Consider the following 144,179-nt stretch of genomic DNA (forward strand, 5'->3'; position numbering starts at 1 on the left):
AAAATGTATTTCTATGCAAAAAAAAAAAAAAAAAAAAAATGCAATTAAAAATAAGCTATCTCAAAAGCTAATAGAGGAGATTATTTCATTACACAAGAAAGGTCATGGCTAGAAGTACATTTCCAAGGCACTTCAATTTCCAATAGACAAAGTTGGCAGCACCATTCATACATTTCTTAAAAATGGTACAACAGCAACCTTCTTGGGGTGGAAGAAAGCAAAACTTCACCAAGGGAAATGTTGACTTGAATATTCAAGAAGTAATTATGAAAGACCTGTGGAGTCCTGGAAGAAGGTTTTATAGACATATGATACTAAACTGAAAATGAGTTTTATACCCATGGGTCAGCAGTACGTCTGGAGTAAGATGACAAGGTGATGACAAGAATGACACCATCCTCACAGTCAAGCATGGAGGTGGATCAGTCCTGTTATGGGGGTGTTTTGCGGCTGCAGGAAACGGTTCTCCTGACTATTTGACTGACACCATGGATTCTTTCAGGTATTAGGCCATTTTGGCATGAAAAATGTGATGCCTTCAGTGTGTAAATTGAAGCTCGGTGATCACTGGATTTTCCAGCAAGACAATAACACCAAGGATACATCCAAGTTGTCCAAAATCTGGTTCAGGGATAGGTTGTGGAATGTCCTTAAATAGCCCTTTCAGTCCGTCATTAAAATCCCATTGCAAACCTTTGTTGGGATTTCAAGGAAGCAGTGGCAGCACAGAAACCAAAGAATGTCAATGAGCTGGAAGCCTTTGCTCATGAGAAATGTGTAAAAATTCTAATAGAGAGGTGTCCGAAGCCTGAGAACACTTACCTGAAACATTTATTTGGATAATTAAGGATAAAGGATGCTCCACATATGATTGACTTTGGGGGTTGAATATGTTTGACATGACATTTGTGGAGAGAATTAGTCATTTTTTATTTTAAAATGTGTTCTCAGAATTACTCAAATGTGTATTAAAAATTACTTTTACTGTTTACTGAGGTTTTAGTTGATGTGTTTTAATTCACATCACCAGAATGTATTGCTGGTAAGGGGGGATGAATAATTTTGATTGCAACTGTATATATAGGGTTACTTTTGAAATGTATTCCACTACAGATTACAGAATACATGCTGTAAAATGTAATTTGTAATGTATTCTGTTAGATTACTCAAGGTCAGTAACGTATTCTAAATACTTTGGATTACTTCTTCAGCACGGTAGATTTTTTCACTTGTTCACTATAAAAACAGTAAGACAAAATACACGTTAAAAATACATTCTCTGAAAAACCTAAATATCTTATGCAGTGTTGTTTCTAAAACAAGATCAATTTAATTGATCTTGTTTTAAGGATTTTTTTTATATTTTTACAGGAAAACAAAAAACAAATTATTATTAATAAAAAAAAAAGAAATTATTATCCTACGTGAATTGTCTTGAAAAAAAATATGATCGTGCCTGGTAACGTGCATGTAAAATGGCTAGAAAGAGCATTTTAGCTTAGCATAAAGCTGACAATTTACATAAGGTTTATTTCTATTTCTTCTGCTTCAAACTTACTTCAAATATACTTCTCTGTCTGCTCGTATGAATGTAGAACATCATAAGAAAGTGTTTCACCGTTGTTCAAATGCACTTTGGATCGCATCATTTATATGTATAAATGTTTTCCATCTGAAAGGACTAAATATTAAATGAAACAAATGACAATAAAATGCAAAGTAATCTCTTCAGTAATCAAAATACTTTTTGAATGTAACTGTATTCTAATTACCAATGATTTAAATTGTAACTTTAGTGGAATACAGTTACGTATATTTTGTATTTTAAATACGTAATCCCATTACATGTATTCCGTTACTCCCCAACACTGTATATATATATATATATATATATATATATATATATATATATATATACACAGTGTTGGGGAGTATGGGGTATATATATATATATATATATATATATATATATATATATATTCCCTAGCACATATTTTCCTATGCATATAAATTAATTAACCTAAAATCTTGATGTTGTATAAAAAGTTAATGTTCATGTTTAAAATTAATTACAGAGGGGTACTTAAATATATTTCTATTGTTTATTGATACATAAATGAACTGTTTTTCAGCATTTTTAGAATAATTATTACAACAGAATGGCAAAAGCATTCACTGGAAAGGACCCTTTCTAAATTAAGGGCTTTTTTCGTATCTTTCCACAAGGGGTCACTATAGTAACAATAATTGGGCTGTGTATATGACTAGACACATTGGACTTGTAGAAGTGCCATAGCACAACAGAAAATCTTTTCTATTTATGTTTATATTTTGTCTGCAATATTAAGCTGATATATTAAATCCCCCCCCCCCCCAATAAATATGTAACCAAATAATAACATACAAAATCATGTCAAAAACAAAACAAGATCTATAGAAATATTATATAAAATCTGATCTGTGTAAATATAACAATATGCAAACAAATATGGGTGCTATGTACACAGACTGATGAATGTGCTTACTGGGTGTCTGTTCTGGTTTTTGTGTTGCTGCTTCACAATATTGTGGTCATCATGCAGTGTGCAGGCTCCTGGCAGTGTACATACTAGATATGGGTGGCCTGGGGAAAGCAGCTCCAGCTTAAGATTTATGGATAAGCCAAAGTCTATGGTAGCATGGCCATGGCTGTTGTTTGGGTGGATAGGTTTTTCAATGATATTCCTGGCCTTTTTGGCCAATAGCTGTCCTGCAGACTGTACCCCCAGTCATACACTCAGCTGACTGTCTGCATGATTTTGCCTCCTGAGTGGTGCTGCTTCTATACCAGGCAGTAATTCTACCTGACAAGTTGCTTTAAATAGTGCCTGTGCAGAATGTTCACAGTGGCTGGGGGTCACCCTAAACTTCCTCTGGCTTCTGAAGGGATCTGTTCCACAATTATCGAGCTGTTGTGGGTATGTTTGATCATTATCCATTTGCTCTGTTATTGCAGGTGTGTGAAATTGTTCACTCTCTCCACTAATTATAAGGCAGCTGTTGTTCTTCAATTTTCCCACTGGAAATCCACTATCAGATTCTTGATAGTCTTGCTGATGTTTAGAGAGAGGGCTGGCCTGCCAGGTTCAATCCCTAGGTTGGAGTAGGTCTTCTAATCAATGTCTGTGATCAAGCCCACACCATTTATTTCATCAACAAACTTTACAATGGTACTAGAGACATTAAAGGCCACATTCATACAGTATGTGTACGGAGAGCACAGTTGTGGCAAATATTTGTTTTATTTTTTATGATTAGACTCAATAAGTATTCAAGTTTAAAGACAGATACTCTGATTTTAGAAAAAAATACTAGATTGTCACTCACTCTGGTTTATGATTAAAAAAACATTAATCTCTGTGCTGTCTGACAAAAAACAGGAAAAATAACATTCTGAAGTTGTTTGTTTTTTATTATTTAATATATTATATGCTATATATGTATTTCAACTGGAAAAAAAAATCACAGAAAATAGAATGTTGCACCTATGTTCACACAAAATATTAATGGGTGGTGACAGATGTCAAGCTGTCAATCTAACCTGTCTGGTGAATAAAAAATGTCTTCACAGTAAAAAGGTCATGTCATATCAAAATATGCAGTTTGTTGATTATTCATTCAAGTTATTAGATATATAGTATTAATCTAACATCACTTAATTTGTGTTTTTTTATCTGATATCATTTGTTTTCGGTTGCCTATTAACATAAGAATAGATGTCAGAAATAAAACAAAAACTATTAGTAAACTATTAATGGTGAATAGAAATCAAATATTTCTTGTAAGCATACTAAAAGAGTAGTCATCTCAAATTGTCTTTACAAAGCCACCTCTTACCCACTTGGAGCCCATTGCAAATACCATGGTTATTATTTCTATACTGTAAGTACTGTATGACCTCATAAAATGCCAGGTGCACAATCAGATTATTGTGTACGCACTTACATCAAACTAATTCTAAGTCACTCTCTGAATGGCAAAATAAAAAATTTAAACACTGTAAAGGTTGAACAGCAGAAAAAGGCTCTCCTGAACAGTGGGATGTTGCAGTCAATAAATTCAATTGTATTAGTGTGAATTGTTTACAAATGACCAATATATTGCTCACTCTCACCTGAATTGTTGAATGTTTCCATTTTTAGCCATCTATAAAATAAGAGAATCTGGAGAAGTCAAAGCCACAGAAATTACAAGAAATGGGCTGAATACATTGTACAGTGAGACGTAGCTCATTACATGCTTGACAGATAGTAAAATGTAGTATTCTTGCTGCAGGGTTAGAAGTGCACCAAATGTGAGGTCATTACGATTCTCTTAGGAAAACTTTTTAATGCCCTGCAAAATGTGTATATATATATATATATATATATATATATATATATATATATATATATATATTCCAGGGTTGAGCCTGGCCAGTACCTGGATGGGAGACCTCCTGGGGAAAAACTAAGGTTGCTGCTGGAAGTGGTATTAGGGAGGCCAGCAGGGGGTGCTCACCCTACGGTCTGTGTGGGTCCTAATGCCCCAGTGTAGTGATGGGGACACTGAACTGTAAAAAAGCACCGTCTTTCAGATGAGACTTTAAACCGAGGTCCTGACTCTCTGTGGTCATTAAAAATCCCAAGCACTTCTCGTAAAGAGTAGGGGTATAACCTGGTGTCCGGGCCAAATTCCCCCCATTGGCCTTTATCTATCATGGCCTCCTAATAATCTCCATCCCTGAATTGGCTACATCACTCTAATAGCTAGTGTGTGATGGGCATTCTGGCGCACTATGACTGCCATTGCATCATCCAGATGGATGCTGCACACTGGTGGTGGTTGAGGAGATTCCCTCTATCCTATGTAAAGTGCTTTGAGTGCCTAGAAAAGCACTATATAAATGCAAGGAATTTATATATATATATATATATATACTGTATATTGTATGCTGGTGATACCAGAGGGAATGTAGATAATATTATATGCACCCTGAGGCAAGCTTCTCCATTTCTGAGCTGTCAGAGATTATATTTGTTCTAATTACCTCACATATGTGTGAAATACTGCATGAGTGCCTCATATCCTGCAGGTTCACTCATGTCATATTCAATTGTAGACTGAGCTTAGCATGATTAGCATATTTCATGATGAACTTTATTTGGTGAAGGCTAATTAATTTATTCTTAATGAGGCATTTAGTTGTGATTCATATTTAACTATAAATTTTATTAAGAAACTAATGTATCTATTTATCTATATATTTGTATATACCGTGTATATTTGTATATACAGTGTATATATCCATTATTTTATTTTTGTTCTGCTATTTTTTCTGTAATTTTTATTTCTAAATGTTTATTTTTTTTACATTTCCTAAAGCAACCACGTTTAGTTTTTCTCCATTGCCCTGCAATGTATTAAAAATGATCAAATAAACCCGACGTTGACTTTGGAAATAAGTAGGCTACTGAATTTGCTCATGTTTTTGTCTAAATTGTCTAAATTCCTCTTAAATAATCTTATCATGTTTGAGGTTTAACTGTTTTTAGCTCAGAATATTGGACTGCTGTGGTTTATTTTATCTTCCATATAATTTCTTTGGTGGCATTTGAGGGCATAGTATGAAATAAAATGTTAACTGAAAACAAGTGTGCATTTGAATATTGGGCCCTTAAATTATGATAGACACCATAATTATGGATTTTGCATGAACTTTGATATCTACAGTAGTTACAATACTTCTAAACCTCCACTTATTGCAAAGCCAGTCCACATAAAGCAGAGTCCTTGCATGTGCTTATGCAAATTAATCTCCTTATAGACTAAGCTAAACCCCCTTCCATGTTTGATAATTCCACACATGGGTGTGTTATTGGGCGAGTAAAGGCATAGGATTAGACAGTTCTTATAAAAAACCTGCCTAAAATTTGCACTGGATTAGCAATTCCTCATACAGATGAACCTCTATTTTCTGTCTGAAATAGAGAGTGACTTTGATGTCTTACAACGTCTTGCATACTGTACATTAAACATTGTTACATTCATTTTATTTAAATTCACACCACTGAGAAATGCTTACACTATCTGGCGAAATACACCTATGAATGGTTTACTTGTACTGCAGTTCAGTCATGACAACTCTCTGAATGTTTTAGCATTTTAATATGTGTATGACATATTGACGGGACTTGATCTTGGTGGAAAAGATCTGCTACGCTACCGCTGCTGCAGAGCAAGTACGAAGACTTATTAATGCTAGAACATACACAGACATACTGTATTAGCATGTGGACATGCTGCTGCACAATTAGTCAAACACAAGTCTTGCTGCATGGAGCATGTAGGACATGCTGCTTCTTCACAATTAGACATACGATCCTATGTAGCAGATCTAGACTCTTGGAGCTGGAGAGGTGGAGGGTTTAAGAGAAAAAAACTCTCGCAGCACACTGCAGTAAAACAGGATTATCTGCAAAACTGAGCAATTTAAAGCTGAAGTATGTAACTTTTTCAGTGTTAAAATACTTTCTCCTATCCCAGAATAATATGCAGAGACAACTATAAGTAAGCCATTCATAGATTCATTATCTCGATAACTGAAAACCCTGTGTCTCTGTGGCACTATAAAAATTCCTGTGTTTGATTTGAGAGACCCGCTTAGACCCGCCCCAACAATGTTACTCAACCAGTGGAGTGAGTTGGGGCGGGACTATCTGATTGATTGAAGAACAGAAGAACAGAAGATGAGGTGAAAGCTGTTTTGAAAACATATATTATTTTTGCAATTACATTCGGCAGCACTAGTGGTGCAGAAACTGCATACTTCAGCTTTAAATATTAGACAATGAGAGAGAACTCAAGTTGATTGGCAAACAGATTACAAGTCTAACGCCGGGTTCACACACCCTCCGTGAGAAGGGTATGAGCAGCGCGTTTTCATTCGGCGCCCATATTAACAGATTACTCCATTCCCACTGCAAGCATGAGTCACGAGGTGATGCGTCCCAGACGCGGCAGTGAGTGGATAGTTTCAGCATTGAGCCTATTTTTGCCATGTGGCTCACGCTAAGCTCAGCGGCTCTGGGTGCAGTACAACACTAATATAATCAGAAGATTATAAAAAAGACACAAAAGCAAATCAAATTATTAAAACCGAACTTATAGTACACTACAATTTATATGTCTGCATGCAAGTAAACTCAATAAAATAACTTAAAATAAAGGAAAGAATTAATAAACTGCCAGACCTTTTGCCATTCTGTGTATATAGGTGTACAGTGTAGACACAACATTAACCAATCACAACTAAGTGTGCTGATAAAGATGAATTGCACGTGATTGCCTGTTGTTGTCCTTGAAGCAGCAATAACCTCAGCTTATTATGACGTTATTAAAGAAAAAATTTGGCATATGACCCCATAGATAACTTTCTTTTCTGCGCAGAGGCGCTGCTGTTCTCGGAAGAGCCTCGGCCAATGTGAACGTACAACACGACTGCCTCACTCACGCCCTTCTCACGGAGGATGTGTGAACCCAGTGTAAGGACCTATCAGTTTACACCATGCGAGCTGATTGGCTTAACAAATCACATGTAAGCGAGCCGATTGGCTAACAGATAACAAGTTCAAAGAACCTATCAGCTTGTGTCATGTAGAGTTCCATGCCTGAACTTAGTCATTTGTTTCTGCATATTAAAGGTGCACTCAGTAACTTTTGCCTTTGTGTCATCTTGGACTTACACTGACACCGGGTGTCTTGGATGCAGCATCGTTTAAAATCAATACTTTTCCTTTTCAGATGCCATTGTAGAAATGTAGTTTTCACAGTCAGCCATGATTACTTTAATCAGTGAGTGAAAGTGTCAAATAACAGGACGGTTACTAAGCGAGTAGGATTCGGCTGGTCATGTGATTCTAACATGGCAGCCCCCATGAGTGGACCCTCCATGTAGAATAAAATAGCTTTTATAAGGTAACTGATATGACTTGAGTCTTCATTTTAATGTAAGTGAGTGGTCATGATTTCCTACATATACTGCAAAGTGACAATTCATGTCTTAAGGAGTTAAACTTTTTTTAATGAGGAAAAAATTACTGAGAGCACCTTTAAACTAAGACACAAGAAAGTATTTTAACATAGAAAACATTACGCACTTCAGTTTAATTCTCGTCAAAGTATCAACTCTTTCAGGGCTAGACTGGACTGGGAAAATCGGCCCTGTAAACATTTCAAGTTCTACAAATGGTTGCACCAGCACCTGATCTGGAAGGGTTTTTAAAAAAAATAAAGGACAGAGGCCAATAATAATAATGATATTATTACTGAATCGCAGATGCAGTTAACAATATTAATATTGCATTTTTTGAGATTTTGAGTTGGGCAGCAGATGTGAATTTACTTATATTAACAGCAGAAAAATCTGTAAAAAGTTTATTAACACATAATTTATGTAGGGCTATGTTCAAACATTCTAGCAGTAGGACTCCATAACTGATATTGTTTTCATTTTATTAGGCTCTTAATTATTGAATTAACTTTTCCCTTCAATTAAAGTTAATTAGATCTGAACATATTTACAGGGGAGAAAAAGTAATAGCTCCGTCTTTAATTAATGGGGTCCAGGTTTAAAGCTCTTTTATTAAATTCTCCTTTGTAGTTGCCCTTATGAAAATTTGCCATAGTTCTTGCATAGTATCCAGAGTTTAACTGTGGTATTACTAGTAAGATCATGGTAATCACATGTAAAACCATGCTCCTCAATACCATAGTTTCTAGAGTTAGTGTTCCTACAGTAACTGCAAGGTAAATTTCTATAAGGGTGTCTGGATTAAAAAGAGTGCAAATTACCGTTCTGCATGGCAAGATATTTTCCTGTTTACCTCGTCACTGCTGTTTAGAACACCAGGGCTATTTAATATGGTTTAAACTAGCTTTACCAAAGAGCCTTTAAGATTCCTGGCATTGCTCCAAAATGGGGCGTGAGTCAAACCGCCAAACCCTTTCTCTAACCAGAACCGTGAGTGGAAGTAATGCCCCCTTTTGGATTTGGCGCAACCCCCTTTTGGAGTAACCACGACCCATTCTGGAGGAACCCGCCCTCTTTTGGAGATTCTGCACCTATTTAGAGGTCTCCAGCCTGCTGCTATACCTAACTGTATCATCCTGGTGTAACAGATAATTCTGTTGAATTCAAATGGGTCGCATGACCGTGCTTTGTTTACATCTAGACAGAGTGGCGCGAGCGCAGAGCAGGTTCGTAGGTGCTGCTCAGGTAAGACCGATCCCGTTCTGCTCTCACACTGCGGCCGGCGGGGTGGTCGTCCTACTACTCGACCGACCATCCCACTACCCAACCTATTGAAGTATTAACATCACTGGCACATGCAGTCAAGTACTGATATCTGCCCATTACCACATTCAGTTTCATTTTGTTTCATTTAATGTTATGGAAGTAATTACCCTCATGCTGAGGCAGAAGTCTTTGCTGCAGTGTGATCAGTGCATCCTCCTCTTCAGCCCAGATGTGCTGTTGACTCCCAGAGGAGGCAGATGGAAGAGAGAGGCTTAGATACTTTGACTTTGCATAATCATCGAGGTTTTTCATGCACTTCAATTATTCAGTTGGATGCATTTTCGAAAGGAGCTGTCAAATTAACTGTTATCTCTAACTGTGAGCGATGGAATTTAATGCTATAGGATACAACATACTACATCAGTCCTTTGTATCCCTTTCAGCACACAGGCCATTGAATCCCATCTGTCTCATTTTTTTCCTGTCCCAGTCTGCCATTTTATATGGAAGTACACTACCGGTGAAAAGTTTTGAAACACTTACTCATTCTTTATTATAATTTATTTTCACATTTTAGAATAATAGTAAAGTCATTAAAACTATGGAATAACATAAATGGAACTATGTGAATTATGTTGTGACTAAACAAAATCCAAAATAAATCAAAACTGTGTTATATTTTAGCATCTTCAAAGTAGTCACCCTTTGCATAGAATTTTCAGAAATGTACTCTTGACATTTTCTCAACCAACTTCTTGAGGTATCACCCTGGGATGCTTTTTAAACAATATTGAAGGAGTTCCCATCTATGTTTGGCACTTATTGGCTGCTTTTCTTTATTATTTGGTCCAAGTCATCAATTTAAAAACTTTTTTTTTTTAAATTAAATGTTAGTTTTATATTGAAATAAATTAATATGGTGGCACAATTATATTTTTGTCTACAAAACTAATTTCAAATATTTAAGCATATGCCTTCAGATCAAAAGATTTTTAAGATCATTAGAAACATTTCAGTCAAGTGTTTCAAAACTTTTGACCGGTAGTGTATATTCCGGACTATTTTCAAAACAAATTGCAAATTGTATTTGCAATTGTGTTTTCTATTTGTGGATGCCTAAATTGTGACATAATCCAAACACAATTGCAAATCCCATATTACCGATTGCACTTTCATTTACACAAACGTTCATTGTATGCCATATTTCAAATGGAAAAGCAAAGTCCAATTGCAATTGCATTTCCCATGTCTGAAATAGCAAAAGTAATTACCTCGTTTGCTATTTCACTTCCTCGGCATCCCGTATGGAGCCTGCCAAAATTCAAATGGAATCGCAATTCCCTTTGCACTTGCATTTCCAATGCCTTACAGCAGTGGTTCTCAAAGTGTAGGGGGGGAGATATATTGCAAGGGGGGTGCGGAATACTGACCCATCCTCAAATCTCGTTCACTTTCACACATTCAACAAAAATAGTGAAAATACACATAATAATCGATGTGCACAAATTTTTTTCCTCTGCCTTTTCTCTTACCTTGTTTAAACTTTTGCCTGGCACCACAGGCTCATGTAAACAAGGTCATTCTTGCTTGCGCGCCAGATTCAAATGAGTGACAAGGTGAATTAACACTTACATTTTGGTCTGTTCCTCACACAGTGCTATCATATGGCTTCAGAAGAACTGAAATCTAAGCACAAGTGTTATGGATGACTTTAATGGCACTTTTATGTGTGCTTTTGGAGCTTGGACAGCCACAAACACGATCCTCTCTTCCCTCAATCTTGTTTTTCACAGAAAAAAGTCATACTGATTTTGAACGACGAGGGTGAGTAAATGATAGCGGAATGTCCGTTTTTATTTAAGTTTATCAGTATCATTAATCAGGTGCAAATTATTGTCCAGAGGTCCTGACCCCTACTGAAACAGCTTGAAGACAGCGCTGTCATGTGATACTTGTTACTTTTTTCAGCGCTGGCTAGGATGCGACAATCACAGTCATTTATTATTACCGGATGAGGACTGCTGAAGTTTATTTCCATTCATAGGTATGCATTCTTGCAATTATCAGTTTTTATTAAAAAAATAACTATTCTAGATTAAAATTGTCTCCAATGAGATATAAAACTTTCTTGTAGTTAAATGCGGATGAATGGAGGATTTGGTTTTCTGAGCGGCCAAGCACCCTCTGGAGTGAAGTGTAACTTTTCATTCAGCTTTCATTGTATTTTTAAATAAAACCTTTATTTTGTCACATGAAGATGTAGTTTAACCTTTTTAAAGCGTTCTTGTTTCAAAGGGGGACGTGACCCGAAAAAATGGAGAACCACTGCCTTATACAGACACCTGTCAATGAGTGTTGTTTCAAATGGGAACACGCCCCACAGTATAAACTCCCACGCCCAACACTGATTGACAGGTGTCTGTGTAAGGCATTGGAAATGCAAGTGCAAAGGGAATTGCGATTCCATTTTAATTTTAGCAGGCTCCATACGGGATGCTGAGGAAATGAAATAGCAAATGGGGTAATTGCTTTTGCTTTTTTGATATGACAGGGTCATAAATCGTAAGACATGGGAAATGCGATTGCAAATGGACTTTGCTTTTCCATTTGAAATTTGGCAGACATTGTACATTTGTGTAAATGGAAATGCCAATGGTAATATGCGATTTGCAATTGCATTTGGATTATGTCACAATTTATACATGCACAAACAGAAAATGCAATTGCAAATACAATTTGCAATTTGTTTTGAAAATAGTCTGGAATATACTTCCATACTTTCAGGTCTTCTACTATCATCTGTTGTGCTTTTTTACCGGTGCTTCATGGTCTTCATCTATTACCTTAATAGCCTACCTGACAAGTCAAGCTTATTGCTATTCTCTAGCCTTGAAAATGGATTATGACTGTTTAAGATTAAATGCAGTTACATTTTCATGCAGCTTGATTTGCTATTGAAAAACATGAACATTCTGTCATTATTGACAGATTTTTAGCAATTTTATGTACGTCATTTATTATGTGTAATATACACTCACTGAGCACTTTATTAGGAACACCTTAACACGTACTTATTCATGCAATTACCTAATCAGCTAATCATGTGGCAGCAGTGCAATGCATAAAATCATGCAGATACAGGGTTAGGAGCTTCAGTTAATGTTCATATCAACCATCAGAATGGGGAAGAAATGTGATCTTAGGGATTTCGACCGAGGCATGATTGTTGGTGCCAGACAGGCTGGTTTGAGTATTTCTGTAACTGCTGATCTCCTGGGATTTTCACGCACAACAGTCATAGAGTTTACTTAAATTGGTGCCAAAAAAACCAAAACAATCAGTGAGCGGCAGTTCTGCGGTCTGAAACGTCTTGTTAAAGAGGTCAATGGAGAATGGCCAGACTGGTTTAAGCTGACAGAAAGGCTACGATAACTCAGATAACCACTCTGTACAATTGTAGTGAGCAGCTACACATCGAACCTTGAGGTGGATGGGCTACAACAACAGAAGACCACATCAGGCACTTTAGTAGGACCATATTCCTAATAAAGTGCTCAGCGAGTGTTTATATCTGCATTATATCGGCCTATCGGCCATCCTACTCTCTATAAATCCATATCCGTCAATCACAACTAAGAAGATTTTCTGCCACATTGAGGAATACATGAAGCAGTCAGTGAGCAAGCTAGCTTCCACCCCCTTCCCACCAAAATACATCTAGTGCCACTACAAGCAGCTGTTTGTGAATAGCTGGGGTGGTGTGATTTTGCCTCCTTGCTGCACAGCTTGTGGCTTTACAGCAAAGTAGCTCAAGCATTTCCTTCCTGAGGGGGATATGAAAAAGCAATGGTCTTATCTTTCCCTTTTGTATTGGTTCCTCCACAGATGTCTAATGAGCCAATATGCACATCAGCTGCACTTAACAATGAACAGTGGTTATCAATATCTCCAGGCATCATATAAGACAGGCTCATGCATTTTAGCCCCAAGCAAAAATAGATTATTGACTAGGTCTATTCAAAAGTCATATGTTATGTGGTCAAAACTATGTTTCAATGGAAATATTTTACAAATAGAAAAACTTCAGTGGGCAAAAGCAATTATCAGTGTTAATTATATCTATGACAGTAGTTTGCAACAAGAGCAAAGTCCAGAAACAACAGGATTTTTCATTTAATTAAATCCCAAATTGTGGTTGAATACTCGCAATTTAATAGATATATTGCGGTTTCGATTTTATTTTTGTACATTTTGTAAGGTTTTCAATTAAATATTTGTAAAGATATCAAATCTGCATATTTGTGGACTGTATATGATATAAGTTTTACTGTAGTACTATCTGCCTTTTTGTCCAAAAAAGGACAAATCGGGGTTCATGGTTTGACTGGTCATCTTCAGCAGTTAACCCCTGCTAGTAGATGCTGCAACTACACCATTATGAATGTGGATATTCAAAAGTAGATTTGTATTCTAAAATAAGAAGTTTTGCAAGGCAACAAATAAATCACAAAAATGTTATTATATCATAATAGTTTCACTGTTTTTGGAGGGGTTTTTAAAGTGGGATATTTATTCCATCAGAAAAATATTTTCCACTGTATGGAGTTCTAAAATACTGTACAGTAAACAGTCACATGGTATTTATGGCTCAAAATAAATGTTTATGGAATTGACCCACACTTTGAAAAGTGGTAAACTGCAGTTGTTTCAGTACCTTAAGGAGCTACATCTACCTGATCTAATCCTTAAAATTAGTTTTGTTGGTGTAACCTAATGTATTCAGGACAGGTTGGTTTAGTGATCAAAGTGGACAAATCAAGTGGACAAATCAATCTGAAAAACAATTACAATTACTTTATTCATTTAATAAAATGCTGTATATTTCTCCAGTCTTGGTGATTCAGTTCTTATAGAACTGTTTTTCCTCTTTGTGAGAGCACACTGCACCAACGCATACAAGGGCATAAATGTGGCTTAAACATTGGGGGGATGGGAATTGCACGTGAATCATTTACCCATGTTTCCATGGGTAAATTGGGGGGGATATTGTAATTGATTGTTTTGATTACTGGGGGGTGACCTAGAGACTATGGGGAAAAAATAATATACAGTATCATCTTGTAATGACAAGTAAGTCTGTTGAGAATATCAGCAAGGATTTTTATAGGGGTTTAGTTATTACTTTTGGTGTTAAATGCTTCTGATTTTACAAGATCTGTCTACTCCTATAGTTTATATCAGTTCCTCTATTCACAGAATTGTTCAGCTCATTGTGGGAGAAGTCTCTAATAAAATATCCACATGATGTGGTGGACTGGTGTGGGCTCACAGGTTGCTTTTCATATGCATTTGACTCATTTGAAAATGTGCATGCTTGAGGGAAAAGCAAAAAATTAATAATTCATCACATAAATATGGTAAGCGCTTTCAAATGGTCCCTAAACAGTCACCAAAACTACTATAATAGTCCCCTCCCCTGTATTTTATGCTCACTTGCATATAATGTTCATGCATGACTGACTCATTACAACACTGGCATTTACTTCGTTATTAAACAATGTAAAATGGATAGCGTAGACCCCATTTATGATCAGAACATCTAGCTGAGGAAAGCTTTGAGACCTCACAAGCTTTGAAGAAAATTCTTGTTCAGCTTGTTGGAACAGCAAGCTCTTGGCACACTTAGTCATCTGTGGTAATCTTTGTTTAGTGGGGAGGAGTGAGGACTTTTGTGTCTAAAAATGTGAGATGGGACTTCATATTGAACCTTGAGCATAGTTTGAGTGTCTTAATACTTTTACCTTTATAGTCAGGATGAAATCAGATTTGACCCTGTTTATTTAATGTGTGTTGCTAGCCTTGTTTTACACAGTTCATTTGTGCACATTTTTCCAAAGAAAATAAATGTTTGTGTAATCTTATATCAAAATGTAATACATATTAAGAAAGAAAGAAATTAAAAAATTGGCTTTTCGGCATCACAAATCCTTTTTTTTTTTTTAACCCCTACCCTTCCATTCTGATAATACCCACTTTTAATGATCCAGCAAATTCCTGATGGATAAAATTCTGTCCTACATTTTTTCTCGTTCTCACTGCTTTCTCTGCTCAGATGAATGCACTAATACATATACAAGTTTCATTCACTATCTTGTAAAAAGGAAAGGCTTTATGCCTTTGTATTTTCAATATTCCTCTCCAAAGACACATTTACCCTATTTGAATTTTATAGTCCCTGACTGGATCCACAGAGAGAACAGTTTAACATTTATAAATATCTCTAAAATGTCACCCGTTAAATGAGAGCAGAGGCGGTTGCCACGACAAAAGGGCGAGTACATGACTGGTTTGTATTGTTTTAAAAGACAAATGAAATCAAGGAGCCTTTTCCTCCTTTAAAGCTGCACAGGATGTGAGCAGACTAGGTGTGAGCAGTTTAGGTATGTGAAATGCCAAAATACAACCTTCTAGATATTTAAAGGGGTCTTGACATGACGTTTTTATTATTTTAATATGTTTAGGTTTACTTATAATATTAGTAGCGTTTGCACACACACACACACACACACAAAAGAGTAATATATTTGTAAAACATGATAATTTTCTACTCTCATTCTGACCCTCAGTCAGAAACGCTCGGTTTTGGTGCTGCTTCTGCTTTAAGACTTGACAGTAAACAGCCACTGTTATGATTGGCTCTCTGCTCTTGACTGACCTGCTCTCCCTACTTTCCATCTCACTTAAGATAAAAGCACTGATTAAATACGTAAAAAGTGTAGGGCTGTAAACTGTAAACCAAAACTATATTACTACAATCTACGGCTCCTATTTTACCAATAGCAGTTGAGGCATTTCATTTATTTATTAATGTAACTAAATCAACCTGGTTTCAAAGAATCATGTTACTATAACTAGGCTAAATTAACCCTCCTATTGTGTTCGGGTCATTTTTAACCCTGAGAGGTATATAATAATCTTTAAATAACACTTAGTTTTTATTATGAAACCAAACTTTCTGACTTTGTCAAGACTATCAAAATACACATACTAAAAAAAAATATTTAATTAAAAAATGTAACTGAAATAACCATTTAAAAAAGTCAATTCGGGTCAAAGTCGGGTCAATTTTTTTGTATATCTATGAATTAGATTTTTTTTCTTATAACACCACTTACATTTAGCCTCTTTCCCATACTCTCTCACACACTTTTTTTGTCTCTCACTGGGACTGCATCTTGTTTACAAACATGCACACACAAATTCCTGTACAAAACAGACATGAGAGATGTAACAAACATAACAAATAAACTAAATCAAAGGTACTACGGCCTAAAGGGAGTGTGGCGAGAGAAAAAGTTCATGCACGCATTAGTCTAAATAGGGCTTGAAAGAGGAAATTGTCCACATTTTACTCTGCAGCCATCTGATGCCGAACCAGATTGCAGCATACTCACACATCAACATTCAGCAGTTTATGCAAGTAAATAGAATAGATTTTTCTTAAAAACATAGTAAAGAAGTATTAATGTTGTATACTAGATTTGTACAGTTTTTTTTGATGGTGTTTATTTGAAAAAGTTTAAGTTGATTTCATAACTTTTGACCACCAATTTTATTGAGCTGTTATGAGTAATAGGAAATGCATTCAAATAACATCTAGGTTACTGTCATAAGCCCCATTCCCTGATGGAGGGAACGAGATGTTGTGTCGATGTAGTGACACTAGGGGTCACTCTTGGGAGCCCCAAACACCTCTGATGTTTTAAGAAAAGGCCAATGAAAATTGCCGAGTATAATTTGCATGCCACTCCCCCGGACATATGGGTATAAAAGGAGCTGGTGTGCAACCACTCATTCAGGTTTGTGCTAAGGAGCCGAGTCAGAGTCTCGTCCATTACAGCGGGTAGTTCAGTGTTGTGGCAGGAGGGACACAATGTTTCGTTCCCTCCATCAAGGAATGGGGTTACGACAGTAACCTAGACGTTCCCTATCTGTCACTCACTCGACGTAGTGTCGATGTAGTGACACTAGGGGTCCCTATACAAAACACCACAACCAGCTGAGCTGTTACATGGATCAGCGGTGCAGGTGAAGGCAGGCCACTGCATGCCAAGTAACAAGTGCACCGGCCCCATCGTAACCTTCACAATGCCCCATGCACATGCAGTATGGCATAAAGGGGGGGTCAGACGTGCCCACAATGGGAACAGTCCACACCAGCTGGTTCAGCCTTTTCTCTTCTTTCTTCTCCTGGAGAAAGAACTTGCTTGATTCCAGCTGGGGCCAAACATATTCGTGTTGGAGTAGGTGTCCTTGGAAAAAGACACCGTGGAGACCACACCCTGAAATACGTCACATGGGCTTACCGATTCTTTATCGGCAGTATCGCATGTGGAGGAAGTCCCGTAGTAGGTCCTACCCAGAGGGGACAGAGCTCTACAAACATGGCGACTGGTGGCAGAGGGGACTCTGCCCAAGGGGAGACACGGGTCTACTGGCAGGGAGACCGTACCAAGGAAGATTACATCATATGGAGTTACCGACAGGGAACCAACGCATATGGAGCACCTATCCCAGAACAGGGGCTGACCTGAATAGGGCATACTGACACAAATACTGGGCCTGGCGTTGAATTCCTCCGCTGAATTTGCTTGCCGCAGGTGCTGGGGGAGGAATCCAGGGTTCACCGATCCGGGAACTCACGTGGATGAAAGAGCGCACGTCTTCCCCTCGGAAGGAGAAAGGCGCTTGTGTGCCAGCGGTACACCTGGCCAGCTGCCCGCATCCTTACCTGTTTGTACCTACCAACACATGGGACGAAACTGGCTCAACCCGGAGATGATAAAATCTCGCGAAGGTATTGGGTGTTGCCCAGCCCGCTGCTCTACAGATGTCTGTTAGAGAGGCGCCATTGGCCAAGGCCCAGCAGGAGGCTACACTCCTGGTAGAGTGCGCTCGTAGTCCCAAAGGGGACGGCGCACCCTGGGCCTGGTATGCCAATGCGATGGCATCCACAATCCAGTGGGCGTTCCCCTTCTGCTGTCCTCCGAAACAGACAAAGAGCTGCTCGGAGCGTCTAAAGCTCTCCATGCAGTCCAAATAGATACACAAAGTGCATACCAGACACAGCAATGACAAAGCTGGGGCTGCCTCCTCCCGGGGCAGCACTTGCAGGTTCCCCACCTGATCTTTAAAGGGGGTAGTGGGAACCTTGGGCACATAGGGCCGGGGTCTCTGGATAACATGAAAGTATGCCAGACTAAACTCTAGGCATGTATCGCTGAGAGAATGCTTGCAGGTCCCCAACCCTCTTGATGAAGGTGAGCGCAGTAAGGAGGGCCGTCTTCAAGGAGAGGGCTTTCAGCTCAACTGACTCTAAGGGCTCACAGAGAGGTCCCTCTAAGGAACCTGATGATCAGGTCATGCTTCCCCAAATACTTACCGTCCACTGCATCATGGTGTGCCGCTATAGCGGCTACATATGCCTTCAAGGTGGAGGGGGACAGCCACCCTCCAACCTCTCCTGCAGGAAGGAAAGCATCGACCCGACTGCACAACTCTGTGGGTCTTCACCTCTGGAAGAACACCAATTTGCGAATTGGTGCCAATTCAAGGTGTACAGTCACCTGGTAGAAGGGGCCCTGGCCTGAGTGATAGTGTCTACCACTGTGGGTGTGGATGCCCACTTCCCTTAGCGGGGCAAGGGCTGCCTCTGCGACCTTCGTGAAGACACGAGGCGACAGGGACAGACCAAAGGAATGAGGCAGGATCGAGACATGAAAGTACGCATCTTTCAGGTCTACCGCCGTGAACCAATCTCGGTGCCGGACACACGATAGAATGTGCTTCTGCATGAGCATCCTGAATGGAAGCCTGTACAGGGCCCGATTCAGTGCCCGCAGGTCCAAGATCGGTTGCAACCCACCGCCTTTCTTGGGCACGATGAAGTAAGGGCTGTAGAAGCCGCTCTTCATCTTGGCTGGAGGGACAGGCTCTATTGCACCCTTCTGCAGAAGGACTGCGTATTCCACACCTCGCCACCTATCAAGGTGAAATAGACGCCACTGAACCTGGGCGGGCGCCTGGTGAACTGAATCACGTAGCCAAGTCGGATCATCCTGGCCAGCCATCGCAACAGGTTGGAGAGCATTAACCATGCCTCCAAAAACTGGGTGAGGGGCACCAAGGGGATGACCGCTGCTGACTACCCACGGAACGGGTCTTGCAGCTGAGCGGGGCGGAAAATGCTATGTCGGGGGCCTCGTGTCCCGATCTTGCTGTATAGGGAGAGACGTTAAAGCACTTACCTCACTCCACATACCCCACGTAGGACTGGTCAGCGACAGGGAGGAGGCTGAGCATCTTTGTAGCCTGCCACAACCGCCTGTGCGTGGGTGTGTGTGTGTCGCGGCCGGGTGCATGGAGGCAGGAAACTCAAACCTGTAACACCCTGGCCATGAATGTCGAAGGCAACAATGACCACCGAAGGCATTGAGTTGAACTCAACAAAAAAGGAAACCAAGGATTCTCCCTCCAGCCCTCTACCGTGGGATGGAGTGGTCTGTCTACCACCTCCAAATGTGGTTCGAGTCTCCTCACCTCCAGGTCGCCTGTCTCAGGGGTGCTTAGAAGCCTTCCTAGGGTTCTTGGTCGTGGACCATGAGACGGGGGCATCAACTTGAGCCATTGTTGCGGTGGAGCCGATGTTGCCACTGCAGGAAGGTCGCCGCGGTGACGGGCAGACAGGGTACGCAATCTTGAACCATGCAAGATGTGCTGAATGGCCTTGGTCTGCTGCTTTACGTCGAAAACTGCTGTGCGAAGTCTTCGACGGTGTCACCGAAAAGGCCAGCCTGGGAAATGGGGGCATCAAGGAAGTGAACCTTGTCGGCATCCCTCATTTCAACCAGGTTGAGCCAAAGGTGGCACTCCTGGACCTCCAACATGGACATAAACCGCTAAATAAGCTCTTTCAATGCCTTGGCCTGGTGGACCTGCAGGAGGGCCATGGCATGCAGAGTGGAGACAACGTAGTCTTACAGGCCTTGGATGGGAGCCTAGGACGGTTCCGCCAGGTGGCGGTGCTCTAAGGGCACAAGTGCACCGCAATCCCGGCCCGGGCAAGCATGGCCGTCAGCTCAGCGTCAGCCACAGAATGGGTGGCCACATCCGAAGGTGGAAGCCCAGCCGAGTCCTCCGCATCGGACTGAAGCAGTCTGCTCTCCGACGCTGCTATCGAGATCTCATCATCCTCCTGAGTGCCAAATGAGAGGTCGAACCCGCTCTGAGACAGGCCACCTGACTCATCCCAGAACTCAACCAAGGCGCACGAGTGTGATGGGGAATGGGAGGTCCGTGGGGATTCACCCGGTGGAGTTACTTCCATTGAAGTCCCCAAATCGCCCCCAGCGCTAACTGTCGCGGTCTTGTGCCCACGGGCAGAAGAACCGAGGCGGGGAGTGGTTGGAGTGGCTTTCCCTCTGAGGAAGGAAAGCCGCGATCGCAATGTGGCCACGGACATGTTCTCGCAGTGCAGACATGAACCATCCACGAACGCTGTCTCAGCGTGTCTGGAGCCCAGACAGGTAAGGCAGTGATCATGACCATCAGAAGCGGAGAGATAACGACCGCAACCAGGAACTGCACATAACCAGAAAGGCATCTTTAAAAAAATACTTTCCGTCAGTGCCCACTCCTTTAGGGAATATACACTCTTTTAAGGAGAAATATACTCTTTTAGCGCTCAACACGCGCTGCCGAAGCACCCAGGGGCATTCTCCGCACTTATCTGTGCGAGAGGGGGAGAAACCGTTGTGATGCGCCGTAAAATCCAGCAGCCGCGGAGATCGCTCTTTGCTTTCTCTTGCAGAGGTGAATGGATTGGCAGTGGAATACATCAACACCGCTCGGCTCTGAAGTAAAAATCTGAATGAGTGGTTGCACACCAGCTCCTTTTATACCCATATGTCCGGGGGAGTGGCATGCAAATTCCACTCGGCAATTTTCATTGGCCTTTTCTTAAAACATAAGAGGTGTTTGGGGCTCCCAAGAGTGACCCCTAGTGTCACTACATCGACACAACTTTGAGTGAGTGACAGATAGGGAACTTGTAATTCAGATAACAGAAATGTTGATAAAAAAGATGTCTTCACATATATCACAATGGTTTTGCCATTCTAAAACAAAATGGCATATTAATTAATAACTTTTATATTTGTCAGTTAATGCCAAAAGTATCAATCTTTTTACATGTATGAACAGTTAAGAATGTATTAATAACTTACAATATAGTTTTTGATGAAAACCATTGGTTTATGAATGATTTATTATCTTGAATTCCACCGGGTCAAATTTGACCCACGAATGCAAAAGGTGTACACAGATTCTGAACATAATAGGAGGATTAAATACAATAAAATTAACCTGACTGCATTACTTTGTTGTTAATATAAAACATGTTTGTTTCAGGCAATACGTTTTAGGTAAAATGTAGCATTTTAGCCTAAATGTGTGGATATGGCTTTGCTAGTCAGGCCATGAGTCTCACAGACCAAATAATGAACGTGTAAGAGAGTTGACTTAAATACATAAAACTGAATAAGAAATGTGGAAGGTAAGACATAGCTCCTGTCATAACATTAATAAAAGCAGACCTTTATGTTGGCACTCCAAAACATTCTCTTTTATCCACATACTTCCAAATAGGTTTGGAATGAATTGAGAGGTGGCATGGCACTGTCTCCAAACTGCAGTCACAGCCAAGCCTGTGCAAGCATAGTCAGCAGCTTTGAACTGCAAAACATGTCGCTTTTTTCCTCCAACATCGGCTATCCAATTGTAAATTCTTGCTTCTATGCCAGCAGAGAGAACAGCATTCCTTTAGTGCCATTTATCCGCTATAAAAGGGAGATAATGGTGATATGTCCCTCTCTTGCTGTAAATTCCATCTCACCTGTAAAGAGGACAGAGCAAGTAGTATTAAACTCACTTAGTTAATTTTAGATACAATATTACCCAAGGACAGGTTATAGTCCAAGGCACTAGCCACATTAGAGGTCCCCTCTTGTTTCAACTGCAATTTGTAATGTCTAAATAGCCAGAAAGTATTTTACAAATATGATAAAGACACAATTTTGAGATGTAAGGTCACAAATACGTAAAAAAAAAGCTTAACAAAAGAGACAACAATGTACCATGATTTTAAAAGGTATGTTCTGTTATTTTATGCAGTTTTAAACTGTACCATGTCTAATTTCAGCAATAAAGCTTTCAGTAATTTGGATCTACTGTATATCCCCTTATGAATTGCTAAGCAACCTATTGCTCGCACTGTTGTACTTTTCCACTATGAACTCTTAATTACAGTTTGAAATAAATGGAGGCAGGATTGCTATCACTCCCATTGGCAAAATAATTCCATGCTTAAAGATTTCCAGACTTCTGCGTTTAGAACCTTGTTAGGAGATATTTGATTAGAAGTCTGTTTCTCTGTAGTTGCCAGCTCTCAAAAAGCCTGGGTGGGAAGGTTTAATTAAAGGGATTATTTACCCACTGAAATTTAAAACTCGGGGTTGATCCAAGACTTACAGTATGGCAATGCTATTAGACTGCAGAAGCGCCATCAGTAACAGCTCAAGTCTTTTTTTTTTTTTTTTACCAGCTTTTTATCTAACTGAAGTTTCATTACCGAAACCTTTTAATCATCAAATGCAAAATGATAAAAGACGAAAGGGTTTGCTGTCAGTGCTCAAAAATCAAATCATATTTTTGAGAAAGTGCCCAGCTAATGATTGCTAATCCTGTGGCACTTCTGTGGTCATTATAGAGGCTTGTCACATAAATATCTGGACTAGAAAAATCTGTTTGAACTGGAAGGGAGAGGGCATAAGAAAAATTTTACAAAGTTTAAAAGTGTTTACTACAGTACTTAAGTGTCCAAATACTTGTTTTGAGTGCCACTGTATGTGAATTTGTAATAAACTACATGGGCTTTGTGGTAAGTGTCAGCAAAGAGAGAGGTCAAACATCCTGAGAAATTTAGAAAGATGTGTTTCGTTAGTTTTATTGCGACTATTGCTGGTAATTTGTTGTGTTTTGCCAGAAATAATGTTCCTTTTTCTTGACCATGGCAGCAGCTTATAGAATTAATGACTGGAACAGACGAATGTCATTCAGATTTGAAATCACAAAGACTAGCACCACATGTCCAGTAACTTCAGTTGTAGATTTTGCAGAAATGGGAGATTTGGGGGATTATGGGAATATGTGGCAGTATAACATGTCTCTCTGTGGACCTCAGCTTTTATTGTATGTCAGCTTGAGTTCGTAATGTTTGTACTATTTGTGTTGCTACTGCTTTTTCCTTGACTCACTTGCGGATGGCGAGTTCACATGGGTGTCTGGCTAAACAGTTTTGTTAATACTTACACAATGGTTAAACTTGTCCAGCCCGTCTTGTGGCATAGAACTGCACCTGTAGAAGATTGCTTGTCACTTCTGCATAACTTTGCTCTTTTGTTTTGTTAGCCTTTGCTGCCTGACTGAGGAAGTCAGAAGGCGGAGGCTTTCCCATCGCAATTAAAGGAATAGTTCACCCAAAAATGAAAACTGTCACAACATTTACTCACTCTTTCTTTCTTCTGCAGAACACAAACTAAACAAGAAAGATTTTTGGAAGAATATCTCAGCTCTGTTGGTCCTTTCAATGCAAGTGAAAGGTGGCCAGAACTTTGAAGGTCCAAAAAGCAAATAAAGGCAGCATAAAAGTAACCTATAAGACTCCAGCAGTTAAATCCATTTCTTGAGAAGCAATATGATAGGTGCGGGCAGGGGTGCTGTAATGGGGGAGAGATTAGGATGACTCTAAAGTCCCTGGTCACCAGTGGTCAAACAGGGGGCCCAGCAGAACCCCATACCTTCCTGTATGATTTTGGTATTTAAATGGCCTCTTTGCACAATAATCTTTTAAGAAGCATGCTATAATGAATGCCCTCAGACTGTGCTAAGTGCATGCGTGTGTCTCCTTAAGACATTAACAGATTATTCAGAAACGTGGCACTTCACAGTTGTGAGTTGGTACACGCAACGTAGATGGCAAGAGATGGCGCAGACAAAATCGGGATACCAAAAGAAGAAAGAAAAACATGAAAATGATGAGAGAACAAGACGGGGAAGTCAGCTAGTCACCCAGTTAAAGTGATGATTTATGTTCCCTGTTTTGTGCTATGATTCTGAAGCTAGCCCGTATGAAGCTGTTATAATTAACATAAAATATTATGTATATAAAATTCTATCAGTTACTCACCCCAATGTTTATCCTTGTAAGTTGGAACACAATATTTCCAAAAATGTATGTTTTTCCATGCAATCGAGCAATAGTAATGGAGCATGGAGCTTCAAAATAGATGGAAAAGCACCAAGCGACAATAAAACTAGTACAGTGTTGTATATATTCAAGCTTTCCGAAGCCTCGCAACAGCTTTCTGTGAGGAATCAATGGAAATTTACACTATAATCATATAAATCTGCTTTAACTGTCCCGGGTGAGTTTATGAGAGAAGTGTTGTAATGATGTCCGATTCGTGAGTGAATCGTTTGTTTGAGTCGGTTCATTTCAATGAATTGGAGAATCCCATTGATAAAACCAGTCTGAATTATTCATTCACGAATAGAACTGATTTGATTCTCGAGTTCATGATGTGAGACAGGGGGAGGAGGAGGTGACTGAGTTTTTTGAGGCAGAAGGTGAGTTTTAGAAAACATGCTTTGTTGTTGTTGTTTAAATTTATTGAATTTTAATGTAATAATTTAAATGGTGTCCATGTGTAACAGCTCATGTGATATGTGTGCAGAAAGGATTTGTAAGTTGCTAATGTAATGAATATGGGGTAGTTATTTTAATTTACAGACTTATTTTATTAGTATATTGAAATGTATTGCCTTGTCCAGACCCAGGGCCTTCTCATGGTTTCACATTGGAGAAAAGTGCTGGGCAGGAAGATCAGGTCAAGGACAGAAGCAGTGACAGTGATGATGGAAGTAGGCAGTACAGTCAAGACAACAAAAGTCCAGCTGGAGAGGCAGAGTAAAGAGTTTGGTGATGAGGGAGATGAGAACACAGATTACCTAACCGATGACCCAGGTCTGTGGCCAGACAAATTAACGGACATTGAAAGGGAGATGATTGTCAGAAAGTTAGCAACAAAGGTTGTAGACATGTTGAAGGAGATGCCAGTAGATTCACAAGGGAAACAATTTCCAGAATATTTGCAATTCACAAAGGCCGCCAATGGAAGGGAAAAGCTCAGAAGGGATTGGCTTGCTTACAGCAAAAGCACAAATGCTTTATACTGTATTCCATGCTTGCTTTTCTCATATGAACTGAAAAGAGGTTCCCAGAGTGCACTAAGCAAAAGAGATGGATACAAGATGTATGAAGTATCATGGTGCAAGATGTATGACAAGCTTCCAAATCATGAAAGCAACAAAGTCCACAGAAGTTGCTATTTTAAATGGAAAAACCTACAGCACTCAGTGATGACAGCAAGTGGTATCAATAAGCAGATGGACGAACAATTACAAACAGAAATTGAAAAAAACAGAGCTCTTCTAGAATTAATTCTAGATGTGGCGCTACATTTAGCATCTCGAAACCTGCCTTTTCGTGGTAAAACTAAAAGCCTTGATGATGTGCATAATGGTAATTTCCTTTGCACAGTTGAACTTTTGTCACATTATGATCCACTCCTTAAAGATCACTTGGATAAACATACAGTAAGTAGACAGGAACAAGGCTGACACATTATCTGAGTTCTGATATTCAAAATGAATTCACTGATGTGTTTGGGAAGACAGTTTTAAAGACAATCCTGAAGGAAAGGGAAGACGCAATATATTTCTCAGTTCTCTGTTATGCAACTCCAGACATTTCCCACACAGAGCAGAGGTACGTCAAGCATGATGCAGTAAACAATGACTGGGAAATAACCGAACAGTTTATTCAATTCAAGGACTTCTGCAGAAAGACAGGGAAAGAAATTGCAGATATGATTGAGAGTGTACTGCAAGATCATAGCATAGATATAGCGGACTGCAGGGGCCAGGGTTATGACAACGGTGCAAATATGTCAGGCAGAATCAAAGGAGTACAGTCTCACACAATGAAAAAAACAAACACTGGCCACATACTCGCCTTGTGCAGCCCACACACTAAACCTTGTAAGTGTGCATGCAGCAGAATCCAGTCCAGAGGTAGCCACATTTTTTTAAAACATAAACTGCCTTTACTGCCTTTTCAGCACTAGCCCTGAGAATTGGGCCATTTTGAAAGAGAAGACAGGTTGCTCCTTAAATAGACTGTCAGATACCCATTGGAGTGCACAGATAGATGCCATCAGACCAATTGCAGAACATCTGCCATCTGTTATAGAGGCCCTTGAGAGCATACTTTTAAGTTGCAGTCTCACCAGTGAGGCTAAATCACAAGCCACTGGTCTTAAAAAGTACTTTATGTCTTTTGAAGCCATTGTACTTCTTACAGTTTGGTGCAAAGTGCTCCAACACATTGAAGACCGTAATTTAATCCTTCAATCTGGAAAGATTTCACTGTATGTACAGGCAAAAACATTGAGGCCCTAAAGGAAAAGATGCTGGCTATTAGAGAGAAATGGGACATCCTGCTTTCTGACGCTTCACTGGTGGCAAATCAGATGGAGATTGAACCTAAATTCTCCAAAGAACATGGACGCCACCATAAAAGGAAGAGATTCCATGATGAAGTTGATGAAGCAGAAGTAGCTCAGGAGAGTGCTAATGTAGTATTCAGAAATTCAGGTTTTTATACTGCCATGGACAGCCTGATCAGTGATATGAATGCACGATTCCTTACTACAGCAGCTATAGTCGAGGACTTTGCAAGTGTCCTGCAAATAGTGTAAAATGAGTGAGGATACGTCCCAGTTGTGTGCCATCCACTAATACAAAAATACCACAGTGATCTTACACCTGAGTTGGTTAATGAGATGAGACATCTCAATGATGTATATGCAGCTACTTTCCCTTCAGAGTTGTCTCCACTTGAGCTTTTGAATCAAATCAACAGGATGCAGCTCCAGAGTATTTTCAGTGAAGTGTGCATTGCCTTGTGCATATTGTGCACTTTGTCTGTGACCGTTGCAAGTGGAGAGAGAGCCTTCAGTAAGCTTAATCTAGTAAAGAACTACCTTGGATCAACAGTGTCTCAGGAAAGACTAAATGGACTGGCCATTCTGTCTATTGAACACTATATAGCAAGACAGCTTGATTTCCAAGATCTGATCAAAGATTTTGCTGTCAGAAAAACAAGGCACTTGGGGAATAAGAAATTATAAGTTGACAGCTTATAAAGACATCCAGACAGAGTTTCTATAGTGTCTGTGTATGAGAGAGAGAGTACAATTGTGTTAATTACTTGTACTGAATATATAGTTATTTGTATATAGTTATAAATACATAATTTCAATTAATTTAATAAACTGTTCACGTTTAGTACTTTATTGTCTTTTATTGAATATGCAGTAATTGTTATGCTTATTGATAATGATTGTTTTTACAAGTGGCAATAAAATAAGATAATTGGGGGTGGAGGCTTGGGGCCCAGAGTACAAATTAGCCAGGGGGCCCAGAAACCCTAGCGGCTGGGTGTGGGTGAGAAACAGATCAATATTTAAGTAATTATTTTACTTTAAATCTTCAATTTCACTTTCACATCTGAAAGTGAAAGTGAAAATTTATAGTAAAAAAGGACTTACCCACAGCAATTATATCACTTTTGAAGATATTTTTTTAAACACTGGAGTCATATGGATTACTTTTATGCTGCTTTTATCTGCTTTTTGGACCCTCAGATTTCTGTCCACCTTTCACCTGCATTGAAAGGACCAACAGAGCTGATATATTATTCTAAAAAATTGTTGTTGTTTTTTTGTTTGTTTGTGTTCTGCAGAAGAAAGAAAGTCATACATCTGGGATGGCATTAGGGTGAGTAAATGATGAGAGAATTTTCATTTTTGGGTGAACTATCCCTTTAATCATTTTTTGCTTGCTTACACCAGTGTGTGTGGCTTTGAAACTATCTAAACCTTTAGTTCTGGGAAAAACAGAGTCAACAATATGGTATGCATAGTAGGCCATTCTAGGAAAGCAGTTAGAGAGCAGTTTGTTCCAGTTTATTGAACTCCTGAATACTTAATAACACCTAGACCTACACACACTCTGATTGAGTACTGCGTTATGGCAGTAGTTCTCAATCCTGGACCTTGAGTACCACAGCAATGCTTAATTTGGATGTCCCCATATTTAACACACCAGATTGAACTCATCAGCTCATTAGTCATTAGTAGAGGTTCCAAGACCTGAACTGGGTGTGGCGGATAAGGAAGATGTCCAAAATGTGGACCGGGACTGAGAACCAAAGCATTAATGAGGAATGTGAATGGTTAAAATGTTAGTTCAGCCACAAATGAAAATTCTGTCATCTTTTACTCACCCTCATGTCATTCCGCACATATATGTTTTCTTTCTTCCAAGGAACACAAAAGGAATGCATTTTTTTTTTTTTTTAGAAATTTTGATAGATTTGTGTGAAAAATAGACCAAAATGTAAGTAATTATTTTGTACATTTTGGTCTGTTACTCACACAAACACTATTGTATGGCTTCAGGAGACTATGTTTCCACTAATTGTATGGGCCACTTTTATAATATTATTATGGTTTTGCATCCATTTAGAAGCTTGAAAGTTCCAGTCTGCATTCGTGGAAAACAGCAGCCTGTACATTCTTCATAATTCCTCCTTTTGTGTTCCATAGAAGAAAGAAAGCCATACATGTTTGGAACAACATGAGGGTGAGTAAAAAATATCAGATTTTTCATGTTTAGGTGAACTATTCTTCCCTTTATAAGAGGCATAGAGCATGAGACAGCATAACCCATGTCTTTTTTTACCCATCACTCTGAGTGTGCTCTATATTTGAAACAATCTTTGATAGAAGTTTAAAAGCACATGCTGGCCTCTCTACTGATACTGGTGAAAAACAGATGGCACAGAGGTCTTAGTATGTGATGGTTTAAACACAGAACAGATACTGATGCTCTATTAATAGCGAGGGCAAAACTAAAAAAGATTTTCTAGCTAAGCTTTCAAATGGCAGTGTGGTATCTTTATACTCAGTATGTTTCCCAAGGGGGCTGTTGCGTTTTTTTAGAAGTATTAACACCCCTGTTTGAGAGCACGTTGGCCCCTAAGGTTATTAGACATATCTGTTCTTCTTGCCTCTTTCCTTTGTACATTATGTTTGAAACTGTGCTGTCCTGAAGAAACTGAAATGCAGTGTTTGTCTATGTATGTCCTCCTTTAAACCTGGCAGAAACATTCCCTTCCGACACTTGACACCTGAAGAGATTAATAAATGGTGTTGAGTGGCATGAATATTGAGGAGTGAGAAGCAGAAGCTGAACAGCGTGATATGCTGATTTTGTGGCTTCCATCCATGGTAATAAGGGATGTTAAATGTGCATTGGTGTCAGTGCGGTAGAGACACTGTGAGGAAGTATGGCAGAATCTGTGGGGAACCTGCTGCATAGTAAATGCTGGCATTTGGAAAGATCACACACATGCTGTCTCCAGGTAAAACTCCAGCCCGCTGGTGTGAGTAATTATGTTGTGCCTGAGGCCAAACTTCCTCCGCACCTGACTGATGGTTTCAAGCACAAGGCAAGACTGCCTGTAGCAATGCAATGTGACAAAATCTAGGCCAGTTCTTCTCAAAAGGCTTTCTCTCTGTCTTCTCTTGTTCTTTCATGGTCTAAATATACATATATGGACACATAAGACTTAATATTTTACATAAATATTACAGGTCAGTATCTTTGGACAATTTTTATAAAAATCCATGAAGATTTTGATAGTTATTGTGAATATTGTAGAGTTAAGTCAGGTCACATTTATGTATATGGCACATTAAAAAGCGACAAATGTTGACCAAAGTACTGTTCAATAAAATATGGCGGCCCATAGGACAGGGCAGGATTTTTTTCTGAAATAGTTTTGCGTGCCCTCACAATACATTTTGCGTTCCCTCACAATAGTTTACATGCCCTATTTTACTACAGTAACCATATAATAACCATGATATTTGAAGTGAAACCATAGTGATAATACAGGAAAACAAAAACTATGGTAAGAAAAATCATAATTTTGTGGTTATTATAGTTTTACTATATAAATACCATAGTTTAACTATGGTTTTACTATAGTAATATTGTAGACTGTAGTAACATTGTTTTTGGCGGAAATATTTTTTTAATAGTAATATTGTAGTAACAATGACTTTTGTAGGCGAACCATGTTTTGTTTTTGTTTTCTGGCAGAAACCATGGTTTTATTATAGTAATACTGTACTAACTAGTTAAGTAACAATGTTTTGTTTTTTTGGCAGAAACCATGGTTTTAATATTGTATACTGTATCAATACAGTAACCATTTTACTATAGATTAACCATGGTAATTCTTGTGGTTACTATGATTTTACTACAAAAACCATGGTATTTTTAGTAAAACCATAATAACCACAAAATTGTTATTTTTATTACCATAGTTTTCATTTTCCTGTATTATTGCTATGGTTTTACTATGAATATCATGGTTAAAATATGGTTACTATAGTAAAACTATGGTAGATTTATTGTGAGAAAACATAAAACTATTGCGAAGGCACAAAACTTATTGCGAGGGAAAGCAAACTATTACGAGGACATGCAAAACTCAGTGTTTCAAGTAATTACATTACTGCTTACTTTACATACTAAAACACTTGTCACAAAAAAGTTTTTGTTTTTCTGCTCAACAAATTCAAAATAATGTCAAGTCATTTTTATTTGTATAGCGCCTTTCACAACACACATCGTTTCAAAGCAGCTTTACAGAAGATCATGCATTAACAGAAAATGAAACTGTAATATTTAGAATGTCTTAGTCATCATTGTGTAGTTTGATAAAATACGATTGTGAATTATGTTTAAAAATAAGTACACAAATAAGCAAAAAGATGTACATATGAACATATGAATTCACATTTTAACTGTTTTACACATACATATTTTTAGAACTACTTGTAACCCAAGTAATGTCTTAAAAGTAAATATTTGGATTGAAAGTCAGTAACTGTAATCTGATTACAAGAATTTAAAAAGAAATATGTTACACTACTTTTTGTGCCTAAAAGTAATTCGATTACAGTAACTAATTACTTTATAATACGATTACACCCAACACTGTTGCAAAGGCACAAAAGTTATTGCGAGGGTACGCACAACTTGTTGCGAGGGAACAAAAACTATTGCAAAGTAGTTTTGGGTAAGTTCCTTTTAAAAGTAATCCACTACAAATTACTAACTACTTCTCTAAAATTAATCAGATTACTTTACTGATTACTTCATTAAAAAGATAATCACATTAATTTTATTTTACTTTTTAAAACACTTGTCACACTTGTTTTTCTGCCCAACACATTCAAAATAATGTCTATTTTCTCCTTGTTCATTGTCGCACACACTTCAGCTGTCACAGAAATGCAAACAGACGTACATATGAACATATGAATTCACATTTTAACTGTATTACACATATATAATATTTTTTTAGAACTACTTGTAACCCAAGTAATTTACTTAAAAGTAATTACTTTCATTGAAAGTCAGTAACTGTAATCAGATTATAAGAATTTAAAATGTAAAAAAATTCCTGCTCTGTCCTCTAAGGGGCTCTGTAATAAAAATAAAATAATTAATTAAAAGTTTTAACATAGCATGCAAAGGACAACATTGTATTCATGCAAAAACATGAAAAATAAGGATGGCATTGCTGCACATATATGGTTTCATAGGCTAGAGAAAAAAGCAATATAATATCTTAGTATGTAAACATACTGTAGTATGTCATGTACCAGAACAGTGTTATTGCACTGCATCTATTCAGAAAATAGGGCTACTGTTCAATATGAGGCAAAATACTCTATTTAATTAAATGTAAATTGATTTTAGCTATGGGAGCCTGTGTTTCATTTGTGCTTACTACTATAGCATAGGGCCACTGGTGTTGTCATAATATCATGTTGTTTGTGCACCATAAAGCACATTAGTGTAATGAGCAAGCTTTCATTGCACATGGAGAAGTCATTAGAGTTGATAGACCCTGCTGACTGCCTTCCACATAATGTGTGCTGTCACTAGAGTGCCTAGATATACTGTATACTAATGCATCTGGAGAACTTTAGATACAGTCGTTGTGCTCCATAATTTTATCACTAATATAGTTGTGTAGAATATAACAATAAACATCACTTTATTCAAGAAATGAACAATACATTTATTTCCCTTTGTATAGCAGGAAATATTGCATTAATAAATGATGCAAAAGGTGGCAATTCAAATGTGAAATGGCATTAAACGGAATAAAAACAGTTACAATTATCGACATAGACGTGTTGCATGAAGATTGAGGGGCTCGCATGGCATGTGCTAGCACGAGGTCCACCTCAAATTCGTCCTGCTCGACCTTTCGGCCCCGCCGTGCCTCCTCGTGTGATCCCTCGAGTGTCAAAGAAGAGGTGGGTGGGAAGGTGCGTGAGGCTGAATCATCCCTCAGAATGAGAACGATTCGCGAGCGAAGTGTTTTGAGACTCATGCCCTCGAAGTGAGGGAAATCTGTCTCTACGAGAGCTGTCTCTGCGTGGGTGCGGCCCAGACAGAGAATGCAGCTATCATGCTGATCTGACGGCAGAATGTGCATCTCACACAAGGAACACTTACGGAATGACATCTTTAAAAAGACGTGAGCACGTAAGTGACTCATTTATATATATATATATATATATATATATATATATATATATATATATATATATATATATATATATATATATATATACACATATATATGCACACAATATACAATATACAATTGCTTTATAAGGATACACAACACCTGCCAAAGTGCTGCAGGGAATCAGGCCCATTCCACAGCGAAGCGTCAAGGCAGAGTAATGTTCGCCGGAACACTGCAGGGGAGCGGAGAGTCTTCTCGTTGCCATGAAGATTCTGCCCGCTGACTCATGTAGTCGACGGCAAAGCAGTAGAGGGCTTCTAGATGAGAGATGAATTGCTGAAAGAGGAATTGCTTGAAGGAAGAAAATTCTGAGGAATGGTGTTTGTGCACCTGCTTTTATAGCGGACAGCTTCACGCCTAAAAGGGCGGGTTCAAACACCACAGCCAATATTAGAATATTGGCGTTATTGTAGAGCGGTTTCAACTAGGACGTGTGGAAGGACACTCCCCATATGCGTTAGCACGCAATGTCAAGTGTACTGAGTCGTAAGGGAACAGCCCAAACTTCCTTTACTAATTCGGTTATTGTAGTAGAAAAAATGCGTGTTTGTGACAGTGGGCGAGCAATCTAGAAAAAAACCTTTTTCATGATAATAACATGGATTCTTTTCACAAGATTCATCATAAAATACAATAACAGAGGGTAACAGGTTCATATTATGTCCATGTGTCCTAAGGGTCAATGAAGTGATGCTATTTTTTTGTCCAGATCTATTAAATAAAAAATAAATAAATAATATATATATATATATATATATATATATATATATATATATATATATATATATATATATATATATATAAATGAAATTCACAGAAACCATTTACCTGAATATACCTCTACTATGATGAGCATATTTTCAAGTCATACTGATATTTTTTCTGGAGTTTAAAGAAAAAATGTCACGTGTCCAGAGACAGTAAAAATAGTCAAAGTCTCATTAAAAGCTGAAATTCCTGAAAAAATAAATGTTGGCATGACTGATGCAGAATAATCTTTTATTGTTATTTCTTAAAAAAATTAAACAATGAAACAATTGGGTTTTAAAATATGATTCATATATAAAAATGCTTTTGTCCACCAAATCAAAGTCACTGGGTGAATCCAACATGAATTAGGTAGCCATTTTGTTGTTTATGTTGACCATAAAAACCATAAAACAGAGTGGACACCTTTAGACACTCAAGACTGAGCGTGAAGTTTTAAAAAACATCTGTTCCCTATCTGTCACTCACTCGACGTTGTGTCGATGTAGTGACACTAGGGGTCACTCTTCGGCGCCCGAGACACCTCTGGTCTTTGATAAAAGGCCAATGAAAATTGGCGAGTGGTATTTGCATGCCACTCCCCCGGACATACGGGTATAAAAGGAGCTGGTATGCAACCACTCATTCAGATTTTCTCTTCGGAGCCAAACGGTCATGCTCATTGAGCTGAATACTACTGTTCATTCACCTCTGCTGGATCTGACGGTGCATTTCAGCGGCTTCTCCCTCCTCTGCACTGGTGCACTGCAGAGAACGCCCCTGGGCACTTCGGCAGAAAAACAAGAGAGTATATTTTCTGAAAGAGCTTTTCCTCCTCCAAAAGACTATATATTTCTCTACAAGAGCGGCACACACTGAACGTCCCTTTTAAAGACGTGTCTTTTTAAAGATGTCTTTCCGATTGTGTGTTATTCCTGGTTGCGGTCGTTATCTCTCAACTTCGGATGGTCATGATCGCTGTCTTTCGTGTCTGGGCGCGACCCACACGGAGGCAGCGTTTGTGGATGATTCATGTTCTCACTGTGAGAACATGACCATGGCAACGTAAGAAAGCAAGCCACCCCAGCGGCTCCCCGCCTCGGTCCTTCCACCTACGGGTATGAGGCCAGCGCGGCTAGCACTGGGGGCGATTTGGGGACCCCAATGGGATCGGCTGACGCTAAGAACCCACGGAGGTCCACAAAGCGCCCCTGAGATGGGCGAATCAGGGATGAAGGAACCCACTCACTTGGAGCTGGTAAAAAGACCACTCCATCCCCGGTGGACGGCTGGGCGGAAAATCTTTTGTTGCCTTTTTTTTTTTATTTTGCCGCATGCCCAAGTTGCCCTGCCAGTACGTCCGACGATGTTGTCCCCTTGGTCCCCCTTGCGTGGAACTTGGATGCGTGGCTCGCTCTTTCCAATCCATCGCGATGGCTGATCCGGACCGTCCGACTCGGCTACGCGATTCAGTTCGCCAGGCGCCCACCCAGGTTCAGTGTTATTCACTTCACTTTGGTCAAGAGCGAAAACGCTGCCACCTTGCACGCGGAGATCGCTACCCTCCTACGGAAGGGCGCGATAGAGCCTGTCCCTCCAGCCGAGATGAAGAAAGGGTTTTACAGCCCCTACTTCATCGTACCGAAAAAAGGCGGTGGGTTGCGGCCAATCTTGGACCTGCGAGTACTGAACCGGGCTTTACACAGACTCCCGTTCAAGATGCTGATGCAAAAACGCACTCTGGCGAGCGTCCGGCATCAAGATTGGTTTGCGGCGGTAGACCTGAAGGATGCGTACTTTCACGTCTCGATCCTTCCTTGACACAGACCCTTCCTGCGGTTTGCATTCGAGGGTCAGGCGTATCAGTACAAAGTCCTCCCTTTCAGCACGTCCCTGTCTCCTCGCGTCTTTAGGAAGGTCGCAGAGGCTGCCCTTGCCCCGTTAAGGGAGGTGGGCATTCGCATTCTCAACTATCTCGACGACTGGCTAATCCTAGCTCACTCTCAAGACATGTTGTGCGCACACAGGGACCTGGTGCTCTCACACCTCAGCCGACTAGGGCTTCAGGTCAACTGGGAAAAGAGCAAGCTCCTCCCGGTTCAGAGCATCTCTTTTCTTGGTTTGGAGTTGGACTCAGTATCCTTGACGGCACGCCTTACAAACGAGCACGCCCAGTCGGTGCTGGCCTGTTTGAAGGCATTCAAATGGAAAACAGCGGTTCCACTGAAACTTTTTCAGAGGCTCCTGGGGCATATGGCATCCTCGGTGGTGGCCACCCTGCTCGGGTTGATGCATATGAGGCTGTTCAGCACTGGCTCCAGACTTGAGTCCTGAGATGGGCATGGCGCCACGGGACACATCGCTTGGTCATCACGCTGGTCTGTCACCATCTTTTCAGCCCTTGGACTGACCTCTCGTTTCTACGGGCAGGTGTTCCTCTAGAACTGGTCTCCAGGCGCGTCGTGGTCACAACAGACGCCTCCAAAACAGGCTGGGGCGCTGTTTGCAATGGGCACGCAGCCACCGGCCTCTGGATGGGTCCGCGACTGCATTGGCACATCAACTGCCTTGAGTTGTTGGCAATTCTGCTCGCCCTGCGGAGGTTCCGGCCATTGATCCAGGGCAAGAATGTGTTAGTTCGGACAGACAACACAGCAATGGTAGCATATGTCAACCGCCAAGGCAGTCTGCACTCTCGTTGTATGTCACAACTAACCCGCCGTCTCCTCCTCTGGAGTCAGCAGCACTTCAAGTCGCTGCGAGCCACTCACATCCCGAACACTACAGTGGACGCGCTGTCACAGCAGGTTACCCTCAGGGGAGAGTGGAGACTCCACCCCCAGGTGGTCCAGCTGATTTGGAGTCGATTCGGACTGGCACAGGTGGACCTGTTCGCCTCCCAAGAATCCTCCCACTGCCCGCTCTGCTACGCCCTCACCGAGGCTCCCCTCGGCATAGACGCACTGGCACACAGCTGGCCCCCTGGCCTACACAAATATGCGTTTCCCCCAGTGTGCAAGGTCAGGGAGAACGAGGAGCAGGTCGTCCTAGTAGCACCCTACTGGCCCACCCAGATGTGGTTCTTGGACCTCACGCTCCTCGAGACAGCTCCCCCCTGGCGAATTCCTGAGGAAGGACCTTCTTTCTCAGGGACGGGGCACCCTCTGGCACCCATGACCATACCTCTGGAATCTCCATTTGTGGCCCCTGGATGGGACACAGAAGACCTGCGGTGGCAGACATGATCACTCAGGCTAGGGCCCCCTCTACGAGGTGCCTGTATGCCTTTAAGTGGCGTCTGTTCGCTAAGTCTTGTTCTTCTCGGCGCGAAGACCCCCAGACATGCACAGTCAGATCAGTGCTTTCCTTCCTGCAGGAGAGGTTGGAAGGGAGGCTGTCCCCTTCCACCTTGAAGGTGTACATTGCCACCATAGCAGCACACCACGACGCAGTCGACGGTAAGTTCTTAGGGAAGCACGACCTGATCATCAGGTTCCTAAGAGACGCCAGGAGGTTGAATCCCTCTAGACCACACCTCGTTCCCTCATGGGACCTCTCTGTAATTCTTCATGGTCTACAAAGAGCCCCCTTTGAGCCTTTGCAGTCAGCCGAGCTTAAGGCACTCTCCTTGAAGACTGCCCTCCTGACTGCGCTCACTTCCATCAAGAGGGTAGGTGACCTGCAAGCGTTCTCTGTCAGCGAAACGTGCCTGGAGTTCGGTCCGGGTTACTCTCACGTGATCCTGAGACCCCGACCGGGCTATGTGCCCAAGGTTCCCACGACCCCCTTTAGGGACCAGGTGGTGAACCTGCAAGCACTGCCCCAGGAGGAGGCAGACCCAGCCCTGTCGTTGCTGTGTCCAGTGCGCGCTTTACACATCTATTTGGATCGCACGCAGAGCTTTGGAATCTCTGAGCAGCTCTTTGTCTGCTTTGGTGCACAGCGGAAAGGAAGCGCTGTCTCCAAGCAAAGGATCGCCCACTGGCTCATTGATGCCATAACTATGGCATATCATGCCCAGGATGTGCCGCCCCCGGTAGGGCTATGAGCCCATTCTACCAGGGGTGTAGCGGCTTCCTGGGCCCTGGCCAGGGGTGCCTCTCTAACAGACATTTGCAGAGCAGTGGGCTGGGCAACACCCAACACCTTTGCAAGGTTCTACAACGTCTGGGTGTAACCGGTTTCGTCCCAGGTAGTGGCACGCCACACAAGCGGATAAGCCCGGGATAGCTTGCACATAGCGCCTTCCACCTCCTTTTGAGCTGAAGACGTGCGCCATTAATTCCCAGTAGTGTTCACAAGTTTGTTCCCTGGTTGACTTCCTCCGAGCCCTGTGGCAGTCGAGTTTTCAGAAAGATTCGCTGCCGGCCCAGTATACGTGCTAACTAAGAGTCCTGTTCTGGGGTAGGTGCTCCGCATGTGGCGGTTCCCTGTAAGGCTAACCCCATGCGATGTATATCTTCCGCTAATTCGTTTCCCTGTCGGCAAACTGCGTCTTCCTTGGGCAGATGCCCAGTCTCCATGTCTGTAGTAACTCCTCCCCCATTGGGCAGGATCTACCTTGAAGACTCTCCACATGGTTGGAAAGACCATGTGACCTATCCTTCCACTTAAATATCCTCCCTTCTCTTTGGGCGAGGTGTGGTCTCCGCTGTGTCTTCCCCTTGGGAGAGACACCCCCCGACTAGACCTGGTGGCCCAGTCGGATAATCCCCCTTCTTTTTTAGGGAGTGGAAAAAAGAGAAGGGGAAAGGAGGCCACGACTGAGTTAAGCCTGTCTCTATCTCGTGGGTAGTCGACTTGTCCCCAAAAAGGGCCATTCGACACTCATAACTATGTTGGGGGAGGTTACGTGTCGACCTGATGTGCTGGCTATGAGGCACACAGTTGTCTGCCCACCACACACCGCCAGTTCACGTAACACAGTTCAGCCAATTGTGGCGTTTCGTATAGGGACCCCTAGAGTCACTACATCGACACAACGTTGAGTGAGTGACAGATAGGGAACGTCATGGTTACTTGTGTAACCTCCGTTCCCTGATGGTGGGAATGAGACATTGTGTCCCTCCTGCCACAATGCTGAACTACCCACTGAAATGCCCGGACCTTATATCGGCTCCTCAGCATATAACCTGAATATGTGGTTGCATACCAGCATCTTTTATACCCGTATGTCCGGGGGAGTGGCATGCAAATACCACTCGCCAATTTTCATTGGCCTTTTATCAAAGACCAGAGGTGTCTCGGGCTCCCAAGAGTGACCCCTAATCAGGGAACGGAGGTTACACAAGTAACCATGACAATATTTATTATGACATTTTTTATGAAAAGGCACAATTTGTTCAAGACATGTGGTGTAACGCTGAGAAAATGGGGGCAGTGGTGACTCAGTGGTTAAGGCTCTGGGTTACTGATCAGAAGGTCAGGGGTTCAAGCCCCAGCACTGCCAAAATGCCACTGTTGGGCCCTTGAGCAAGGCCTTTGACCCTATCTGCTCCAGGGGTGCTGTATCATGTCTGACCCCAACTTAGCTGGGATATGTGAAAAAAAAGAACTTCACTGTATATGTATAACATGTGATAAATAAATATAATTACAATTAATTATTATTATTATTAAATGTGATATTTTTGACTCAAAAATTCATAATATTTATATATAGAACAAAATGACCTTGAATGGAAATTAATCATTAAGTTGTTTATAAAAGTATTACTTTTTAATTGGTGGTTACACCACACGACAATTTTTTGAAAGTTTTAAATATTTTTGTAGAAAATGCTATAAAGTTTACATTTCTGAGAACTTGACACAAGTGTTTTAAACTAGATTTTTAAAAGATTTCTAATTTTAACACACTGGACAACCTTATTTGTACTTATGTAATCCAAAAGTATTACCTCAAGTATTATTGCATCCATAGATGAATTACAGACCGGGCCAATGGGTCCAGTGCCCATTGTTTGAAAAGTTTAAAATAGTTTCAAATGCTTGAAGTTAGAAATTTTTTACAGGCTTAACAGTAAGAAAGTAAGAAGGAAAGAAAGAAGAGAGCATCTTAAAACACCAACAATCATGCTATTCTCCAAATCACTGAGATCACATTTTTCCCCATTCTGATGGTAGATGTGAACATTAACTTAACCTCCTGACCCGTATCTGCATGATTTTATGCACTGCTGCTACACGATTGGCTGATTAGATAATCGCATGGATGATTGTTGGTGCCAGACAGACTGGTTTGAGTATTTCTGTAACTGCTGATCTCCTGGGATTTTCACGCACAACAGTCTTTTGAATTTACTCAGAATGGTGCCAAAAACAAAAAACATCCAGTGAGCGGCAGTTCTGTGGACGGAAATGCCTTGTTGATGAGAGAGGTCAGCAGAGAATGGCTAGACTGGTTCGAACTGACAAAGTCTATTGTAACTCAGATAACCGCTCTGCACAATTGTGGTGAGAAGAATAGCATCTCAGAATGCTATTATGAAATGCAGGTTGGCGCTGTTTTGGCGGCACGAGGGGGACTTTCACAATATTAGGCAAGTGGTTTTAATGTTGTGGCTGATCGGTGTATCTCAGGACACTTATTTCATTAATATCTTTCAGGGAGTAGTACATTTTTTGCAAGCCTTTCCATGAAAATAATCACTTACAGCACCTTTAACTAGTATTCACTGTAATAATATGAATATTCTACTAGTATTATTAAAACGTACACACACAAAAATATTGACATTATCCGTTACCTCAACAACACACCCCTGCATTTTAAACAATAGAAAACTTAACAGCTGCTGTAAACTTTTTGCCATGGTAACCAAACCAGACATGTTGCAGTGTGCAGCAGCAGCAGTGTGTGTGTGTGGCTAGCTTCAGCCTCTTCTCTGGCAAGAGGAAGACCTCTCACAGCACTTAGCATGAGTCAGACCACAATTTCACACTCTTGTTCCTCAAAACTATATACTGAGAGTGCAGCTGCCATTCTGCTGTTCGAAAACTGTCGTGAGTCATGGAACCAGTAATCACCAGATGGAGCTCAAAGAGACAAATAAGCTTCCAGTATATTAAAAAATATATCCATTTGTAAGGAAAACAAAACCCTGCTGCAGTAATATGTACCATATTATATGCACAAACCTTTTTTTAAATGATGACACTTGCCAATTATTCATTCGAACCAAAGAGCATGTTCCGCAAAACATCAGCTGTTAAGTAATTAGAGAAGCTGTTAAACTCGTTATGTCAACCTGGAATGCAATAAGTAAAGGAAAACACAAGTCAGCTCATTTGTTTCATTTTAACCATCTTTAAATCATGTCTGATAATAATTAAGACTTTGGTTTTAAAGTGTCATGAAACCCCCCTAGTTCAGCACCAATCGTTCACACCTCAAACTGAAGAAAAAAAAAAGGCTCATGAAATGGGAGTGAAAAGATGTAAAAAGTGGGAGTGTAAAGGGGTGGGAAGGGGTGGACGGGAGGCGGTCAAGAGCTACAACTCCAAAACGCACTCACAACAGAGATGGCTGAATATCACATTATGAGTCGAGATGAAAACACATTTTTTGGGGCACTTTGCTGTATATCAATCATTGGACAAAAGTGAAATGAAGAAAAAGACAATACAGCAGTTTGCAAATCTGTAAAAATGATTTGGATGTTTTGTTCAAACTTTTGAGAATGAATTATGAACAGCTCTCATAGCAGACATTACCATCAAAACCAGAACTGCTTTGAAACTTTACATTAATTCATAGATATTTATTCTTACAAGGAGTGTTTCGGGTTTAATGAGCATCAAACTCTATTGACAGAATTTGTGGCATAATGTTGATTACCAAAGAAAATACTTTTGAATCATCCCTCTTTTTCGAAAGAAAACAATTTACTGCAGTAAGGCACATACATTTAAATTAAACAGGTCCAATACACAAAACTTTAAATACACATTGTTTTTCAAAAGTATAGCCACAATACTTAAGCCTATTACTTGTTAACATGAATGATAAAATCACTAACTAACCCGTTTGTGTAAAGTTATCCAGCATTTAAACTCCATTGTCATGACGATGTACCGTAGGTAAACCATTTAGGCCTAAATCCCAGAAACTTTCAGTGTAAAGGATACAAAAAAGAGAGCTTTGACTGAGTTTTCAATTTCCTCATTGGGCATTTTCCAAAAGGCATTTTTGCACCCTTGAAGTGCACTTCGGGAAGGGGATGCCACTCGAAGAGTCACTCCAAACAAAAGTAAGAACGTTTATTTTTTCACAAAGTGACCTGTCACAATAATTTAGTGAAGGGTACATTCAAACTGTAATGCCATGCTCTCTTTAGAGAGCCCACATCAAGAGCTTTGTCCTTTGTAGTGAGTAGGGCACAGGGATGATCACTTTCGATTGTTATTTGCCCACTGTCTTCTGTTTTGAATAAGCTGTCGCGTTATCCTGTCCATGATTAGATGCACAGAGAAGACTAGATGGATATACACGCCATCTATGCAAAACAGCCTCCCCTCATAAACAGCTGCTTTACGCTTGGAACTGCGCCCGGCCAAATATGCTCGCTTCCGTGCTGTTATGGACTGTGGTCCATTCTGACAAGTGATTTCAATCTCATCATGGTGTTTCGTATAAAAGCCCCTCTCATTTCTGTTCCGCGAGTGCTGTTGAAGTCTTGGTAATGTCTGCTATGAGAGTCTAACATTTATATTTCCTATTGACACACTAAAGCTGAAGATATAAATAACCATCTTAAGACAAATGCTTTTGTGACACATATTATGTGCCTAAGACTTTTGCACAGTACTGTACATTGATGCAGCATTTTGTGTGTTCACAAAATGCAGAGATTTTTGTGTTTGCTTGTTTAGCATCCCATTCAGCACACAACTGAATAAAACAGGCTGCATGATACTGATAAATGATTACTGCCAGATTAACATTTGCATACAGGTGTGAGGGACTTCAGAATTTCACAAAGAACACAAAGAACAAACATATTCCTCTCTCACTTGGTTTTGCTCGTGTGTCCCCTCGGTGTGCAAAAGATGCTAAGATCTATTGGGATTTTACTAAAGTTCATCACTAAAAAGGTTTGCTCGCAGACTTCGCACTAAACAGCACACACAGCCTCACGAAAGGACACGGAGTGGCTTTTTTTTTTCAAAGAGGAGAAAGCGCGCGCACTCGCATGCATGGTTGCCAGATTGCATAAATTAAGTGTGACATAAGGCGAAATATTTCCTATTTGTGCATTTATAAATCTATGCTTGGGGTGTTGCATCTATTATCTGGCAACCCTGAGCATATTACAAGCTTGTGGATGCGCGATAGGTCCCAAAGCCAGATAAATGAAAGATCTGATAAAAAACGTTCATGATAAATCGACGCGGGGAGTAGTTTACAATTGAGGGTGCTCTAAGGTTTGTTTGAGGGTGCTTAGCACCTTCAAGCAACCCCGTAGAACCGGGTCTGGTGGACGGAAGGCCAAAATGTGTTTTAAAAATTAAAACGTATTAGTGTGGAAGTTGGCCATGGCCTAATGCTAATGAACTGCACTTAATTGATGGGGCTGCTTGTTCACATTGTTTTTGTTTTTATAATAGTAATAAATTACAGAAACATGTAGTATATGTAACATGGACTCTGAAATGTAAAGTAAACCTTACGGCTTTTGTACATAAGCGGAGTTTAGAGGATATTGAATTGTAGCGTGGCATCCAGTGCCCAGGGGCCCTTGACTACCAGGGGCCCGGGGGGAACCTGGGCTGCAAGGTCTCACGGCCCATCAACTTTGAAAACAAATGTTTGTATATGCTTAAATATGTGGGCCCCACAGTTTATGAGGGCCCCCAGTCCTCTTATAGGACCCTTTTGCCTTCCTGTTTCTAATTACATAAAAGACATCTGGCCCCAGGACCCTTGCTAGTCATAATAAGCCCCTGACTGTAGACCTTGCTAAAATTTTCTCGGCGTGACATTCGATGAAAATGGCAAAACTGCATTCAGATTCTATTTATTTGTCATTCTGCCTGCTTTTTAAATGTGGAAGTCTTGTACTAAGTATTCAACGTGTGGTGCCTGCAGCGCCTCTACCGAGGCATGTGTCGTTTGACGTACAAGGAAACTGGTAGAAACGCTCTCACACACAAGTCATAATGACCGAGGCGGGGGATCAAGCCTGCGGACTCGAGAGATGGTGACGCTACGGCAGAGGTGAAGAAATACGATCAAACACTAACGCGACGGGTACTCGGACAGACTCCGAGTGAATAAAAGATGTTGTTTGGGATAAAAACCGGCGATATAGAACCTCTGTTTCCGCAACAGAAAGCACTGGAAGAGAGTTTAGTCGGTCCTCATTCATCGGCAGAGTTTCAACGAAAAGTGTGCAACCTGTCACACGGCTGAGTCAAAGAGTCTCACTGTAAACAATAGCAGTCATAGTTTTACAGACACTGAGGCGGGGGTTCATGTGAACATACCGCGGCTGCATTTATTCTCCGTTTATCATAGTATAGTTGATCGCTGCATTTCTAGGCTGTCGAAAGCGCACCAACTTGCTCAGGATGATGCAGGTGAAAAAACACAGGAGCTCCGAGGACTCTCAACGGGATGACATGAAGAAAAAGACTTCATGTTTTTCGAATATTAAGATATTTTTAGTGGCGGAATGTGCTCTGATGTTAGCACAGGGCACAGTGGGGGCATACTTGGTAAGTAAAGCGTTGTTATTCCTTTTAGTTTGGGTTCGTTTTGCACTTTTACAGGCTCTCGAAATAATGGCTGTTTGTTCTTGGATACCCTTGGTATAACAGGAGAAACTTTTTGGCTTTTAAGGTAGCCTATATATATCCTTTGGCATAAGGTAGCCTAATCCTTTCTTTGCCTGTAACCTTCCTGTGCAGTGCAACTTAGTGCATGCCATGAAACGTGACACTTATGGGAGATAATCATATAATGATCTTGATAACACTTTACAATAAGGTATTTGTTATCATTACTAAATGCATTAGGTATCATGAACTAACAATGAAAATATACATTTTTGTTCATGTTAGTTCATAATACATATACTACTTTTAATGTTAAAATCTAGCATATGTTGAAATTAGAATGAAATAGGTCAGTAAGTGTTGTAAATGTATTGCTCATTGTTAATTCATGCTACCTAATGTAGTTAATGTTAATGAATACAACCTTATTGTATAGTGTTACCATAATCCTGTTACCATCCTGCAAAGCTTTACCGCTGTGTAAATGTATCCTATCAAGCATGTCTTACCCTAAAATAAATAAATAAATAAATCATGGCACATAGCAGAGTGTTAATGTAGCTGCCTCAGCAGACATAAACAGAGATCATAACTCTTAGACTTTGGCGCTGAGAAATAAGTTGCTTGGCAAGGAGTGGGGCCAGTGTATTTATATCTAAATCCTCATAAATATAAACTTCAATTGATGTTATATTTTATTTTAGAGAGATATATTAGAGTTATAAGATTTCATGGCTCTTGTCAATAACAGATCTGTACAGGTAGAAGAATGCGATAAAGTCTTTATCTTGTCCTTTCTGTTTGGCAAATATACAAGTTAAAGCTTACAAATGGTAAGCACAAATGTCTACTGTTTTGTCATATCAGATAACAAAAAGAAAATTCTCACATTGCTTGCTGTAAATTAGTTAGGTACCACTCTATACAGCATCTATGTTAAAGAAGAGATTTGTCCAGCCATGTCCTCCATACCCATGGGATGACTCTGTCTGAAGTCAGTGAGAGCTCGGACCATATTTGGTAAGGAAACAATCATTCGGTTGGTGCCAGAAAGCCACAATACATCATGGGAAGAGTCTCAAAGGGGTACACTTGTTGTGGACTGGAATCGGTCCCAGCTTATGGAAATTCTGATGTTTGGGAACTAAAGCAACACAACTTCACTGTACATAAGTTCCAAAACTTTGTGGGCATGGGAGACGTGGAGATTGCCCAGATTTATTTTGACAGATTTATAGGCGTTGAGCTAAACTTATCTTCCTTGAGAATTTACACAGTAGTCAATTTTCCCTAGGAAAAAAAAAAAAAAAAAACAGCTATCAAAGTGCCTAGAAATATTTCCCAAAAAATTCTTATTGAAACACACATTTTTGCAAAACGGTAGAAGTTTGTTTACTTTTACTCTAGAGTGCTTGTTTAGCCTCTAGGTCACTGGGTTATTTTTACATGAAAATGAAGAACAATACTGCAGCTTGAGAGAGGTTTTTTAAATCCACCTATAGCTGTGTAAGGTTAAAAAATATAATTTATGAGCTGATCAGTTAGTAGCATTTCAAATATTCCATGTAATATCATGTGTTCATATTATCTCAGAAATGACTATACTTCCTGTCCATTTTGAGATGCTGCCTCCACCCTCTTCATTTACTGACTCAGTGGCTTTTTTGAGGCGTTATTCTCACTCCTGGGTATTGTGTCAGTTTACTAATTTTAGCCCCAGCACTGAGCTTGACTTTGGGCAGTCTGGACATCTCCCATGTGCTTAGAGACCTAATGTCTTTTTACATTTCCTGTAAACACTCTCACAAGTATGCACGTCTTACAGGTTTCAGTATAAATATATATAAAACTAGTGTTTAGCACAGTACCGCTGCTAGAAACAGGGCTAAATTGACTTGGAAGATGATCAAAAATACTGAACGAGCCAGCATTTTACTCCGTTTACTGCACCTCGCTTTACATGATGCAAATGTCCCATGGCAGAGGTGCCACGTGACATCCCCAAACAAATATATGTGATTACTCTAACCTCAACTCTTAAGCCTCCAATCTCTTATTCAGCATGTACTTTGTGCCTGCTCAGCTTGCTTGTACTTGATTCTAGACATAAACATTTGGATGGCTGTGACATGTATGACCACCACATTTGCACCTTTAAGAGGTGCTAATGTGTTGCTATAGGATAAAAACAAATAAGTAATGTTAGGCAGAGTTTAAATGCAGCACTCTGTTTAATAGTGTTGTTAAACAAAATGATGCATTGTAAATCATATGTAGTGTTTCCATATTATTTACATGGTGCAAATTAGAGGTTGTCTACGGGGGACTAAATGAAACAGGAGACGCCCTGGAAAGCTCATTTGTGCATTCTTGGGGGGTGGGGGGGTGGTCTCATTTAAAACCATGCCATTAATTAAATACAACATTTAACTCAGTTATTTTTTAATGCTGTAGTAATGCATATATTCAGTTTGACATCAAGATGCGTCATTCTGTTCTGTGTGATTTTCTAAAACCTGATCAGAATCGGACCCTCTCTCACTCGCAGTACTGATTTGATGATGATCATGCTGTCATGCATGGGGATTATAGGGCAAGGGGTGTAAGTCAGGATGGAGTCAGTGGAGATTTGCCATCGGTGGACACTGTTGCCATTCTGAATGTGTCTTGGCATTAAGCTGGCAATCTCTAGTCTGTGCTCTTTTGCTGTGGCAGTCCTTGAGCAGGCACTGATGTATGCAGAGAGGCCCAGCTATTCAATCAACAGGTTTCAGCAGCTTGGCACAGACTTTGAGGCAGAAAGTGGAGGCAGATGGGGGATGTGGCCTGTCTTGTCCTGCCCTTTCGTCATGCTTCCAGAACTAGTAGGCTGGCACATATCTTTGGGCCTGGCAGCTGAGCAGAACCAGTGCTAACACATGCATATGCATACGCACACACACATACGCACATTCATTCAGGAGGAGCAACTTGCTTGACCAGAATTTGAAACTACTTGATTTTCCTTTTCAGTAATAATTTGTTACCTGTCTGTCATTTTATGGTTAAATAGTTGAGGCACTTGAATAGTTTCATTTAAGCAGTAAATTTAGGGCAACATAAATGTGTCTGTTAGGCATCAAAGTATGATTTGTCTGGTTGCTGTGAAATAGGTTTCCTGAACTCAGGTATGCATCAGCATTCACTTGAAATGGGGACCTGGGTGCAGTTCATGTGCAGTTCAATTAATAGTAAAGCTTTAATATTTATCCATCTATTTATATGCCATTTTATAGGGCATTTAGGCTAAATCTGTCCAATGGCACATTGGAAAAGCTGTTGGTAGGTTATGGTCTCATAGCATTTCTTAGATGTAAGTTTTCATATTTTATTAATGCACTTGATTATTAGCACAGACCATGCAGAGCAACACCTCCTTTAATCTTTTTGATAGAAAGACATTCAATATGTAAAGCATGATTAAGAAAATTAACTGAACAACTTTGATATGCAAATCATGCCATCAGTATGTGCACACACCCTCTGTTCTTTGCAATTTATCTAAGTGGTATACCAGTCATATAAGAGGGAGTTAGACGTGTTTTGCATGTTTTACATTACTAACTGGAACACAAGGCATCTTCAAGTCAGGTTTCATGTGGACTGCAAACAGCCATCCATTCTGCAAAAAACAGACTCACTTTTATTATGTACAAAATGGCACAAAGTTACACTTGTGGTGTTCCTGGTCAAAAATGCTTATAATGCCTATACAAATAGCTTTGAAATCTCTCATTATGCTATATTGTCACCAAATATTGGATTGAATCTTTTTGCCAACTTGTTTCTTTCAGTTAGCACAGGTTTTGTATTTCTTTTTGGAACTTATTGATCGTAGGCCTCATTGACCTGAGCTTATGCACCTCTGTTTTTGAGTGAAAAAAGCATTATTTGTGGGCAATTTTGAAAATATATTTTTTTTCATCCCCTTTTCTCCCAATTTGGAATGCCCAATTCCCACTACTTATTAGGTCCTCGTTACTCACCTCAATCCGGGTGGCGGAGGACAGGTTTCAGTTGCCTCCGCATCTGAGACAGTCAATCTGTGCATCTTATCACGTGGCTCAATGTGCATGACACCGCGGAGACTCTGCATGTGGAGGCTCATGCTACTCTCCGCGATCCACACACAACTTAACACATGCCCCATTGAGAGCGAGAACCACTAATCGCGACCACGAGGAGGTTACCCCATGTGACCCTCCCTAGCAACCGGGCCAATTTGGTTGCTTAGGAGGCCTGGCTGGAGTCACTCAGCACGCCCTGGATTCGAACTCGCGACTCCAGGGCTGGTAGTCAGCGCCAATACTCACTGAACAACCCAGGCCCCCTAATTTTGGCAATATTATATAAAATATGAAAACATTCTGTACTATTTATCACACTACAGTGCTTTACTGTTTAACCAGGAAGTTTTGTTTTTAAATGCTTTTATTTTGTACAAAAAGTCACACTTGACATCAAGAATGACCGGCCACTGAAAATTAATGGGGGAGATCAAAAATAAGAGAAAAATTGAGTGTTCATGAGCATGTTCATCATGTTCATGTTCACATATGTGCATGTGTGCTTGCAAACATAAAGGCCTTGGACCTGTTCACACGCACATACACACACACATGCACACTAACACACACACACACACACATGCGCACGCACACACATGCTCACATACATGCACAAATTCTTTTGAGTATTAAATGCTTTCTTTTTTACAGAGATGAAATTTATCCTACCCTGAACTGCATCCAACATCCATTCATCCATCCAACATTACCACACACACACACACACACACACACACACACACACACAAACACACAAACGCACACACACCAGAACTGTCTTTGCCCCACAGTGACCCCTCTCCAATAGAATCTTCCTTTGATAATCTTTCTTTCATCAAGCATTGTGTGTTTCAAATGCAGAGCACACATTTGCAAATCACATGCAAAAAGCTATTGTCAGGCATGTGCTGATGGACATAAAACCACCAGGTGTTCGTTGATTTGGTTTGTTGTTGATTAGAAAATATAACAGAAATATGAACAGTGTTGGTATTTTTGTTCCATGAAATGTTCTTTATATGACAGTGTTAATATGTAAATAGGCTTAGGCCAGTTTTCTTTGTCATAATGACCAGATTTGACAGGGAACACCACAAGTGTTACTTTGTGCCCCTTTTCAGAAAATAAAAACATTTCAAAATAAAAGTCCTGTTTTTTGTTATCTTCCCCATTCATTTTCAATGGCCAGTCATCTTTGACCGGGAACACCACAAATCTATTGATTCTATTGGAGAGGGGTCACTGTGAGGCAAATTTCTCTTATTTTTGATCTCCCCCATTCATTTTCACACCACAAATGTGACTTTGTGCCATTTTGTACAAAATACAAATTGATTGATTACAGCAGCGGCCAATTGCATGCTTGGCAATCGCAGTCCTACCGAGGCAGATCACTTTATTGGGTTTGGAAGCGGCACTCGTGAATCTTCTCATTTTAAAAACAAACTGAAGGGGCATGTTGTTTGTTCACTTCGGCATTGGCATGTGTGTCTACCTTGTTCATCAAGGAGAAAAAGCGGTGGAAAAGCTATTAATGTGTAGAAGTGACTGATGTTTATACACATTAAGGGGCATTCACATGACTCGCGTTAGCACTGCCGAACACACTGAAGTCGATGGAGTGACGTGTCAGCGCAACCCCGCCTCCAACTTTACACCAAATAATTTTTCACACAGGTTTTTGCCTTACAAATGATGTCTGTGAGAGTTCAAAGCAACAAGAAATATTTAAAAGCTGTCAAAATTTATGAAGATATTGAATGTGTCATAATTTAATATTACCTTATCGATTCCAAGTATCTAGAGATCCCAGTTATTGAACTACAGTAATAACATTCACCAAAAAAAAAAAAAGCACAAAAAAAAACAAAAAAAAAAAAAAACACTAAGACCTTAACGTAAACAAGGCCTCTTATTATGTTCTGTAATTAAAGCAATTGCCATTTTTTTTTCTCTTCTATTTTTTTTTTCCGATGTTTATTGTGTGCATCTCCTGCTTTGTTGCATGGCAAAAAATGAAAGGCACTTTACAATGTCAAAAGGACATTATTGAAATTCATAATAATTATTATTAGGCTATCATTATTGATAAAAGTCATGCTCAGCAGTTAAAATACTGTTGGAAAATGATAGATTTGCTTTGTTCTTATAATGCACATGAACATTCTACTGAAGTCAAACATGCAAATTTTAATTAAGGCGAAGGGTAAGGATGTTATTTAAACTCATTATTATTATTAGACTATTATTGTTGTCCGTGGATAAAAAGTCATGCTCAGCAGTTCACAAACTGAAGGAAAATTAAAGATCTGCTTTGTTCTCATAATGCTTAAACTCTATTAAGTTTCTTGGTAGATTTCTGTCATGAATGACTCATAATGATTCAATGACTCACTCATGGCATGCAGGATGCTCATTTGTCGTCATTTAGTGGCATCTCTAGAAGTGGTAACTGAACTAATCAGTAAATGAAACTGAACAAATTTATGATACAGAAGCAAGCCACACTTAAATAATTGTGTAATAGCTGGAATTGGTGCTTTTAGATTACTCTTTAAAAAATATACCCAGAAAACCTGTTTGTGGACCAGTGATTGTCTCACCTTTTTTGCCCCTCATGAGTTTGCATCCCTGAAATGATCCTGCCTGTTACATGTTTTAAATTTTTTGTAAGTTGTTAGGTTTAAGGGTGGTTTGGGAAGAGGATATGAAATATCGATATGATAGTACAATATAATGTAATTAAATTAAACTATTTATAATTATAATTGAACATATTGTGGTTAAGCACACAATAATCCGAAGACTGACAAGCTAATGATGGAATCCTCCAAACTGAGGTAAGAATGGAATGACAAGACCTTTTTCACGATGCAGGCAAAAAGCCGCTACGGTAATATCTTCTTCATGAGACTGCCCTGCACTTATGTGTAGTTCAGTTAGGATAACTCTTGGAGATAGATTAAAGATTGATTTTTTTTTATTTGATTTGATTGATTATTATGACAGTGAATTAAGTTTAGTCTTGGTGGACTAGATCTGCTTTACGCATGCTGCTGCTGCTGCTTGACCTGAGTCAGTATGCTGCTGCTGTTGGCACGAAAACATGATGTTGCTGAGACAGAAGAGACATGCTTCTGCTGCTACTGTACCAACATCAAGATAAGCCCCCCATAAAGCAGATCTAGTCAGGTGGTGCTGGGGAGGTGGAGGGATAACGCTACACATACTGCAGTGTAGGGATGTAACGGTATGACATTTTCACGGTATGATAACCATCACAAAAATTACCACAGTATTACGGTTTCACAGTATTTAGATGCATTGATAATATTAAAAGCAGTTCAATATTTGGTTATGAAATAGGCTATTTCTGATAAACATACAGATATATATTTTAGTTATAACCAATTCTTGAACTTTATTTTGGATTTATTCAACTTTAATCCTTTAACTTTTGATCTTGAACATCAGGACACTCCCTTAATTCAACAAGGTAAAAAATAAATAAAATAAAAATCACAAACAGGTAAACATTAATAAAAAAAATGTGGGCAACATGATTATAGTAGTCAGATGATTATAACTAAAAATATTTTGTTATTGTTATTTTATGATTTATGAAATTGCATTGTAATCATTTGTAATGATTATTGCCCAGGTTAACACTTAAAATATGCATTTGCATGCATTCAGTAATTTGTTGCATTTGTGATTTAGTTCAATTCTACAATACCTACTGAAAATATATTATTCATGTGCAGTTTATTTATTGGCATTTTGTCCAATACTGACAATTTCTGCCACAGTTTCACTGTCAATTTCTTGCATGCATGTTGTCAATGTCAATTTCCTGAACACCAAAAGCCATGCATTTTGTAAACACTATTTAGTACTATGTTTTACAAATAAAACATATTATTAGTATTATCAAACACATTGGCCTACTGTTGTGCTGCACTTAGGCAAAAGAACAAACAGTTGGCACATCTTAAAGTTGAACGAGGTCTTAAATCCATTTACTGCATTTGTGAATGTGACAGAAAGCATAAACATAACTTTAGCCTAACTAGTCATTACAAATCATGTAAAACTGCATTGAATCTGGTGTTTTTATGAAACGGGCTATAATTTATTATCTGTATTTCCACTTACATTCATCTCCGCAAATTCCGTGGGATGGTGCTCACGGAGATGGTGCTTAAGGTTTGAAGTGTTTCACGCCTGAGCCGATACCTTTTTGCGGCAAACTTTACAGACTGGGTAACCATCTACATTGATGGTGCCTCGTGGGTCTTTTACATAGCCAAGTAATCCCAGACAGCAGACTTCAACTTCTGTGACGGCGGAAATAAAGGTTCAGGATCGGACGTGTCTGTGTGATGCGCTCGTGCTGCACTCATGCTGTGCTCTGCTCGTGCTGGACTTCTGATGTGCTTGTGATGCGCAGCGCTCGTGACACCTGTGTGTCACCTTTAAAATTGAGTGACAGTCAAATGCAACATGAGGAAGGTGCAATTTAAAGATTTATTTTATCTAGCCAAGTTTATATGATGCTGTGTAAATGTCACAGATTCCGTCTTAATTAAACTGATTTGGATTTTAGAGAAGTTTTGAAAAAATATGTCTCTTCATGCAGTACCGTCAATGAGAAGATTTCAACGGTATGATAACCGTACATTTTAAAACCGAGGTATATTGTGAAACCTTGAAACCGTTTCATTCCATACTGCGCTGCTGTAGCCGTTTCCCAGTGTATTGCGTGAGGCGAATAGCAGCTTTATACATTTTGACACAAGGGAAAAGCTTCTGATTGGGTGTGTAGGACGAGGTGCACCTGTTCAACCTATCAGCCACACCATGTAGAGTTTCCTAACTGAACTTACTTGTCATTTGTTCCGGTCTTTACAGTAAAAAAAAAAAACAGAGCTCCTACAGTCATGGAAAATCTTGAAATATCAGGAAACCTTAAAATTGTGATTTCCAGCCCTGGAAAAAGTTATAGAAATTAATAAAATTGAAAAAGAAAGTTGTTGAAATGTCATGGAAATTCATTGATCAGAAGGCACCTCTGCTCTGATTTTGTCTGATTTTGCATTACATTTTTTGATTCCATTCATTCTTGTCCTTCATTTATTTCTTAGGTGAGTGTGCTGACCACGTTAGAGCGGCGCTTCAATCTTCAGAGTGCTGATGTGGGTGTAATTGCCAGCAGCTTTGAGATCGGCAACCTGGCCCTTATTCTGTTCGTTAGTTATTTTGGTGCCAAAGCCCATCGTCCACGATTAATTGGCTGCGGAGGCATTGTCATGGCTCTGGGAGCCCTGCTCTCTGCATTACCTGAATTCCTCGCCAGTCAATACAAGATCACAGACTCCTGGAGCAAGGATCAGGGCCGGGATGTGTGCTCGAACACCTCAAAAGTTGATGAACTGTGTGGGAATAGAGCCAATACCAACATGATGTACCTGCTTCTTATTGGAGCACAGGTTCTACTGGGTATAGGGGCCACGCCCGTGCAGCCCCTGGGTGTGTCCTACATAGATGATCATGTACGGAAGAAAGACTCCTCTCTGTATATAGGTAAGTGTAATTTATGTCCTGGGGTGGTTTACCTACACGCACTGTTTTTTTTGTGGTTTTTTTTATGCTTTTCAGTTTACATACCCAAGGTCATCGATTGCGCCGCAAGAATGAATTGGCATAGATTTTTAAAAAAAGCATGTATCTCTATTCTTGCTCCTTTAGGGCCTAGTAAGTTTAAAGTCAATTATTATCAGGGTGATTTATTTTGTTTTCAGGCCTTCCAATTGTAAGCTAAAAAGTGGAACAGCAAATAAGAAAAGGCTGGACTGAAAAGCAGCATTTGTACAAAACCATTGGGTCAATAAGAAAAAAAGTGTGTGTGCATGTGTATGTGTATTGTATTTTAATTGTCTGTGAACGCAGCCTGCAAACCTCAAATGAAATTAGCAGGTGAGCAATGCTGGGAGGATTTTAAACATAATCACTTTCATTTTGAATGTGTGGGGAAGAAGGGCATGGAGAAAGAGCTTTGAAACACAATGGAAGGTCTGCGGGAAAAGTAGATGGTTTTCTTTGGGGTTGGATGTTTTGACAGGTCAGCAGGTGTTTAAAATGCATTTTATGGAATAAACATAAAAATAGCTGATGACTGTTCATGGATGTGCTTTTATTCTCTGTTCTTAAAGCTTCACAGGCTATTATAAAGGTGCTTGCTCATTTATTTGAAGGCCTTTGTGTAAATATTTAAGGACATGGAGTTGCCGTTTGCTTCTTACAATGGTAGTATTGTGTTATTAGTGGTTTGAATACCTTTTAAAGCAATTAACTGTTAATGTCAGTAATAACATGAAGCCAGCCAATCCTAAAGCGACACCTTGACAAATGCTTTGAACCTGAGTAATGCATGTTTCAGTCTGTGAATTTCTAGGTTTATTCTCAGGTAATCTACATAACCAGACTGATCACACTCAATTCGGCGACACTACGTCAAAGGTTCTGCTGCTGAAATCAATCTATGCTTAACAAAATGTTTAACCACTGCCCTCAGTGGCCGAAGCTGGAAGTATTGCGTGTTGAAATGTCCACAGAGTGATGCAAAAAGTGAGTTGTATTTTTAGTTGTAAATTATGTTAAACAGTAGACTTGTCATGATATCATAATTTTCACACCGGTGCGGTGTTAATGTTCAAACCAACTAACACCAGTATTACCGCTGGATGGACGCTAACTGATACTATGGGGTAATTTTCGTTAAGCAATAGCTTACACAATGTCAAGGCAGCTTGATTTCAAACTTTTAACTTTATTTTTTATTTATTTTAACAAAAAATTCAAGTGAAACAAAAAAAAAAAAAAAAATGAAGTGCAGTTAAAATGTGTGTTGTTCAACTTTTTGAAAGTTGGCTTTTCAACAGTTGTGAAGGGCAGCATCTCTTTGGGAACATACCTACTTCATCCATGCATTCTCTCCATCATGGGCTACCGGTCGGGTATTTAGTTGTCCGGGCATATACATCACTTATTGTGGGTTGTTGCGGGTTTAATGTTGGTGTTTTATTACCTTTCATCCCAGGACCCAGTTTAGCTGTTTCGGAAGGGTAATGACTTTGAATGTGTTTGAATACATTCGTTTTATTCCCTCCTTGGCCTGGGTGATATGCAAGAAATATGTTTTCGATGTTTTTATTCAAAAAAACAAAATTACAATATCCAATTACATCGTCAACCCCCTCCAGCTGAGGGATCGGTGAATATTCTTGTTTAGTTATTTTGCATTGAAAATGAAATTCATTTCTTTAAAAAACGAAAAACTGAAACCAGAACATTTCTAAATTCAAATTGCACTTCAAACAAAACGAAAAAGCAATTAAAATAATGAAGTGGTCCAAAAAAATACATAATCTGATATAACCACCTTTCTATTTACCGTCACGCAAATATGTTTTTGACAACAGGTGGAAAATTACTAATACAAATTAAGATCTAAAAACAATTCTAAATGTTAAAGTAATAATTATAATGATGATAGTAATCACTGAAATATAAATCATGGTTCGAGGTGAACGTGTTTTTGTATTATTTTATGATTTAATCACAGAGGTTTAGGCGATATATAAAGTGACCCTGCAGAATTGCACTCACAACGAACTGCTCTGTGGAAATAAAGCGAACTGAACTCAAAGCACCTCCTGAGCTGAGATGTCTGAGGTCATTTGCAGCATTCTTATAGACGATACTATTCTTGCAAAAGATTTTCAGAAGACTGAAACAAAGAATTGAGAACCCTTTACATACGTGCGTTCCACGAGACTGCACGCCTCAGCAAAAACAGCACGTCAGACATGCGCATAAATGATTTTTCTGTCATCTGGTCTTAAAATATAATAAAGTGTGTTTCTTCAAGCTCGTGTTTGTGTGTCTAACAGCATTTCTTGTGTTGTTCCGAATCCGAGACGTCTTACAGTTACCCACCATGCACATTATATTCGCTACCTGCAATTAAACGTTTTCTATCAGTGCGTGTACTTTGCTGCCTGTGTAATTTGACACGTTGGTAAAGAACATCTGGCTTTCAATGCGTTATTTAGGTTCATTTATCATGGGTCGCAAACAACTCATTTGGCAATTATTCTTTATTTAAGGCTATTTTATTCATTAGACTATTGTATTGATATTGGAAGTTCCATTCATAATATTTTCCCCTTTTACCTGTTATAAAATTTAACACCGGTGTTGTCCCTTGTACCGAGTAAAACCGGTAACACCATACACCATGGCAACCCTATTATACAGTCAACACGAATGCATATTTTATTACCCCCAAACCCAAACCCCAACCCTAAACCTAACCATCAGTTTTAGTTTTTAGTTTTAATTTTGCTTGAAGCTTGCTGGACTTGCGTTGACGGTGTTTGTATAATTTTATAGGCCTATATGGCAGCTAATGTTTAAAATATTAAAAATTTCAGCTCACTGTTTGAGAACTTGGTAGGGGTCTTTCACATGCAGGAATGCATTGTTGTGCTAAAATTAGATGCAGCGCCACAAATTATTATTATTTTTTTTTTAACAGTTTAGGTTCCTTTTAACTTTACATGCTGTTTGTTTGTTTACTCCTGGCTGATGGCGTATGCCAGGGTGTCACACATCCTTTAGATCACAAGCTTTTTAGCTTGTTTAAGGTTTACACACTTAGGTAGTGTCAAGACTTTGGACTGGTAGTGAAGGCTGTATTTATTTTATATATATGTTTTTTCTATTCATTTTATTTACAAAATATTACTATTTATTAATTACATTTTTACTGTATCTTGCTATTGCCATAGATAAATCTAGAATAACTATATTGTCTCCACAAGAGATAAGGTCTCCAAAACCATAAGACACTATTGTTGAAGCAGCAAAACATCCCTTTTGCTTGTTATTAAAATATTTGTTGACTATGTTTCTGGTCAGACAGAGCTTTGCCTAAGATGAAACTAATTCAGTAAACTATGCTCATTTTTTTTTATCTCTCCATTTGTCTCCTGTTGTTCTTCCCCTGCATCTGCCTCTTAGTTGATAGTCAAGTTTATGTATCAGACCAAATCTGATATTTCCTGACAGATAGAGAGAGAGAGAAAGAGAGAGAGAGAGAGATCTAATAATAACATATGGAGGATCAAACACAGATGAAGAATGAATAGCAATAAATGTATATATGTGCCTCTTTCAAAGAAAAAGGCCAACAATAAAGGCCCACTGTTCAAACAACAATTTCAAATGAAATTGATATTTTCAGCAGTTCATACTCCAAGTTGGATTGTCTTTGGAAATTAGTGCTATGAGTGAATATACAAAATGCAGGACTGAAACAATGTAAGGTAATTACATATATTGTATGTTGATTTTTTTATTGTTTTTAAAAAAAAATTTTGTTTTACAGTTAAGTAATGCCAAATACTAATAAAATGTTAATGTCTATGCTAACCATTTCTTTAATATTTAAATTAAAATGCTATAGGAGTTTAACCCCTAACCCCACATTTTTAAGTACCTTTTCTGTGAACTCAAGCACAGTTTAACACTCCTTTTAACACAGACAGGCGGTCCTCTTTCCACAACACAGTGCTGAAGGTAAACACTGCAGATTTCAGTTTTAATGGGGTGACGATGCTAAAAACACACATCAATGGTTGAAAATAGACAACACAACATGAGATTGTTTACATTATTGTATTCATTCATGCTGGGGGGGGGAAATGAAGTGTCAGACTCAGATGCCCCACATGGCACTTGGGCTTATTCTACACCAGTGGTTCCCAACCCTGTTCCTGGAGGCCCCCCAACACTGCACATTTTGGATATCTCCCTAATCAAACACACCTGATTAAACTCATCAGCTCATTAGTGGAGACTCCAAGACCTGAATTGGGTGTGTCAGAAAAGGGAGATATACAAAATGTGCAGTGTTGGGGGGCCTCCAGGAACAGGGTTGGGAACCACTGTTCTACACTATAGCCAATTATATAGTACACAACCAAGAACAGTTGCAGTGCCACATTGTAAGTCAATGAGGAAATCTCAGTTCATATATTGTCTGTTATTTGAACCCATCCATCAACAAAAGGCAAAAGGCAAAAAAAAAAAAAAAAAAATATATATATATATATATATATATATATATATATATATATATATATATATATTCATTGTTGCATTTGGAGGTTGATGGGGTAAAAGATTAAGTCTTTGCCAATAATAAATGAGGTAGGCTTACCTTGATTCGGCGATGTACAATAACACAACAAACAAACGGCATGTTCACACACTGTTCTAGTCTTACACTGAGGGGCCATTCACATTAAATGCATATTTTGTGTCCATCTGCGCTGTTTTATAATTGTTTTTTAATGAAAACGTGCGCTAGACGGACGTCTTTGAAGACTTGTTCACGTTTTTAGATGCCATGTCAAGTTAAAAGGAACCTAAACTGTTAAAAGTTTTGCTCTTTTCATGGCGCTGCATCTAATTTTAGCGCAACAACGCATTCCTGCATGTGAACGGCCCCTAACAAGTTCTCAAACATTGCGCTGAAATGTCAAATATTTTGAACATTTGCTACCGTATAGGCCTATAAAATTATACAAACATCATCAATGCAAGTCGTGCAAGCTTCTAGCAAAAGTAAAATGAACAAAAGCAAATTCAGAGCTGAATACTGTGTCTGTTTACTTTTGAAAAAAACTTCTGAATAATTAGTCTATATAAACATGATGTACTTTGTTCAGCAATGTCACATATAGCATATTAACAAACCATAATTTTCAGTACAAACACAGACAATTTTCGTTGTTACATTTGGAGTTTGATGGGGTCTTTGCCAATAATAAATGCTTTAACAATACCAAACATGGCACAAACTAACAATAAATGAGCACAAACGATGGAGTGATTGACATGGGGTGTAGCCTGCGCAACTTCACGGCTCCCAAAAGCTATCTTGTTAAATATAAAGAAAGGAAAACGTTATGATGTTTCTTTCAATGGCACAAACAAAAGACACTGGTTTGGAGCTATTTGGACAATATGGGGTGGTGAGTGACCTCACCGCTCCCAAATACAAGCTGTTATTTCTAATGAGGGGAGATAGATACAGTGTTTATTTTAATGGCATAAACCGGCACAAATTGAGCACAAAGGAAAGACAACAGTTCGGAGCGATTTGGACAACATGGGGTGGAGAGTCATGTCTCTGCTCCCAAAAAGTTTTCCTGTTATATCTAAGAATGGGAAATAGTTACAGTGCTTCTTTTTATGACACATATCGAGCACAAACGAACAGCATGGGTTTGGAGTTATTTGAACCACATGGGGTGGAAAGTGACATCACACAGCCAAAAGAATTATGTCTAATATCTAAAATACCAAACCAGCACAAACATATATTTTTTTGCAGCACATATCAGCACAAACGCAGCACAAACGAATGGGATAGTTATAATGGAGGTAATGATTTATTGAGGTGCCAACTTCTCGGAGGTCAGAAACCTCTGGTAGCTCTGTGATTGGCCAAAACGGTCAGTTCAACTTTTCTGAAACTCTTTACTTTCCCCTGTGGAACCGGAAGCTTGACCTTTGGCCTACTTTCTGTAAGATCTGAATTTCTGTGTTTTGAATGTTAGAATATTGAATTACTTCTTCAGCTATAATTTTATAATCTGAATATTTACAGCTAACTTCACCTTTAAAAAAAATTCAAAATCTGCTGTTTAAAAATACAAAACTATAAAATATGTCACAAAAACAATTCAATTTTGTTAAATGCCACATCTAGAATTCAAATGTACGAAATTCAAATTCAAAACTATTTTTTTCATTAATTTAGCTCTATAGTAACTCCTTTTTACAAAAGCTAACATCACAAGATGCTCTTTGGAACATTCTCAAATCATGCCAGGATAACATAGATCATCATCAGGTTTTGCACAAACTTGTGATTTCATGCATGCCAGCTTGAGAGCATGCTGTCATTAAAGCAAAAGGGAGACATGCAAATTACTATGAAATCCTGAAATTCATGTTAATTTAAATTTTCAATCAAATAGTTTTGGTGACAGTATAATTTATGATGATAAAAAATTTTATTCAATTAGAAAATGCAAAGTAGAAGCATTTCTACTAGTAGACTCTAGTGGACTGGACTTTTGAACCTCACTGTACATACAGTTGAGAACAAAGAGAACAGATTGAATTCATTTTCATACCTTTTACCATTTCCAGTAATGCTCTGCAATTAAATTGTTCCATTGTTTTGATCCATTTAGAGAATGGATTGTATTTTTCGAGACTGTGCCAGATCCTCTCCCTTTTCCTGCTCTGCCCTGTTTCTTAATTCAGCTTCTGTTCAAAGTTCTTTGTGTAGTTGCAGCAGTTACAAACCAGCATCTCTAAAGGCTTTTGAGTCAGCGCATGATTGTTGACAGTGTGCAATAGGAAATGGACACACACTTATTTCAGTTTGCAAGCTCAGAGGGTGATTTGGAGCTGTGCTCCTCTGATAAGATGCATGGCAGAGTTTGAGGGCAAACAAGCAGTGTTTCGTTTGAGAACAATGTTGTATTGAGTGGAGGCTGCGCTCAGCTGATTGACTAAATCCTGGTGCTACAGGGGTGGCATGTGTTTGCAGCTGCATGAATGGGACAGATTGTTCAAACATCGCTAAAATTTCTTTTCACACACTGGTAATACATTCTCAGTTTGCTCATAATATCACAATAACATTGCTTGTGTAATTGTTTTTTCCTCTTGTAGAAAATGTTTGATGACACTTGTAATGCACAAACACAACCTGACTAAATGTGTGCTTCAATAATACAATATAAGCTAGTGCATTTCCAGATTCTTAAAACGTACACAGAACAAAAATAAGAAAGGACATTGAAGCAGTCAGGGTTCCCACAGTTGTGGGAAAACTGGAAATATTCAGGAAGTCATGGAAATTAATACAGTTCCCTAGGTCATGGGAATTTCTATAGTTAAAATATATTTTTTTTCTATAGTTATGCTTGACTCTAAAATATTTAATCTGATTGAAATTGCTCTTTGTGTGTGCAGTCTCTATAACATAAAAATAAAACCTTATCCATTGGTATAACTGCTGTAATGGCACTATGTTTCTAGTCATATGTGGATAGAATAATAGCCTCTGTTACTTCTTACCTTTAATGACTGGAACAGACCACATCTTTGTGCCTGTTTATGCCCGTCAGCATCACTGAATATGGCTTCCAGGTCCGCCTGAACCCACGGGGCTGTTCTTGTCTGCGACCTGGATGTCACATTGCACTCATGTGTTTCTGTACGCCCATGCACTCTCCAGAGTGAAAAGCCTTCATTAGTGGAGAAGCAGTTGGATCTTTTTTTTTATTCTTTTTTTTTTTTATAACTGTTCATCATTTAATTCAATGTTTTAAAGTAAGATGCTCTCAAAGAAAGCAGGGAAGAAAAGAACCTTCATGCATGATAAGTTACACTCTTTGATTCATAGCAATTCAGTTTGCTGCATATCTGTTATCACCCATTGAGTGCTTTGTCAAATAAGTGTTAGCCTACATATTTTTCTACTGAAATCTGAAAAGAACTCTAAATGGAGCTTTTATCCACTAAAAAGCTTTTAGAGATATATGTAAATGTTGAATGAGGTAATTGGCACCTGTTGGCCATAGCAACAGATGAGACTTACTAAATTGAGATGCAAATTGCTTTGATGAAAAAAAAAAAAATGTCTAAATATCATTGCATTATATAACAAATCAAAGCAAGTGGCATTTACTGTAAAGAAAGGCAGCACAAGCACACTTTTCGAGCAAAATATTCCAGAACAAAATATTTGCCTGGTTTTAAATTATGAAACTATTGTATTAAATAACAAATATCAAAGCACACTTTTCAAGCAAAATTTTTCACAATAAGTCTGCTATTGACACCCCTCCATATCCACTAAAAATGACCTTGACACCAGTTAATTAAAAGTCATTGCAAAAAATGAATCATAACAGAAATGAGTACTAGCATCATTTGTTTGCATATGGCACTTGCTTTGAATTGTGTTATGCATTTATTTTCATACATTTTAAAGTGAATTTAAACCTGAATAACCAACATGCAATGCACAAGAACAGTGCTTAACATGAGTCCGGCTTGTTCATGTAAGACAATTATATGACATGAGCCCTTTAAGAGCGAGCTTCTGGATGATCTTTGTAGGAGTGGAGACATAATTACAGAATGAGGTAGGAATGCCAACTAGCCAGCCATGAGGTGGGTCTGAAGTTACGGGCCCGGCAGCACATGCATACCACACAGCCCTATGAAAAACAACTCCCACAGGGGGAGCCTGGCCTTTTCTGTTTCCTTACAGTAAGCCTCCCACAAATCGCTGCACTGTGCCAAAGGCTTTTCATCAGCAAACACACAGATTTAAACTTTTAGATCACTATTAGCCCTGGTTCTATTTTTAGCTGATGAATTTATGAAGAGACAGCATATATGGAATGGTAGATTATTTGTCTCTTTTGGTAGAAACTGTAGGTGAAAGTTCACACCTACTGTAGCATGTTTTTTGTGTGTTGAATACTTGAGACTTGTGAATTCTTCTGCAGAATGAAATTTAGGGTAGAAGAGTTCATTTGGTAGTCTTGTAATGCTTTAAAAATTTTCAGTGTTAAAATACTTTGTCCTATCCCAGCTTAATATGCAGAGATGACTTTTCCAAACAAAAGTGTAAACACTCTGGCTCTGTGGGGATTTTAAAACATTGCTCTGCTTGTTTGAGCATCACCAATCTGTTACAGTATAGCAACAACCAATAGTGCAAGTAAGGAGTGGGACTATGTGGTTGCCCAATCTATGGAAGATGGGGGGAGTATTTTGGGTAACATGTTTGAAAACACTGTTTTTGCAATTCCTTTAGGTGATGCTAGTGGTGCAGAATTTACACACTTTACCTTTAAAGCAGAGCTGCAAATAAACAAAGCATTTATATGATTCTATTTTTGGGGGTGTTTAGACTTTGGGCATTTGACTTGAGCAAACAAACAGAATCAGGCAACAGGACTCAAAAGGGACACTGTTCCAAAAGCCCCTGTGACCTTTTATAGTCCATTTCTAATTTTGGTTCTTTCCACATGGCCTCGACTGCAAAAATACACAGCACGTATGTACGAACATAAAGGGAACAGGTTATTGCCACCAAACTGGCTCTCCATGCTTTACAAGGTTTTTACAGTGTCTGTAACATGATTCCCATAAGTTGACACAAATGATTTAATTCGTTTAGCATAAAGACAGCAGCTGCAAAGAGAGCTTATTCAAACACATTAGCCTGCCCATGTTTGAATATGAGTTTGCTGATAAAATCACTAAATGGTTCATAGAGATTTCCAGACAAATCACCAACAGTGAAATGTGGGCTATTTGTTGCTCCTTTGATTTGTTGATAAGAATCACCAAAACATTAAAAGGATAGTTCACCCAAAATTAAAAATTCTGTCATCATCTACAGGTACAGTACTCATACACATTTTTGTTTTTTGGTGAAAATTTCCTTTAAAAAAATCATACTACTCTTTGGAAACACAAAACTGTTTGCTCAAGGTAACAATAAGACAACAATAAATATAGACTACACTCACTGAACACTTTATTAGGAACACCTGTACACCTACTTATTCATGCGATTATCGAATCAGCCAGTCGTGTGGCTGTAAAACATAAAGTCATTCAGATATGGGTCAGGATCTTCAGTTAATGTTCACATGAACCATCAGAATAGGGAAGAAATGTGATCTCCGTGATTTCGACCATGGCATGATTGTTGGTGCCAGATGGGCTGGTTTGAGTATTTCTGTAACTGCTGATCTCCTGGGATTTTCACACACAACAGTTTCTAGAGTTTACTTAGAATGGTGCCAAAATCAAAAAAGTGTTAGCTTCAGTTTTGCAGATGGAAACGCCTTGTTGATGAGAGAGGTCAACGGAGAATGACCAGACTGGTTTGAGCTGACAAAAAGGCTATGGTAACTCAGAAAACACTCAATTGTACAATTGTAGTGAGCAGAATAGCATCTCAGTATGCACAACACATCAAACCATAAGGCGGGTGGGCTACAAAGGCAGAAGACCACATCTGGCACTTTATTAGGACCACAGTGTTCCTAATAAAGTGCTCAGTTTATATATATATATATATATATATATATATATATATATACTGTATATGCCTGACAAATCAGCATTCTCTTTGAGCTCTAAGTGGAGACTGTAGCTACAAAAGTGACAGACTCTGTTTGTGTCTCTGACTAAGGGGTTCTTGGAAGACTTAACCCAGACCTGCTCTGGGCCTCATCATGCAACCCAGGCCAAAGAAGATATGACAGATAAGTGGCTGATGGAGGCAGAGGAGACAAAGTTCCCTTTTTATTCTGCTGTAGGTTTAGATGCAGAACAGCACTAACTTCTGAAACACACAAACTACAATTGTGGTATTCACAACATGAACATTTATTGGCCTAATGCAATTTGTTGGAGCATGTCTTATTAAGTTACGGTATGTAAAAGCAGAATTTATGATCATTTTTAAACATCTAGTGCTTCTCTACAATTTAAACAGTAATTATCTTAAGGTGAATTGTGTATTTCTATGCCACTAGTGGCACCAAATGAAATGGCCAAAATAATGATTGTTTTTGTAGGTTCCACTGGTTGTTTTTTAGATCAGTGTTATATCAGAAATAATTAATAATTATTTCTTTAGTTATTAATTAATATATAAATTAAATAATAGAATCTAACTCATTAAAACCTCACACAGCGCACCATTAAATGTAGTGCGCCACATTCAGGAGCGGGTTTGGTTATTAGCAATAATTAATAATTATCAAAGATAATTATTAATTATTAAAATCAATAGAACATTGATGAGAATCAGTGTTAGCTTTTTTAGTCCTTTAAATCATCAATTATCAAAGATAGTCATTAATTATGAAACATTGATTAAAATTAACACTAGCTTATTGATCCTTCAAATTCAACAATCATCAAAGAAAATTATCAATTATCAAAAATCAATAGAATATTAATAAGGATTAATATTGCCGGGGCACCACCCTGGAATCAGGGACTAATAACCAGATAGTAAAACAGTCTCAATATTAGATTGTTTTCTTAGCAAAATTGACATCCGAAAAATATCGACCTTCGAAAAGAAACAATGAAGGCTTGAATCCGAGCACTGACATCCCCTGTCAGCATTTGACAAAGGCGTATGCAAAACAAACCAAAACACTTCTCTTTGAAATATAACTAAGTTTATTTATGCAGTAATATCAATTAATAATCAATACAATGCAGTCAATAAACTTCCGACTTACAACTACAAATTAACAGTGATATGATTAGATATGGTAACCAAAATAATCCTATAACACATGAGAGGAAGGTGTGTGTGTGTGTGTGTGAGAGAGAGAATGTGTTTGTGTGTGTGTGTGTGTGTGTGTGTGTGTAAGGAGGAACGTGCACAAAATGGCGGACGTGACTCGTGGAGAGTACGTGACGCGAGATTTTCGGCCAGAGAATATGGCCGCGAATGTGGGCAGAGAGAAACCGGTCAATGGCGTCTGCCCGTTTACTGCATGTCTCCGCTTGTACAATAACTTAGGGACAAAGCTGAGCTTTATCACGAAGTTATCTACTAGCCAAAAGTGTGTGTGAGAATGTTTGTGAGAGGTCACGCGTGCGTGCGTGCGTGCGTGCGTGCGCGTGTGCGTGTGTGTGTGTGTGGTTAGTACGAGAGAGAAAGAGAGTAAAGTGGCGGCACCAAAGCCGGTTTCGCGATCGTGGGAGAGAAAGCAACTGTTAGTTTATCACTCAGAGATGCGGTGGACGGCTCGTAAACCGTCTCGCGGTCTTTGATTCTTTAATTGTTAAATTCAGTATGCCGGTCTCACCTGCGATGGCGGAAATACACAACAGTCCAATGTGGTTGGACTACAACACAGCAGATCTCATTCGTGATAACAGTACCTTACAGTAATACCTTGAGTATTATTAGCAGCAATGAGCGGACTCGGCTGTCCATAAACTGTACAAGCAATAACCTTGATACACAAGAATAACACACTATAATATTCTATCTCTGCCCAGACGTAAACCTCTTGAATCTTATGAGGACGCAGGCGAATGTGTGTTCATCCGTCCTTTAACTCCGACTCGGTTCCTCGAGGCTTGGGTGATGACGGGAGGCTGTTTCTGCGCTCTGTCTGCGGGCGGTACGGCTGCTGATTCTTGGCAGGCTGGTGGAGAGATCAGTGACATCGACTTGATTGAAGAGGGAAGAGAAATCTTTTCACTTCTGCAGGCAAACGGATGAAGATGCGGATGGCTTGGCGGTCTCCTTCGGATCCGTTAGAGTGTTCAGTGGAACACAGAGTAATCTCATCTCATCCAGCGAGATGGAGATTGTATGGCCACAGTTTCAAGTCGGATGTTACTTCCTTGTGCCACGAGGCTACACCTGAGAGCAGCGTTGAGCTGCGTCTACACACGGCGAGCAAAGTTGCTGGAAGCAAATCCTGGAAGCATCTCAGAGGTATTTCTACTCCTGATGACATCATGGTTGAGGGGCGTTCTGTCCTGTGCCTCATCCAATAGGAGTTGAGATTTCGATCCTTTAGTGAGCAAGGCTTCATGGGATTTGTAGTCTGTTTTGGACTCCCTTTGTTTGATTTTTGGCGCAGTTTTTATCAGTAAGATTTACGACTTGTGTGTGGGCATCAGTTAGGTTTTACGACTGTGTTAGGACTGCCTTTGTCTTCTATCTGAATACATGAGGCCCAACATTTTCAAGCAGGTTTCCTGAACACTGCTCCGTCTTCAGTGGCTTGATCAAACAAATAGTCCTGCTTCAAACTCATGCTATTGGTTGGGCTAATGCTGCTGTTTCGGGCTGGTCAGGATGCTCAAACAAATAGAGTAATGTTTTGATAGCACCATATAGCCAAAATGTTTACACTTTTGGGAAGTCAACCTACAGATTGCTTACTTATAGTTGTCTCTGCATATTAATCTAGGAGAGAAGATATTTTAACATGAAAAAATTAGATAATTTTTAACCTTTTATTAACCTAAATCAACAAAAGAATCCATGCTTCTCTCTGAAGTTGTCAAAGACACCTGTTCTAATAATAAACAATACCGGCAAATGCATTCAAATACAATCTTTTGAGCATTTAACTTTCTGCTTCAAGCTATGCTGCAGATGTCTTTGTGAATTTGCAGTGATGTTGCAGTTTATCTGAAGCCACTGAGAGATCTTAAATGCATTCACAATAGACCCGTCTTCATCGCCGCTAAAATGTTTTGACTTCACTCCCTGCCGGCAGCCAGGCATGCTCATAAGCTACTTAAACTTTGCGCATGTAACGTCATCTTGAAGGATTAGATTCTAAATGGGTTTTTCTATCTCGCCGATAAGCTCTGTGCCAAGACCGCGCCTGACCAACTTCTGTTTGTTTAAATTGAGAACAATGAAAGTTGTCATCTCTTGCTCTGCAGGGGTGCAATAATGTGCTGCACCAGTCTCGTCTCTCAAACAAACCCATTCTTTCAACTGTCAAACCCTGTATTATTTTGTCAGTTAAATGTAACCAAATTTCTCTTGCAATCTGTCTCAAGTGCTTTAGCTCTTATTTTCTTGTGATGACTTCCAAGTGACCTGCAGATAGATACTAGCAGGTGAAGATGTATACTAAGGATGTGTGCTACTTAGAAAGAGAAACTAATCACGTGGGCATAAAGCAGCACTAAGATGATTATGTTGAGGAGAGCGTGTCCAAGTCCAACCTTAGCAAAGCGAGAGATAAGGCACTGCCTTTGAACTTAAATGAAACTGTGATTTCTGTAATTTAAACTGAACAAAGGCAGACTTCATAAAAATTAGCATTAAGACCACATTAAAATGAGGTTGAGTAATATCATATGAGTCATCTGGCATCACTTGCTTACTTAATCCTATCATTGGTCAATCCTGCTCTGCAATCATACTAAACAAATCCTAGGTAATAGAAAAGAGCTACTTTCTCTCCCAAACAATCTATGGCCAGCCACAGACTATCATTTGAGCCATGTAGGGTCTGAATACAGCATTTAAATTAGAAAGCAATCATGAACCATGCGATTTTTGTTCATGTCATGTCTTTATAACTATAATAACTGCTCACTTAAAGGTGAAGTGTGTGATGTCTGCACCCCTGGCTTCATGGAATTTAAAAAATAATGACTCTTTTCAAACAGGTTTCCCAAACACTTCCCGTCTGGCATTAGTCTTGTTTCTAGTCCTCCATCCTACTCTATTAGCATCAGAGAATACAATATCAAGTATTGTTACATGCATCTATTAGACAATACCTATACCTCTGTGTCCTGTTTGGTAGCTCATAATTGAGCTTAACTGTTTACATGCTCTGCAATGCCTGTAGCCCTTTCCTAAATGTGTTTCTGAAAGATGTCTTAGGAGAAGTGATGACCTGAAATGACCCCAAAAACTTAACTTTGAACACTTAAGCTTCACTTAAAAATGTATGAATGTCATTGCATCACATAACAAAATGTCAAATAGAGGCATCTGCAAACGTTTTCTCAGAACTTCACTTTTCTTGCAACGCAATGACTTGACTGGTCTCAAGGTTAATTTTAGTGCATATAGGAATTCAGTTATAAAACAGCTCACACAGGTGTAGTTCACCACATTAACTATGGACATGTTCCACTAATTTTTTACAAGTAGAAAGTGTCCAAATTCTTGTTGTCGTAATTTTGAACATATATGAATTTGATTATAAATTAAAACTTATCAAACTTTCTGAGAAATGGTTTGCTTGAAAAGTGTGACACTTGATTTGATATGCATGTATTTTAAAGTGTAACTTAAGTTTCCAAATACTTTTTTAGACCACTGGATGTGCATTTTAACGTATTGAATTCTTTATCTGAATGCAGCTGTACATTTCTAGGGAGTTCCAATGCCTCAGATGGTTTCTGCAGTAGGAGATGCCATTTTGGAAAGCCCATTTTCACCATTTTGGAATGCCCATAAGTTGGTCATGTTTCAAAAAGCATAGCTCTTAATATTACATAAGGCCCAAAGAGCTCCAAAACATCCTCCAACTTTTAATGCCTCACTGTCCTGCTTCTGTGTTGCTTCAACAGTTCAACAAAGATTGGGCAAGAGTGTCTGTATGAAAGCTGGGACTGATGGTGGTCTCAAGCCACATCCTCTCCCACTCATTCACCAATCCCCATAACCTTGTTAACCCATCACTACTTAAATTTGGGTCATAAGTCTCTGTCTCTGCTGATTACAAAGCGGATTTTTCTTCTTTTTGGTGCTGGTGGAAAGTGTAGGGGGGAGGGGTGGCACCATAAAATACAACGCATCACGGCTTACAGTCAGAGCAATGTCTGATTGTGCAGTCTGGCCTTGCAACTATTGGATTGAGATGCTCAGTCCCTCCCAAAGCACGGCTTCTCTGTCCTGCTGCCTGTTGGGCAGATACCAATCAGTGATCGGATGTGAGGTCAGCAGCATTAGCCTAATCTCACACTGTGGGCCAATGTCACTGTCTTTCACTGATCCAGGAACGTTGGCACTTATGTCCTACATAGCAAACATGGATAATTTTATTTGTCCAAACAAAACTATTAAGGTTAAAATAGATGATAAGGTTAAAAATTGTTCCTCAAGGTAACAGTTTCAATATACAGTTTACTTTTTGTGAATGCTGTGCAATATAATATGTGTAATATTATAATGTGCACACGTAATAATGTGCTATCGTTACTTTTTGTGCAAAATGTTGTAAATTTTGTTGTGTAACTCTTGTCTATAATGTTTATTCTTCTAATCTTGTCTATTTATTGTAATGTATACAGTGTAAATTGTGCATTTTGTTTATAATATTTGTACAGTGTTATCCATTTTGTACAGCATCCATCCATCCATCCATCCATCCATCCATTTATTATGGGTGCTTGTTAAAATAATCAGATTTTTGCTGGCCCTGGCATTACCTAGATTCATTAATAGAGTGGTTTGTAAGTAGTAGCTCTCTAAACTCCCTCCTGCCTATTCAGCACTTTGTATAAATGCTGATGTGATAAGATTGTTTAATTAAATGGGAGTGGATCAATAAGGTTTGACTATAATTATTACATGCAGTGTTCATGCAGTTCATTCATTGTTAGGAAACAACATGCATTTTCCTCTGCTCCAAACATGCTGAGACACTGAACTGAAATAAAATATACTTTATTTTCCCCAAAGGGAATTTTAACTCAGACTTGTGGTGCTGTACACATACACTTGTTACTCTCCTTTCAATAATTATAAAAATAAATAAGAGCTGTAAATAAAACATCTCACAATAAAAGTACATTGTAAAACAGCATGAAACAAAAAATAGCAAACACAGAGGGAGCACAAATACACAAGAACTATTAGTAGTACTATCAAATAAATAAAGTTATTGAAAAAAAAAAAAAAAAAAAAAAAAAAACTCAGCTAATGCAAAGCTTAAGTGTCAAACCACAATCTACTATTTATCCACAGTGTCAAGCTGATGGAGAAAGTCCAAGTTCAGGCACTGGATACGATCAATAAGGATACTGACCAGAGCTAAATGACTCCCTGTGTCAGAGCATGGCACGGTATATTACATCTACCGTACAATTTATCCTCAACCCAATCCACCACAGTTTGGTTTATTGTAGGGCTCTGTAAAGCAGATCACACAAACTGTCAGGAACTTCATGTCAGTGTTAAAACTTGGCAGCTCTGGTCTATTTACCACTTCCGGATGCAGCACAATTAGCGCCTAATTAAAATTATATAGCAGGCATGCTTTGCTTTTTATTCAGTGGCCTGGTTCATCTCTGAATGTAGCTTGCAAGTATCTGGAGACCCGCTGTTGGCGCCATCATGCTGGTAATTAGGCCAAGGCACCTGCAGAAGAAGGGTGGACCAGCTGTAGTCAATACTGTGGCCCCCTTTTCCAGTGCAGCTGTTGCTTTTCACCTATAGGCCCATGGAGAGTTCTGGCCTGCTGCTTTCTCATGGCTGCTGCATGCTTCTCTTTGTGATTCTGGCACTGTGACCAAGGGAAACATATGACACAGCAGCCAAAGCACATCATGCTAGTTGTGCCAGTGTCCAAGGCAGGCTGGCTGGCCAAGGCTGGCTTTCACACTCTGTCTTGTCGATGTATCTTTTTTCTCTTATTTTTCCATTTCTCTCAACCTTGTGGTGCCACATAAGCAGACAGGCAAACATGGCAGATCTGTTTGCAAACATGCCAACCTTGTTTTTACAATTTCATTGTATGGAAAGACTGTTTGCAGCAATGTGAGACTGCCACAAGCTACTATTACACATGCAAATGCTGTGTCAGAGTGAACTGTGCAAAGAAAATGCAATGATAAAGAGAAATTAATGAGCAGTTCCCTTCACTGTCTCCTCCTACTCAACTGAATGCATTTAGACACACAGTATAAAGGGTTTTGCCAGGTAACCTAAACAATGTGCTTCATTTGGAAACATCTCAGGCCATGTCTACACTAATACTTATTTGGTTGAAAACTCTTGTTTTCTGTTTCTGCTTAATGACATTTCCGTTGTATGCGGTACTAGAGAGTGTTCTCCAAAGTCTACATTTTCGGTGGAGGAAAATGCAGTTCCGGTGTAGATGAGAGGCGTAAACGTATTGTAGCAACATCAACGTATTTTTGAAAGAAAATGTATTGAGGACGTGACTGAACAGTATGATCACATGAGAAATCAACATTTTGCTACTGTATGTTCAGGTACACCTTAATTGACCCCATTTTGTAGAATTACTGACAAGCGCCATCTTTCATCAAACATTTTTGCATCAATTCGCTACTGATAGTGCATACAGTCTCAGAGACGTGGGTTCTGGTCTAAAGGAAACCAGGAAGTAATCATGTTCACATAAACAATTCAGAGGTTGCATTTTCCTTCTAAAATAACATATTTACTCTACTGTTAGGTTTAGTGCTGGTGTTTGGGTTTGGGCATACGGTTAATGAAATATGCATTCCTGTTGACTATTTTACATAATTTACCCCTAAAAATACAACTCAATTTTGGCGTCCCTCTGTGGACATTTCACCCAGAAACTAGAGCTAACATGTGCTCAACCCATTTAATAACTCTTTCAGCTTCAGCCACTGGGGGCAGCGGTTTGAATTTCGGTATACACAGACCGATTTCAGCTGAAAAACTTTTGAACTACTGTACTATCGCCAATACATTAGGCTACACCAATGAAAGCAATTTTTTAAGAATCAGATCAAGTAGAAGTTGTACTTCTATTTGACGGACAAAAGTACTTTCTTATTTATGTGTTAACCATGAAAGTAAGATAAAACCTTTTCTTAAAGGTGGGCTGGCTTATTTTATTCATCCAAGTCTAACTTTAAGCTTAACACTAGGCTGTGTTGTTGGTGCAAGCTGCATCTTTTTAAATGTGTTGGGCTAAGCTGTTTTGGATGAAGTCGTTGACTTTTTTGCAGATGTAGAATACTGAAAAGCCAGTATCGGCACACCAAGATTATTATATCTAATTTGAAGCATAGTAGTATGCAAACTAGATCAAAGGAGGCCATTTCGATTTCTGTTTTCTTATTGTGTTCTCTTCTGGACCACTTAGAAATTAGTTTATGGAGTAAAAGCTAAAAAGTAAAAAAAAGAAAACTACATAGTGTTTTTTAATAATGTTTCTACAGCAACTATTATTTTAGGTGATCCATCTTCACAGTATAATCACATTGGTTATATGTACCCTGCTTGTATTTGCATTTAAAAAACCTCCCATGAAGCACAGAGACTGGAGTATACTGTAATAAAGGAATAATTTTTGGAGCCTTTGTTAATTTTAAACAACATATTTTCTATGGATTCACAGAAATATTTGCTGTCCTTGGAAGACCCCATTTTTTAAATTGCTATGTTTATTATATGCTTGCCTGCAACAAAATAGACTGTGTGATTATTTGTAAGGGTTTCACTGTTCTCTCTGTGTGTACTAGACACAGCTGAAAGAGGCAGGTAAATGTTTGTTACTCTCAATGACAATGATGAATATAGCTACGGCACCAAAGCTGCAGTGCATTCCTAACTAAGTGCTTCCCAGAAAGTTTTGGGGATATTAGTATGGTTAATAAAACCTAAAAATAATGTTCCTAGAACATTAGGTTTTGGTTCCCAAAAAATAACCAAATGGGAACCATACGCTAATGTTAGGATAACGTTCTGTGTTTGCTCGATAAGAGGTGTGCAGTTTCTGCACCACTAGTGGCACCAAACAGAAATGCAAAAATAATTATTGTTTTCAAACAAGTTTCCAAAAAAATGTCTGTCTTATATTGTTCTTACAAACAAACTTATATTGTTCCTGCCCTAATTTCACGCCATTGGTTGCGTCACTGTTGCTATGTCCAGTTCAATCAGGCCGCTCAAACAAATTGCAATTCCTTTTGGTGCCACTAATGGCACAGAAATTCACCTTTCACCTTTAAAGAACCATCAGGATTGTTTCATCCTGAAGTCCTATTTGAGGTCACAGCCTTACAAGGGGTTTATGTCTTTAAAAAGCATTAATAAGCATTAATCAAGATGTGTTAAACTGCAAGAATATAGTAATATCCTGTGCTGGGATTATAGGGTTTCATAGTCATGACAACAAAGTTGTAAAAGTTTGACTTTAGAAATACTTCTTTTCTTGTCAAAATGCGTTTATTTCCTTTTCTAGGTAAGAAAATAAAAAATATGTAACAATATAATGCTTTATTAACATTTTCAAAACAAAGCCTTCTACAGTATAAAGACAGAAATGCACTAAAATAGCACCAATTCAAGTAACAATGTCTAAGTGGGAGGTTGACTAATTGAAATAACGAGTCCCAACATAGGTTGCATATTCATTGAAATGGGCATTAAATCTCGTAAACTCTCATCCTCCACAATATTAATCAGCTGGCAGACTGTGGCTATTCGCTTTGCTACAGCAATCGTGCAGCCGCGTTCATGATTTGCTTCAGGGCGTCAATGCCAGCGTCAAGCGCCGCTTTTATCTCCACATGAAAAGCAGTGAAGACAATGTCTCATTCTGTGTTTTTGTGATAGTTAAGAATTGATCTGCTTTTGTGGTAATTAAATCGCGCCTTACAGAGGCTGCAAAGTACTTGCTTTCTGTCACAAGTCTTGCTTTGTACAGAAACAAGGACTGAGTCCAAATCAATTTTTGTCATAATAAACATTATGCAACAAAAGCTATTGATGGAGCTTAATTTGTATTTAAACGGGAACATTCCTTCAAGACATGTTGTGTTCCAAATCCATGCTATGAATTTGTAGGCAATTACGTGACAAACTATAGTTGTGTATTTATATCATCATAATCATCATTATCCTCACAGGATGTGCATCCATGTTTTTATTTATAGATGACTGACTCATAAATCTTTGAGTATCAAACAGCCTGTGCAGTCTAAAATAGAAATCCATTTTCCAATAAAACCAGAATGTGTGTGTCAAGCAAGTTGTGAATTATATCATCTGTGAGAGCCAGGGAGATTTCTTATGCCTAAGCACTTTTTTTGCCTCACGTTCCAGATGCCAGACAGAGAGAAGTTCTTAGAGGGGGAATTAGAGAAAATTCCTCCCACGCCCTGAGAAAATCAAACAGTACTAAACCACTTGGACAGAAAGCTAAATCCTGCTGGCCCCTGAATGTCCCTGCATAAACTTGCACAAAATGCCATAGGGAAAAATCGTATTTACATTTGTTCCACCCAAGAGTCATTTGTTTGCCTTGGCAGCTGGGTTGAAATTTGACCAGTTTCACTATTACATGACTGTGGCTCTATTACACAAAAGACAGATTTCTTGATTTAGAAATAGTGATAGATTTATGTAGATTTTGGCACATGAAATGACATCATATTTTTAATGACATCTACATCTATCATGAAGTGTAATTCCAACTATATTACATGACACTCTTTTATTTTCTTTCTTAGCTCGCACGGTTATCTGGATAGTTTTGCTAGGTTCACCAAATTATTTTGGATTTATTTGAGATAGAGGCTGACAAATACTTTTAAAAAGGGTTCAAGTAGTAAAACCTTTACTTTAATAAATCTGTCCAAAACACATCATCATCATCATCATCCAAGCTTAGATTCAAGCTGACAGCCCTCTGGCCAGTGGCTTGTAGTAGTCTCTGAGTGACAGACTGTTTTATGTACTTGAGCAGCAGGGGAGAAATGAAGAAAAGGGACAGATACATTTCTTTCAGAACATAATAAAATAACTTAACACAACTGTAAAACACTCTTATAAACCACAGTTTAAAAGCAGTGGCTACACTCTGGATATTTGCTCACATGATCATTCTGCTTACATGAAGAATTTAATGACAACAAATCTTTACAGGAATAGTTCACCCAAAAATTAAAATTCTCTCATGATTTACTCACCCTCATGTCGTTCCAAACCTGTATGACTTTCTGTTTTCCTTGGAACACAAAAGGAGATGTTAGGCAGAATGTTAGCCTCAGTTACCATTCACTTTCATTGCATGGAGAAAATATGCAATAAAATTGAATGGTGACTGATGTCAAATTGATAAACTGAAAATAAAAGTACTAGGCCTTTCCATTCACTTTCTAGGCATTCTGTAACTGAACATGACCTCTGTGGAGGAACATAAAATCAAAATCTGCTCATCCCTGTTAGATGGATTGAGACATCTGAAAACAAAGTGTTCATGTTGATTTGAGTCTGACAGCATGAATAAGGCCCTGACCTGGCTTTATGTTTGCATAATTCATTGCCTAAATGTCCGGTCCCATTGCCTCAGTGTCACTGTGGATGTTTTTCTCTGTCAGTCTGTCAGTAAGCTCTAAAGGGCACATGAAAACATACTTGCAAGATGTACAGGAGCCCCCAATCTATCTCTCTTGCTCTTGTTTGCTCTCTCTCTCTCTCACACACACACTTTTTGACTACCCCTCAAACAGGCTATATGAGGTCAGATGCTGAGAGACCTGAGGGTTATATTTCCAGAAAACATTCTTAGCTGTGTCACACCACAAAATGCTACCATTGACTATTGTTTAAATCAGCCTTTGATTAATATTACTTGTCATGATTGTGCTTAGAGCCACATCTCCATATTCACATATGTATTTGTTAACTGCAAGCAAGTACTTATCTGAAATAACTTATTTTGTTACATGTACCTATATGTACTGTATGTGAGCATGCTTACAAATGCACATGTGTATGCATTTGTTGTGAAAGCTCAAGTGGAATTATGTTTGCAGGTGGAGCTGCTTTCTGAGCTGGTCAGCATTACAGTAGTCCATTGTAGCAGGTTATAATGAGTTAAAAAGCACTTCGTTGAATCTGCAATTTTTACCTTAAGGATTCATTTATACTTGATCTAACCCTTTTATTATTGTTAATGTACTCTGGTCGATTTAGTCATGTTAAATAATATTTTGGACTTTTAGGTTACCTGACAGTGCAATAGATCTTGGGTTAACAATTGAACAATTGACCCTTCGCTAAGCCCCACCTCAAAAGCCCCACCTTTTTCATTTTTAAATAAATCTCGAGAAGAGCATGCTATGGACAGGGTTGGGAATGTTACTTTTGAAATGTATTCCACTACAGATTACAGAATACATGCTGTAAAGTGTAATTTGTAACATATTCCATTAGATTACTCAAGGTCAGTAACATAATCTAAACACTCTGGATTACTACTTCAGCACTGGCAGATTTTTTAACTTGTTTTAACTATAAACAAGTAAAAAACATTTAAAAAAAAAAACACTTCACTGTAAAAAATACATTCTAAAAAGCTTAAATAACAAATATAAAAGGTCAAAAGTTATGCTCAAAATTCAAACATGAATTTTCTTCATAGACTTCTTTATAAAATAATATCGCACCTGGTAACAGATGCGGGTAAAGGCAAGAAGTAGCATTTTAGCTTAGCATAAAGCTAAATGTTCAAATGACAATTTACACTATTTTTGCTTCTCCAAACTTCAAAACCCCACAGAGTATACACAACGACATCCTTTTCTGATTGTATATGAATTCTGTTCATATAATTAGGAAGAAAACATATTATCTGTAGCTATCTATACAATGTTAAAGGCTACACTGGTTAGCATTTCTTGTAAAAGTACCCTAAAACACATTGACAAGGCATGTAATCGTGTATTTATTGGATTTATGTTTCATCTGTCAAAACGTTTCTAACTGTTTTTTGTTAAGCTGTATAAACACCATGTAACTTCTCTATTAAGCTCCCAAGGGAAAGTTCCTCAGTGATGTCATATCCACCTTTTCACTCACAACAGTATGAACTTGTATGAATGTAACACATCATAAGAAAGTGTTTCACTTCTGTTCAAATGCTCCTCGGATCGCATCATTTATATGTATAAATGTTTAGATATAATATTTAGGTATAAACTGAATAGACTAAATATTAAATGAAACAAATGACAATAAAATGCAAAGTAATCTCTTCAGTAATCAAAATACTTTTTGAATGTAACTGTATTCTAATTACCAATGATTTAAATTGTAACTGTAGTGGAATACAGTTACTTATATTTAGTATTTTAAATACAAAATCCCGTTACATGTGTTCCGTTACTCCCCAACCCTGGCTATGGATTAAACTGTGTCAGCCTTCATTCCCAAATGAACATGTATAACATCAGCAAGGACACCTACATTTGCTCCAAGTTAAAAAATGAAAGATCCAAAGCTAATAACTTAACATTAATTCATTCATGTATTTATTTAGGTCTTAGTAAAGGTGATAGTAAATAAAGAGTTCACAGCATCATAGTGAGTGTGTTATGAGATGTTATGAGCAGTTCTGTTTACTTACACTTATGTTATCAGGTATTATTGTGATTGTGATAATCAATAATCGTTTGCCTTGATTCCGATTCACAGTCTCCAATGTTTCAATCAAATTACTGTGTAATTTTACTATTTATTTTTCAAAAAACATCAGATAAATATTATTTTAAATGTCACTCTTCATTTCAGCCCACGTAAGTATAATATTCATTTAGTTTAAGAGAATATTTTGCCAAAAAACTTGCCGTTCATGGCACTCTCCCATTCATTCCTATGGGATGTTCTGCAAAGCTTGTCAGAGCAAGCAAAAGTAACCAAAAGGGACGGAGCTTTGCAAAAGGTCAATTGTTTCAAATAAACTAGGTTAAATTCAGTTGTGAGAGTTCATGCTTTCCCTTTACTTTTATTGTTTTCTTTGAACTTATATATTTATAGTTTCTCAGATTGAATTAGTAGCTGCAAAAGTATTCATTAGAGTGTGTATTTTGTTAATTTTGATAATTGAATAACTATTTCAAACTAATTAAAAATAATTAGTTAATTAATTAACTAATTATATTAATTATGTTAATTATATTGAATACAATCTACATACAGTGGTCTAAGTGAATATTTTCTCACTTAATGATTTAATGTCACACAACGATTGAATGCTTCCTGCAGTTAATTTAATTTACACATAACCAAAGCTAACAACCATCGCAACGTCAATTATAGCAATTTTTTTTTTAAAATTTTTTTAGCATATCTGTGTTCAAAATTATGGTTGTTTTTAGTGCTTGTCCTTTTGATTGACTTTCTTTTTACCATGAAAAACAAAATGAGATGTTAGGCAGAATGCTAGGAACAGACAGCCTCAGTCACCATTCGCTACTGACATTAAATGGTGACTAAGGCTGTCATTTTTCTAACATCTCATTTTGTATTTCATGGAAGAAAGAAAGTCAAAAAGGTTTGGAACAACATGTGGATGAATACATGATGACAGAATTTTTATTTTTCGGCGATCAACCTTTTTAATGGTTCATAAAAAACGCTTTTGTAAAAATCGCTTCCCCTAAGGTCAAGACTTGTAAGGGTTCATGGATCACACTGATTAAATGTCATTTTTCTTTCCTCTAAAAGAAACTCTAGGCAAAAGGCAATAAAAGGCTGCAGCATTATACCATTATATCTAGACTGTGCAGTTGAAAGTGTGCTGTACAGGATGTTAAAATATGCCACTGGAATAAGCCATGCATAAATGAGTCTGTTTTTCCTTGGTACCCAAACAACACAGGAAGAAAAACAATTTTAAAGGTATTTGAGTGAATCATGGACCTTATCCAGCATAGTAATTTTAATACCGTCTTTTTGCTTTAATGAAGATTTAAGTCATAAAATTAAGAAAAGGGTAATCACAGAATTTGTACTGTGCAGTAAATTGGACTTAATTACCTGCATGTTGATAATTATAGAAAGGATGTAGGATGTAGCCCATTTCTCCAGTGACTAAAGGCCTAGTTTTGTATTTGTGTAAGTCAGGTTTTATATGTTACATGTCCCTATGAGAATGATAAGGAGAGGAACAGGCACAGTTTGGGAGAGAAGGCAAAGAGACCGAAAGAAGGATCAAGGGATGGACATATAAAAGAAGACAGGGTTTGAATGATGCTGCACTTGTATTTAAAAAGGGATACAACACCATAAAAGTATCATAAAAAAAGTGGTCCATGAGCTATATTCCAAGCCTTCTGAAGACTTAGGATAGGTTTGTGTGAGGACCAGACTAAAATTTAAGTCATTATTAATAGATAGTCTGAGCTGTTGAGTCAGTAAGTTGAACACGAGAACCAGATCAGACCTAAGCTGTCACGATTATGAAATTTGACTGGCGATTAATTGTCAAACAGATAATTGCGATTATCACCATTATTGTCTGTTTTTGAGCTTTCACGATTATGACGAATAATCGTCATACTAATTGTTATATTTAAGGTGTATGTTTACTTCAAGTCATTGATTTAAATGAACTTGGAATCATATAATAAAACAGGGATTCATGATTTCCTTTAAGTCTTTAAAAACTTGTGAATGACATAAAAAAAAAAAAACATTTTAAATATCAAAATATTTCCAAAAATGAAAATATGTCTCTCTTTTTGATAAGCTTGGGATCGATGTCTTTTTAATGCATCGATAATTGGAAGATTTTCCTGATGATTATCGAAATATATTGGGATTTTTGTCAGATATAAATAGGGTTGCACATTGCACAATAGTTTTTGTCTTTTCAAACACATTTCTCAACACAACTTTGGTAGTGTGAGCGGCAGGGTAAATTATAGGGGTCACACACCGGACGCGTCTGACAGACGACATGGTGCGTTCTAAAATTTGTAACAATTATTTTCTACAAACGTTTTTGTACACCACCAATACCAACACTCAGTGTCAACATTCTTGCTTAGTTTTCCATTAAATTCGAGCCAAATCATTATCAGTGGACAAAGATTATTTCCTCTAGCCTTCATTGGATATTATATTGTGCATGTGCATCTTTCATAGAGCCTACACAATGTATTTTCAGTCACAGGTATTTTGTTAACAAGTAAACTACTGTCTTCCTCTCAGTCTGATAGACAAGGAAATATGAATCGTGCGGTGCGCTGTGGGACCATTTCGTCTGTAAAGACAACATGTTCCGATGCAAATATGAGTTTAGTTGTAGCACAAGTACAATGCAGTACCATTTAAAAAAACAAACATCTGCAAGCCTCGACATCTAAGAGCATAGGTTTATAGCCCTAGTTGCGCGGGAGACGAGAGTGCGATGCACAGCGGGACGTCAGTGCTTTCAGAGCGGTTTCAGTCACCGCGCTTACCGTCAACCAGCTGCGTACCATACTGACCCCTGCCCATGTAAATTTGTGTTGATTTTTCTGAACAAAAACAATTAGCATTGCCCAGCAGTATAATTTGTGGACTGTATTTATTCTTCCATTATACTGTTAAAGTTATCACCTCGTAGGTTAATTTGGCGTGCAAGCGATCCATTTTTGTTACGAAATATAAGGTTGTCCATTCAAATGTTGATGTAATAACTATTGCTAAATATGCACATCTGTCATGTGAGCCTGTTTTGTTTCTGCCAGAATAGAGTTTGTCATGCCTGTTTAGTCAATTTGGTTTGATTCATAGCTTATCGGTTAACCGGTTAATAACCGGTTAAAACTCGCGATTATTCGGTTAAAACAAAATGCAAAAATTTGCATCCCTAGATGGTCTGTTCCTCACAAAAACTACTGTAATATAGTTATATAAATCACTTTTAATATTTTTCTTTTTTTATGGTGATTATTATTATTTCATTTTTGAGCGTGACAGCCCCCAGTTCACATTCACTGTCATTATGAGGAAAAAGTGGCCAGGATGTTCTTCAAAAATAAACCTTTTGTGTTCCATGGGAAAAATAAAGTCATACATCTTTGGAATACAGCTTTTGGAATGAATCAATAATGACTCACCCTCATGAATTTTCCTTTTTGTGTGAACTATTCATCTATGTATCACCCTAAGATGAAAGTGCCTCTTTGCAAAAGAAATCTAACTATTTTGGCAAGGGAGCTAGGAAGCAAATGACTCTTGCAAGTCAAGTCATTGCAAGAAGTTAATGAGGTGTAACATACAGAAAAAGAGACAGTGAGCATTATTAGAGATAGTCATTGAGCCAAAATCCTCTCATTGGGACTTTTTGTTTCTCTAATCCAAACTAACCTACCCCGTTCTGAAGTATGATGTTTGTTGCAAGGTAAGTTTGTCAATCGCTCAGCTTTAACTGTTATGTTTTATAGAGAAGGTCAAGAAACTGCAGTCCTGGAAATAGCTGATGGAAAGTTTTTTTTTCATGTTCTCAATGTGGTAGAGTCCTCAAACCAAGTTAACCTTCATAATCCTTTAAAGAGAATTGCAAGGTCTCTGCTGCCTTTTTGAGGTTTCCTGTTAGGGTAGTCAGTGTTGTAGCGTTGCTATGAGCAATCAACATACACAAACATGCAGTCTCTTAGGCAACACACTAAAACACTGCAATGCCTTCCACTGGGCTACGCAACAGTTGGGATGGAAATTGCACAGCTGTTTCTTGTGAAGCCAGTGCCTTACTGGGTTTATTGGTGTTTGTATACTTACAGTTTTTTTCAATTACACTTAATTGCTCTGAAACCTGCACACTTAACCTAACATTTTTTTGCCAAGATGAAATTAAACTAGGATTGGTTAAGAGAGGTTTCTAGGATGTGAATATACAGTAGCTCCATAATGTATTTGGACACTTAAGGCCTACACTTCTATGTGGCAATATATGAATGTCTTTGAATACAAAACAAAATGTTTAACCAATGGCACAAACAAGTTTCGAACTATGTCTCAACCACTTCTGTTTGTTAAACTTAGTTGAGCATGTCCGTTAATCTGATGAAATACACCTGTGGTTACTCTGCTAGTATGCTTGGTGTGAACTGACTTCATCCATCCACTTCAAATCACAATGGATCCTGAAAGTCTAGCATCATTTGTTAATGCCTCTTGGTTTTATTTTTTGTTATGCAATACAATGATGTTCATACATTTTTAAGTGTGACAGTAAGTGTCAGAATATTTTTTTGGGCTACTGCATTTCAAAACAGTTACCAGAAGCACCTTAAGCAGCCCACAATTTTATACACCGTCCATCTAGCCAATGAACTGTAAGTAAGAAGTCAATTCTGTTGAAAAAGGGAAAACACACAAGTCTTTTACAAGAACCTGTTCCTATGTGATTAATTGAAAACATGAAGATGTTCTGCGATCCGAGAACAGGCCTTGTGTTGCGGTTTCGAACGGGACACACAATTTGGAGTGCATGCGTGTAGGTTTAAGTACGCACCCTTAGGTGGTCGGAAGTTCAGGAAACCGATGTCTGATGTGATTGCGCGCACACACGAATACACACAGTGAGGCATTGTAATTTAGGGGCTGGTGAAAGTGACTCATTTTTTCCAGACAAGCTCATTAATTGGTTGCAGTAGGATCGTAAGCCACATCTGTTGTGCTTTATCCTTATAAGTGGCTCGAGCGTCAGTCTGGCTGGGTTTGGTGTGAGGACTCTATTGGTGTGCAGCCCTATTTCTTAGATCTGATGCGTGTGTGTGTGTATGTATGTAGTTGTGAGTGTGGGTTGGGTGTGGATACCTTTAAAATTACAGTGAAGTGCCTTGATGAGCGCATTTCTGTTTGGTGTTTTGACAAATTCTCCACTGAAACAGGAAATGAGGGTGGAACATCTCAAACTTTTTTTTTTTTTAATATCCAAAAGGCTTTAGTTTACATCAAAGCACACAGGCATACAAACATAACACTTTCTACCATGCTGCTCATATCAGAGCCAGTTACTGGGGAAACTGAGAATCTATCTCAATACCAGCCCGCTTTTCCACTGACTTGAGAACCGAAAGATGACCTTACTGATAACATTCATACATAACCAGCTCACAAATGCTCACAGCACATTGTAGTCTTTACTTACGACGAGGCTAGAGCCATTGTGCAAGTCCAGTGCAGATGAATGGGAAACTAGCGAGTAAAAGTTCGCAATATCAACATTTTGATTCAAAATTCACTAAATATTAAGAATTAAGAACACTTATTCATGATATACATCCCAAGACTACTTCGACCAATGGAAGGTTTGTGTACATGTCAGGCCCTTGAAGGGGCAGGGTTAAAACTGAATAAAAACTTTTGATAATTGGCTTTAAGGAATATTCCGGGTTCAAAACAAGTTAAACTCAGTAGACAGTATTTGTGGCATAATGTTGATTACCACGAAAAAAATTATTTCGACTCGTCCCTCCTTTTCTTTAAAAAAAGTTAAAATCAAGGTTACAGTGATGCACTTACAATGGAAGTGAATGGGGCCAATTTTTGGAGGGTTTAAAGACAGAAATGTGAAGCTTATAATTTTATAAAAAGCACTTACATGAATTCTTCTTTTAAAACTCATGTATTATTTGAGCTGTTGTTTAAATTGTCATTTTTACAGTCATTTTAGGGTTTTAGGGTTTGTTGACATTACATCATCATGGCAATGAAGTTGTAAAATTGGCTATAACTTTAAACAGAAAAGGTTAGTAAGTGATTTTATCACACTAAAATCATGTTAACATGCATATTTTTTTGTGGTTATCAGTATTATGTCTTGTATTGAACCCAGAATATTTCTTTAACTGCTGAGAAGAGTCATTTCAGCTGAACAGCTAGTTATAACATTTTGATTAATGGTTATGAGGTAAAAATTATTTTATAATGAATCAAATATGCATGGAAGACTCGTTCACAATAAAACCAGTAACATGCAGATAGGGTAACATGTAAATAGGGTAATTTTTGATAGCATACATATCCGTTTGTGTTTTAATGTGTGACAAAGTATGTAATGTTTGTTGATAGAGACACTGAGAATCGTCTCAGTACATGAAGTATTCTTGGAGAATTGCAGCTCATTCATGGTTGTATTATTGCAGCTTTTTTTTTTTTCAATATAGACACTAAAGTGACTGCAATTAATAAAAAGCAACTTTCGTATGTGTGTTTACAGTATACACTCACTGAGCACTTTATTAGGAAGACTATGGTCCTAATAAAGTGCCCAACATGGTTTTCTGCTGTTGTAGCCCATCCACCTCAAGGTTCGACGTGTTGTGCATTCTGAGATGCTATTCTGCTCACTACAATTGTACAGAGTGGTTATCTGAGTTACTGTAAATTTCAAAGACCGCAAGATCATGTAGATTTACACTCTACAATATCAGGAAGATAAGACCCTTCCTCTCTGAACATGCCACACAACTGCTTGTCCAGTCACTTGTCATAACTAGACTGGACTACTGTAACGCTCTCATTGCAGGCCGCCCTGCATGTGCAATTAGACCCCTGCAAATGATCCAGAATGCAGCAGCACGTCTGGTCTTTAATGAACCAAAGAGGGCACATGTTACACCACTCCTTGACTCTCTCCACTGGCTACCGGTTGATGCACGTATCAAATTCAAGGCTCTGATGCTGGCATACAGAACAGTTACTGGGTCTGCTCCAGCATACCTAAAATCATTTATGCAGAGCTACGCGCCCACTAGAAGCCTGCGGTCGGCTAAGGAACGTTGCCTTGTTGTACCAACACAAAGAGGCACCAAAACACTTTCCCGGACTTTCAGCTTCATCATTCCATGTTCGTGGAACGACCTTCCCAACTCCATCCGTGAAGCTGACTCACTCTCTATCTTTTCCATGAGTACTTAACCAGTCATTAAATAAAAAATTCTGTCCGCAGAACTGCTGCTCACTGGATGTTTTTTTTTTTTTTCTTTTTTTTTTTGCACCATTCGGAGTAAATTCTAGAGACTGTTGTGCATGAAAATCCCAGGAGATCAGCGGTTACAGAAATACTCAAACCAGCCCGTCTGGCACCAACAATCATGCCATGGTCGAAATCACTAAGATCAAATTTTTTCCCCATTCTGATGGTTGATATGAACATTAACTGAAGCTCCTGACCCATATTAGAATGACTTTATGCTTTGCAGCCACACAATTGGCTGGTTAGATATTCACATGAATAAGTAGATGTACAGGTGTTCCTAATAACATGCTCAGTCAGTGTATATACAGAGTCCAAATATCTGAGACCACTGGTGAAAATGCTTATATTTTAACTAATTTAATGCATCATTTTTCATTGCAGATTATATTATCAGCATAATAATTGAAGTATTTTTTTTTTTTTAACAAATTAGTTAACATTGTCAATGTAACAATTGATTAGTGACCTAGAAATAGTGCAGAATCTGAAATATTTCGTCATTTTACGTCTTTTCTTTGTTTCGCAGTTATAAAAATTCTAAAACATTGTTTATTATGGAAAAAAAAATCCAGATTTTCAATGTGGACTCAGACTTTTGGACCCCACTGTATGTACATGTAATAAACACGTTTTTGCATTTCCATTATGCATTTTTATTTGCAACCCTTCCGTAAAACAGATTAACAGTTCTGCATTGAAGGAACAAATGGCAGACAAAAGTGACATCAAGCTTAACACAATCTCAGTCTCACATCTATCAGGACTCACAGTAACAGGCTGGCCCTGCTAATTTGTGGTATTAAGCTCTCTGTCATTGTCTCTCTGTGTTAAATTACTGTTTTCTTTTCAGCCTGCTGTACCCCATTGACTCTGAGGTGTCATAAATTACAAGTGAATTTGCCTGCCAGTCCTGGTTACGTGTAAGATCGTAGTTCTGCTTGTCCATAACACACTGCAATCCACATTTTGCACATTCAATGGAGCCTTTAATCTTTTTGCTTGCTGAATAATTATGGTGGGAACAGTTTTTAGAGGGGTAGTCTTTTATGTTGGTAAAGAAACAATATTGTGTGTGTTTTAATAAGGGAATGGCAGGGTAAGGGAAAGCTGATGAGAGTGCCTGGATAAAGGTCCTATAATCTCAGAAGCTGCATGTGACCCACAGGACAATTCCTGGGTCGCTGTCACACTTTTTGACAGCATATTAATAGGGATTTGTGCCCCAGATGTCTGCCGCTTCTGATGTGCCAGCACAGCATCGTCTGTTCTTAGCTCTGCCACTCCATTCTGGTCCAAAGCAAATCCTTTTTTTGTCCTTTGCTGTTGAGAACTGGTGACTTACTATGGCTATGTGGAATTTAGTTCTTATTCTTTGCTTGATATATTTGATCGAGTTGTTTGTGTTAATAGTTTGTTGGAAAAAAAGGTCATTTTGTTATTATATTAGCCTTAAAGGGTTTTGTCACCCAAAAATACAAATTCTGTCATCATTTACTCACTCAGATGTCTTTCCAAACCTGTATGACTTTCTTTCCTCTGTGAAATGCAAAAGAAGATGTTAGGCAAAATGTTAGGGACTGACAGACTCAGTCACCATTCACTTTCATTGTGTATAAAAGAAGATGCAATGAAAGTGAATGGTGACTGAGACTAACATTCTGCTAAAATTTTCCCTTTTTTGTTTCATGGAGAAAAGAAAGTCACATGGGTTTGGAACAACATGAGGATGAGTAAAATTATGTCAGAATTTTTCTATTTTGTGTGAACTATCTCTTTAATTGTATGCTAATATGATCCTGTAGTCATCAAATAACTACATAAGTTGTTTCATATTGTAATAGCATAAATAAAATTTTTTTGCAAACATCCAGCTTTGATTTAAAAGAATATTCTGGGTTCAGTACAAGTTAAGCTCAATCGACAGCATTCAATTGTGGCATAATATTGATTACCACAAAAATGTATTTTAACTTGCCCCTCATTTTCTTATCTGCAGTTATGGTTTTTGCTTTTCTTTTTTTTTTTTTTAAAGAAAAGGAGGGACAAGTCAAAATAATTTTTTGTGGTAATCAACAGTATGCCACAAATGCTGTCAATTGAGCTTAACTTAAACCTGGAATATTCTTTTAAAGAATAATTTCAGATATTCAGTGTGTAATTTTGGGACAAATTGAGAAAACTATGTGAAAAAAAAAGTGATGGTTTTTCTGTCTTTTGGTGGTTTTTCATTGAATAGAGTGTGCCACCTTGTGGACAAAAAATAAAAAATAAACATATTCCAGCCACATGTATTACTGTTGTTCCTTAAAAGTGCTCTATAAATGTATATTAGTTTTCTATTACATCCATTGTAAATTGTATAGCACAAATGTAATACAAATGTTGGAGTTATCTTGAACTTGCTTTGTAACTGTACTTATTGTATATTGAGTACCTCTATAAAATCAGAAGTTGTTTCATATAGTCATACTTTCATTTAATCCAATGTATTGCCTGTTGCTTTATGTTTTCTAATTAGGATTTCTGATCAGTTTTATTGTTGTTTCAGGTATACTGTTTTCCACACTGGTATTTGGACCTGCTTGTGGTTTTATCCTGGGATCTGTCTGCACCAACTTTTATGTGGACGCTTTATTCATCGATACAAGTGAGTTTCATTTGATCTTCTGTTTATATACAAATACAGCCAGGGGCAGCCCATGGCATAGACAGCTGCAAAAAATCTAAAATCTGGCATACAGAGTCTGGGCCGGCCCTGAATACAACACAAGCATTAAGTTTAGACCAATAGAAAAGGCATTTTGTTTGCTACCATTAGGCTCTATTTTGCTTGTATTCATTTTCAATAATTAGTGAGGAAACCAACTGAAACATGTAAGCACAAAGAGCCAGAATTTTGCTTGTTTAGCCAAGCAAATATTTTATTTTACACTTCACAATAAATAGGCTATACTTTCACACTTTGCATGCTCATTCCTACATGCTTTTATCGTTAATATACAGTGGCCCCACAAAGTATTTGGACAATTAAGCCAAACTTAAAAATGCATGAATGTCTTTGCATTATATAACAATTAAAGACACATACAGATCATAAATACAAAAGGCTGACACAAGCAACACTGAAGTTTAACACACTCTCATATCTATCAGGACTCGTAGTAACAGGCTGGCCCTGCCAATTTGTGGTTTTAAGCTCTCTGTCATTGTCTTTCTGTGTTTAATTACTGTTTTCTTTTGGGCCTGCTGTACCCCATTGACTCTATGTCATACATTTCTGAAAACTGCTGAATTTGAACAAATCTCCTGGTACCCTGTCAGATCGTAGTTCTGCTTGTTCGTAACACTCTGCGAGCCACATTTGGCACATTAATTCCTTTCATTTTTTTTCTTATGGAGGGAAGTAGTGGTCCACTTTTTGTGAAAATATAAACACACATTGCTTAATAAAAGTTAAAAAAATAATAATAAAAAACAAATATTTTAAAGGAAGATAGCACTAACACACAAGCATGCAAAACATTTTACATAAAGACTTTTGTTAGGTTAGAGTTAGACTAAAAATCACCTTGAAATCGTCTGCTTAAATGTCATTGCAGAAATGGTTCAGAAAAGTAAAGTTAGTGCTGAAAAAAGATCTAGCATAATTTGTCTGATTGGTTTAACATTTCGATTTAATGCAATGTGTTTTAGTTATTTTCAAGTGTCCAAAAACATCCAAATGTTGCTTTTTTGGACCACTGTATAAACTTCTTATACTGTAGGTATTATACATTTATGTCACTATCAGTGAATCTTTTTTTTTTATTTATTTATTTTTTTTTTTACATTTTTGCCATTTTTATTTCTCAATTTACTGTAGGTTGTCCAAATGCTTTGCCTAAGTTAAAATGAATTAATGTCAGATGTGTGTGAAATGCAGTGTGTTTGGTCTGCTATTGTAGGAGGTGATCTTATAATACTTCTGCATATGTGAAATCTCTGCATGTGATATTTATGACATTATTGTTTTACCCTCCTCAGCTAAGCTGGACATCACCCCTGATGACCCTCGATGGATCGGAGCATGGTGGGGCGGATTTCTTCTTTGCGGTGTCTTACTCTTCTTCTCCTCCCTCTTCATGTTTGGTTTCCCCCAGTCTCTGCCAGGCCGGGAGGTGGAGGGAGGGGTTGAGAGCGAACAGGCCATGCTGCCCCCTTCTTTAGCTCAAGATAATGACAAATCCAAGTCCAGCAATGGAGTCCTGCGGAACTGCCAGCCCAACAACAACAGCCTGTCCTGCTGCCAACAGCTCAGAGGTACACATTTCCAGTTACAATACACTGTTACACAGCTACTGAGAACTTCTCTTTCACTAAATCTTAGAGCCCCAAATTCACTATGTAATCTTTGATACTCTTGAATGCTGTAGTCAATGTTGCACTAGTGCACTTTTCCCGTAACAATAAGAGGAAATGTTAAATACAAACAGCTGATATTGGTATAAACCTTTTTGCTGCTGATTAGGACCTAATTCGGACAGCGTTAGTTAAGCTTTTGAGTATAAATTTAGCCACACATGAAAACAATTGGAGTAAATGGCTGAACTCTAAATTAATAAATTAACTCTAGCAGACATTTGAACCTTTTTTATTTTTGAACAACAAACAGAGAAGAAAAGAGTGAACAGGGGCTTTAAGACTTTTTGCATACTAAATGTCACTCCCCGGGTTCATGCTGCTGGTCTGGTGTCATTTCTGTTTGTCTGCAGATACAGTAATTGTTGTGTTTAGATTGTCCTATGCTTATATTTAGCCCATGTAATTTCACTGAGCGAAGGAAATGTGACCATGCCTTAAAGGGATAGTTCACCCAAAAATGAAAATTCTCCCAACATTTATTCACCCTCATGCCATCCCAGATGTGTATGGCATTTTTTCTTCTGCTGAACACAAACAAAACATTTTAGAAGAATATTTTGAAGCTCCAAAAGGACGTAAAGGCAGCATAAAAGTAATCCGTATGACTCCAGTGGTTATCCATATCCATATCTTCAGAAGTGATATGATAGGTGTGGGTGAAAAACAGATCAATATTTAAGTCCTTTTTACTATAAATCTCCAATTTTGACTTTCACATTCTTCTTCTTTCATTTTTGGCAGTTCACATTTTTCGTGCATGTCGCCACCTACTGGGCAGGGAGGAGATTTTATGGTAAAAACTCACTTATCATATCGCTTCTGATTAGAAGATTTAATCACTATATAGATTTAACCACTGGAGTCATATAGATAACTTTTATGCTGCCTTTATGTGCATTTTGGGGCTTCAAAATTTTGGTACCCATTCACTTGCATTGTGAGGAGCTACAGAGCTGAAATGTTCTTCTTGAAATCTTCATTTGTGTTCAGCAGAAGAAAGAAAGTCATACACATCTGGGATGGCATGAGAGTGAGGAAATTTTTTTTGTTGTTTTTTTGTGTGTGTGTGAACTATCCCTTTATGGCTCTCATTTTATAAAATAGCAGCCATCAGTCATGTAACATAACATTACATATTAGTTAAAGTGATGCATTACTAGAGATCTTGCACAGTGACACAGCGACACAGGCTTAAGCCAAGCAGCTGTTTTTTGCAAATGTATTTTGCAAAGTTTTTGCCATTTGGTATGAATGTAGTCTCTGTCATAATATTTCAGTGATATCCATCAAATCTCTCAATCAAAATGACAGCTCCTCAGAATGTGTGTAGCTCTGTAGTAGCTACAGTAGAAGTCAAACAGAAAATTTGGGGTGACTGCCATCTTAAAACATCATTTATCATCTGTTTTTGCATTCAGGTACTAGAAACTAGCATTCCACCAACCGTCAATCTTAAAGACCCTATGAAATCAAAATTAAAGTTTTGTTGCTTTTTGGCCTTTTGTGATTTCCTTGAGATTTTATGTATGGTAGTGCACATTTACAAAATTCATTTTTAGCAGATATACACATTTAAAATATACAGCCTGTAAAACATACCTCATGTTGCACGATACAGATTTTTGTCCAGTCAAATCATAGTGCATGGATTTGATGTACAGTAACCAGTAATGGGCAGTAGCTTCGCTACAAATAGCGAAGCTATTAGCTTAAATACTTTTATGAGTAGCGAGGTGGTAGCTTCGCTAGTTTTTAAATCAAGTAGCTTTTTAGTAGCGAAGCTATATGTTTGACTAGGTAGCGGCGTACATCATGCCTTGTACCCAGTGTTTACTATTGCCAGTTTTGAATCAAAACTAAAGATGTCCGATCACAAATGAATCGCTCATATAAGTCGGTTCTTTAAAATGAATTAGTCACACGTGATAGGAAAGCAGTCTGAATCAGTTCGCAATTCAGTCTGAATGCCTCAGAAAGCTTGCGCATGCGCTGCTGAATCATTTGTGCGCGCTCTCACTTGCCAATAAGCTCACTGAGTATTTTATAACACGGAAAATAAAGATAACGCTGGTTGCAGTGGATCTTCAATCAATGGAAACAAAACCTGCAAATGCGTCCTATCGTTTGCCAGTGATGAAGAAGGTCTTTATAAAGTTCAGCACGTTTGCAGATTGTAAACGACTTCTGCAGGTAAATACATTTTCCAACCAAAATAGTATCAAAACATGTATTAGCACATAAAAAAACACATAAAAAAGTACCATGTTTTTTTGTACTATTACCTGGATGCACTATGTTAATACAGTGGTAGGCTATACGAATATGGTAATCATATAGCGAAGTACCATGGTATTTTTTTAATTACCTTGAAGCACCATGTAAATACAATAGTATATGAATATGGTAATCATAAATCAATTTACCGTGGTAGTAACATGATATTCTTTGAAGTACATTGAAGCACCATGCAAATACAGAATGGTACATAAATATGGTAATTGTATATCAAAGTACCATGGTATTACCATCTGATACAATCAGAAATCACATTGCTATTGCCTAGATGTGCTCTCACTCTCTCACATACACACACACACACACACACAGATGAATATATAGATGAATATTATACTGTATGTATGCAGTTTTTATACAGGAATGAGCAAATGAAATTATGTTTAAATGGGTATGGGTTTGTAGAGGTAGTAGACTACATCTGAAAAATAAAATGTAAAAATAGTGATTTTTCATATTTAACACGTGTTTGTAGAGGTAGTAGTATAAATATGAAAAATAAAATGTAAAAATAGTGACTTTAAATGTCGAACACATGGGTTTGTATAAGTAGCATGTCTAAATAGGAATTTACATGTTTTTTTCGTGCGCATACATATTGCACCATACTGTATACTTGTATACTTTATTGCACTAAACTGTAATATACTGTACCAAGGCTTTGATAAACATCATGTGAATAAGTCTTTTAGATGCTTTGTCTAAGACGGTATGCTCCGTGCATCTGCAGTTCAAAAAAATATGAAGTAGCTTAAATGTAGCAAGCTACTTTTGGCGTAGCTTGTAGTGTAACTTGATACTTTCTCTGAAGTGTAGATTTTAGCTTAGCTTAACTAAATTTTCTGTTGAGTAGTTTGTAGCTTAGCTTGCTACATTTTTTGAGTAGCTTGCCCAACACTGACAGTAACTAAAGTGCATTGGCTATTTATAAAAAGTGTCCCTTTAAAATGTCCCGCCCAAACCTCCTGTTTCAATAGTAAACATGTCAACACAAGACAGAACACTGCACTCATCAAATAATTTTATGGGGTCTTTAATTTTTAATGGATAAATGCTGTAGGCTAGGCTGTGATTACTCAGTCTTTAATATGAATAAGCTGATCACTCACTGAATTCTTTCTCTTTCTCCATCTCTTTCTCTTTCTTCCACCCTCTTTCTCTCCAATCCTCATTTCCGGCACTTTTTTTGTTTTTTTTACTCAAGTTATTCCCAAGGTGACTAAGCATCTGCTGTCAAACCCAGTGTTTACGTGTATCATCTTAGCTGCCTGTATGGAGATTGCTGTTGTCGCTGGTTTTGCTGCCTTTCTGGGAAAATATCTGGAGCAACAGTTCAACCTCACCACCACCTCTGCCAACCAGCTGTTAGGTGTGTATAACATATATATTCAACACACAAACACAGACATATACACACATACAGTACAAAAGTCTGGGAAACTGTATTGGAAATGTTTCTATTTTGCAGTTTTCAAATTTGATACAATTTGTTTTCATTATAAATTTGTATTAGCATAACAGTTTGCTTGAAAAGTTTAATGGAAACGTTAACATGAATTTCAGAATTTCTTTGAATTTGATATGTCCCCTTTTTGCCAATATGCACTCGAACTGGCAAGGACTCCACAAATTATTCCAGCATGATTTAAAAAACCCTTAAACTCTAGGGCATTTTTGGGCTGCCGCCCACAATTTTTCACACTCAAATTTTCGTTTTTCAGAGAACTCAAATAAAAAAACACTTATTCATAAATAATATTGTATGTTTATAATCTTATGATAAACAGATTTTTTTTTTGGTTGTCCTAATTTGTAAACATGTAATTCTGGTTCTGTTCACTCTACTTCATTTTGAAAAGTCTCATTTTATTCCAGTAGGTGGCAGAAAGCACTAGAAAAAATATTTTTTTTCTCTATCACATTCCTTCACAATATACAGATTTGAAATGTAGATGATGCTCTAACGCACCTTAGCCCTCACAGATGTGCTCGTCCATAGACATTCAGTCTAATTTTCAGTTCAAGCATCAGCCTTGTTGTTTCATTTAATATCTTAGCCTCTGAGTGGACTAGAATCTAGGTGTCATTAGAAAGCTGAGATCCTCTCCTTTGCGATGATATAAAACATTTCATCATCAATTGTCAAAAACATATTTTCTAAAGATTTGTTTTTTATACATTTCTTCTGGATGGAATTTTTTTCTGGACACTAAAATATATCATTGGATTATTCAGCTAGGCAAGCTCACAGGCAAGTAAACAATGGCTCAATTTTTAGAGAACAGCAAGATATAATAATAAAATATATTATTTTATTTGGAAAATCTTATTTTCAATGCAAATGTTTTGAGGCCTTATTTTGCTGTTTTAACATAAATGTAGAATTGATGGTTATCTCTGAAAAGTTCAGATTCTAAGCTTTCATATGCTTGACTTATGCATACGGAGACTTCATCGTGTTAAGTGAGAACTTTTTTGCAATATAGCGAAAACTTATGCATTTATGTTAATTAAAATAACAAAATAAGGCCTCAAAACATGCGTGTTGAAAATAAGTTTCATTTATTAAATTTGTTCCATGTATCCTCATGATGCTGCCCAGGTGTTGGTCTGGAAAACTGTGGGTGCAACAAAAGCAATTAATGTTAGGGAGGAAAAATAGCTCTAGAATTGCCCAGAAAAGAACAAAGATAAGGACACAAATACATAGCAAAGTTTTTTTTTTACGTAACACATTTTATTCTCCGTAAACAGGGATGACAGCCATTCCATGTGCCTGTCTGGGTATATTCTTGGGTGGTTTGCTGGTGAAGAAACTGAACCTGTCTGCTCTGGGAGCGATCCGTATGGCCATGCTGGTCAATTTGATCTCCACTGCCTGTTACGTGTCTTTCCTGTTCCTGGGCTGTGACACAGGACCTGTTGCTGGGGTGACCGTCGCCTATAGCAACGAGTACGGATGGCTTAGATGCTTTTTTCTCCTTGCAGCCTTGTTATTTTTCTGGCATTATACAGCCCCTGCAGAGAGGGTAGAGGATAACTAGTGAAACCCCTATAATTTCAGTATGTATGTGTATCAGAAAAGGAGTCAGGTTTAGCATTTTTCTAGATTACATCCCAGTTATATCCCAATCTACACTGTAAAAAATGGATATGTTCCCTTCATGAGCTATTTTTACCTGACCCTCAAAAATTATTTTTTAATGTAACATAGTAACCTGATGTGATGTAGTGATGTTGATTAGTCATATTAAATAATATTTTTTACTTGACTAAAACCAGTTAATTTAGATATTATCATATGAAGTACATATCATTTGACATAAATAATTTTTTATAGTGTTATATCCAGGCTGTCATGCAATCTGCACGTGCACAACTCTAGTTCTATATATTCCCAGCCTGTTGCTTGTTTGTTTATTAAATATTAAGGTTAATTGATAATGCAGTTAATAAGAGTGCAGAACTCACAGCTCCATATTTAAATCCATTCCACAGATTTTCTCCCTTTAAGTGGTGCAAAAAATATGAAACAAATTAGATTCTGTCTGGGCCTACTGATATTTCAGTCCATAACATACATAGAGGGGTGTAAATCCTCAGGTTTATGTTAAATCACACTAAATACATCAAATGTACTGTATAACACAAAAGAACTCAGATTCAAACAGGTGAATGTTTGTGTGTGTGTGTGTGTGTGTGTGTGTGTGTGTGTGTGTGTGTGTATAGGACACTTCAAGCAGGCCAGTGGCTGGAAGCCCCCTGCATGAGTCATTGTAACTGCTACACTTCATCTGTTAGCCCTGTTTGTGGCTCCAATGGTGTGACCTACTTGTCCTCCTGTTTCGCTGGCTGCAGAAATGCCATCAGCACTGGACTACCACCTCCTTTCTCACAGGTCATTAGCCATCTCATTTACACACCAACGTTTGTCTGGTTGTGTCCATCTCTTTCTTTCTTTCTTTCTTTCTCTCTGTCCTATTCTCTGTCTGTTTTCCTCTCTCGCGCTCCTCTCCTCTCATTTCCTGGACAGCACATGTCCAGCATGGGTCATTAGATCTGAAGCCCACATCACTCATCAGGCTTACAGTATTTTGGAAAGGACACTGTGTTCTGCCTGCCAGGCATCTTAATGGGCACTGCAACATGGGCCCCTGCACTCATTACCATACAAAGTGAACGGTTCAAACTGGGATAGATGAATCCAAGACAACAGTCACAAACATTATCGTAATTGAGCGCTGGCTCCTGACATGAATATACCAACTGGTGGGTTTAATGTCCATGTTCCTACCAGGGGTCCTGGGTGCGTCAATCTTTGTAGATAGTACAGAGTCAGACTCTGGATTTTCATGTAGCAAGTCTAGACCGCTGTTGATGACTCAAACAGGAATAATTGGTTACACTTTCCATGAAGCCAATATTTTTACAATGCATTGTAAATGCATTGTAATCAGTGTTGGGTAAATTACTTAAAAAAAGTAATCCACTACAAATTACTAGCTACTTCTCTAAAATTATAATCAGATTACTCTACTGATTGCTTCATTGAAAAAGTAATCACAATACTTATTACTTTACTTTTAAGTTACTTTCTAAAACATTTGTCAAAAAAAAAAACAATCCCACTCAAATTCCAAATAATGTCTTTTTTCTTCTTGTTCATTGTCGCAGACACTTCAGCTGTCACAGAAATGTAAACAGACATGCATATGAACATATGAATTCACATTTTAGTTAATTACACATAAGTACTATTTTTTTAGAAATATTTCTAACCCAAGTAATGTTCTTAAAACTAATTACTTTCATATAAAGTCAGTAACTGTAATCTGATTACAAGAATTTAAACTGTAACGTTACACTACTTTTTGTGCCTAAAAGTAACTAGATTATGGGAAATAACTTTTTGTAATCCAATTACACCTAACAGTGATTATAATGCATCTGTAATGTCTCATAATAAACCTTATAATATCTTATAACTTCTCATAAATATTTGGAGCCACAATCTTAATACATTATAATACTAACCTATTCATAGTAATACCTTAGTGTATAATGCATTATAACATAAACATCAAATTTTATCTGCATAAGTTGACATTTATTATACATATTTGTATTATATACTATATTTGGAATGCTTTAAGTGACAAAAGAAATGTCTTCTTATAAGTGTCCATTAGATATTTCAAGCTTGTAAAATACTTTTTATATTCTTTTAATTAATAAATATACATTTTCATAGGTCTATGGCCTATGTTCCACTTAAATTACACCATGTTTGGAAACATGGGAAAATTCTCAAAATGTATTGTATTCTGTGCAATTTTATATAATTTATAGGCTTGATTTATATTGTATGTTACAAGTTTATGTTATGGCTGTTTATAAGACATTGCTTTTGTAACTTCACCCAAAGCAGGCCAAGACCACTTATAATGCTATATGATCAACTATGCTGTTTTGCATGACAGCACTTATACGATGCCTAACATATATTACATTACGTCTGTGATGTGTGATTTATGTTGCATTATACTCCTCTTTAAGGTATAAATATGAATAGGTTAAGTGTTATAATGCATTATAACTGTAGTTACAATTATTTATGAGAAGTTGTAACATATTATTGGGTGTATAAATTCATTATAAATATGGGCTTCATAGAAAGTGTTACCTAATAAATTTTTTAATCAGTATTTTCTTCTTGTTTTCCAGTACTTAAAAAGCAAATATGCATTAGATATTAAGAGTTTTTTTAATTTTTTTTTTTTTATTTAAATTTATTTTTCTAACTCTATTGCCAATTAGTTTTCATCTTGTTTTAAGAATAAATCTAAATTCAGTTAGGTTTTTGTTTAAAACAAGAAAAAAATGGGGTAAGAAATACAAACTTAATTTAGTATATTTTCTAAAAACATCTTTTCTATAAAGTGTTATTATCTTCTATAGATTTCACACAGCTTTTCAATGTACAGTATGTAGCATACTTGTGCAGATGTTTAGAATTTCTACTGGTTAACAAGTTAACAATTCTTTCTAAATGCTAAATGATTGCTGCAACATTTAAAACTGCAGAATGAGGTTTTGATATGGATAATTATTGAAATGTTAGCACAGATGAGAAGGCAAAACTCTTACAGCCTAATTTTTTCTAAATTGCCATAATTACTACTTTGGCAGGGATTTTACAGTAGTTTAGGAGGATAATATAAAAGGCATAATAAAGTTGTTTTCTTGTTTTGAACCTGTTATTGTTTTTCTTTCTGTACAGTATTTGCTGGCTGTGTAGTAATTATGAATATATATGTTTTTCCTTCGTATTTACAGAACCTAACTGGGTGTGCATGCATCTCTGGATACAGTGACTTCGCCACAGCTGTGCCAGGCAAATGTCCTCGCCCTGGCTGCCGAGAGGCCTTCCTCACCTTCCTGTGTGTGATTTGTGCCTGCAGTATGATCGGAGCCATGGCACAGACTCCCTCTGTCATCATTCTCATCAGGTGACTCAGCTCTCACCAGATGTACTCTCTCAACTGAGAGAACAAAACCAGGATGAAAGTGTCTGATGATAATTAGAGTACCCGTATCCTTGACGCACAATGTTTACGCAATCATTTTTGGTTTTCATGCACAGTTTTTGTTAGATTCGTCTTGTTTCTAGTGCAGTGGTTCATCAAAATGGTTTTGCTTCAGGAACCAGATTTTACATTGGACATCAAGTTAATACAGTTCCAAATTTGTTTATCATACTAAAGTAAACAAAAATGCCCTTAAAATCAAACACTGATATTTATAATTTTTTGTTTATTATATTTATTAAGCCAATAATTCACAATATGAAACATCCTGGTTCAAATTCATCCACATTTATTGTAGTCTGGGTCATATTTTCTTTTACCTTGCATAGTTTTTGTTCATGTTTTTCAAGGATGGGGGCATGTCTTGCAACCTGTCCATGTTGCATGCAAAAAAATGTGGGAAGCGTTTTCTATTCCCTTCTAAAAGTTCATGAGCCTATTTATTTTGCTATCCTAAATGTATGATTATTTTGTTAGTTATCGTTTTATTATTCACATTTTGTATGGAGGTTTTTTCTTGCTGTTCCCAATCAGAACAGACTTGGGACCCATTTTTGGGTTGTGAACCCCCCTTTTTTTAAGTGTTTGGTTTATTTTTTGGTGCTCTGTATGTTTACTTGAATTGTCTTTTGCTCTCTTAGAACTGTGAGCCCAGAGCTGAAGTCATATGCCCTTGGAGTTCTTTTTCTGCTACTGCGGCTGTTAGGTGAGATATCGTGCACAGCACAACCTTGCAAGTGAAATTACATTTTACTCTTCATGGTTTCACAATATATTGTGCAGGGTAATCTGTTTACCTCACTGAAACTGAAAGTGGGCTAAAAGAAGCATTTCTACTTAAGATTAAATTTCCTTGCTTCGCTGCTCATTCAAAGTGTGGTGAGAGGAGGACAAGTTGAGGTTCATTTGCCACATCTCTGGTTTTTCGCCCAAGGCGAAAAACAATTGTTTTCTGTCAGTCGATTAAAAGCTATCATAATTAAAATGTTCTCAAATCTTAAAGCTTTAATAGTCAGAAAATTAAGACAAAGACTTTCTACTTTCCATCAATTTTTACATGATATTTCAAAACAGTTCATATGTATTGGTCTGCTGGTGAACAACACAGCTATGCTGGTCCACCTGCATAAATCAGCCTGAACTAAGGCTAAATTCGTTGTGTCAAATTTAAGATAAAAATGCACATTCAAATGTTAAAATGAGCATTCGAATTTTGGATGTGTGCCAAGCACTGACGACGACTTATGTTCAGACCGATCGCATTCTTGGGTTAAAACAGACGCAGTTTAACGAATAAAACAGAATGCAAATGTCTCGAGACATGTTTTAAAGCCTGGATTTTCTTTTAAATTGACATGGCAGCTTAAAAATGCGTTGCTCCTGCATGAGACGTTGAAAGAACAGCAAAACATGGTGCAACAGTCAATGAATTCCGTCTAGAGCATGCTTACATAGAGATGTACGTGTCTTTGGCGGTTGTGTCTTGACAATGACTTGCTCTTATGAGTGTCTCGCTGCATAGGCATACAATGTTTTTAATGAAAAACACTTGTGGTATCGCCGGTATTATGAAGCTTGTGTCCGTGGCGGTACTATGGCACAGGTATAGGCTACTGTGCAACACTAAGTTAACATGGAACCATCTATTGAAGCATTTTTATTTCTCATTTTATTTTTACTTAAGATTTGAGAATATTAACTGGCTAAATCTTTTGACCTTATCATTTTACTCATATTTGTTAACAGTCAGATATGTTCTTTGCGATAAACACTTGCTATAACATGGCGCTGATTGGTTTATATTGATCTGTTGTGCCCTCCTGTCTTTAAAATCGGAATATTATTAGAATATTGGTAATATTTCAGTGAAAAATTCGAATTTAGTTTCTCAGCCCTGTTGACAGTCCTAGCCTGAGCCATCTTGGAAATTCATGCTGGTGTAAGCTGTTCTTTCAATAAGGGAAATGTGTTAAAAAAAAAAATGTAAGATTACAGTGCAAAGTGAGTAGTAACCCCACCATAACATAATTTAATACAGATTATGTTTAGTAGAAGACCGTTTGACTTTTAAATGTATTATGTACATTTCCAATGCAATATAACAAAGCAATATAAACCATCTTTCAGGATTCATTCCCCCTCCTTTGATATTTGGTGCGGGAATCGACTCCACATGCCTTTTTTGGAGCTCTGAGTGTGGGGAGAAAGGCGCCTGTATGTTGTATGACAACATGACGTACCGACACCTGTACGTCAGCATGACCATAGTCCTCAAGATCGTCGCTTTCATCCTCTACACAACCACCTGGCAGTGCTTGCGCAGAAACTACAAGAAATACATTAAAAACTTTGAGGGATATGTTACGCCCACTGAAATATTCTCATCCAGCGTGAATCTTGACAGTCTGGGAAAGGACAGCAGTCAAAGCCAAGTCAACAGGACTAAATTTATATACAACCTGGAAGATCATGAATGGTGTGAAAACATGGAGTCCGTTTTATAGTGGGGTATGCCACCCACATGCTAATTCAAGCATAATTCTATTGAAGGATCTTTATTATGTCTTTATTCTTTTTATAAAGAAACGTTTTTTCTTTTGCTCCAGGATGTACAGACCTGTTGCAGCACTTCACTCTTATTTCATGCAAACTGTTCTACTGGGTCCACTTTGTTTTTAAAAGTACTTTCCAATAAGGTTTTTGTCCAGTGCCAATAAACTGCTGTAGTTGTTCATTCAAGGCATCTACTCTAATTGATGGACTGTGTGACAAACTAATGCAATGGCAAAAATGACTTTCCCACTTTTTCTCCACATTTTATCAAAATGAACAAGCTTAACTCACCATCCATCATCAAGCTCTGATTTACCCTGGTAAAATAAGGTCCCCAAAGCTGCTGGTTCATGTTCTCAGTATCTACAACCCAATCCGTTATTATCATGAGGATCATGTCAGTACAAAACATCACGCCTTGACCAAATGGTACTTACATGTAATTCAATTGTATACTGTGGCATGGGGGGGGGGGCGTGGTCATGTGTCAGTCTGCGGGAGAGGGAGAGCAGTATGTTGATAATGACAGTTACCGTCGTGTGTATGTGTGAAAGAGAGCAATTTAAAGAACTGACCTTGAAGCTGCTTCATTATCAACATAAAAAGGGTAATGTTTTTCAGAAGCTCTGTCTGCGGTAGCTTTCTGGTCACTCTCTTCCCCTCTCTGATGCTCTGGCGTGCCTTTTAAGTCTCCCTCTGCCATCACTATAATGAGAGACAGGTGTTAGAGATAATTATGAAACAGGTGACAAGCCTTACCGCTCTCCCTCTCCCGCAGACTGACACATGACCACGCCCCCACCCCCTCCCCCACCCATTGCCACATATACATAATGCAATTCTATACTACATATGAAAACAATATCAGATATTTCTCAAAACTTTCGTTTGATTTGCATTCAGAGGGGTGTTTGAGAGATGTGTTTCCTTTTGAAGTGCTTTTGCAGCATTTGCATTCTGCTGTTAATTTATATTCTTTACTAAGCTCTAAAATGTAATTGCTATTGAGATATATACTGTACATTATTATCATATTTATACATTTGTGCAATAGTGGGAGAGTGTATTTGAAAAAAAGCCAGAGAAGTTTTGTCTATATAGATATGTTTGTCATTAGATTTTTAGGGATGATGAAGACAAACTTTTTTATCTATTAATGAATATAGAATGCCTCTTTATCCAGATGACAGTAATGAAATGTAAGGGAATAGACTATAGGAATACTGAGACTGAAAACAGAGGATATGTATTAAAAAAAAAAAAAAAAAAAAAAGGACTTTTAATGAAGTGGCAAAATAACGTTGACATTTATGAGTAGTGCTTTCAACTTTTAACCCCTCGCTTAACAAATAACATGACATACTAATTAATGCTGGGCCCTGATAGTTTTGAATTTGGAAAAAAAGTTATAATGTTGTGTGTAAAATGTGTTTTACCTTTAAGAGCAATTTACTATTTGGATTGAGATTTAAATATTTTATTTCACTTATTGCAATAAGAAGTGGCACTTTGGGTGCTTCAGCAGATTTGATATAGTGGTGTACACATAAAGCACTTTTGGATGAAAATGGTTTATGATTATTTATTTTTTTTAACTACACATTTTTCAATATTCTTTTTGAATCGGTCTTGTTTTACAGGCAAAGGTGTTACTGCAGATACATTTAAGCAGTCTCTTTTTCATGTAATTTTTGTATGGCAAAATAACTATTATTTTATTCAGCAAATAAATTATTTTTCAGAAAAGCAATCTCATATTTGGTTCAATGTTTTTTATTTATTTATTTATTTATTTAAAAAAAAAATATATATATATATATATATATATATATATATATATATATATATATATATATATATATATAATTACATTAAGCTTAAACAGAAATTTTTTTAAACGTAATATTTTGTTTTTAAGATACCTTTTTTTTTTTTTTTTTTTACTCCAGCCAGGTCTCCTAAGCAACCAAATTGGCCTGGTTGATAGGGAGGGTAGAGTCACATGGGGTAACCTCCTCATGGTCGCTATAATGTGGTTTGTTCTCGGTGGGGCGCGTGGTGAGTGAGTAGAGCGCGGATGCCGCGGTGGATGGCGTGAAGCCTCCACACACGCTATGTCTCCGTGGCAACGCGCTCAACAAGCCACGTGATAAGATGCACGGGTTGATGGTCTCAGACGCGGAGGCAACTGGGATTCGTGCTCTGCCACCTAGACTGAGGCGACCACGAGGACTTAAAAAGCGCACTGGGAATTGGTCATTCCAAATTGGGTGAAAAAAAAAAAGATAGCTTTTTTTATTTATATTATTATAGATCTGTAAATTACAGTTAAACTGAAAATCCTATACAGCACATAACCACAGACTTAAGTAGTGTTTCTCAGTGTGTGCGGGATGAGGGATGAATACGCAAGTATTTTCCATCTCTGTCTGACACATTGCAACACATTACTTCAGACATTTACTACAATTTCTGTTCGACAATTTCTGTAATATACTGAATCCACTCTCTAGAACATTATGTTCTCTGGGTGTTTTTTTTTTTTTTTTATTCATATCACAATATAAATGGCAAAAGAGGATGTATTATACTCTGGATGTAAAAAGATCCAACTACTTAGGTTATTTATAAAATCTAGGGCAAAATTCTGGAGAGAAAATGATTATAACCCATTGACTATTCATGTGTGGTTTCCACTCTATTGGGAAAAGAGATTTGATTCAGGATGTCTGTCCATATTGTTTTTCTGTCTTTGTTTGCTTGAAGCATTATGATAATAGTTTTACATTCTTTTGAGCTACTACAACCAAGTAGCTTAACTAAAGAATTATTAAAAGGTATTTGAAAGGACTGCTTAATTTGTAGTGGCTATGAAGGTGAAAAGCACATCATGGTCCTTAAAAATTAAACTCTGGACCTTCCCCAACTTCCCCAAAAGAAGCTATTCAATACAGCTATTTGGAACAGGTATTCTTTTAAAATCTGTTCATAGATTTCAAATGGTCTCTTTACCAAAAATAATGATTTATGGGTATTTATATTTTATCAATTTTAAACAGTGTCTCTTTAAGTGAGGTGACACATAAACTGTGTGTCAATCTGTCCTGGTTTGTAGGAAGATTAAAGTCTTGATTTGATGTAGCTTAGTTTTAAAGCCATGACTGATAAACTAACAACTGACAGAACAGGAAGACTTTAGATTTAACGGAAACAAGTTAACTGAAACGAAAGGGCTAAATTTTCAAAATCTCAGAGGAAGAGCTATTTTTGTGATTTCATAGTTTGCACATCGATAGCAGAGCACATTCTGTCCATTTTTGAGAAGAGGAATGTTTGGGAAAAAGTACTGCTGTGGAGAAGTGGGATTCGCATTGGTTTCGCCCCGAAACAACAAAATGTACAATGTGTGATACATTTCTGGGGTGAAAAAACAATATCAACAAAGAAATATTCAATGAATAATGTAGTAAATATCCCTGAAATATTCAGGGGGTTATTTATAGCAAGCTGTCCGATTCATCAGCACCTGCAGAAGACACAAAACCTCTGCCAAGACTACAAAAGGTTTATTTTTGATAAAAATATGCTACTGAACACACTGACATCTCAGATTTTAGATACTACTCAGTTCTGACTTTCATACATCTTCCAAGACCCCAAGGATCCAAACTCAATGTATTTACACACTGCAGTGGTGGTTTTTTTTTATATTTTGTTTATATTTGTGAGCAAATAAAGAGCTATTTAAACTGTGATAGAATGAAATTACCCACTTTTTCATGTGCTTTAATGGCTAATACATAACTCTTTACATAAACCCTAGCTGCTTTAATTAAATACATGCATGCACTTTATGTAACTCAGCATTTCATTGTTTAGTATTTTCCAATTAAACTGGAAAAAAAAATCTTGAAAATGAGATGCCTTTGTGTTTCAGAGATACACAATGTTAGGAATTCAGGCCCTGTCTCTGGGAGAAAGATGAGGGACTATTAACAATGTTTCTTCATAGACTTAGTCCCTAACCATTAGTAGATTGCATTTGTAGGGTTTGGTTTTGCATGTGTTGTGTCTATGTTTATATGCATGTTGCATCTGTTTCGCTTTGTTTCATTGGATCCATCACTGCTATGGCTATCCCATTAAACTGTGCATAATTAATCTGGGGACTCATTACAGAGCCTAAATTCTCAAGAGAATGCCATGTTTGGTGTGAGAATGCACAGTCAGTGTTTTATGTAAACAAGTCATTCAAAAGAAAGTTGACATTCTGCTGCAGTGCTTTACCTTTAGGATGCCGTCAAAAAGGCAACATTTGAGAGTGAAGAGTAAAGTGTGGATTGTCTTTATGTTTTAAATTTTTTTTTATGTCAGTTCAAAGCAGATGTTGAGTGCAGTATTAAAGCTCTCTCTCTATCTCTCATTCTTATTTATTTTGTGCTCTTTAAATCTAATTGTGGCAATTTTACAAACACTATAATATACTGTATACACATATGGCCAAAGGTTTGTGGACACCCCCTTCTAATTAATGAATTTGTTTACTCCATTAAATCCAGTAAAGAAAAATCTTAATGTTTCTTTATGTAATGGCTTGGGCTTTGTGTGCTTCCAAATTTGTGGCAACTGTTTGGGGATAGCCCTTTTCTGTTCCAGCATGACAATGCCCCTATGAACAAAGTGAGGTCCATAAAGAAATGGTTTAGTGTGTCTGGTGTGGAAGAAATTGACTGGCCTGCACAAAGCCCAGACCTGAACCCCACTGATCACTTTTGGGGTGAACTGGAACAGCAACTGTAAGTCAGGCCCAATCGACCAACATCAGTTCCTGACTTCACTGATAGCCTTGTGTCTGAATGAGAGCAAATCCCTGCAGCCATGTTACTACATACAGTATAGTGGAAAGCCTTCCCAAAAGAGTGGAAGCTGTTATTACAGCAAAGGGGGAAATTGATGCCTAAGGTTTTGAAATCAAGTGTTCATCAAGCACATATGGTGTCCACAAATTTTTGGACATATAGTGTATGTAACTGTATGTAGTGCAATTGCAATGTAACATACAGATGATGCAGTCAGGAAACAGAGAGGCTTAAAGAGATTTTTCAATTATGGACAAATGGGACAGTGAAAGATTTTTAAGTTATTCCTTGAATTGTTTCAATACCATTATACCTTAAAATTCAATTACAAAAATATTTTCATCCCCTCCGGCTGACTTGTGGATAGTTGATGTGTAGTGGTAAAAGGAGATTATTTGAATGCATCACAAAAACCCATTGCTTGCCTTCATGAAATCCTTAGAACCAGATTGGATATGGACCATGGTAATTTTCCACTGGATAACTTGATACATATAGGGCTAAGATCAGTCTGGTGCAATGGCACACTAAGCCAGCAGAAATATGGCAACCATTTTGCACCTTAATATTTCACCAGATGAATTATATTGGCTCAAGATATTCAAGAACTGCTGTGACTCACTGACATGAAATGTTGCTCATTTATTTGTAGTCAGGTCCATTGACTTTTCCGACAGCTTCAGCAGCCTGGTCCAAATTGCTGAAATAAATAGATAAAAAAAGATACAAGCAAATATCTGAAGGTTACCTATCAAGCTATTTATGCTGCATTTGACTTATATCTATAAATCTCTTCAAGGAAAACCAATGGTACTCTTTTACTTTTACTACACTGGCATTTTTACTGACATATAGTAGGTTTTTAAACAAACACACACAATAAATAATTGTCTTTGCTTAAAGGGGCTTCTGAACCCATCATGCATAGACTCTCAGTAAAACAACTGTGAGGACAAATTAAAAATATGGCAAAAAAGATGACCCCTTTTTTCCTGTCCTTACTCTTTTCTCCACGGACACGACAATTTCTAGGCCATCTCTGGCTGCGCACTGCACTCTGATCGTTTCATTGAGATTATTTTTGCTTCCTTTTGCTGGGCGCACAAACATTGTTTATGTGGACTTATTTGCATATCTTCAAAACTTCAACAAAGAAAGCAAATTAGAAAGCTTATAATGACAAAATGGCATATGTTAAAGGGATTGTTCACCCAAAAATTATAATTCTCTTATCATTTACTCACCCTCATGTTGTCTCAAACTCATATGACTTTCTTTCTTCTGCGGAACACAGACAAAGATATTTTGAAGTCAAAGCGGTCCAATACTTTCAAGCTCCAAAAACGACATAAAGGCAGCATAAAGGTTATCCATATGACTCGAGTGGTATAATCCATGCCTTCTGAAGCAATACAATTGCTTGTGGGTGAGAAACAGATTAAAGTCCTTATTCACAATAAATCTTGACCTCCACAGTCTCATTGCCATGTTAGAGAGATGAATGTTCACACACTTCCATTAACCCAGTTGGGCTATATTAAAAATGCAGAGTTAAAATGATAGTCGCGGGTTAGGGTTTTTTTTTTTTTGGGGGGGGGGGGTGTACTGCGGTTACCAAAAGGTTGATGATAAACTCTAGAAAATGAAAATGCAAAGTCTTATTGATGTATAATGATACTGGATATACATCATGATGGCACCGCAGATGGCTGCCTCGGTGTGGAGCGCTCCTATTGTTTTGTAGTTTTTTGTTTGTTTGTCCTGTGTTTAGTAATCTTTTTCCAGTCAGTTTTACCAGAGACGAACTGCTGAACATTCGACAGCTTATACCAGACTGTTTTTTCCCGGTTTTTGAATACTCAGACGTTTTGCTAGATATTTTATTTGGAGGCATGGCTTTGTTGTTCAGGAGACGCAGGCGAGGAAGACGAGCCGGTGCGCTGGTCAAACTCCGTCGGTGGGGCTTTCGAACAATGCTGCCGAGCATTCATCTTGCGAATCTCCACTCTCTTCCTAACAAAACGGATGAACTACATCTCCTCACCCGCACAAACAAGGACTTTTCAACCTCTGCTGCCTTGTGCTGCACAGAAACCTGGCTGAGTGAAGCCATTCCGGACAGCGCGTTACATCTGCCGGGCTTCCAGCTTTTCAGAGCGGATCACATCGCGGAGTTAACAGGGAAAACGAGAGGCGGTGGAACATTCTTTTACATGAAAGTTGGTGTACAGATGTAACAACGTTAAAGAGGATGTGCTGTCCTAATTTGGAAGCGCTCTTTATTAACTGTAAGCCGTTCTACTCGCTACGGGAGTTTTCCTCGTTTATTCTGGTGAGTGTGTATATCATGCCAAACGCGTGTTTGAATGCGGCGCTGCAACAGCTGGCTGTTCAAATCACAGACACGGAACAACAATACCCGGACTCAGTTATTATTATTCTTGGGGATTTTAGCAAAGTAAATCTCACACGTGAACTTCCCAAATACAAACAGCACATTACATGCCCCACCAGAGACAGGAACATACTGGATCATTGCTACACAACAAAGGATGCATATCGCTCTGTCCCTAGAGCAGCTTTAGGATTCTCTGATCACTGTCTGGTTCATCTTCTTCCAACCTACAGGCAGAAATTAAAATCAACCAAGCCAGTAGTGAGGACTGTAAAGAGATGGACCAAAGAAGCAGAGCGGGAACTACAAGCCTGCTTCGATTGCATGGATTTGAGTGTTCCTGAGGCTGCAGCCACAGACCTGGACAAGCTCACAGACACTGTTACATCTTATATCAGTTTCTGTGAGGATATGTGCATCCCTACTAGGACTTATTTAAAGTTCAACAACGACAAACTGTGGTTTACAGCAGAGCTCAGGCAGCCTCGTCAGGCCAAGAGGATGCTTACAGGGGTGGGGATAAAGTCTTGTAGAATCAGGCCAGGAACACACTGAACAAGGAAATCAGAGTGGCTAAAAGAAGATACTCTGAGAAGCTGAAAAACAAGTTTTCAGCTAACGACCCTGCATCAGTGTAGAGTGGCATGAAACAACTCACAAATTACAGGACTCCTACCCCCAACTCTGTGGTGGACCAACAACTGGCTGACGACCTGAATGTGTTCTACTGCAGATCTGAAAGGCCCAATCTCACACCCCACACCCACTCTGACCTTCACTTCACACCAACACCTCCTGCAACCCCCCTCCTCCCCCTCCTGCTACTCAACCTGCACTTAAGATCTGTGAAGATGATGTGAGCCACATCTTTTGGAAACAAAAGACGAGGAAAGCTTCAGGCCCAAATGGTGTCTCACCAGCGTGTCTTTGATCCTGTGCTAACCAGCTGGCCCCCATCTTCACACAGATCTTCAATAGATCACTGGAGCAGTGTGAAGTCCCATGCTGCTTCAAACGACCAATCATTATTCATGTCCCAAAGAAACCAAAAATCACAGGACTTAATGACTACAGACCTGTCGCCCTGACGTCTGTGGTCATGAAATCATTTGAGAGACTGGTGTTGGCCCACCTGAAGGACATCACTGAACCCTTTCTAGATCCCCTTCAATTTGCTTATCAAGCAAACAGGTCTGTGGATGATGCAGTCAACATGGGATTGCATCATATCCTGCAATATCTGGACAGACCAGGGACATATGCAAGGCTCATTTTTGTGGACTTCAGTTCGGCTTTCAACACCATCATCCCAGCTATACTCCAGAATAAATTACATCAACTCTCTGTTCCCATATCTATCTGTCAGTGGATTACCAGCATTCTGACGGACAGGCAGCAGATTGTGAGACAGGGGAAACTCACTTCCAGCACCTGTACAATCAGCACTGGTGCCCCCCAGGGATGTGTGCTCTCCCCACTACTCTTCTCTCTCTACACCAATGACTGCATCGCCAAGGACCCCTCTGTCAAGCTCCTGAAGTTTGCAGATGACACCACTGTCATCGGCCTCATCCGAGATGACGATGAGTCTGCATACAGAAGGGAGGTTGAACAGCTGGCTGTCTGGTGCAGTCAAAACAACCTTGAGCTGAACACGCTCAAAACGGTGGAGATGACTGTGGACTTTAGGAGGAACACCCCAACACTGACCCCCCTCGCCATTCTAAACAGCACTGTGGCAGCAGTGGAGTCATTCAGGTTCCTGGGCACTACCATCTCACAGGACCTGAAGTGGGAGACACACATTGACTCCACTGTGAAAAAGGCCCAGCAGAGGTTGTACTTCCTTCGCCAGCTGAGGAATTTCAACCTGCCACAGGCGCTGCTGATACAGTTCAGCGGTCATTGAGTCTGTCCTCTGCACTTCAGTTACTGTCTGGTTTGGTTCAGCTACGAAATCAGACATCAGAAGACTACAAAGGACAATTCGGACTGCTGAGAGGATTATTGGTTGCCCCCTACACCCCCCCCCCCCCCCCTTCAAGAACTATATACTTCCAGAGTGAGGAAAAAGATCACTCTGGACCCCACTCACCCTGCCCATTACCTTTTTGAACTGTTGCCTTCTGGCCGACACTTAAGAGCTCTGAGCACCAGAACCGTCAGACACAGGGACATTTTTTTTTTTGCCTCAGGCTATCCATCTAATGAACAGTTAAATTGCCCCATGGAGAAATAACTATGTGCAATACACAGTTTATGTACAGTTACACTGTACATAACAGATTTGTAATAGATTGCACTATGTGTGTATGTATGTATGTGTGTGTGTGTCTGTGTGTTGTAGGGCTTTACTGGTTGTTTAGATCAGTGTTACTATCAGAAATAATTAATAATTATTTATTTAGTTATTAATTAATATTTAAATTAAATAATAGAATCTAACTCATTAAAACCTCATACGGGGCTCCAGTAAATGTAGTACGGTACGTTCAGGAGCGGGTTTGGTTATTAGCAATAATTAATAATTATCAAAGATAATTATTAATTATTAAAAATCAATAGAACATTGATTAGAATCAATGTTAGCTTTTTTTAATCCTTTAAATCAACAATTATCAAAGATAATCGTTAATTATTAACATCGATGAAACATTGATTAAAATTAACACAAGCTTATTGATCCTTCAAATTCAACAATCATCAAAGATAATTATCAATTATCAAAAATCAATAGAATATTAATAAGGATTAATATCGCCGGGGCACCACCCTGGAATCAGGGACTAATAACCAGATAGTATAACAGTCTCAAAATTAGATCGTTCTCTTAGGAAAATCGACATCCGAAAAATACTGACTTTCGAAAAGAAACAATAAAGGCTTGAATCCGAGCACTGACATCCCGTCAGCATTTAACACAGGTGTATGCAAAACAAACCAAAACACTTCTCTTTGAAATATAACAAAGTTTATTTATGCAGTAATATAAATGAATAATCAATACAATGCAGTCAATAAACTTCCGACTTACAACTACAAACTAAACAGTGACATGATTAGATATGTTAACCAAAATAATTCTATAACACATGAGAGGAAAGTGTGTGTGTGTGTGAGAGAGAATGGGTGTGTGTGTGTGTGTAAAGAGGGACACGCACAAAATGGCGGACGTGACTCTCGTGGAGAGTACGTCATGCGAGATTTCTGGCCAGGGAATATGGCTGCGAATGTGGGTGGAGAGAAGCCGGTAAATGGCATCTGCCATTTTACCGTGTTTCTCCGCTTGTACGATAACTTAGGGACAAAGCTGAGCTTTATCACGAAGTTATCTACTAGCCAAAAGTGTGTGCGAGAATGTTTGTGAGGGGTCGCGCGCGTGTGTGTGTGTGTGTGTGTGTATGGTTAGTATGAGAGAGAGAGAATAAAGTGGCGGCACCAAAGCCGGTTTTGCGATCGTGGGAGAGAAAGCAGCTGTTAGTTTATCACTCAGAGACGCGGTGGATGGCTCGTAAACTGTCCCGCAGTCTTTGATTCTTTAATGGATAAACTCAGTTTCTCACCAAAAGTGATCGTATTGCTTTAGAAGGCATGGATTAAACCACCCAAGTTATTTGTTTTACTTTTGTGCTGCTTAATTGTCCTTTTAGGAGCTTGACAGTTTTGGACCCCATTGACTTACAGTGTATGGACAAACACACATCATATGTCCTTCAAAATATCTTTGTTTGTCTTCCGCAGAATTTTCATTTTTGGTTGAACAATCCCCGTTAAATGGCAAGACAGACGAACTTGATTAAGGAAATTAATAAATAATCATGAAGATTTGAAGTATTTGGATTACATTTTTGATTAACTAGTCTTGACAAAAATTTATTTTCTCAGAAAACCAAATTCATCCTTCCTTTTATCAGTGTGCTGGCTTCAGTAAATGGTGATTGAGGTCTCCTCTATCCATTATTGGTAGAGAAACAGATCAATATTTAAGTCCTTTTTAACTATAAATGTCCACTTTTACTTGCACTGTTTTTGATGATTTATATTCTTCGTGAATATTGCCAACCTACTGGGAAGGGAGGAGAATTCATAGTAAAAATTTAAAAAAAATGACTTAAATATTGATCTGTTTCTCACCCACTCCTATAATATCACTTCTGAATATATGGAATTAAACACAGGAGTCGTATGGATTACTTTTATGCTGCCTTTATATGCCTCTTGGATCTTCAAAGTTCTGGCCACCTTTTACTTGCATTGTACGGGCCTACAGAGCTGAGATATTCTTCTAAAAATCTTCATTTGTGTTCTGCAGAATAAAGAAAGTCATACACATCTGGGTTGGCATCAGGGTGAGTAAATGATGAGAGAATTTTCATTTTTGGAACTATCGCTTTAATACAGTTAAATCATTATCTCCTAATGCAAACTCACATTTGCCTCCACAAGTTAGTGTATACATTTTTTATAAACTGTGAGTGTCAAGAAACTCTCAAGAAACTGATATAAACAGTCACAGTGGGAGATAGCTGCTTCATTATTTGTATGTTTAGAATTAGTGAAAACTGTCAAACATATTCTCTGTGAGCATAATTTTGGCAGCTCTTTCCCCCAGCTACTACTCAATTTGAAGCCCTTTACAAAGAAAGCTAATTTTTAATACACTTCAGTTTGTTCTGCCTCTCTTAACATCTGGTGTGTTGAAACAATGTAATAACCAGTGTTAGGTGACATATTAAAGAATTATAATGCCTAATTGTGTTGGGGTTGTTGTAGATCACTGAAACAACCAGCAAACAAAATGCATATTTCATATTCAGTTTCATATCCACGCTTTCTGCCTCTTTTTACCAATCACAGTGTTTAATTGAATTCATAACGTCCATATGTGACCTAATGCTGCCTTGCCTGCAAAGTTTCAAGGGATCTGCAACCCGAGTTGTCCAATGAGTCTCAGTTGGAGGAGAAACGAAGACAGGACGTTCGTGTTTTGCCTCATCTCTTTTACTTTCGCTAAGGTGGAAGAAACATAAGCTGAAGGACGTGAAATGTATACGTGTTAACAGTTCGTTTACCTGCATGGGCAGTGAGAATGGTCCAGCTTTGCCGAGAAAAGGGCGGAAAATTACCTTTGTTGCCCGTCGCGAGGAACCTGTGTGAGAGAAGAATAGATTTGTATTGCGCGTTGTAGTTAAACGTATTTCTGGAATCACTCAACCTGGAGAAGCTCTCATCAAGTCATGTCTTTTGAATTCCGAATAATGATGTTTGGAATCGGGACCGTCCTGGTTATATTTGTCATTATAGCCGAAATATCAGAAGTAGAAGAAGAAATCGCGTAAGTATATTCTGAGCGCGCGGTTAACCTGCACACAAGTGCGGCGCGTGCACATTGGCCAGATTCATGTTTCATATTTCTCGTCTTTTGTTAGAACACACGCACCTTTGCTCTGTATGTATGTTCACCTTTTTCCTCCGTGCCTTGCTTCTCTCAAAAGAGACTTTGTAGAAGCCCAAACGCTTTACTTCAAACAATGGAGAGTCCATTTAGGACTGTCTGCATCACATTTGCTTGTATGAATGCCTTGAAAATGTGTGCCAGAAGAAAGAAGAAATCGTTTAATTTTGCTTGCGTGTTTTGTGTGTTCTTGCCGTCAAGCACAGTTTAGTTTTTATTTTTACTTTGTATTATTATTGCGTCTAAGTCAAAGGGAAGAGAGTCAAATTAGATTCGAAGATGTGGAAGACGATGTATTGTGTGTCCTGAGGACCATTGTTTGTAAAACCCCAGCTTGGGTATTTATTTGAGGCACTTGAATGTGAGGGAATACCTCACACATCAGTTTGGTGTTGTTGATAGTAGTTAAGAAGGTTTCGTTGTGGGTTTGTGATTTTCAAAGTGACAATAAAGAGACGTTTGACAGAACAATGTTATTCTCTATAGACTCATATTACAGATGCTATTTTGCAAGGCAGATCTCCAAAATGAGTCCTTCAGACTTTCCAGAGTGTGAAACCTTGAATCAGAGTCATCAGACAAACAGGGCTGACCCTGGTGCTCTGTGATGAAAGACAATAAGACTGTGGTTTTGTTCTTCTCTTGACCAAGTGAAAAGACGGGGAGATCTGTGGTTTGTGGCAGCTAGTGGATTCCTGTTTGAATTGTGATTTTACAGCTAAAGCCTGGAGGCAAAAATGAACAGTTTGCCTTTTTTCGGAAATAATTGCACCCTGTGTGCTACACACTCTCACGGTGAAATCGTAAGGATTCATACGACTTTTCTAAATATGGCTAATTCGTGTGATATGGTACAACTGCATTTGTACGACTTTCACTAAAGCCAATGACGTCGCTGGACATCGTTTCCATCTAATATGCGACAATCACTTGCTGTTGTCACATACAACAGCTTCCTATCATGTTTACACACTCTACTGATCGGTTAGGTTTAGATAAGGGGTTTTGGTAAGGGCATAATATTAATAAGCATGCCTTTAACGCCTCGTGCGCAAAACTCGTGCTTACTTCCGCATTAGACATCGGGCATTTGCACATGATGAAACGTACAAAATCATACGAAATAGTCAACTCGTAAAATATGTAAGAACTTTCATGAGACTGGGTTGCTGTATCTGAATTCCTCAGGCTTACTAACTGCAGATCCTGCTGTCTTGTGACATGCACTTTAATGCTTTTGAGATTAAGTATATTTGGGCATGGATAGATGAATTGCAAGAATAATTGCATGAGGACAAACAACACTCTCCCAGGCTCTAATGCAAGTGTTTGCTGCCAAGATGCACATATAGTGCTTAATCTTGCTAATTGTTAAATGGATCATGCTTTAGGTTGCCACATTTGGTATTTTCTTAAAACTTACGTTTTAAGCTTGTTTGCTCTGATCAGTGATATTTATTTATTTTTTAATTTTCCTGCCACACTGATTAAGCATGGAAAGGAAGTAATTCCTCCCTCGTATTTGCTAACTTACACCGAAATATCCCAGAGACCAAATGTAATTGTACATTTCCAAATTGGGGTTTTCACGCCTCATTAATTAGCTGTCAGACACATTAGAGGGCACTTATGATCTAATATTTCCTTATATTATTGGTGAGAATTCTTATGGAATTATTATAGTGCAAATTGTAATATCGAACGAAGTATCTAAGGGGAATATCTCAGAGCAGTTCTAAAAGCCTTGAAGCAACAACATCATTAAATCTGCATTTGAAGCTGCTTTCCAGAATTTTAAGAGATGCTCTGTCTGTGTAATAATGCACACAGCTACGATATTGGGGGGAGAGAAAACAGAACATTATTGATAGTGGTAAACAAATTGGACCAATTTGTTCAAGGAGACAATGCTTTACAGTCCTGACAGTTGTGCTCATGTGCACAATACTTTTAAGATGCAGCCACCCTACAGGCAGAGGTGGTATGAACGGCATGATGTCAGTAGTCAGTATTCTTTACTGTTTTGTGTTAAGGTATTGTATTTTTCATTGTTTCAAAATCACAAAGTGTGTCATTGTTATTATAATATTCCACATCTCTCAATGTGAGTTCTTTAGATGAGTATATAACAAACAGTATATTTGGATGAATATATCTGAAATATCTGATATCTGTTGTTGTAGTCCAGGAGTCTTCAATGTTTTTCAGGCCAAGGTCCCCCTTGATGGATAGATGAACGGAGCAGGGACATATTACATTGACTTCATAAGGAATTTATGACAAGCATTGTTAATGTCTCACTTAGTAGGTGGATAAAACAAGGGTTAAAACATAGCCATGACTTAAACCCTTACAATCAACATTAATGTTCTGAGAAAAGAGGTTAGAAATAGAAAAGAGCAATGGCCCACATTAAAGTCCTAAATCAAGATTATCATTGTAGTAAATACATTTTTCCAGTCCTGCGTCTAGCCTAACTGCCTCTATACCTGATTATCTATTCACTGATGTGATTTCAGAGCTTTATTAATGGTGATATTACTGCATAATGATGATGAATCTTTTATGCCCCCGCTCTTAGGAACATTGAGGATTCACAGAAATATCACTTTAAAAGCTTTGTCCTTCAGTCCAACAGGTTTGTAATCTGATTTGTCATATATTGTATGTTTTCAAAGAAAATGTATTAAGATAAATATTATAAAGTAAATATTTAACTCCCTGGTTTTTCAGTGTTGTGGTTTAGACCTGGGCTAAAGTGAGATATTATAAATGTAAATTGTACTGTTGTTGTGTAACTATTAGTGCTGTCAGTCAATTACAATTTTGAATCGTGATTAATCGTATATTTCTTTTGTAGTTAATCGTGTTTAATCACAGATTTTGAAAGTGCTGAATTTTGATATATATTTCATTTCCTGTCAAAATGCATTTATTTCCATCTTAGGGAAGAAAACAAAACAATATGTAACAATATAATGCTTTATTAACATTTTCAAAGCAAAGCCTTACAGAGTATAAAGATAGAAATGCACTAAAATAGCACCAATTCAAGTAACATTAAACGTTTCCCAAAATCTAATTGGGAGGTTGACTAATTGAAAGAACTTGTCTCCCCGTAGCTTGCATATTCATTGGATATTCATTGCAATGGGCATTAAATCTCTTAAACTCTCATCCTTTACAATATTAATCAGACTGTGGCTATCCACTTTGCTACAGCAATCGTGAGCCGCGTTCATGATTCGTGTCAGGGTGTCAATGCCAGCGTGAAGCCCCGATTTGAACTCAACATGAAAAGCGCTTGCAAACAAAAACGGCTCATTCTGCGTTTGGTGATAGTTAAGACTTGACGTGCTTCTGTGATAATTCAAATGCGCCTTACAGAGGCTGAAAAATACTTGATTTCTATCACAAGTCCCATCTGGGCTTGTTTTGTACAATAATAGTGTTAAGAGGTCCTTTCTCCATCATGTTATCACTGACACGGAAGCACTGTTATGTGTGTGTATTGTGAAGTGTGCGTCAGTGTTATGACTCCAGGCGGACACATTACAAAGGTTCTGCCCTTCCAACAAGTGTTTATGCTGGTTTATGCACTGTATTAATGGTAAATGCGTAAGAAAAAATTACGCATTAAACGTTTTAAATTAATCGCATACAGTATATTAACGTGTTAATTCTGACAACTCTAGTAATTATTGAGATTTTAAATTTAGCAACAGTGAAAAAGCATTTATAGATATATATTTATCCCTTAAATGCATGGGAATTTATAAGAGAGAGATACTAGAGAGGTGTGGTCACAATTCCAAAAAATGTACGAGGTACAGGGGGTGGAATGAGGTCCCTTGTCACTTAAGACCCGAGGTATGCGTTTAAGCCAGGGGTATATATTGTACATAAATAATTTAAGCAGATCTGGTTTATCGTTTTCAAGTTACTACTTTATCAAGGTTTTGAAAATTAATTGAATACGATTTACCAAAATATTGCAGCCATCTTTCAAACTAACAGATGGACTTGTCTTTCTTCTCTTTAGAAATTCAGACTTGAATGCTGTCCCTACTTCCCTTGGCTACAGCAAAGGCATTGTCTCTTCCTCTCCATCTCCACTGTCACGCATAAAAAGTGAAACTAGCAATATATCCTCACCTGAATGGACTTTCAACAGAACCTTGTCTAAACTCATCAGGTACAACTTAATGTAAAAGTTCACCCAAAATGAGATTCTGTCATCATTTACACACCCTCATATTGTTACAAACCAGTATGACTTTATTTCTTCTGTGGAGCGCAAAACGAGGCAGAATGTTAGCCCCAGTCACCGTTCACGGTCATTGGCTAACATTCTGTCTAAAATATTATTTTGTGTTCCATGAACTGTCCATTTAAGGGTGTAGTTATTACATTTGTGCAATATGGCATTTCTGAAGAATGTAAAATGCGGTTGACTGTTAATGTTGTAGTTTTATTCCCTGCACTGATGAAGTATGTTATGATTTTTCTTTTTTACTTTCCAGGAAAAACATTTTACGGTTCCTGGATGCTGAGAGGGACATCTCCATTCTTAAGAGCACATTTAAACCAGGAGATGTCATTCATTATATTTTTGACCGTCAGAGCACCACAAATATTTCTGAGAACCTCTACCACCTCCTGCCCACAGTGTCCCCGATGAAGAACCAGCATCACAAACAATGTGCCATCGTAGGGAATTCTGGGATATTACTGAATAGCAGCTGTGGTCGAGAGATTGATGCACATGACTTTGTCATAAGGTAAACATCTGTTCATATTGGAGAGAGAATGTATTATTTTCTGTCATTTCGTCCAATAGTCTGCTCTCTATTGACATAAATAGAACCTGATCTAAGTTAGTCAGAGATGAATGCTTCGCAAGCAAGGGAATAAATCTGTTTTCTGATATTCTGATTAATCATCCGTAAAGAATAGTTATAAAACAGCACAGAGCTTGTAGTAAAATACTCTCCAAAATAAATAATTGCACCTCCTTTTTCAACAAACACATACTGTAGCATTTAATTGTCTCTTCTTTAGATTACCATAATACTTTTTCTGATCCAACATATTTGTGTTCTTAATATGTAATGTGCTTACGTCATAACAACATTAGCACCCTATAATTACTATACAAACATATAGTACTATACTTAATTTAAGTTGTAATTTTATTGTTCTGGCACAGTTAATTAAAACATTTTTAAATTAAAGGAATATTCTGGGTTCAATCCAAGTTAAGCTCATTCGACAGCATTTGTGGCACAAAACCACAAAAAATGTATTTCAACATATCCCTCCTTTAAAAAAAAAAAAGAGGAAAAATCTGGGTTACAGTGAGGCACAAAGGAAGTGAATGGGGCCAGTCTGTAAATGTTAAAATACTCACTGTTTCTATAGCCACAAGTCGTAAACAATATGTGTGTTAACATTTGATGATTTTAGTGTGATAACGACAATTTAAACAACTTTTCAGCTCAAATAATACACAAGTTTTAACAGAAGAATTAATATAAGAACTTTTATTTTAAGCTGCCTTTAAACCCTCCAAAAATTGGCCCCATTCACTTCCATTGTAAGTGCCTCACTGTAGCTTCGATTTTTGCTTTTTTTAAAGAAAGGGAAGGACGGGTCAAAATAATTTTTTGTGGTTCTCAACATTATGCCACAAATGCTACCAATTGAGCTTAACTTGTTTTGAACCTGGTATATTTCTTTATTATACCAGGTTCTTTTATTTAATTATTTATCAGCTGTTTGCATTATTGCAGCACGTTATGCGGACTCAACATTTAAGTTTATTGTCACTTTAAAAATGTCTGGTTGGATTTTTAAACAGCTAATAATCTGTAGTTTTGAAATAAGTGTCATTACTATTCCCTGGCTAACTCACTATTTCTGATGTCTGAAGGCTTTTAGAACTGAAGGACGATACATACTGCTATTAGGCACCAAACCTGAGCAAGTGTGACATTTGTTTAAGTCATATTATAAGTCATAGCCCTGGAAACATAATGAGGCAGTCTCCTGAAAATGACTAAGGTTAATTTGTCTACAGACTTTTCTGCTACTGCCTGCAGACTACAGTACTATCCCTGAAAGCCGATTGCTTGGAGAATGGTTTACAGCAATATGCTTCATGTGATACTTTGTGTAACAGTTAAAGTGAGATTCTTGAACCTAAATGAGTCTCCATCTGGAACATTGATTTATAATGACCCGCAATTTGTAATTCAATAAATTACCTATTCATTGTCAAGACCAAGGCATTATATTACAAACCCATAGTTTCAAAGCTGAGAGTGGTAGGCAGCTGTTGTTGCTCTTTCCTTTTTAATATGTTCCCCAGCCCAGCTGTGACTCTCAGGCCTTTAATGTCATTCGGCCCTTATTCAAGGTACATGCAGAGCTTCAAAGATTAAGTAATGGAGGAACTTAAATCCCTCCTGTGTGGTTGGCATAGCTGCTCAGCAGGGCAAGGACAAGTTCTCTCTCTCTCTCTCTCTCTCTCTCTCTCTCTCTCTCTCTCTGTGTGTGTGTGTGTGTGTGTGTTTGAAAGGGAGTGTGACCGCGACAGCTAAGCCTCAGCAGTCGGCATGGTGCCAGTGTGGAGTTGAAAGGTTTTTCCAGGTATTATGTGGCTACTGGCAAGATGATAATGCCACCACTTTGATCTTAGTCTTTTGCTTTAATGTCACCTCTGTCTGTTTTTCTGGAACCTGATGTAAACTGATAGGATGAGCACTAAAAGATGCTTGCTCAGAATATTCTAAAGGTTTTTGTATGGGGATAATCTTATTCTTAAGCAAGTTGTGAGTGAAGGTTATTTTGTCACACATTAAGTGAAAGAAATATTTCACTCTTTAATGTCACATTGGTGACACTTTGTTCATTATTCTTGATGATCAGATCAACTGAATGTGAATACTCCCATAGCAACGTCTCTTTTATAAAAGCAATAAACCACTAAAACCTGTGCGCTACAGTGATTTTACCACGATTATGTGGCTTTTAGAAAAAGGCATAATGTGGCTTATTGCTTTACTTTGTCATTGACAAAAAGCTCACAAAAAAAAGTTTGAATCCCCCTGCTGGGATAGGTGGTGTGAGTGTGTTTCAAGGCACAACATGCCAACATGCAATACGGACAGTGGCCCAGCAGAGTTCCAGGTGACAGAGGCCTTTAAATTAACCCTGACTCTGATTTAACCCTTAAGATTAGTTTGTTGGTGTAACTTAATGTAATCAGATTGATTCAGTAGTGTTAAATAATATTTTTGACTGGAATAAAACCAGTTAGTTTAGATTTAAATCAGCACATTTTGAGGTTTTGTCAGGTAACCTAAAAATGTGCATCACACTGTATAACATCTAAATTGAATTATATTTTGCATAAAGAAAATGAAGCCTACATTACAGTAGGACCATTAAGAATTTTTTGCGTATTATTTATTCATAATACAATTATTTTTAGGACACATAAGCACATTTTACCCCTCAATTCTCATTACCATAACACGTTCGTTGTTTAAATTGTTCTATTCCCCTTTTTTTCAATGAGGATTCTCATTACCGAAATACACAACTGTATTACATGCTGTTGCACAATGGGGAAAAATGAAAGGCAGTACCAAGAGAGTACTACTATGTGATATAAATACATTACAATTTAAACAATATAAATTTTTCCACGTTCTGGAAATTAGAATATCATTATGACCACTTTTTTGCATTGCAGTAATGAGAATTGGGGGGCAAAATGTGCATAACTGTCATAATGTAAAAAATCTAAATTGCAAAATATAACTTCCTCTTTTTTTCTTTTGATTTTGGGGATAGAATCAGGACAATTTTTTTTTTATAGGTTTTGTGAGAATCGCCATATGTGTATGTTTATGTAACTGTATTTGAATGTGAATTTGAATATGTGTGTTTCCCAGGTGTAACCTGGCTCCAGTGGAGGAGTATGCCACTGATGTGGGCTTGCGCACCAGCCTGGTGACCATGAACCCTTCTGTGGTGCAGCGTGCCTTCCAGGACTTGAACAGTCAGGAGTGGGTACATCGCTTTGTCCACAGGCTGCAGAGCCTCAGTGGAAGTGTTCTGTGGATCCCTGCCTTCATGGCCAAAGGAGGAGAGGAGAGAGTGGAGTGGGCCATCCGCCTCATTCTTCTACATACTGTCAACGTCCACACAGCCTTCCCTTCCCTGCGCCTGCTTCATGCCGTCCGAGGGTACGTGCCCACGCATTTAAGACTACTCAGGCATTATCATCTTGCCAGTAGCCACATAATACCTGGAAAAACCTTTCAACTCCACACTGGCACCATGCCGACTGCTGAGGCTTAGCTGTCGTGGTCACACTCCCTTTCAAACACACACACACACACACACACACACACAGAGAGAGAGAGAGAGAGAGAGAGAGAGAGAGAGAGAGAGAGAGAGAGAGAACTTGTCCTTGCCCTGCTGAGCAGCTATGCCAACCACACAGGAGGGATTTAAGTTCCTCCATTACTTAAGACTACTCAGCTCTAAAGCAGGTGTAACATGGCTCATGCTATTTATAATTCAGCCAACAAGACAATTCAGACCCTACATCATAACCACAGCACAGCAAGGGGCTGTTCGTGTAAACTGATTACGCAACACTAAGTGCACACCAACATCCATATATCTATATTCTTAAAGAAGGTCTTTGTCAGTTTGCCCAATGATTTTTGGCCCCTCTGGGCTCAGTTGTGGTCAGCCCGCTGTGTGGTTGCCTTTTAAATAGCACAGCCTTTGCCTCTTCCATTGACCATATTTCAAGACCACTATTTAGCCCTTCCTCATAGAAGAGTGCCTGGAATCCACAATCCTTACAATACACCTTGCTGAGAAGGCTTTTTACTTAGATATATCTGTGTGATGTGGGTTAAAGGTCAGGCTAGAGACAGCTGTTCACTGGATGGTCAATGGACAGCAATCCGCCAATAAAATATGTTGTAGTTTCTCAAATGATAAAAACTTGGTTCTTCCATGATGGTGTTTTTTAAAATATGTTAAAGGAATACTTCACCTTAAAATGAAAATTCTGTTATTATTTACTCACCATCATATAATTTCAGAACCCATTATTGTTTTCGAACACAAAATTTTGAAGAATTTTCACAAAGCTTTCCATTCAGTGACAGTTCCTAGTGACCATGGCTGTCAAGCTTCAAAAAGCACAATGCAAAAACACCATAAAAGCACCATAAAATGACTTGAAAAGTGTCTTTTAAAGTCATACAATAGCTGTTTATGGCATGTTGACATGCTGTATCATTAACACAAAATGCCATTGCTTCTCACATGATCATAGCCAAATGTCCTGGGCATAATAAACACGGGAGCAGATTTATTGTACTGAGAATGGAGATTTCAACCGCAAGTGGTGAGCAAGGTGTGGGAGAGATATGGGCAAGCTGCCTTCTCTCTTTGCATAGCTCGAAAAATGCTCACTCACCGTCAACCTGTGAAACCACATGAGACACAGCATGTACACATTAGAGAATGAATGGCAGCCAGAGAAAATAATTGTTTTGAGATTTTGAACTTCAGAAAATTAAACTGTAGTGCCTAATAATACATTGGCAATGTACAAATAAATAATTTATTTTGCCAGTAAAGCTTGATATGAATTTAATCTGCCCATTTGATCCTATTATTAAAAAAAGTCCACTGGAAATTGGCAGAAGATTTTGCCCAATTTTTAATAACAGCATGTCAACTGATTTTATGTCATGGAAACATATCCTTGTATCAAAGATTCAAACCTGGGAAAATGTGTCTAATTAACTCTATCTGCATAAAACCGGAACATGTAATATAAAATAATTAAAATAACTGATGACTAACCAATTACTTGTAAGTTATTTGAGACAAAGTATAAAGTCAATATATTTATGATTATACTTTAATGTTTGTTTTAATGTACCATGTACAATGATTGATTGCAATTTATCCCAGAAAACCGTGCGATTAATAAGTTTATAAAAAAATAATTAATTGATTCACAGCCCTAAATATAATACAAAGTCATATGGACTAACTTTTATGGGGTTTTTATGGTGTGTTTTGTTGATTTTGGAGCTTGGCAGCTGTGGTCACTGTAAAGATTTGTCAAAAAAAAAAAAAAATTTTGCATTCCACAGAAAAGATTTTGGTAATGATTCTTTAAAGTTGTGTGTCCTTTTCTTTAAAAAACAAAAAGAAAAAATCATAATAATAATAAAAATCCCCCACCGCCTTTTTTTTTTTTTTTTTGCCTAAGCATTCCTGAATGAATGACACCTCACGGATACACAGAGGGAGCCCTATTGTGAGGGTTATTCAGGGGTGAGTGGATTGCTAAGACTGGAGAGGGTTCAGTGCATCTTAATGGACATTATTAAATTGTCTGATCTCTTCTTTTTAAATGTGGAAGAGCTGTGCAGCCATCAGATTTTCATTTTGGCCAGTTTTGCATGAGCATATTTTAAATGGGGAATTTAGCATTAATTCAACAGACTTCCTTTTTTAGTACCCTTAGCTATTGATACACACATAGGATTTTATAATCCCCTGTTGCATTTAAAATGTAACTTAGGAATTTCACTCTTTTAAAACTGTATGTCTAATTGTGGCTAAAGCATTTTACTTATGCGCCTTTGTTGCAAGACTTTGCACCACATTATAGCTCCTAATCTCTCATTTCTAGGTTTTGTAAAACATTTTAACAGATCTGCAAATTACAAACAATATGGATTATACTAATACTGAAATTGTAAAGTGGCCCTAAAAAGTATTTCGGACACTAAAGTCACACTTAGATAACAAAATATCAAAGCCAGTGGCATTTATTTTTATGATAATAGCACAAGCATCGTTTCCAAGGAAAAAATGTCACAAAAATAAGTTTGTTAGGTTTGAAGTGATAAATCAATATACAGTATTTAGTGTTCAAAATGAAGACAGAAACTATTTGGACACTTTCTGTGTGTCAGATGTTAGTGGAACATGTCCATAGTTAATGTGATGAACTACACCTGTGGTTACTCTGCTTAGACACCTGAGTTAACTTTGAACCAGCTGGTTAATAGGCATTGCAAAAATGGCTCAAAAAAGTGAAGTTAGTTCTGTTAAAAGTTCTAGCATTATTTGTTTGCAGATGCCAGTTGGTTTTATATTTTATTATCTAATGCAATGACATTCAGACTTTTAAGTCGGGCTTAAATGACCAAATACTTTTGCATGTCATTGTACAAGAGTATGAGCTAGAGTTTAATCATCTATGAATTAGAATGACTGTATGGTGTGCCTTGTTAAGTTTGTAATCAATGACTTCCTGCAGGTACTGGCTGACCAATCACATTCAAATCAAGAGACCTTCCACCGGACTCCTGATGTACACCATGGCTACGCGCTTTTGTGATGAGATTCATCTGTATGGCTTCTGGCCTTTTGCGAATGATCCTGGCGGCAAACCGGTCAAATATCACTATTATGACACGCTAACTTATCAATACACATCTAGTGCCAGTCCCCACACAATGCCTCTGGAATTTCGGACTTTAAGTGCTCTTCACAGACAGGGGGCGCTGCGACTGCACACAGGACCCTGTAAACCTCCAACATGAGCTTTGCTTCTGCAGCCTCTGATGGTGCTCATTTGAAGCGGTTAGCTGTGTAATACACTGGGAAGAAGACTTGTGGAAGATAGATTATATAGAGAGAAAGAGCGACAGGTGCTGTGAAAAATTTTGTTTGCCTGAATATGTCAGGGGAATTTCTGACTTATGACCAAATTTGAGAATGCAATGCATGGCCAGAATGGGGGCATTTTTTATTTTTTTATTTTAAGTGTTTCATTTTTTTTTTATTTTTTTTTTTTACCCAAGGATGGCTATTTTATTAAAATATTTTCTTATCTTCCACTTATTCTTCATATAACAAATATCCCAAATCAAATCTGCTTCTTTTTTTATGTGGGTACATTGAATGTCTTATTTGTTCGGTTTTTGTTCTGTCATAAATTTTTCCACAAGATCTGTGACCGCATAAAATAGGAGTTTCAGCTTTAGAAGATAGCCGTAGACTTTTGGGATATTTTGCGTATAAATCGGAAAGTCTGTGTTAAGAGTGTCATTTGTTGCCTTTGTATGTGTCTGTTATACCCATAGACAGCATGACTGCAAAGTCACATGATCTTGCATTTGTAGTACAAGGTACAATTTAGATTAATATGTTTTAGCATTAGTATAACATTTAAATAGTTTAAAAAGGGGTTTTCACCTCTACATACATTCTTTTTGACAATAATTTAGTGCCTCATGTCAGGGTCACGAATGTCCTCTATGTTTTAGCTTAGCCTTCTCATTGGGACCCATAGAAATGTTGTCCTGGGCCCTAAATTTAAGCAACAATGCTGCCTGAAGTAGGAAAATATCTTTTGCTACATCATACCCAAATGACACTTGATAAAGTTGCCTTAGCAAGATATAGTGAGTTGTGCCGTGACCATTAGCAGGTGTCAAATTTACTCTGCTCGCACAGAACAAGTTGTCCTGTTTTCTGAAGCTCTGAAATATGAATGTGCAGTAATACTTGTAGTGAAACATGTACTGTAACCCTATGAACACTTTTGGTGTTTGTTGTTGGGTTTAAGATGTTTGCACAGTAAGGCAGCTATCACAGTGAATGGAGCCACACACTGAATGCTAATAACTTGGGATAGTGTATAGCCAAATCCAGAACACACAGCTGTTCACACACACTCGTGTGTTTGGGTACATCGACTATGTAAACTTGAAAATGTGTTACCACATAGTATCTGTTTTAAGATTACAAAAAGTGTTTTCTCTGTCTAAGGAGGCTTTTCGGGTGGGGGAAGGGGGTGATTTTGTATGTGTCATAATTGTTTAAGTGAATGTATTTGTGATAAGTTATGAGTAAAGAACATACTGCTGTACTCTGCCCAGTGTGCTAAAAAAAAAAAAAAAAAAACATTCATGCCACAGGTTCTACCAATGAAAGTTGTATTTAAGAATTCATTACATTTGCCCTGAGGTCCAATATGGCTGACTTTTTCTTATAAGTTGGGCACGTTTGTTTCTGGAGGGAGTGAAGAAAAAAGTTTTATCGAAATTAGTTCAACTGTTTGAAATATGTTTTTTGCAAACACCTGCCCAGTAAAGAGCCACTCATGTGCTTTGCAAAAAGTGTTTTTAACATGAAGCCTCCACTACAAGGTGCTCTTATGTCTCGTTAAATTAAAAATAGATAATCATCTCACCACAGACGTCAGCAGGCGATTCGGCATAATGAATGCATTTATCCGTAAAAGCACCCGTGTTTTGAAAAAATAGAAACGGTATGTAACCAATATGACTAAACCTAATTACGGTGCAACTGACTGCAGGTCACAGCGATGAGGACATTCTGAAGAGATCTTCATTTCCTGCTTTCAGGATGTGTCAATGATTATCAGACTGTGTTATTTTTTGTTTTGTTTTTTAGGAAAAAGGGGATCCTTTTGTTTCTGTTTTTATTGATTGACCTGCGTGCTTGAGGACCTAATTAATTTAATACCCCAAAAAGCTAGAATGTAGTGCATTTCTGTTCAGATATCTGAGAGCTTCTTTGTGAAAAAAAATTATGTTAAATCCTTATCGTCCTGTCCCGGAGGTTTTAATGCATATTTTCATTTGGGCACTGGATCTGTTATACAAGAACCTTCTGAGCTAAGGCAATTCACAGAAAAGTGATATGGCTTATAGGAAATTTGGGCTATAAAGAAAACTGGAGACAGGAACTGGATGCCATGAAATTAATCCAGCCCAAAAAAGCAAAATAATTTATGATCTGTGAGTCACATAAGAGCATTTCTGCAGATATTTTCTGAGAAAGATGTGGTGTGGTGTATTGTCAGGCTAATTGCTGGAAATTAGGTAGGGTTTACAGGCTTGTGGGTAACCGACGCGTGAGGAATATAGCTCAACCCATAGCACGATTTCAGCTTTACAAAATTTGTTTTTATAAAACTGTGGCACAGAGGAAAATTCTTTCAAAAAAGCCTTTTCAAGTTGGGCAGAGAAGGAATTCGCCTGGTGCCTCACAAGTTAGTTTTAATTTATAGAGGGGAGCAGACACAAAGGATGCAGGGTTCATTAACAAGTGTTCCACATAAACTTTCAAATAATTTTTTAAAGCCAGGATTGTGTGGAAAAAAATGTGTCTGCCTTCTGCTTGTATTGAAGTGACATGGTGAACACATCCTTAGTTTCAGGAAAAGAGACAGTGAAAAATCCATAATAATCCATTCCACCAATAATAAAACCAAGACATTCCCTATTTGCATCTATTTTTAGTCCTTTTCTGTATTATTAGTCCAAATATTATATGATCTAGCTCAAGCTTTATATATTGACAAGCTGATTATCACAAAAAAGGAAACCAAATAAATGTAAAAATATTTGTTTCATTGGTTGCTACTTAAGAGCCGTTGCAGGTTACTGATTAACAGTTACGGGGCAGTTCTTAAATATGTCAACACACATTTCAGCTCAAACCAGTTCTTAAATAACATAGTCTGACAAATCGCTTTGAGTGTAGTGTCAGAAAAGCACTATATTAATGTAACTTTCATTCATTTATTCATTCAAATCTTCTAGGAATAATTCTGCTGGGTTAAGATTTTATGTATTTGTTTTTGTTAATCATTAACCATGAAAAGTACATTAACATTTTGTACTCATTAGAAACAAAAGCTTTACAATTATATCAAACATAGACTAAGTAATCTTTGGAAAGAAAGTTGGTTGGCGATATAAAATGTACTTTTTGTTTTCCAGTGTTTAGACTAGCAAACGTCAGACAAAACTATAAGATTTTATCAATATATTTTCAAACATTTATAAAATGCCCAATTATTGCAGAACACCACATTTTCACTAAAAAAAATACAAAATTAAAAATAACCAACCAAATCTAACCTTAGACAAGAGCAAAAATAAATTTTACAGCCACTTCAGTAATTCACATTTAATACTTGCTTTTCATTTTCAATGCTTTTTTCCTTTCCTTTACTTTGGAGCAGTGCAAAATTACACAGCTTGAATTCTGATTTGTATGAAACATTTTGGGCAATTGGAAGAAAGAGTATGGATTTCTTCTCCAGTCACATATCTTGCTTCTACTCGAACAAGAAAGGCTAAACCATTAACTAACTGAATAAAAATTCTTATTGACCAGGGGCATAACAGGGTGGGCAGCCGCTCTAGGGCCCGGGGTGAGAGGGGGCCCGCAACAGTCTACCAAAAGGAACCATAAAAATGACTGCGGGCCCGACGGGTGACGATAAACGACCCAGGCTCCCTAAGGAGTGGACCCGACAGGTTCTTTGCACTGGGGCCCGTAAGATCCAAGTTCCGCCACAGTTATTGACCCTTAGATAACTGACACAAGTTTTTCACATTGACCTAGATCTTATCATTATAAGATAAAGTCACACTGGGGTTAATGGGAAGTCTCATTCAATATACTGTGGTCGCTTTAAGACATTTGAAAGCTACAGTTTCAAAACGCAGTGCTGGTCTAAATCTGGTGCATCTGAGGAATATAATTTTATATTTGATATAACAGCTGAATACTTGTTAAACAATTTATGGCATGTGGCATTGCTGTTTTCCACTGTAAAACAAGTTAATTAAAAGGGGTAAGGGGGGTTGTGCTTTGATGTGCCTAGTATATGTGACACAATAATAAATCTTCAACCTCAGAGAGCAGCAATATGGCAACAATATTCTCCCAACCTAACACATTTCCTCTCTCACACATACATTCAACACTTATACAGTAAATATGCACTATTAGTGGTTAGTAGATACATAATTCTTTCCAAATATAGGGCAGTTTGAAACATATTACTCTTATTAAATCAAAGTGTTATTTTCTAAAAAATAAACTATTTCAGAGGAATATTTTGCATACAATATATACAGACAACTGTGTACTATATAGTAATGAAAATACAATTTTCAGTATTGGAACATAAACATATCCATTTAACATAGTCAATCAAAAAACACATTTGATAACTTTTCTTTTGCCTATCCATAACATACATATCTTCCTCTTTTCAATTGAAGCAACAAACAGCTAAATCACTTAAAGTAAAACAAAAAATTATTAACCTTAGCTAACATTGGGCTCCATGCTTGGAAAATATTACTTAAAAATAGCTTTAACGTGGTAACAGGAATGTTTATATGTAAATTGTTTAAGCTGCCTGAAACATTCATGGGAAATTTTCTTCAAAACGCTGGAATGTTTTTGGGCAAAATAAAAAAAACATATGAAAAAGAAGTGCAATAATTAGAGCATTCACGGAATGGATACTCAGAAGAGGACCAGCTTTAGAGTCTCCTGTTATTGGAGTAAATAATAAAAAAGAAAAAAATATTTATAATGCTTCGTTCTACACTTCAGTTTGAAAGTTAGGTTTGGAATCTCAGGATGGATGAATATACCTAGAAATATTTGTTTTATTTTGACAACCTGCTCAACTAGGGTTTCTAGGCTCTGAGGAAATAACAAAAACAAACAAACAAACAAAAAAAGGTGCAGGAAGCACATTTCCAGGAAAAATGTGCTCACACAGGGGTATCCAGGTGTTGAAAGTGATCTTCAAGATTGAGTGCACAATGTAATTCACCTATAAGAAAGCAAAGAAATCGAATGGGAGTATTAATCTAATTAAAAAGATTGTATATTATCAAGTTTCAAGTATGCAAAAAAAGTGGTCAAACTGGTCACAACTGGTTTGCCTCACTATCGAACAGCCACACTATCAATAAAAAGCTCACAAACAGGAAGCCATGCCCAGCAAAAAGGAAGCAGGCTCTGTCAAAGAACAATTGAAAGGACGGAAAGGAGAAGTTGGCTCTTGAAGCTCACTGGCCCCTTCAAATAACGCAACCATTTCCATTCAGACCCATGAGGTCACTCACCAAGTACTTTGGTTACACAGTCAATCAACAAATAATGAACATTAAAACACTGGCCTCATTTAATGAAATAACAATGTATCATGCTTATTAGTGCACAGCAACACACAATTAGAAACATTAGCAGTTAAAAACATCACGAAAACATTTGCACGTCAAAAGTCTCTCAAAGGTAAAACGATGTTAAAACAATGGAGAAGTTTTAGGCTCAAACTATTTTCTGTAAAGCAGAATGCTTGAGCCATGATCATTAATCGAAGGCTTAGTGAGGCATTTTTCATTAACATATTTTCTAATGAGACAAAAACCCTTTAAAAATGCAATTTTAGCAACATAGCTAGAATAACAAAGTAGCCGTCAAGAAGTGTCTTAGTGCACAAATGTCTGTATGGTACTGTACTCTACTGTATGTGCTATAAAAAAAGTAAAATTCCAGGTTCAATGCTGAAATAAATGAACAGCTTTTGTGGCATAATGTAGACTACCACAAAAATGTATTTAAACGTGAATATTTTTTATTTGATTTATTTTTATTTTTTTTGAGAAAAGGACAGACGAGTCGAGTATTTTTGTGGTAATCAACATTAGCCCCTTTCACACATACAGCCTTTTCAAGGAAATTTACAGCAATTGTCAGGTTAGAGGTCATGTGTAAACACGGCCCCTTTGAAAATAATGGTAAATGTTGTTCTGGCAATTTCCCTTAACGAGAAGTTGTATCATTACCTATAAATTTCCATTTAGATAGTGAAACTACATTATAGCGCTTAGTGAAACAGTAACGTACTGTTACGTACGATAAAATCACCAACCTCATTAGTGAACAAGCAGACCTCTTTGTAGCGATATACGTACACATTACTGTGCTTTTTTCAGCCACAGATAGCGTCTTCACCTTCGATGTTAGCAAAAGCATTTTGTTCTCTGTAGTTCATCACTCTTATTTGAAGTCATCGTATACGCTGTCGTTGAGTCTCAAGCAACTATATAAATGTAAACATTTGCCAAAAAATGGAAAACATCACCAACATTACCAACAAAATACATTCAGAATTCAGTTAACCCGCCGTGTTTACAAACAAGAACAGTTTACATTTCCGGCACAGCCGTGTAGATGCCATTTCCGGCAAATAACGTCACAGAGTTAAACAGCATTTGGTGCTGATGTGTGAATGGTAGCTATTAGCAAAACGGAAAGTCATTGCATGTGTGAATAGCACGTGGTACATTTACCAGTAAAGGCAACCCAACGATTGTCCTGTAATTTACCTGGCTGCATGTGCGAAAGGGGCTAGTATGCCACAGATGCTGTTTGATCTTAACTTGTATTGAACCCGGAATATTCCTTTAAAGCACAGTGAAAATACCATTTATCTGGAGAGACAAGGACTTTGGGCTGAGTTAGATCTGTAACAGCAATACTTGACATAACATTTTTTTAAATGTAGTGTTTACAGGAAAAAAAATAACTGTGTAGCTGCACTGCACAGACAACATTTAATGCCAACCCTATTAAAAGAAAGAGAATCTTGGTTTCCTGTGAAGGTATTTTATAGGCAGACTTGAAAACGAATCAAATATTATCCAGACCCACATGCCACTTGTTAAACCAGTGGTCCCCCTCCACATAAAGACACAAAATATATGCTCCAATTTGTTTTTTAACCAGTAAACAGAAGTGAGTGACCCACCATTCTTAAAACAAATTAAAAGATCTATGTATAAAAAATAAAAAGTGATTCATTCCATATTACTGCAAATAAAACATGTTCAGGTACACTCACCTCACCTGTATTTTACATCGAACAGGGCTGAGTCGTCATCATCGTCATTTCCATCATTTAAAGGTGCCATCTCTACGCGTGCAGCGGGAGTTGTGATAATGTCATACTTTCGTGTTTTTCTGATCTTCTTTGCAGATCTTAATCAAACCAGAGATGGAGAGAACACAACAAATGAAAGGGGTTATTTTATATGTTCAAGAGTGTAGACTATTAAGTCAGGCGAGACATCGGCTCCCTCGACTGTTGGGGGCCGTTCACACTGAATTCATACCCGCTCGACTGGCGTCTTTGACCGTTGCTCTGGGTTTTTAGAAAACGTGTCTCAAAACACCTGCGCTCTATTCTATTCGTTGCGCTGCGTCTAGTTTAGCGAAAGAACGTGTTCGGTCTGAACGGCCCCTTATTGTGCGAAAGGATTAAGCAGCAAGTCAGCGGATAACTACAAACCTCCATTTGAGGTTTATTCCAATTATTCCCTCCCCAATTCTGGTTTAAAAGACAATGCAACAGACTACACAGAGAAAAAGTTAGATATGATGCAAACGCTCAACTAAGAATATTATGTGACATTTTCTTAGGAACAACAAAATAATTATTTGCACAAACACCCAGACTACCTTAACATTAAACCGTTTGAATATAGAGCCCAAACTATACGTTACCTGTATATTTTTATGACAAGGCACATGATAAGCAAGGTTGTTAGTACGCAGATGAAAATCGAAAGGTTTTTGATGGTAGGAAGATCCCTTAAAATGGTAGAAAACGTTGCATCTGTAGCATTATGTAATGAATAGTCCTCCTCATGAGGGGATAATGTTGAATTCATCTGCGACGCTGAGGATGGACGTATATGTGGCTCTCCGATGACCTCCTGCGCAATAAGAATAAAAGCAATTTCAAAAAAATATGGCCACATTTTTTCCAGATTCAGATCACTTTCTTTATGTCCTGTTTATTCAGGAGTCAGTATGAAGAAGTTCTATGATTTATATCTCGAAGTGTGAACAACAGCTGGAAGACGAATGAAGTTGGAAAATCATAGACATATATGCATTTTCTCTGACATCTCAAATTTCCACAGTCGATCGTCAAAAACCTCCAAAGTCGCTATATCTGGTCATATTCTGTCTTCCGCCGCGAGTTTTGTGTGTTCTGTCACATTCGCTGCTTTCCTTTCACACGCAGCATGCACGGCGCGTTATCCCCTATCCAGGATGTTTTCCTATAATGTGTGTCGGCAGGAGGAAATGTGGGTTATCCACACCCGGAAGAGCTCCGGGAGTGTCCAGATGAGGAACCAACGTGTGGTTATGAAAAAAAAAAAAAAAACCTACATGTTTATAATGCCTCTTGAAAGGAGTGGGGTTGATTAGTTGTAGCAGGCCTCTTACATGTAATTTCAAATAAGACAATAAAAAAAATAAAAAATCTATCTTCTAATCTTCTGGCAGATATATGGCTTGGTTTTACAGGTGTGCACATTGACAATATACATTTAAAATATTAAAATATAACATATACATTGTATTTTGTATATTAGCCTAATGTCCATGATGTCTGCAGTTAAAGGGATAAATCACCAAAAAAAGAAAATTCTCTCATCATTTGCTCACCCAGCCTCATGCCATCTCATGATTGTGTATGACTTTCTTCTGCTGAACACAAACGAAGATTTTCAGAAGAATATCTCAGCTCTGTAGGTCCTCACAATGCAAGTGAATGGGTACCAAAATTGTTAAGCTCCAAAAGCAGCATAAAAGTAATCCAGAAGACTCCAGTGTTTAAATCTATATCTTCAGAAGCAATATGATAAGTTTGGGTGTGAAAAAGTTCAATATTTAAGTGTTTTTCTATTATCCATCTCAACTTTCACATTCTTCTTCTTTTGTTTTTGGCGAAATCGCCACCTACTGGGCAGGGAGGAGAATTTATAGTAAAAAAAAATAAAATAAAAAAAAGACATAAATATTGATCTGTTTCTCACCCACACCTATCATATCGCTTGATTTAATCACTGGAGTCATAAGGATTACTTTTATGCTGCCTTTATGTGCATTTTGGAGCTTCAAAATGTTGGTTCCCATTCACTTGCATTGTGAGGACCAGGGGCGCATTGACGCACAGGCTTATATGGACTGAAGCCCAGAGGCCTACAACTCCCATGGGGCCCAGCTCGCGGCCATGGGTCCTATTTTCCTCTATTCATGTTCGTGGAAGGAGCGAACCCAGTTAAACGCTTTCAGCGGGAGACACAGTTGTTGACATGGTGACAGTGCACAACCGTTAAAGTTGTCCGTGTAGTGCTTGTTTAATGCACAGCAGTTCCACCCAATCCATTTTAACATTTTCCACAACTCATGTAGATATTTTTTTTTTTTTTCAATATTTTGTCAGTGGAATGATCCAAAAACACTGAACATTGAAGTGACTGAAGTCTATCCCTCACACAGCCTCGTTGTCATCACCGTCAAAAATCAAAGATGGCGTTGCAATGAATAAGGTGTATGGTATACCCTCTTTATGGTTGCGTCCGAAACCAGGAAAATGCTGCCTCTGGAGGCTGTATATGGAGGTAGGAAGGGACCAAGGCACAACCGAATCCAGTGTTCTCATAACATCCTGTCTACTGAGATCCCTTCATCTGATCGATTTTTTAAGGCAGCATAGATGTATTCTTCGCTGTCTATCAAATCCTACAATCCTGTGCGTGCGGATCCACAGCAGCTGAACTGAAGAAAGAAAATGGCAGCCAAAGATGCAGTTGATAGCTAGTTTGTGTACAAATTTACTCCCCCCCACTTTTTCCAACTTTTGATTCCGTTTTTACAGAGAAAGTAGTATTTTAGTTATTAAATATACAATTTGTTATCGACAAAACTCTCTTGATTTTGTTCTAGATTATAAGACCTATGTGGTTCATTTGAATTGAATGAATGCTGGTATCCTAGCAATGATGTGACGTAGCGCTGCCTAGGAAGCCTGTACGAAACCAGTTTCCAGAGGTACCTTCATAAGCAAACACTGTCTGTTAAGTCATTGACTGATAGGTAGCTACCTTTGGTTCAGATGCATCCTGTGTGTATAAAGCCCCGTCATACTTCGTACGAAATCTAAGAACGAATGGGTGTAATGTAATTTAAAACAAAATCTGGCCAAAAAGAACAAGTAGGTATAGCTGCAGACCAGAAACCTCCAAATGGGGGTAGAATCTCCAAAAAGGGGCAAGGCTACTCCAGAAGGGAGCGTGGTTACTACAAAAGGGGGTCACTTCCACTCAAGGTTAAGGTTAGGGAAAGGGTTAGGTAAGAGGATCCCTATATCTTTAATGGCGGTTTGGAGCTCCCATCCCTTTTTGGAGCAATGACTGCAGCTATACCCTTCTCAAAAAGAAGAAGTTTTTGAGTTTGTTTCTGTGGTTTGTAACAGCTCGCCAGCGCAAACTTTCAGGAAAACTTCTTACCGGCTGCTAAACACCTTCTATCTGCCATTGGTCCATGTCATTGGTAAGTAAAACCTGGAGCTCCACCTACTTTGAGGCCGACAACTATTTACGTTCTTCATTCAGTCAACAGCAGTCAACTTTGCAAATTATTTCTTTCCGATCGTTCACGTAGAGACATTTTCCGAGACCATGTCATGCTTTTTTTTTTTGGTTTTGTTTATGTAGTCTACAAAAGGAATCAAATCTACTCTTAAAGAAATATCCTGGGTTCAATACAAGTTAAGCTCAATCAACAACATATGTGGCATAATGTTGATTACGACAAAAATCCATTGCAAGTTCCTCACTGGAACTCAGATTTTTGCTTTTTTTAAAGAAAGCGAGGGGCAAGTCAAAATTTATTTTTTTGGTAATTAATATTATGCCACAAATGCTGTTGATTGAGCTTAACTTGTATTGAACTTGAAATATTCCTTTAAGTGTCCATTGACGCTGTTGTTTTATATGCTGCTTCACTCATGTGCCATTTGCAGCGAAAGCCATTCACTTATCTCCCCATAGTAAGGTATGCCTTTTATCATTTCATTTGACCATTAATACTTTTCATACTCATCTTTAGAATAATATGAGTGTCATCATAAATTATAATAACAAAGTTTATCCAGTGCATATTATGGCCGTGTGTTAGCGCATTAGCTCCATGAATTCAGAATGTAAACATGACAAATTACACATTATTTACTGCATATATATTCCTTTAAATCATCATCAAAGTGGTTAAAACAGCTTCTTTAACTGATCTTATGTAAATTATACTCAAAGAATGAGGCATGAAGTCATTGATGATAACACATTTTAATGTCACATTAGTTACTGTCACATTTTACATTTTAATCTCACATTTCTGAGTACTCCAGTTCATACAAATAAGGCTGGGAATAGAAATGTATTTCCTCTACAACTTCAAACTCTTCAGGCATGTTTTGTAAGTTCTGTTCTCTGGTTTGCGTGCAGCTGTGATGTGCTCTCTGTTGTGAATAATACTGCGAAGGTAAGTAAGTAATGACTGAATTTTCATTTTTGGGTGAACTATCCCTTTAAGCATGCACAGGGAGATTAGTTTTTGTACATTATACTGTATGCCACATGATGGCAGTCTACAACTTTCTATTACAATCTACAGATATTACAAAATAAATCACAAAAAAATAAATAATAACAGCAATTATCCTGAACAGTATGTGCATATATATATATATATATATATATATATATATATATATATATATATATATATATATATATATATATATAAGATTTTTCTGCTTGTTTTGTCTTGAAACTGGTAAAAGATTTACAGTAGTTTTAATTTTTCAAGTGGTACATTTTATAATTTTACTTCACTTCTGTATGGCTGAATGGTCATTTCCATACTTTCCTATGTTTAGAGCAGTAGCCATATATTTAACGATGGAAGATGGAGCTGTAGGAATAGAGATTGTCTTTAAAAATGATAATTTATGAGACTTAATTTGAATAATTTGGTTGCTTTGGATATTAAAAGGATTCTAAAGCTAATGGTAGTTCACCCCAAAATGTGTCATAATTTATTCACCGTCATAATTTATTCACCGTCATTCACCGTCATGTTCCAAACCTGCATGGCTTTAATCATCTTTCACTTTCATTGTATAGAAAACAATGCAATGCGAGTAAATGACGACTAACACTCTAATATCTAATTTTGTGAAATACAAAATAGTGTTCTACAAAAGAAAGAAAGGCATGAGGGAGTGAATGAGACTATTTTCTTTTTATGCGTTAATTATCCTTGAACATTAATGATTATTGATTCTTGAGCTTCAACAGATTTAAATGTCTATTTAGGTTATTTAAATTTTAATGTAAGTCACCTCTCAGACATAAAATTTAGTAATGAAAGAACACAACCAGTAAAATGTTAAACAAACAACACCAGAACAAATAACATCATTGATTTTACAGAAGAGGCCACAAGAGGGCTCCTATACATTTCTTTGTCTCTATTTTTCACTCCAACCAAAATGTCCTTGATTATACAGCTTAGTTGTTTTCAACACTAGAATCAGTGCTTCTAGATTTGTGTCCACATATAAATGCTCATACTACCTACAATACATTATAATTTAGTACACACTCGTAGAGGACAGAGAAAAAACACTGACACAATGGCATCTGGGCTTGGATATCTCTTTCTAATCAATTAATATTTGGTAGCTCTTTAAAAAAGTCTTCCTTGTACACAAATAGTAGTGCGTGGTTAGCTTGATGCCCTACCTAAAAAGGCCACCTGGTGCATTTGCCAGTGCCTACGTGGCAGGACTTTCGAGAAGGAGGAGGGAGAACAGGGCTGATCCAATTACAGTTGCTAAGTTACCAACTGTGGCATGCAGACTAGCTGTTGGAGATGGAAATTAGCCCTTTGGACATAGCTGATGTTCTGCTACTGCCCATACCATACCTGCACAGTGCCTAAGTTGGAGGTTACTGGCATAAAAACCAATATTCATTTCATTGTTCAAATTGTAATGTTGCATTCAATGTTTTGTACAGTTTTAAAACTATAGATGTATATTTGGGCTCTTTGAACGTGTACCTAAAACCTTTTTTTTTTTTTTTTTTCTATTATTAAAGGAATAGTTCACAAAAATGATGTAAATTCTTTTGTCATTTACTCACCCTCATGCCAGCCTAGGTCTGTATGACTTTCTTTCTTACCCAGAACACAAATTAAGATTTTCAGAAGAAAATTTCAGCTCTCTAGGTCAATAAAATGCAAGTAAATAGTGACCAAACTTTGAATATCCAAAAATCCAAAAAGTCAGCGTAAAAGTAATCCACAAGTAATCCACATCTTCTGGAGTGATTTGATAGGTGTGGTTGAAAAACAGATACATATTTAAGTCCTTTTTTACTGTCAATCTCCACTTTTACATTCTTCTTCTTTTGTTTTTTGGCAATTCACATTATTCGTGCATATCGCCACCTACTGGTTGGGGCTGGTCAAAAGTGGAGTTTAAAGAAAAAAGGACTGAAATATTGACCTGTTTCTCACCCACACCTACACTATATTGCCAAAAGTATTCGCTCACCCATCCAAATAATTGAATTCAGGTGTTCCAATCACTTCCATGGCCACAGGTGTATAAAATGAAGCACCTAGGCATGCAGACTGCTTCTACAAACATTTGTGAAAGAATGGGCCGCTCTCAGGAGCTCAGTGAATTCCAGCGTGGTACTGTGATAGGATGCCACCTGTGCAACAAGTCCAGTCGAGAAATTTCCTCGCTACTAAATATTCCACAGTCAACTGTCAGTGGTATTATAACAAAGTGGAAGCGATTGGGAATGACAGCAACTCAGCCACGAAGTGGTAGGCCACGTAAAATGACAGAGCGGGGTCACCAACTTTCTGCAGAGTCAATCGCTACAGACCTCCAAAGTTCATGTGACCTTTAGATTAGCTCAAGAACAGTGTGTAGAGAGCTTCATGGAATGGGTTTCCATGGCCGAGCAGCTGCATCCAAGCCATACATCACCAAGTGCAATGCAAAGCGTCGGATGCAGTGGTGTAAAGCACGCCGCCACTGGACTCTAGAGCAGTGGAGACACATTCTCTGGAGTGACGAATCACGCTTCTCCATCTGGCAATCTGATGGACGAGTCTGGGTTTGGCGGTTGCCAGGAGAACGGTACTTGTCTGACTGCATTGTGACAACTGTGAAGTTTGGTGGAGGGGGGATTATGGTGTGGGGTTGTTTTTCAGGAGCTGGGCTTGGCCCCTTAGTTCCAGTGAAAGGAACTCTGAATGCTTCAGCATACCAAGAGATTTTGGACAATTCCATGCTCCCAACTTTGTGGGAACAGTTTGGGGGTGGCCCCTTCCTGTTCCAACATGACTGCGCACCAGTGCACAAAGCAAGGTCCATAAAGACATGGATGAGCGAGTTTGGTGTGGAAGAACTTGACTGGCCTGCACAGAGTCCTGACCTCAACCCGATAGAGCACCTTTGGGATGAAGACTGCGAGCCAGGCCTTCTCGTCCAACATCAGTGTGACCTCACAAATGCGCTTCTGGAAGAATGGTCAAAAATTCCCATAAACACACTCCTAAACCTTGTGGAAAGCCTTCCCAGAAGAGTTGAAGCTGTTATAGCTGCAAAGGGTGGGCCGACGTCATATTAAACCCTATGGATTAAGAATGGGATGTCACTTAAATTCATATGCGTCTAAAGGCAGATGAGCGAATACTTTTGGCAATATAGTGTATCATAGCACTTCAGATAAAACAGATTAAACCACTAGAGTTGTATGGATTACTTTTATGTGGCTTTTATGTCATTTTTGGAACTTCAAAGTTCTGGCCACCATTCACTTGCATTGTATGGACCTACAGCTGAAATATTCTTCTAAAAATCTATGTTTGTGTTCAGCAGAAGAAAGAAACTCGTACACATCTGGGATTCAATTTTGGATGAACTATCACTTTAATTATTGTTGCACTGGAAAAAGTACTCTTTATTAAATGTACTGTGCTACTAGTCTGTACAACACTACATTCAGCTATTAAAGGGATGTGCGGCATAAAGAGCTAGTATTTTAATGAATCCAGCTGGAGTAAATATATAACATAAAATACCAAGCTGGTTTTGGCTCACCTGGAACTGTAAATATTGTAGTTTTTATATAAGACATTAAAATGTTGCTATGTTTCTCCATGACAGCAGAATACCTCAACAAATTTGTCATTATATCCAAAATACTAGTACCAAAAATACTAATTATTTATTATTGTTGACAAATCTGATTTTTTTTTTTAAGCAATTGTTTATATATATATATATATATATATATATATATATATATATATATATATATATATATATAATATATATATATATCATCATCATTTACATCATGATGGCGCCGCGGATGGCCGCCTCGGTGTGGAGCGCTTCTATTGTTTTGTTGTTTTTGTTTGTTTGTCCTGTGTTTAGTAATCTTTTTCCAGTCAGTTTTACCAGAGATGAACTGCTAAACATTCAACAGCATATACCAGTCAGTCCTTTCCCGGATTTTGAATATTCGGACGTTTTGTTTGACATTTTAGTCGGAGGCGCCGCTGTGTTGTTTAAACGCGCTATGAGACGCAGGCGAGGAAGACGAGCCGGTGCGCTGGTCAAACTCCGTCGGCGGGGCTTTCGAACAGCGCTGCCGAGCATTCATCTAGCGAATCTCCGCTCTCTCCCTAACAAAACGGACGAACTACATCTCCTCACCCGCACAAACAAGGACTTTTCAACCTCTGCTGCCTTGTGCTTCACAGAAACCTGGCTGAGTGAAGCCATTCCGGACAGCGCGTTACATCTGCCGGTCTTTCAGCTCTTCAGAGCGGATCGCATCGCGGAGTTAACGTGGAAAACGAGAGGCGGTGGAACAAGCTTTTACATAAGTGAAGGTTAGTGTACAGATGTAACAACCTTAAAGAGGATGTGCTGTCCTAATTTGGAAGCGCTCTTTATTAACTCTAAGCCTTTCTACTGGCCGCGGGAGTTTTCCTCGTTTATTCTGGTGAGTGTGTATATCGCACCAAACGCGTGTGTGAACACAGCGCTGCAAACAGCTGACTGATCCTATCACAGACACAGAACAACAATACCCGGACTCAGTTATTATTATTCTTGGGGATTTTAACAAAGCAAACCTCACACATGAACTGCCCAAATACAAACAGCACATTACATGCCCAACCATAGACAGAAATATTCTGGATCACTGCTACACAACAATAAAGGATGCATATCGCTCTGTCCATAGAGCAGCTTTGGGACTATCTGATCACTGTCTGGTTCATCTTCTTCCAACCTACAGACAGAAATTAAAAGCTGCTAAGCCTGTAGTAAGGACTGTAAAGAGATGGACCAACGAAGCAGAGCTGGAACTACAAGCCTGCTTTTACTGCACGGATTGGAGTGTTTTTGAGGCTGCTGCCACAGACCTGGACGAGCTCACAGATACTGTTACATTATATATCAGTTTCTGTGAGGATATGTGCATTCCTACTAGGACTTATTTAACATTTTACAATGACAAACCATGGTTTACAGTGGAACTCAGGCAGCTTCGTCAGGCCAAAGAGGATGCTTACAGAGTTGGGGATAAAGTCTTGTATAATCAGGCCAGGAACACACTGAACAGGGAAATCAGAGTGGCTAAAAAAAGATACTCTGAGAAGCTGAAAAACAAGTTTTCAGCTAACGACCCTGCATCAGTGTGGAGTGGCATGAAACAACTTACGAATTACAGGCCCCCATCTTCACACAGATCTTCAATAGACCTGTCTACCTGATGTCTGTGGTCATGAAGTCATTTGAGAGACCGGTGTTGGCCCACCTGAAGAACATCACTGGACCCTTTCTAGATCCCCTTCAATTTACTTATCGAGCAAACAGGTCTGTGGATGATGCAGTCAACATGGGATTGCATGAAATCTTGCAACATCTGGACAGACCAGGGACATATGCAAGGATCCTTTTTGTGGACTTCAGTTTGGCTTTCAACACCATCACCCCAGCCGTTCTCCGGACTAAATTACATCAACTCTCTGTTCCCACGTCTATCTGTCAGTGGATTACAAGCTTTCTGACAGACAGGCAGCAGCTTGTGAGACAGGGGAAATTCACTTCCAGCACCTGTACAATCAGCACTGGTGCCCCCCAGGGATATGTGCTCTCCCCACTACTCTTCTCCCTCTACACCAACGACTACATCTCTAAGGACCCCTCTGTCAAGCTCCTGAAGTTTGCAGACGACACCACTGTCATCGGCCTCATCCGAGATGACGATGAGTCTGCATACAGAAGGGAGGTTAAACAGCTGGCTGTCTGGTGCAGTCAAAACAACCTTGAGCTGAACATGCTCAAAATGGTGGAAATGATTGTGGACTTTAGGAGGAACCCCCCCCCCCAACACTGACCTCCCTCACTATTCTAAACAGCACTGTGGCAGCAGTGGAGTCATTCAGGTTCCTGGGCACTACCATCTCACAGGACC

General features: G+C 38.1%; 3 protein-coding genes across 3 annotated transcripts; 2 read left to right on the forward strand and 1 right to left on the reverse strand.

The window, feature by feature from the left end:
- Positions 1–44,129: 44,129 nt before the first annotated feature.
- On the forward strand, positions 44,130–103,874 carry slco3a1a (solute carrier organic anion transporter family member 3A1a). Its single transcript, XM_051724433.1, has 10 exons — positions 44,130–44,705; positions 54,016–54,454; positions 88,832–88,930; positions 90,307–90,582; positions 94,184–94,348; positions 95,734–95,932; positions 96,709–96,877; positions 99,316–99,488; positions 100,208–100,272; positions 101,694–103,874. Exons 1-10 carry the CDS (start codon positions 44,559–44,561, stop codon positions 102,068–102,070), a joined length of 2,109 nt encoding a protein of 702 aa, XP_051580393.1. The 5' UTR covers positions 44,130–44,558; the 3' UTR covers positions 102,071–103,874.
- A 10,449-nt stretch (positions 103,875–114,323) lies between these two features.
- Positions 114,324–129,731, forward strand: st8sia2 (ST8 alpha-N-acetyl-neuraminide alpha-2,8-sialyltransferase 2). Its single transcript, XM_051724464.1, has 6 exons — positions 114,324–114,708; positions 117,410–117,466; positions 118,871–119,023; positions 119,352–119,609; positions 122,790–123,083; positions 126,206–129,731. The coding sequence occupies exons 1-6, from the start codon at positions 114,611–114,613 to the stop codon at positions 126,489–126,491; spliced, it is 1,146 nt and encodes a 381-aa protein (XP_051580424.1). The 5' UTR covers positions 114,324–114,610; the 3' UTR covers positions 126,492–129,731.
- Positions 129,732–129,879: 148 nt separating this feature from the next.
- LOC127456127 (membrane protein FAM174B-like) lies at positions 129,880–134,913 on the reverse strand. The gene is made up of 3 exons (XM_051724465.1): positions 134,305–134,913; positions 133,648–133,779; positions 129,880–131,566 (listed from the first exon to the last, which is right to left on the reverse strand). The coding sequence occupies exons 1-3, from the start codon at positions 134,559–134,561 to the stop codon at positions 131,563–131,565; spliced, it is 393 nt and encodes a 130-aa protein (XP_051580425.1). The 5' UTR covers positions 134,562–134,913; the 3' UTR covers positions 129,880–131,562.
- Positions 134,914–144,179: the final 9,266 nt, after the last annotated feature.

This window comes from Myxocyprinus asiaticus, chromosome 18 (assembly GCF_019703515.2).
Source record: "Myxocyprinus asiaticus isolate MX2 ecotype Aquarium Trade chromosome 18, UBuf_Myxa_2, whole genome shotgun sequence".
NCBI lineage: Eukaryota > Metazoa > Chordata > Actinopteri > Cypriniformes > Catostomidae > Myxocyprinus > Myxocyprinus asiaticus.

Bases quoted from the DNA above. Each gene is read 5' to 3' on its own strand.
- slco3a1a (XM_051724433.1), top strand. From the start codon at position 44,559: ATGATGCAGGTGAAAAAACACAGGAGCTCCGAGGACTCTCAACGGGAT. The intron at 44,706-54,015 runs GTAAGTAAAGCG...TTTATTTCTTAG, and splicing joins GCACAGTGGGGGCATACTTG to GTGAGTGTGCTGACCACGTT. The intron at 88,931-90,306 runs GTGAGTTTCATT...TACCCTCCTCAG, and splicing joins CGCTTTATTCATCGATACAA to CTAAGCTGGACATCACCCCT.
- st8sia2 (XM_051724464.1), top strand. From the start codon at position 114,611: ATGTCTTTTGAATTCCGAATAATGATGTTTGGAATCGGGACCGTCCTG. The intron at 114,709-117,409 runs GTAAGTATATTC...CCCCGCTCTTAG, and splicing joins GAAGTAGAAGAAGAAATCGC to GAACATTGAGGATTCACAGA. The intron at 119,024-119,351 runs GTACAACTTAAT...TTTACTTTCCAG, and splicing joins ACCTTGTCTAAACTCATCAG to GAAAAACATTTTACGGTTCC.
- LOC127456127 (XM_051724465.1), bottom strand. From the start codon at position 134,561: ATGTGGCCATATTTTTTTGAAATTGCTTTTATTCTTATTGCGCAGGAG. The intron at 133,780-134,304 runs GTAACGTATAGT...GGTTTGATTAAG, and splicing joins CTTGTCATAAAAATATACAG to ATCTGCAAAGAAGATCAGAA.